Raw genomic sequence first — 126,406 nt, 5'->3', positions numbered from 1 at the left:
AATGAATGTGAAATCTTTGTATCTTATATAACCGACCTTAAAATGAAGAACATCTTGCCTGAACTATTGAAATCTTTATTAAAGAGTAAAACAACCATACATGTTTATACATGAAATCACAATATGAATTTGCCCCAGGGGCGTATTACAAAGGGCTGTGAACTGTAACTGATATCTGCATCAAACCTTCACAAAACCATGGAGGTAGTAATTAGTGCACTACCCACGATGCAAATTTCTGCTCTGTACCTTCAGTTGAAATTATTCCTAAAAGATTTCCACTCAGCTACATTACTGGTTTGTCTCTGGCTGCTTTTCAGTGCAGATCTATTATCTGGTTGCCGTGAGCAGACACAAGAGCAGTGTGCATTCATCGTCTGTCTCTGTGTCTCGCTCGCTCTCCTCACAACCGCAGACATTACCACAGCATTATGTCATGCATGGTACGTCACTGGGTCTCCCAAGAGCGGCCCTGGATTGCACCTGATAACATCACGGCTGCGTGACACCGCTTCACACGTGAGCACATACGACTGCGAGATGGCTCATGAACATTTGCGAAACATAAGCGATGATCCATTAGCATCCGAATCAGAAGAAAGAGATACAGACAAATACGATGACAGAGCTGTCGTGGCTAAATCAATTTTTTTTTAAAAAAGTGATAAAAGAGGACACTGATTTGTTTTACTGAAGGAGTTGCAGAGAGGGAGACGGAGAAGAGAGGAGGAGGGCAGGCTTGAAAAGAGAACAATTCTCAGCTCCTACGTCGGAGAATGCCCTGGTTACAAATAGATCAGTCTATAAATAGCCTCATTATCCATTCTCTTTTAAATGTCTCTGTGAGAGGACCTAGCATGTTCCTCCATTGATCTCGACAGCACCCTGCCTCACATCACACACAAACATGCCTGTCTGTGTGTGTGTGTGTGCATGGGTCTGTGAGTCGTGACCGCCTGCACGTGCTGCTTGTGTATGTGTGTGTTTGTGATAAGGCTGGGTAAGCATGTCTGCGCCAGTTGCTTGCACTATCACACTGTAAAACTAGAGCTCATATCATCCGGCTTGGGCCAGTTCCATTTGGTTTAACACACACACACACACACACACACACACACACACACACACACACACACACACACAAAAGAACATTTCCACATTCAGTGTGTGTAGAAACCCCCCCATTGTTTCAGCTAGGTCAGGTGCACACTGAATACAACATTCACTGATGTTTCTATTCAGTTCTGCTTCCACTGATTTTTTTTTACTCTGTGGTGGTTCACCTACTCCACATTTCATGCATCTGTCCAGAGACGGGGGGGGGGGGTAGGTATAGCATACAAATTCTGCATAAACAATCCTTCTACATTAAAAAACAGCTCACATTCCGCACACTATTCTGCTGCATAATAGGTACTTCTGTATCTGAGGGTGCATGATTTCAGAATGACATTTAACCTTGTTAAATGTTTGGAGTGTGTTCCTTTTAGATGGGGTGCTATGCTGAAATCAATCTCCCTGATCATTAAATACATATTGCTTCCTGGAAAATCCTTTGCTACATTAACCTTCCTTCCTGGGTAGCTGATTGCAGAGTTGCTTACAGCAAAACATTCATTTGCCAGATTTCGAAATATTCTAGGCTAAACACTGTCAGCCCACCTAACGGCTCTGACAGTGGGTTTTGAGCAGGAGGAAAAACTCTGGCGATTCACAGATGAGTCACAACATTACATTCTCGGCTGATTGCAAATGAATCTCTGTGTGCTGTTCATATCCAGGTGCTGAAGCCTGAACGGATAATAACATACTGACAAAATACTGTATACTAAATGTATATGATCAATCGATGGAAATAGATATGAAACTCCTGGTACAATTAGTCATTTATGTCCGTAAAGAGCAGTTTATTTCTCGTGTGAAGAAAATATCTCCACCTTCAGTATAAAAATGAAAAATGAGAAGGGAAATGATGAGATGATTAATAGTATTAAATTGCGGTTCCTCCTCGGACCGTTGACCAGCTGATAGACTCAAAAGTTTAGATTCTATGAGCTTGTCAACAAAAGTTTAGTGTCTAAACAAACAGTGTGCCAGCAATGCATCCTGAGTTTTGATCAAATTAACACGTCATCACTTCATTCCCTAGTATCTTAAGTTACTTTTCAGTGAGTTGCTGATTAGATATTGTCTATTCTAAACCAATTTTTTTTCCATACCCAATTGTGTATATTGCAATAACTAATTCCATGACAAAAAAGCATGATTAGGATTTTAATCATTAAAATTGCTACACAATGAATTATCAGAATGGGCTTCTTTTGTTGTCTGGACTCAGGGCAATGAGGAGCTGCTTCTATAATTAAAAGAAAAAACTCTGAAAGGGGCTTCTCAACATCAGTTAAGATGAGTTTGGCATCGAGACAAAACTAATGTGATTATAATTACATACTACACCATTAAAATTACAATGATGAGACTTGGGCTGCAACTTGCAATCGTTTTTGCCATTAAGCTGTAAATTCATCATATATTGTTTCATTTATATTTGATTTTGTTCAACTGACAATTCAAAACTTAAAATTGTTTAATTTATAATGATATAAATCAACGAATAAACAAGCAAATCCTTACCCTGAGAAGCTGGAAAAGAATATACGTGGAATTTTTTTTTATATATGACTTAAATTATGAAAACTGTTTGCCTCCTTCAGACAAACTGAGAAATTACAGTATAATTATTACCAATGAAGAAAACTTTTCTTTATGAAAAACGCAGCAGGATCTGTGGGTCAAATCCACTTCGACAAACGGTACCTGCCTATCGTCCCGTTTACAACCGAAAAGAAGGTAAAAGAAAACTTAATGCCAATAATTTCTTCATGAGAGGAAGTGGGAATCTTTTCAGTCAGAGGGAATATGATGGCATATTTTAACAGTTGGCCTTTTTTTGTCAGTGGCTAAAAATAGATCTCCATGGAAACACTATGCATCCCACTCGTTCAGTGGAAATACCCGCGGTCTCTGAACCTTAGAGAATGTATGAATAAGTAAGTGCTCCTGAGTTTGTGCATGTGTGCGTGTTTTGTGTTCAAGTGCATGTATACGTGTGTATGTGTGCGCACAGGTGTGTTGCAACATAGAAAAGACATGTAAAGGATGGAAATGTGTGATGACCTCCAAATGTCCTTGTGGAAAAGACACATCATAGCAGACCAGCAAAAATGAACACTTTTTTTTTTTAAGTCGCTGCATGATGTGTTAAAGACATGTTATGTCTAACGTGCCTTGTTGAGTCTTAGCAGTGCATATTTTTTTCCTTGCATTGCCTGATTTTACGTTTTCCTGTCTTGTCTCTATCAACTTTTCTTCCCCCCCCCTTCACAAGACTGTGAGGCACATTATGCGATACAAGTCACCATGGCAACAGGGTTGTACGATGATGATCATCATCATCTTCATCATAACGACGCAAACATATTGATGTTTTTTTTTCCCTGCAGCGAATCAATAGCTTCAACATGTGTTCTCAGCTTTCACCATTTTAAAAAGAGACGGGGTGGATTGGGGGGGGGGAGAGAAGACAGAGAGGGTTGAAGAGTGACTCACGCAGCACAAGAGGGTGAGAAAAAGAGGGAGATAGGGACTGAAACATACAGCGAGAGCAGGCTGGATGTAGAGTAACAGCATGAATAATAACCCATCAGCGGTTAAAAGGTGGATAATTATCACGCTCTTATTAGAAAATGGAGTGATGGAGAAATGTGTCAGTGTCCTTGAGAATGACCTCTACAATAATGACACCATTTTATGCCACTGAAGAGGAGCGGTTTGTTACTGTGCGTGCAAAGGCTGAACATAGTAGAAATAGCGGCAAAGGATGGCGATTAAAAAGGAATGCGTTAATAAATCAGTAAATGACATGGATGGGAGAAGGGAGCAGGGTGGAAAGGAAGATGGGAATATATAGATAGTTGAAAGATGCACGCAAAGACAAGAGAAGGAAAGAAAATGCAAAAACAAACAGCCTCCGTCGTGCTGAGAAGGTGGTGCGCTTATGTGGGACACGGGGGAAGATATTACATACATTATTATTGTGGTGGGAGCTCAGGTGATGAAAGGTGCTTTTACATGAGACCTATACTTGATGTCCTTATTTTAGCTGCCTGTGCCTTTGTTCTTAGCTCTGTATGTAAGTACGCTGAAAGCTTCTGAGAAACCAGCGTCAAATTCCCACTGTCCTTTAAAATACTTGGAGGATCAATACATGTGTACCAACAGTTCATGATTTACTGAGAGTTTTTAATACATTTTATATCTTATAATTTCACAAATCTCTGTCTGTCTGTCTCTCACGCTTGTCTCGGGAACCATCTGCTTTACACTTGGCATATTTTTTGTTAAGGGCTTAAGGAAGTGTAGAGTCGAACTTTTGCGATTTTGGACATGTAACACATTCGATATCAATAAACTTTGTATTAACGGGTGACCAGCATTCTGTAGCAGCAGCCACTGAAATTCATTTATGTAAGTGACATTGTTGATCACGACAAAAAAAACGTGTTCTGTAAAGTAAAAACCTAATTTACAGTACAAACAATCTTGTAAACTGGATAGTTTTAAGATGTTATTAAAGGAAGCTGGATAGCATACAAATGCATCATAAATTTGTGAAGGCACACTTGTGAGTCTGTGCAAGTTTATGACATTTTCAGTCAAATTGCTGGACCAGCATTAAGGTAAAAATATTTATGGTAAACAGTCTTAAGTTTAAGACTGAGGAGGGGGATATAAGTGAATTTAACTAATTGTTTATGTGAGGGGAGGTCACGCCCAGCAGCACAGCAGGTCCACCCACTGTTAAATGAAGATGCAATTAAAGAACGGAAGTCTTTTCTCCCCGTTTAAAGAGAGTAGGGCTGGATGTTTTGGGGTAAACATCAGGAGACTGATATTAGTGAGGCGTTTAAAACAGCAGGAAGGTTTAGTCTTTTCCTTCTTTGTGGAGGGTTTCTCCTGTTTAACAAAGTGCTCAGTCTCAGTTTTGCCTTGTGTTTGGGCCTCATTGCTCAGATTACAATCTGGGGTTTTAGATTAGTCTGTGCGCTCCACACCCTGTTGGGATTGAGAGCACAGGAGGGCACAGCAGTAGACGAGCTCTCTCTCTCTTTGCGAGGACAAGATGATGTGACATGTCAGTGTAGCAACACACATGCAATCTTGCCCTTTTATGTACAGACCATTGAGCGGTCACATTCTCGCAGGCCAAACATGCGAGCAGACACAATGTAGTGTATGTAAACAAACAACTGAAAATACATTCTCTCATTTAATGTGGAGTCACGGGGTCACACGACACAAATACATGATCGCGCGCGCACACGCACGCACGCACACACACACACACACATACACACACACACGTGCACGCACGCACAAACACACACACACACACACACACACACACACACACACACACACACACACACACACACACACACACACACACACACACACACACACACACACACACACACACACACACACACACACACACACACACACACACACATCTATCCTTCATTCCCCTATGGACAGCCCCATCTAGAAGGTAATGGACTGGAAAGTGACACTGAGCAATTTCTGACACAGTGTCTTTCCCATCATGAGTGTACTCCATGTATGTGTGGGCCTGTGTCTTATGATTGTCTTATGACACTAGTACAACCTATTACGTTTTCTGCATGTGTTGACAAAATTATGTTTATCAGGCAGCAGAGAGCTCAGAGGAACTGTTATAATGACTCCTGCTTTCACAGGAACAATATTTGCCTCCTAACATGGTATAGATGTTAGTAAGTGGTGAGTGAAACCATGTGAAAAGAATGGGAACCATATAGTACTGAATTGTGAAGTATGACTCTTTTTACATTCCTTGCTTCCTGATTGTTAGTAGGGTCTGAGAAGTGGACTGTAGATCGTCATCATAATCTTTATTCGTCGACATGCATGACGAAAAGCCGGCATCATTAGCATAGCTCGCCCCCAACTTTTTTCCCGTCTGCGTTACAGGAGAACCAAGACGACGCAAACGACATTTACCTCATCATTTTTATATTTGGTTACTTTTGATTGATGGAGAAGGAAGTAATGCTTTTGAGGAAATCCCTGCAAACATGGAATAGACTTTATAGTAGACACTAATATTATATAGTGCATATAGCAGGCTGCACCCCTCTGTCAGTGGTGAGGGGGTGGGCATCACGATGTTGGCTGTCAGTCATCCCTAATAGAGAACTTGACAGAGGCGCTTTGCTCCCGCGGCTGCCTTTCACACCGAGTTAGAGAGAGCTGTTTGAGAGCAGCAGAATACTGCTAATTTTTTCATGATTATGAACCATATTTTTTATAGAATAATGGGTTCATTACTTGACTTTTTTTTTAAACAATCAAAGATGATAAGAATGTTACCATTCTCACATCTGTACGTAAAATACATAGCTGGAGCCAGCAGCTGTTTAGCTTAGCTTTGCATGAAGACACTGATTCAACACTAATTAACATGTTATATCTCATTTGTTTAATCCGTACAAAAACCACAGAGGGGGGATGGGGCCGCCAAGAAATTATCCGGCACGTAATCCCCAGCAAATATTTGTCACTGTTTGAGATATAGTGTGTAATTAGTGAGGTTTAGAGGCTCTTGCGGGTGATTTTTGGTTTTTGGACAAGGCCATGCTATTGGTTTCTACCTTTTTACAAAAGGCTGCAGTTATAAATATCAACAAGAACCTCTCTCTTAGAGTCTCCAACTAACTGACCATAGGTGTGAATGTGAGTGGTCGTTTGTCCCTGTATGTTGGCCCTGTGACATGCTGGCCACCTGTTCAGGGTGTACGCCACCTCTAGGTCAATGTCAGCCTTGATTGGCTCCAACAACCTTAAAGTATAAGCGGTATAAATATTTGATGGATGGATAGTTTAACAAGCATACTTTGTGTAAATCGCATAAATCTGCAACTGTTCCTCTAAGACTTGGTCCAACTGCACGACAAAACTGCCAGAGCTAAATTCTATTTGATTTTGACAATAGTGCAAACTGTCAAACTTTGTACTCTTGGTCTTCTACATCTTTAACTATTAAGACAGAGAAGACACTGAGTCTGAATGTGAGTGACAATTTCTGTTCAGTTAATAAACCAAAAACAAAACAAATGCCAGAGCAGTTTTTAACAGTTACCCAACAACCAAATAAAATGTTGAAATGCAGAAAATAAAATATGCAATCGTGTGTGTGAGAGAGAGTCTGTGGGGGCAGCTGTACAAGTGGGTGAGTTTTGCTGTCAGGCACTGTGCTCTAGGAGTCTGACTCATGCGGGAGATGCTAAAGTGGAGTGAGAGAACACAGCTCACAGCTTTCTCTCTCTCTCTCTCACACACACACCACTCACTCTGCAAGAAAACTAATCATTACTTAGCGATCCTATTTTGCTGAATATATCGACATAAGTGTGTAGAGAGAAACTTGCAAGGTGACAAATGAATAAAGACGGCCCAAGACCTTCGGAGGTTCTATCTGAAAGATTGAATAATGCATCTCACATTCATTTTAATACTCTGACCCAAAGTACAGAGGCTCTTTTGTTTCTATGACGATACCTCTAGCACTTCTATGTTCATTTTAAAATGCGAAGAAAAGGCAGATTATGTAATGTTATGCAAGAAAAACAGGCCTGTGCGATTACAAAACAACATCAACAAAAAACATGATAGCTGCTCATATCACAGACTTTGAAATCCCAAAGGTTTCATTTACACCTCTTAGAAAGTCTTCCTTGGAGGCCTGGCAAGTAGCACATCAAGAGCAGCACAAAGGGAGAAAAACAGACACAAGCTGATAGTGACTCATGTGGGATGAAGGCCTCTGTGCATATGGTGCTTTTTAAATTCATGACACAGTTATTTTGTGCATTGGTAAGGTCCGGTTTATACCATTGATCTGTGGGTTATGTGCATGTGGAAGGGAGGAAAAACTATCGTAGTCGTATTATGATTACGCCTCTTTGCAATCTCATGCGGCGACGTTTCTGCCATGTTGGCATTGGTGGGAAGATCCACTACATCAAACCCAGTGACCCCAATTTTCCATTAGGCTGTATCAACAAATGACAAGTCTGTGGGAAGCAGGACACCAGTGTAAAGTAGAATTACCGCCTGCCTCCACCAATCAGATCAGATAAAACATCTACCAGGTTTCCTCCATTCTGCTCATTAATTGTTCTTCCTCTGAGTCAAGGGTCTGAGAATAGAGGATGTCGTTTGCTGCACAGATTGCGAAGCCCCTTGAGGCAAAAGTTTGATTTGAGATGAAGAGATATATAAAATAACATTTATTTGACTTGACTTGGTTAAGCTTTGTGTTCTTCTGCTCTATATCTGCTGTATTAGTGAAGTCGTTTTCAGACAGAACTCTGGGTAAAAATACGGAGCACAACGCAGCGGGAGGTTTTATGCACAAACACCTTCACAACAGCAACAAATTCTCCGCATGAGGTGGAGCAGCCGGGTGCAGCAGACAAAGGCAGGAAGTGACGTATAAACTTCCCTGTCGAGATCATGGGATTTTGTTTACAGCACCCTGACACTGTTCGCAGCTCCTATCACAACAATCTCTCTTCACATGTTAGTAGGTGTCTTCTACGTGTAGGGCACCGCTTTTCACCGGGAGATATTTGTTTTCTTTTTTGCATCTGTCGCGGGTTAGAAACATCATCAACCACCCCACAAGCGAGTGGGGTGGTTGATGATGCTCTCCTTGATTTCTACGGAGAAACAAGAAACTAGGGAGCGTCTCCCTCGGACATTTGCGTTTACACATGCATTTCCTCCTGAGAAAATACGGAGGAACTGCAGAGTCTGAAAGCAGCTTGTTTTAAGTTATTGAGAGACACAACAGAGTTACATTCCTTGTTTGCGTTCAGATGCTTGGCCAACGAAGCTGATTCAGAACACGAGGTTGTAGTCGTGACCGATAACAATGCTTCAAATATGGACATTGCGTATGTGTGTTGTGTATATGAATTCTTGAGTTATGGGCAAAAAGATGATTTTGAGGTCAGTTCATCCTTGAGTTCAAGTTTTTAAAGAAAGAAATTCCCTCATGGCATTCCTGAGTTATGAGAATAGGACTGACAACTCAAAATATGCATCTCTGGGTGAACTTATTAGTCACTTAGTGTATCTGGTCCACCATCTGAGCCTCATACACTGAAATGTTAGTTGGACCAATTGCCCTAGATGTGGACACATCTTTAATGAAACATCTGTTTACAGCCCCTCTGTGTGTGGGGAGGGGAGGTATATGTGTGTGTATGTGCGTGTGCGTGTGTGTGTGTGTGTGTGTGTGTGTGTGTGCGCGTGTGTGTGTGTGAGGGAGAGAGAGACAGCGTGAGTGTGTGAGCGTGTTAAGACACACCTGCTTAGTGATAAGAGCAAAGTGTAATAAGGTCAGTAACTTCAGCCTGTAATTCCAGACTGTTCAACCATTCACTCAATCAATCAATCTACCACTGCATCCCTCCGTTCTTCCATCCTTCCATCCAGCCAGCCATAAAATTGTCTTTCATTCCATTTATCCATCTACTAAAAAATATGAATTTTGGCAGGCAGATGCCAATTACAATATCAAGAAGTAAAAAAAAAATCAAAAATCTACCAATATTTTATCCATTTGTATATATTGTCATACCTGTAACTGAGGCTTGATCTTTTACAGTTTAACCATAAACTTTATTTTAAATAAATAAAAATAGTGTAGCTATATAAAGCAGTTGTATGAATGGCTGCAGAAATATGACGAGGGAAGGAATGTTTCTAGGAATGTTAACCTGACTAATTTGGTGTACCTTTAGCCAACCATGCCAATTAATAGGTGTTAGCTGTTTCTATTTTCCCTAATGCCCCCTCCCCCCACACACACACACACACGCACAAACACACACAGCCATTTCCAACAGGGTCACCCCCCCGCCCGGGAGTGAAAGGGAGAATCAGAGGCTGAAAGGGAGAGCGGCAGTCATCTATCTCCTGTCTCCCATCTGGGTGTAAGTCTCTGGTTTCGCCCTGGGGCTCAGATAAGCTCCGGACACAATAGGGACAGCTATTAAAATTCAAACTACCAGAGTCATGAAATAGTCATGACAGGTGAGGGAAATCTACACACTCTAATGTGCCGCTCATTTTCAGTTCACGAGCAACTGCAAGACAAATACACATTTGAATTAAATATATACAATTTATCAACATCATAATTTAGCATTATTTAAGATAATTCGATGTATTTTTGTATGATTTAATGAATAAAGCATATAATAATATATATTTAATCATTCAACCCTTGCAATAAGGGTGTGGAGCGTTAAAAGAGAATTGATCTCTGCCCTTGTTATGACTTGTTTATTGACTTGTCACTGTGTTGAGCCGCTGCCATCCGGAAAGATCCAGTGGATGCACAGATATATGAATGTAAAAGCACATGTATTTACGATGTATTCAACACAACAGAGTTTATTGTTGTTGTCAAGGTTATATTTAATGTGCTTTAAAGAAAACACTACAATAGTACTAACTGCAGTCGTAGATAATATACAAGACAGACTGCATTACTATAGAAAAGGGCTGAAACTACTACACTCCGGATGTAAATAAAAAAGTATTTAAATATAAAGGGCTAATTTTAGGGTAAAGAAAACAACAATTCATGCAATTTAGATGATCACACACTAGTGCAAACATAACTAGGATTATTTTATATCCAATTTCTGCCAATAGATCCCTTTCAGCTAAATCTTACACACTGAACCTTTAGGTACAAGTTTAGGGTATTCATTCAATCAGAAAAGGTTTGAATACCTTTTCCAGATGTAAAAATCTATGTGTAAAATCCCCCAACATAGATTTATTTAAATCCAATCTACTAAATTGTAAATAACAGAATATTGGAATAATATAATGCAATAGCACTGTGAATCCCAGTCGCAAGAGAAAGGGGCAGATAAGGATACTGTCCAAGCTGAAGTGATGTGTTTGCATATTCGGCAGTGTTTGATTTTGGGGCATTGATCTGTGCCCTTGGGTTAGAATGACTATGCCTGCAATAGTATCCATTTCCCCCTGGATCAGACTAAACAGGCTTAGTTTCTGCTTCCTTTTTGTTAGTGGGCGAGGCAAAAAGTTATAGGTTCAGAGAAGGCAAAGGTCTAAGTTAGCCCAAGACAGCATCAATGTTTCAGTTCATCTTTTCTGCTGCTGCTCGAATGATATGGATTAGTCTCCACTGCAATATGTGTAAAATCAAATTTAAGAAATAGCCGCTCTGTGCCATTTAGCAAGGCAGAGCTGTTGCTGGACCAAGACTGTATCGGTTTGCCCTTGAGAAGGAAACTCTGTCTGCCTTGGCAGCAGTGGTATCACCCTAGTTCTGGCCCACAGCAGGACAAGAGGGAGGAGAGAGGTCAACTCAGGAAAAGAGCTGACATGGAGAGAAACGAGCCATTTATAGCTCAGCACATCCAGCTAAAAGCAATGCCATGCCTGTCAGCTCACTATCCATACTCCTGGCCTCCAGCAGCCAGTTCAGATTCAGGAGAGTTGAGAGGAAAATAACTTGAATCACATACTGTGTATGACGGCAACGTGGGACAGAGTAGAATTTGCAGATGTCAATTTCTGGCACCTGTAAAACTTCAAGTGCTATTGAGCAAGACACTCCCCCCTCTCTCCTGTAATACACCGCAAGACACTAAACAAGACGAAATGAAACAGACCTTGATATGTGTTCTTTGGCATTACACCATCATGATTTTTTTGATTGGCAAAAAAGTTATAGTAAAATAATGATATACTGGTCATTCACAATGAGAGCACAAGCAGGGGTGCACGCAGGCAGGCAGGTCGGCCCAAAGGGAAAAAAACAACTAACCAAACCTACCTTTAACTGAATTATCTTGTATAGAATAACTGCATAAAAGTTTTGTAAAATTATAATTTTTAATCTTTAACTATGCATTTGGTTTTGAGTTTTTTTATTTTGAGTTTCTCCAGGAAATGTGTTCATCAGGAAACTTCCCCGTCAACCATAAAGTCAATTGTAAACCAATCAGTACACTGTAGCTTACACTCACACTGACAGTTACACTGCTGTGAGTCAGCACCAGGCTCCATGGGAACAGGCCAGTAGTGTCTGGTTTTTGGCATCTGTCCTCTTAATTCAGTCAGGCATCTCTTGGGACAGCTGACTACACTGCCAGTCATGTCCAGCATCTGTGTGTGTGTGTGTGTGCGCATGTGCATTTGTACATATTCACTACTGACAATCCCTCTGACAAGATGGGATTTAATAGGAGAACATTTTCACTGCCTCAATAAAACAACTACGCTCAAGTGCAATATTTAGAGAATGCACCTAATTCGTTCTTCTTCTGACCTTCCTGATTTACACTGATCGATTTCAACAAAAAGAACATTATGCAACAATCAGCAATGGTATTTAAAACTCAGAGGCACAATTTCCTGATCCTTCCCCTTATCAACTCCTGTTTCTTGAATATGGCTCAGTTCGAACCTAAGAATGAATTTAATTGTGCATCTAATAATTTTAATTATTGTTTTAGTCCTCGTTTAATCTTAGTCTGGGAGACCGGCCCACAGTGTTCTTCTCCACAGACAGTAATCACACCCTGATATGAAAGACTAAGCATTTGAGAAGTGATTGCACTTCACATCACATTCCAGCGAAGTGTTTCACATGCTGTTTTTCTTCCCTACACCTGCTCATCTTTTTGCATTATGCTACATTAAGAAAAATGGCATCACTTAATATTTGTTGTATTAATGCTAAATAGGTGTACAGGAGTATTAATTGATCCAATATGTCAAGGTGTCTGCAGTTGTGATACATATAATAATATTGCTCAAAGTGCGCTAATGCAGGGTGGTTGACTAAAGTGCCAAAATACTGCTTCAGCTTACCTCAAGGTCAAAGCTACTCCACATAGGGAAGAACACCTGTGTGAGTAGTATATTGTGTGTGTGTGTGTGTGTGTGTGTGTGTGTGTGTGTGTGTGTGTGTGTGTCTACCCACGATGTGGTTTTGCTCCCTTACAGAGCAAAATGGCTGTGAATCATTTATAATCTGTCCTCTGAGAGCCGTCTCCCTCTCCCTTCTTCGCCTCCTATTTCATTCTCTTTCTTTTTCTACCTTTTCCATCCCTTTTTACAGAGCTGCCAGGGGAGCGGAGGAAAAAGGGAGGGCAGAGAGGAGAAGAACAGAGGAGGACGACGAAGACAAGAAGGAGGAGAGGAGGAGTGGGTGAAATTGTCCTTATTAAAGAGATGGCGGGTCCATGTGCGAGATCCCTTGTGGGACAGAGATTAAATAGACTGCGTCAGAGGGGAACGTGCTCGCGGTGCTGCGACTGGAGGACGCGATTAGTACTATCATCAGGGAGGGATGGAGGGGATATGGAAAAGTAAGACGGCAAGAAGGAGAGGTGGAATGTGGGTGAAGAAAGGAGGAGAAAGGTTAAGAACAGACGAGGAAAATGTGAGATGTAGAATCACAAAAACTGAACAGTGGGCTTCATTTCAAGGGTAAGATCAAAATAAGGGAGGAAAATGAGGAAGGAGATGAAATTGGAGAACAGAGGGAGTGTTGCAACAAACTCTGCAGCCACAGAGAGGGGAGAGAGAGAAGGGAATGATAGACAGAAGTGGAGAAGAGGTGGATGATAGTTGAGTGGGGAAAACTGTTTCCTGAGTTATGTATAGAAGTCATAACGGCCCCGTCATGGGAACAGAGTATCACAAGAGTGATATGTAGGAGGAATAAAACGAGTAATAGCAGCATGGCACACAGTAAACTACGATACAGATGATACAAGGACAACTGTACCTGTAGGAGGAGACGGTGTCGGTTAACAGCAGAACAAGAAAAAGGGAAATAAGTACAGTAGAGAAACAAGGTCTAATTCTATCCATTTCTCTGTGTCCATGCAACAAAGAGAAATAACCTCAGAGAAAACAAAAATATTTCTCGACTATCCTTCCTCCCTATCACTCATCTTTCCTTTAATTTTAATACACATCAATTTTTTTTTCAGTATTATCTCTCTGTCTACATCTTCAGATAACCGCACATATCATTACATCTGTGTCCTTGACCCAAAGGCAATGTCACGGGAGAAAAACGGATGCTGACATTCAAATCCCTGATTACAGATCAGCATGTGTTGTGGTTTTTAATCTGTTTTTGAATAATGAATTAAGTGTTTGCCTCAGTGAATGATCTTTTTATGCAGAAGAACCAGTAACAACCTCCTTCCATTAGGAATACTGACACCATGCATGATGTATCAGCTGGCCACCTTCCACTATCGTCATTCATACCATTATACAAACAATGCAGGGAAATTCCCATTGGGGACCTGCTGTAAACACGACTGTCCTAAATCAACTGATGGAAACCTGCATTTCTGCAGTAAACCTGCAGTGCTTGCTTTTACTAAAGGTTTCCCACTAATATAGGTGCAAATGCAGTTTGAATACAAAATGCTTTAGAAATGACGGACTACTTTTTCCACCACTATGACGCTGTTACTAACTTAGTTAAAGAGGTGGGAGCAGGAAAGAGAGATGATGAAGGTTATAAATGTAGAGCAGGTCTATTTAGGCTACGCTGTACACGGGCCTACTGGGATATGAGCGACCGACCAGCACACCGAAATAGAAACGGGAGCAGAGAGGAGATAGAGAAAGGAGGATTGGTGAGATGTGGTGAGACCGAAAAATAGTAGAGAGAGAGAGAGAGAGAGAGAGAAGCGATTAAAAGGCTTCATGAGGAGGAAGAGGAGGTCTGAAGGGGACAGGAGGGCGAGGCAGGGAGGGAGAACGAGGTAGGAAGGAAGGAAATTTGACTGAGTTGCAAAGTGGGAGAAAATTGTTGCATTCATGCCAATAGTTGGATTAAAAGCTTGATACCCATTTCATATCGTATAAGAAATGTGTACCTGGAGCTAGTTAGCTTAGAGGCAAATGTGGGAAACACATGACCTGGCAAACAAAACCCACCAACCAGCGCCTCCCTAACGCACTGATTAACAGTGAGATATACTTTTGGTTAATCCCTACAAAAAACAAACTGCAAATAAGAGCAATAATTCTGTGCTGGTTTATGTGCCGGACTATTTCTTGGGCAGGGGCAGTTGCCAGGCAACCAGTTAAGACTCCAGAAAGTCACTGATCCCAGCCAAGAAACAGAGTGAGAGTGGTTTGAAGCTTTTCATCTGACTCCCAGCAAGGAGCTGCAACAGATGTATTATCGCGTTTGATTCAGCGTTGCATGTCCATCCATGCTCCACCAGCCAGTTACCTGCCATTGTCTGAAAACAAAATCCCAGATACCTGATATAATCATCAAGTTTCATCTTCACAATTCAATAATGTGAAGGGGATGTGGACAAGAAAGGAATATTACCATTTGCCAGTACCATTTTAGCAGGAATATTTAGATGTGTAAGGTGTACATTTTATGTTGGGTAAGAGATCATTATATTTTAGATGTGGTTTACCTGTGGTTAGGATATTGATATGGTCTTAATCATTAACTGCTGGTTTCTCTGGATGATGGGGGAAGGTGACGTTCAGGAAGATTTATAGATGGAAGGAGTAAAATCAGGGAACCAAAGGCCAATGAGAGACTGAGAGGCGAGAGTGGTAGTAATGACACTGAAATGAGGTTTAGTGATGGAGGGCAAAGTAAAACAATGGGACCCAACCTCAGTACTCATTATATGACTACTTTACTACACACCTGTGATTGAGATAAAGATCACACACACACAGAAAACAATAGCAGATGCACTGTCATGGCTGGAAATTGAGAGGTGAATTTGAAAGATCTTGCTTGGTAGGAAATGAAGTGGCTTATTTCCCAGCTGGGAATAAGTTATTAAAAAGAAAAACTGTTGAATTTTACTGGTTGTAAATTGAATTCCTTCCAGCTTTATTAATTAGTATGAAGCACAATCTCCCCTTAGCGTGAGACATTTGCCACGAGTAAAGCGGTTATGGCGCAATTAAAAGGTGATCAAAATGTCCCGTTACCTTGAACAAACATAGGGATTTCTCTGGGTTTGAACATTGTTGGAAACATTTTGGATAATGTAAAATCACAAGTAAACAAAATATATAACAGTACTAATCGTTTTTTGGACATTTTAATGAAGAGTTGTTACAGATTATTACATCCAAGTATCCTGAAATGTTTACCACTGTACTTTTGTGCCTCCTTGTATTTAATGTGGTTCCCACACGTAGCTGTATTTATTTCTCTTCTGCCGCAAGGTCTGGCCAAGTACCATCCTCCCCTCCCATTCCCACAACATCAAAGACTATCAGTGCCCTGAGCACCTCTTCATCCTCCCGACCCTCGAAGAACGGCTATGCCCTGAGCACTCTCACAGTTCCCTGCTCCCTGTGCAGGAGGACCTACCGATGTGCTGCGGCTCTCTGCCGGTCTCTTGACAAAATGGTAGTAACTGTGTGAACACCCACAAACTGTCTTTTCTTCTATCGTATGAGAAACAGGTCATACCCTGAGCGCCTTCCTGCCATCCCTTCTTGAAAAACTGAGCTGTAGTCTGACATCCCATCTGGCCCCTGAATGACTCATGCCCTTCACCCACTGCCTGCCTCAGGGAAATGCTAGCTTCTTCACCCCACAGTCACCTACAAGGCAACAAATGGGTAACTACATCCTTGGTGCGGGTACAAGGAGACGAGCAAAGGGGGAAGATTGAAGGGTGAAACTGAAGAATCAGGGCATGTTACAGAATTAGATGTGCTTCTTTATCAGCATTCATTTAATCATGATCATAATAATGTATCAAGATATGTCATTCTGTTGTACATCCATTGTAGTCATTTCACCTTAGGGTTTGGCAATCGGACTAATACATCCAGTCCTATGAATAAATAGTCCTCCCAAATAAATCGTTGATAGCGATTGGAAAATATTTGCAAATTGTCCAACCCTATTTCACCTCTTTAAAAGTTAATGCCCAAGAAAGAAAGGTTTGTATTTCCTTTTAGGGTTAGTGTTTAAAAAATACATATGTTTTGTATCATGTATGTTTATCATGTGTGAGAGAATCTATAGCAGCCCCTCATCTACTATGATTAGAAATGCAGTGGCCCCTATGTAGTCTAATCCTGAGGCCTAGATAATGTAGACGAATAAATCAACAGGCTCTCAACTGAATGACTGGTGGATCAGTATTTTTCTATATTTTATAGTTTCTTATACTGAAGCAACACTGCGTCAGGATCTTAGAGCCAAGTGCATCAAAAGCATGCGGTCAAGTGTGTAACCACTTTACCAGTTGCATTTTTACATTCACAGAGCCATTATGCATTTATGCCATGTAATGGAGTATAGCCATTCATGAATGGTTAGTATCATGTGAAAGAGCTGGTATAGGCTTCAGTGTGCGGGGCGAATAGGTCAACCGTGCTAAGGGCCTCTAACCATCAAACGCAGGCCCCTGGGACACATACACATTACATGCACCACACATGATGACAGCGAGCAATACAGAATACCCTCAAAGATAATTACCACGATCATATTTCGGAGGTAACATATGTTGTGTGGAGCAACCGCACAACACACGAGGGGACCAACACCGCATAAACATGGAAACACCTGGGATCACTAATGCAAATAGATGCATCGATACCATCACTCAGTTTCCACTTAGTGAATGTTCCAGCGAGAGTGAAATTATTCATTATAACAATTAATAATTATACGCAGGGATGAGAGAGGAGGGGCGTCCTGCTTGTTGGCACTATAAGGCAAGATTTTAACCAAAACACAGGGACTTGATGAATGGATTTAATTAGTGACAATGCTGAAAAAAATACATGATAAGGAGGCACCTTAATTATCCATACTACACAAGCTACACAATATATTATTAATCTGTTAGATACTAACATTCTGAAAATAATTGATAGCACATGCACACTTGAGGTTGTAATAAACCGGTGGGCATTTAGAACTGATCCTTTTTGACTGGACAACAATGATCAAAAACTATAATTTTACACCATCACTGAGAGTAATCTGAGTATGTAAATCTAAAACTAAAGTGAAATGGCACTTAATAGAGCGCACACCTCCGTAAAGGCACAGCTGACCCTTTAAATTCAAGCTGCACCTAATTTCACAAACTCATAGATATCAGTTCCATAAATGTGTCAGATTTCTTTATTCAAGATCCACGGATCTTCTCAGATTCCCTGAGAAATTGGTGAAAATGTATGTAAAAATGTATCTAGCAAGGTTAAAGAAGGTGATAAAAAAAAAATCCTGGATCCGCCCCTTTGTCCATAACGATTCGGCTCAAAATTGAATGGGTTCTTTCTTGGCCCATCCCACAAAGTTTCATGGACGTTCAGTAGTTTCTGTGTCATCCTGCTGTCAAACAACCAACCTATAAACAAACCAATGGACAGGTGAAGACATTACCTCCTTGGTGGTGTAGATATGCAGATTCCCTGGAAAACCTTTCATAAGAGAATTTTCAATATTTCAAATAAACTGTATTATTATGTATCAGCCATCGACAAAACTGGGGAAAAACCTTGGTGTATTATTCATTGCTTTTCCTTTTTGTAATGTTTTAAGATAATGAAGTGTAAAATGTACTTTCCCCACAATGTCAGTAACACTGTTGGAGACAACAGAAAGAAATCAAAATGAAATGCTAGGTTGAACAAATGAGATTACCAGTGATAGAAAGCATTCCAATAATTAGACTTTTCCTATTTCTTTTGGAGAATTGTAATTACTTTAATTTTGGCTTTATTGCAAGTCTGCAGGCTGTGATTCTGGGTTAGTGTTTAGCGCATGGAGAAAAGGCAATAGTCAGAAAGCTCACGAGAAAGGGAAAATTAAATTATAATTTATCAATTTATGATGATTTTATTGCTCATTTAAATTCAGTTTCATTTCAGTATTTCTTAAGTTCTATGGGCTTCATTTCACTCAGATGCTGCGAATATGGTGATCACCAACAGACACTGCATCTGTATCTGATTCAGTGTTAATAGGAGCTTTTATTTGACTGTTAGTTTAACTCTGCACTGATCTCATTTACTCTGCTGTTGTCGAGCTCCAGGAACTATCACCAGCTGACCTGGAAGTGGTGTTATTGGATGAGAAGACCAGGAAACACAATCTTCTATGAGTATCATCCTATCAGGTTACAGGTGACTTCTGATATCACACAGGTGACGCTATGTGAATACTGATCAATGATCCTGACATCGGGGGGGGGGGGATGATTTTTAACAGATTCAACACAGATGGAGCCATGAGAGTGGGTCACTTGTATGTGCTCATTGTACTGCTGCTTCACTGTTTCTCAGCAGAAGGGACAATAAATGGAGACATTGAAATAATAAACGAATAAGTAAATATAGCTATGTGATTAGGATTCTGTGACAGGTATGTATTGTTCTTATTAATGAAACAAATACTTAATTTTAATGCAACTACAGTAAATGAATCTGCTTTTTTTTAGGACAAATACATAAAAATGTGGTATTTGTGCTGAAGGAAGGGAATAATTATTACATTTTCCAATTACTAAATAGGATAAGAATACATGTGAAACAGGTTTGTTTTTATAATTTATAATATATATACCCAACGTGGCCAAAAGCGCTCCTGTGTTGTACGGACAGGAGAATGACAAGGGAGGCATGGGGGCTTGTGTGAGAGAGGGGGGAGTGACAGAGGCTAAACTGTCCGGAGAGATTTCTATGCATACTAAAGAGATCGAACACATGCAGGCTGAGGAGGATTTTCATTAGTCCCCTCAAACGGGACTCCCTCCCTCCCCTGCCTGCTGTTGTGTGATGCTGTGCTTACGCATTTCTCGAGGTGCTTTACAGGGTTTCTGAGTGTCTGTGCTTTAACCAATGGTTTTCATATCAAATAAAGCCGTTATGACAGGTAAATATTGATTCATATCCAAACCCACAGTAATTATTTCACCTCAAGATGAGGTTCTTCATACAATACACACCAGTCTGCATATTCACATACACACCAATGCACGTGCACACTGAGACAAGCACGGGGACTTACCTTCTGTGGGTGAGGTTTGCAGTCGTGTGCACATTCCCTCCACATCCCCGTAGTCCTCCTGGAGCTTGACCACCGCCTCTGTGCCACGCAGCTCCATCAACGAGCGCAGCTCCATGACCGAGCAGCCGAAGCCAGCCACCCGGTCGCTGTCATTTCTTTGGTTCTTGGCATAAAAATCGCTGTTCGACATGTCCCCCATGATGTCGGCTAGTCAAGTCAGTTAGATAAGTGTTTGTTATTGCTTATAGATCAATCAAAAAGCCTGCACAACAGAGAGATGAGTTGAGAGAAAAAATCCAAAATAGGTATCAAGCAGGCGACAATCAAAAAAGGGAAAAAGGAATGCCAGTTGAAGGTACTGTTGGCAGATTTACACAGGTTAAAATGGGGGAAAAATCCAAGGGGATGAGCAGCTTCTCTGTTTCAGGAGAGGCTGTCGGATATCAGCAGACCAAAAACCATCAAAGAGAAGAAACAAGAAGAGGAGAAAGAGCAGTGAAGAACGAGGAGAGAGGAGGGGGCGATGAAACACAAGTGGGGAGCATCCAGGTGAGCGTTGGACAGCCCCAGTGGTCAGGTCCTGAGTAGGGCAATGATGGGGGTTGCAAGTCCTGTAGGTCTCAGGCTCACCACGGCTGCAGTCCAGACCCGCTCCATGTGTGGCTTCCCATTGCTGCTATTCTGCTGTTGCCTCCGCTGCCTCTCCGTCTCTACATGGTGGTCTTCCCCATCAGTGCTACAGAGAGAGAAAGAGAGAGAGGGAGAGAGAGAGAGAGCGAGAGAGAGAGAGTCGAATCCAAATAGGACAGAAGGTGAGGGAGGAGAAGGAGGAGGAGGGAGAGACACAGAGAGAGAGAGAGCGAGAGAGAGAGAGAGAGAGAGAGAGAGAGAGAGAGAGAGAGAGAGAGAGAGAACAAGGATGAGCGTTGCGTTCTCAGGGCAGTGGTGAATGCAGCGGTGGGTGGTGCACAGCTGAAGAACAGTCTCTCCTGGCTGCTGCAGTGACTGTGTCTCTACTGTCTCTATCTACTGCTGCTGCTGCTGTTACTGGTGCTGCTAACCTCATTCTGAGGACAGCAACGGATAGAGAAGGAGAGAAAGACGATATGAAAGAGAGGGAGGGCAGAGAGAAGAGGATGCTCCTTTCTGGTGCAGAGCAGAGAGGAGTTGTGCGCGGGTGGGTGGCTGGGGCTGCTCTGACGACAGAGCAGGGAGGCACCACGTAACGATGTGCTGTCACAGGGAGGATGGGCTGAGCCGTGGAGCTGCTACCTCACCACTAGCTCTCTCTCAATCTACATCAAGCGACCTCCTCATATGCTAAAAGTCCATGAAGACACCTTCCTCTCTATCCATCCTCTCATCTTAGAACTACACTCTGCTTATAAAGGAGACTTGTGTGGTGTTAAAATGGTAAAGTGCAATTTACTCTTCTACGGTGATTCACAGTTTATACTGTCAATGGCACAGAGGAAAATGCAACACAATAAATAATTGTTAATCATAGTCTTTCCATGATATTTGTTGACAGGGAAAACACAATATTGTCACAATTTATTATTTTAATCAATGACATCAGTGATCCAGCATGTCACACATGGATCACTTCTCCACCAAAAAGGTTTCATTATTAATATCATTATCACCATCCGAAGCACCACCCACCCACACAGGGGGAGACCCATCTGTTATGTATACTATTAAAACTGCAAGTAATTTAGCTATGAGGTCCACAAGGGGTCAATAATTCAACAATTAAATAAAACATTTTAATCAAATATATATATAAAACATATATTCTTGATATGTTAAAGGGGACATAGCATGCAAATTCCACTTTGTTAGTGCTTCTACAGGTTAATGTGGGTATCTGGCATGTCTACCAACCCAAAAACTCTGGGGAAAAAACACTCGCGCGTTTTGTTATAGTTCCTCTAAGTCAGAAACGTCATGCTTGAGCGACTCGATTGCGCTTCCTGGGTATTGGAACAAGGAACTGGAAGTCTCCCTACATGGTCTTGGCATGGTCTGCGAGGCAGCGCAGCGCCGTTCTCCAGCACGCAGCCGCCTGGCTGTTCACACGGGACGAGCATTTCTCCGCTGGTCAGCCCCATAGACTGTATATATAAGGTCAGCCCGCGATTCTGCTTTCTCCGCTTGTTGTTGTACCCGTTGAATGTCGGGGTTCGGGGGTAAATGATGGTCTTCATAGCCCCCCCCCCCCCCCACCTCTCTTTCTCTCTCTGTCTGTCTGCTTGTGTGCTTGTAGTGGATGGGCAGAGGGGGACATTTAATTATGTGATTGGGAAAATAAAAACTCCAGGACAACAAGGGGAATACAAAGTATGGGATGCATATTTGATAATTTATATCATATAAAATATGTAATTTATATCGTTTAAAATCATGGGGGGAGAGGGGGGAGGGGGGAGCTGGCTCATTAGCATTTAAAGGAACAGGCACTCAAAACAGGTCACTCTGTGGAGGGCTGTTTTATACAGGGTAAAAAGGGTGCTGTTTTATATGATCCTTGTGGTATTTTGACCAAAGTATGTTACAGACATTTCATTAAGACCCCAAGGAACCATATCAACTTGTGGTAAAATGGGCATGCTATGTCCCCTTTAAGTATATGATGGTAGAGCAGTTAGCAAACGGAAGATGAGCTAACAACACAGAGTAACATGTTACAAGATGCAGCTTTTCTGCTAAATTGTTGCCTTTTTGGTAGAAATGTGAATTAACAGTGAGTCCATGCAACCGCAGATAAGACTCAGCAACCCAGAGGTACAGGGCACTTTCAAAATCTCTGTACTGGCGACATGCCCTGCTGAAACTGGCCAGGCTGACAAAAATCCGCAAGGTGTCCAGTCACGCATACCAAGCCTGATGATACAGATGAGAATAGTAGACACAATTGTGCGATCAGGAACAGCAGGGCAGCGACCTTGTCACTTCAGGGTGGCAAGAGACCCTGCCAACAATCCACATCTGTAACTCTACAGGAAGCAGTCCTGTGTGTTAATGAGCGCCAGGCCTTACCGAAGTGACAAAGTAAGACAGCATTTGGCAAAGTCGGCAATGACAGGTGCAAACCACTAAACCTGCAAGACATTTCTGTAAAGCCGATTAAGGAGAGAATTTCTTTCCTATGTATCAATATAGCGATAAAGCAATACTTATATTCCCATATAGTATGATTTTGGATAGTTTCCATTTTTTAAACAAAACTAGAACAGCTTGAGGCAGGACTACATCTTCCTCTGTGTATTTTCTCCAACCTTTTATGCTGCCCCCCCTTGGCCTGCCAATCAGGTCCAATCAATGTTGGCGGTAGTCTCTGCATGCCAAGGCAGACATCTGTGCCGGCCAGAGCTTCCAAAACCCGTCAAATGAAAGCAAACAAACGCTCTCCCAGGAAATGTGTGTTTATTTGTGTGCCTGAATGGTTAATGAAGTGGCTGGCTGAGGAGAGAAGCTACATCACACAGGTAATTCTCTTTTGCACCAGATGGACCACCTGCAAGAGAGAGAGAGACCACTCATCCCTGAGTACCTGCACTGTGCTTCCACACCAAGAGCAAGGCTGGTTTTCTGTCCATTAACTTGTCTTGTGCAGGTGCATTGGTCACAGTCTGTAAATACTGATCTGCCCTTTACCAGAGCACTGATTAACATTTTTCTGAAAGTACAAAAAAGCTGTGTCTGTACATTTGTACCCTCCAGGAAAAAAACACTTCTTACTCAACCTTAATTCAAGCTGAACCTGTTCTTCCATAATTTGCAAAACTGTTCTTGTTTGAAATAAAGATAACATAGTTGATAGCAATGCAGTGTTACATGATAAATGTAACACAGAAAGTCAGCGCAGCTCTTCATCACTGACCATGTAAGGTTGTGTATTTCCAGCTTCATATCATCATGTTGGTGATGTAAGTGACTGGTGGTGGTGGTGGTGGTAGATTCTGCTGGCATGCATTTGCCTGTCTTTAACTTACAATAGCATGCATATGCAAGAGTGGGAGCGTTTGAGAAGTGGGTGGGAGAGAAATGAAGGGAAAAGAGAGAGGCAGGGGAATGAGGGAGATTGTGGAGAGCACAATATATTCATAGGTACAAAAAATAAAGGTGAGGTGCAGTGCTGATACCCGAGTCACTTCAGAGCAGGTGATGTACTTTATGTGTGCAAAATCGATTTCTTCTTTCCTTGCAAAAGGAGGGCACCTGTGAGCAGAGCTGTTGTCGATGTGTGTGCATTCACAGATGACACCTTAATAAAGACAGTGTGTCAAAGTGGTTCCTGTTCACTGTTTAATATTTTTAACATCAAAGAGGCAAATTTCATGCTAAATGTTGGGGGTATGGAGCTTTTGCTGATTTTGTTAGCCCTTGCAAAAACCTTCTGCCTTCAATATTTCCACCAACACTCCAAATCCATTCCTCCTACCTGTCTGCCCGCTGAATCTGCATTGACCTACCGGTCTACCTGCACCTGACTGAACACTTCCCTGCTGTGCTATTCTTCTGTCTACCTCCCTGCCTACCTACCAGTCTTTCAGCATAATTGCTGGCAAGCTCACCAAGGCTTGACAGTGAATAATGAGTAACATATGATCAAATACTTAAAGAGAAAGAGCAGCTTTTGAAATAATCAACAGCTTTTTCTTCTTACCTAATGTGCAAGAACACTTAATTGGACTTTATGAACTTGAACACCATATGGGATTCATATTAAGACACAGAGCTCTGTGGCCAGATGCTAAGACCATGTTTGCCTTGTGAAAAACGAATGAAAAACCTCAGAAATCAAACACCACTGAACAGTTGGTCAATAATTTTCTACATGACATGTAGTAGTCGTTAGCTTTTGGCCCTTATTTTTTTCACTTACACATACAAAATGTAACTTTGGCCACCAAGTGGGATCGTGGGAGTGGTTGAATTCACCACCACAGTCGCTAAAAATCTACCAAACTAGACTCAGACGCAAGTCACGTTCATGAGGTAAGGGGCTTAAGTTTTATTCACGTTACGCAGCAAACGACAATGAATACTTGCTACGGGTTACCAATACAAATAGTTTCAAGAAAAAACAGCCGACTGGCCAACTGGCTAACTAGCTAGCAGTGTGTTTTTTCTTCATCATTAGTTGTTTTTCCCCAAAGTTACAGCAGAGACTGGTAAAGCCATTGGTAAAGTGGATATTAGGGAGTTAGGCGTCCCGTTACCTTCAATAAAATTGGGGATTTCTTTGACTTTTAACATTGTTATAAACATTTTGGATTATGTAAGTACACAAGTAAACAAAATAGACATTTTAATGAACAATTGTTATGTATTGTATCTCTGTCAAATGTTTTGTTAGTGCACTTGAAATAGAAAACATGTTACTACAAGGATACTTTGCATCACTGCAGTACCTTTTCTATTAGTGTTGCTGCAAGGGCACTTTATATTCTTAAGTGCTTTGCAGACTGGCAGCCTGAGTCAATAATTCAATAAAATTAAAAGTTTATACACTCAAATATGATACCAAAAGATGCCTCCCTAGCTTATCAATATTTTCTATTGGTATGTGAGGCTTTTAAGGATTAAAGATTGAATCTCTAGTCTAACGCTGTAGGTTATAGAGCTCTTAAATGTGATATCATGATCTTAGCCTCACTTCAATTTATCCTTAAGACAGACTTGTTCAAATTCACACTTTAAAACTATCATGTGTCATAAAATATGATGTATTATAATTTAGTGCAATGATCAAACTGTGCTTGTGCGTTGATGAGCAGTTCCTGGTCTGACGAGCGGTAGGTAGTTTTTTTCCCTCCACAGTAAAGCCATTGGCATTCTCTGCGTGTCTGTCTCAAAATGTCCTTGAGCAAAGTGAGGCAGAGCTGAGGTATGAGCTGTGCCCACTGCACCATCACCAACACCAGCAGCATACAAGCTGGCATACAACCCCCCCTGCCTGTGACAAAAAGTAGTGCAGGAGATTTCAATGACAGGGGATGCTGCGCTGCACACCTGCACGTTCAAAAAGATCACATCATAATTTCAGATGTCAGGTTAAGAAAGGCTCATGGGTCTTTGTGTCATGACATGAAGAGTTTTAGTTCAAAACATGTTCAAGAGCACTGATCAGATTTCATATGTAGGGGAGCAAATAAGATCAACAATTTACAATGTGATACAACAGTGATGCATCACCGCTAGAAAACTTCAGCCTCAGAAACAATGACTGTGGTGAGTCGATGCTTAGAAAATAACCCATCATCACCTCACTGCCAGTCTCAAAAAATTGTGTCCAGCTACAACCAATCAGCAAGTTAGTTGATTGGTTGTAGCTTTATCACTTTCAAAAGGATTTGTGCATGATTCAATGACAGCATGACAAAGCAAGTACTTATAACAGTGCTGCTTGAGAGTTCTAATAAAAAACCCAATGAACTCCTAAAGAATAAGTAGTTTTATTGTGTATGTATAGGTTGTGTATGACACTGCTAATGTGTGCCCTGACTTATTTGTGAAATTGTCTGAAATGGTGCACAATGATCAGGGAATCCCCTAAAATACGTACATGCGCATATCAGATAGAAGTTGCACTGCAATACTGCACTGCATTATCCATGTAAACTGACATTGTCTCAGAGGTGAATTGTTATATAACAACCACACGGAGAGCCGTTCTGGCACCATCAGTGCTCTCTAATTGGATTGAAAGCAGCTGTCATGCTAACTAAGCGCCGCAGACAGAGTCTGAAGAAGAAAAGGAAATTTGGAAACTAGTGCAGGAGCTCGCAAAGGACTGCAGCTCCACTTATATCAGGCTAAAGAGAAGAAAAATACAAAGGAGGAGAGAGACACACAAATACTGTGTGTGTGCTATGTCCAGTCATAAATCGTGAGGAGCTTTTGAAGAGAAGCAGTTGGCCAGGCAACCCCGATGGCTGCAGGGGTTGCTGCGTGTCACCGCAGAGTGAGAGTGAGAAGCGAGAAAGTGAGAAGTGGTGATGATATGCTGTAGCTGTGAGATGACTGGGTAAGAGGACAGAGGGTGGCACACTGAGTGATATAAGCCTTTGGTCCAGACAAGAAGCTCCAGCAGGCCGCATCATTCACATCTATTAAAAACAACCTCCTCCTCAATAATATGGTTGTGCCACTGTAGGTTCCTCCATCACAGTCGCTTCCTTCCTGACTTCACCGGCCTCTTTTTCATTTCCTGGCTCTGCAGCACTCACACCATTTGTGGCTGTTGTAAAAATGCCACCTTTCCTCTCGCCTAGCTCTGTGTTTCATATTCAACTGCCTGCTCGCTCTCGTTCCCTCTCTTCTTTCAGCGTAACATATTTTCATCAGCATTCACATTGATTTAAATGAGTAAATATTTAATATTTTGTACAGGTTGTACTTGGTGTTTAAATTACATTATACAATGTAAGCAGCATTGTTACGCTCTGAAGGGAGATGTAAAGTGCAATCCTGCCTAAAGTAGTGGTGTGGATGCCCATTAACAGCCGTAACCAATACATGCAAAAATACGTATGGTTATAATTACTGAAAAACCATCTAAACAAAATGTTGTCTGCACATAATGATCTAATGCTAAATAGCAGTATACTAGTAGACACGATACTCTGGTGCATCTGCTGCAGTTTTGCCTCTGCAGGAGATCATCCTATAAAATAGGAGCATGTCTGCTCTCTTCTGATGAATTATCCAATTAGACTCAACTCCCGGCCCGATTCCTCCGGAGCATGGCACCTTGCTGTCAATCACCTTGACGGAAACTTAGGGGAGTGAACCCCTGGTAAATTATAAGGTAGAGGGAGTGAAGTGAAACGTGTCTTTCTTTATTTAATCTTTTCTTTTCCTCTAAAGCGTTGCTATCCTGTAGTTAGCTTCCATATTTTAAAACAAGGAAAGAGTGGTGCAGACGGGAATTGGATGACAATAAGAATCAGGAGCAATGAGATGATTTGCATATTATTATATCAGAAAGAAGTTTGAATATATTGTTTTTTTATCATTAACAATGACTTCATGTGATTTTCTATGGTTCTGGGTAATCAGTACCACGCTGCCAAGTAAAGTCTTTCCTGTAACCCCTTCAACTAGAGGCAAGGCTACAAACAACAACGCAATCATCCACCAAATGGCTCAGATGAGGATTCATTAATCTGAGCACCGTACACATGACATCCACAGGAAAATAAGCAACATGTTTAAGTTATGTTCAAAAGAGCCTAACAGATTGGAATCTGTGCTCCATACTCTAACTGAATGCAATGTGATAAAATATACATAAAGATGTATTATTTAATGTGGACAAGTCACAGCTACTGTGTGTTTTTACTGAGGCTGATACTTGCTCGAGAAGGTTTCTAACCAAGAAAGATCCTGCATCATCACTTCCAAAGGTGAATGCTTAAAGGTTGTGTTTAATGAGGCAGAGGCCGTGAATTTAAAGTTGTAAGTTAAGGTTCTGGGTAAAATTTCTAACATGCTGATATTACGCATGACTTTTATTACTCATATGAGTGTGTGCGCAGACAGATCCTGAAATTTTGTAGTTTTTTATCACTAATTCCGATAAGGCTTAGACTAATCCTTGTATTTACATGTGTTTAGAAAAACATGTTTTTTGGTAGAGGTTAAATTTATTTTGGTCTTGTAATTTCTGCCACATATGGTTTGTTGTACAGTTACACACTGGTGAAAGGAGAGGGACGAACTTGAAATGCCCTCTTCTCTGCTCATGTCACAGGAAAAGAAATGTGCTCAGTCATATAAGAGCACTGAACATAGATGCATGTTTATTTTCACCCCACTTTCAGAAATTACCCCTGATGTCAAGAGCCTGAGATTCAATTATCATCATTATGATATTTGTCATGTTGTGAGCATTTATACACGAACAAATAGTTATAACAGGATTGCTCATGCTGGTTCGACCTAATACTAATTAGCAGGAGCAATTATCTGTGTCAACAAAACCCAGCTGTTAAAAACTAAGAAATCCATTTGTGGCATGTGCCGAGATCCTGACCTCAGATCCCTCGTCTGTTACTAGATTTGGGTGTAGTCGCTTTAATGCTGCTTTTCAACGGGCCAATTAATCTGTACCCACAAAACATCCGGGAATCAAAAAGCATGATACAGCTGCCCACAGGACACCTTCCTGTGCAGCTGCTGGGCATGCATAGGGAGACAGCATCTGAGGTGAACAGCATGGCACCTGACTGCTTTGTCATTTCAAGGGATATAAAATAATGGAATAGAATAGTGTCTCTAGAATAGTGCGTCTATTTTTAACATAAAACTTTTTTTTTTAGCTTCACCGTCCCAGAACACTGAGCGACAGACCACCCAAATAAAAGTGACTGAAAAAACTGGATGACACCGACACTTGCACAAAATGTCTGACTAATCTGTTAAGCGGCCACACATTGTGTAAGACTTGAAGACGGGTTTGATATGGGAAGAATATGCACGTTCACGAGGGGATCATTCATCGTCTCTGGGCTGCTGTAAAAAACATGGCAGCCACCGTAGAGAGGACCCTCTCCCTATTTGAATATAAAGTATTTAAAGATAAAAGGGCCCGTTCTAGTACAATTTGTACAACATTTGTACATATTTATTTTATATTCTGCCAATTGGTCCCGTTCACCCAAATCTTACACACAAAATGTCTATTATGCTGCAATATTAGCACAGTATTTTAGCAAATTGATTAAAGTTTTTAAATTGTTAAAGCTTGCTAAATACTAACTAGCTTATGTATGCAAAGTATCATGCAACAACCCTAACTTAATGGATTAGTTCACAAGCATATATACTATAGAGTGCAGGAATGCATGTTAGCATGAGCAACAGAATGCTGACTGCAGTTCACTTAAGGGTCATCAGTGTCCTTAATAACAAGGTTTTTCTGAATGTGTACCTTTAATTAAACCCCTAAGCGTGTCTGCCTGTTCGGAACCTCTCCTTTGTCTGTTTACCTCCCATCTGCATGTTTGTCTCTTTTACCACCAGCGGTAAATTATATATATATATATATATGTTAATGCCAGACTCTTCATCCGGGGGTACATTTGGAGTCTGTGAGAATCCTATGTTGAGTATCTGTGACAAATCCGTCTAATGGTGGACTACAATCTACATAAATAGCTGGCAAAACATCTGGCCCTGGCGATGTGCTTGTGCCATTGTTTCTGGAGAACGAGCGTTGGTTTAGCCACAGGAAGAAAAGGACTGATAATGGTGTTCCAGGTTTCACTGAAAAATAGGACAACCGGCATAAGGCCTAGAAAGATAGACTAGAAATAGAAAGAGACGCAGGGATGTTATTCTGGCTTTGAATTCAGCTCTCTACAGGGAGATAAGGAGGAATTGAAATGCATGCAGTAGAGCATGTCTATCTAACTGTTAATAGAACAAAAGAGAGGGCTTACAAAAGATTCACCGGTAACCATTTCAGTGCAACAAACACATTTATGTAATTTTTTTCCTCATGAAGATTAGTTGCACTCAAACCAGAACATACTAACAGTGCAGTACATAGCCTGTAAATAGTGACTGAGAATCAGCAGGATCACCTCTTAGGTATTCTGAAGTCTTAAGAACAGACTGGGGTGAATGAGAGATATATATATATATATATATATATACACATATATATATATGAAGAATATTATTATTTTAAACATTTAAACTATTAATATAATCATGCATATATATATTCATGTATTCACTCACTGAGTAAGATCAGACACATGTTTTTCACTACTACATGCTGTGTGAAATTTCGTTAGCATGGGCAAATACACACATTGAACTTGCTGCTGCAATGGCCCTCTCGTTGCTCCAGATGAGCCTGTGGAAATCATGAGGGAGTTATTGGTCTAATTAAATTCAACACATGCAGGCTAAGTGTGCTAGAAGGGGACTACAACAGAAGGAGAGGAATGGAGAGGAGGAGAGAGACAATTTTTTCAAAGATGAGGAGTAACAGAAGTCCGGGGACTGTAACCTCCTTGAACATAACGTAAGTACAGGACATTGTGCATCAGGCCTCAGACGAATAGTGTAATTTTGTCTGAATTGGGTTTCACTTCATAAAATTGTCATTGATTTGTCATTGTTACATGCAATGTCAAACTAAGATTATTATATAATATCTACTGTATCTGTAATTTAAAAAACTTGTATTGCATCCCAAAAAAAACATTTCAACCACTTACCAGGATATAATATGTTCAATGAAATACCTGTTAAGTACAAACAATGGTAAGAAATGTGTTTTTCAAGACTGCAACTTAATAACTTGACATTTTATGTCCTGAGAGGGGCACAGTGTACCCTGTATATCCTTATTACAAAACAGTGTCGAAATTGGAGCTGGTGATGACATGAGACAAGCTCTTTCAGCCACTTGGATTAACCACTTTAATATGGTAAATGATGGCATTGCCTTGAGTTGCTTTTTGGCATTGAAGTGGAGAGAGAGAGAAACAACCTGAAAGTAGCAAAGCATATTGCAACACACAACATTGCAAAATTAACACTAATTCCAAACACCCCTTTAATCTGATTAAAAATGTATTTTGATGTGAATTTAAATGTTTGCATATGAAAAATACAAACGTGAACAGGTGGTCTAAGACCTTAAATAGAGATTAATGAAGAAAAGGGGAACCTTTGCCATTTGATCTGCATAAACATGACCTCAGCTGCTTTACTACAGAGATGTTACAATAAATATGTATATTTGAGAAAATAAAATTTGCCAAATAATCCACAAATAATCACATTTTGTCGCAAAAAGCTTTGCCCCAGCTTTACAAAGTGCTCAATATGGTCTAGTAAAGGTAAGGTATCGGGGGGGGAAAAGCTATTGATTACCATTTCTCAGTGCACCACAGACTAATGTATGAAGACCAACACTCTGCATTGTCAATTCTCACAATGAGTGATTTGAACATGGATTAGACCAATTGAAAAAACACCAGTGGGTGTCAGTGTCAAGTGGCTGCAAGTGCTTACATCCTGCTTCTTCTTATGCATTTTCTTATTTTCATCTTACAGTATGGTCACTTGTTTTTTGGGGGTAAAAATCATAAAGTAACATCCTGTTACCCTCGTGAAATCTGAAGTCAATCAAACTTTTAACACGTCCATCTCTTCAGATACAATTAGAGGGTTCCTCTTTAAAATGTCTTTTTTTTGCTCCAAATGCCTCTTAGAAATAATTGATCAATTCTTTAAATGGATTATGAGTAAGAATAAAAATAAAACTGTCCTCCAACTGTATGACAGCCCTCTCTCTCCTCTCAGCCCTCTTGCATCTCCTATTCTGGTAGAAAGGCTCACAAACACAAAACAAACTATTTATAAAAATGACCAAACACCATCTTTCATCTTCTGTCATTTGTTATTACAGATGAGACGAGAAGTAATAAATGAACACTTAACAGCACGAGTCCTTTTCTTGCTGCAAAATGACAGTTCTCTTCAGCACTGTACTTGTCGCTGTGCTACACAGAGGTGATGATGACACAGCAAACTTTAATGCACTGCGACGCGAACAGATTGAGATATGACAGAGCAGCGCGGGGCATGGATTTACTCTCTTTGTTTTTCAAGCACACGTCTGTTGTTCCTCTTATGTATATATCATGACACAAAATCATAAACAGGCATATTTTTGTATATATGTATGTAAGTACCTTCTCATGTTACCATACTACTAAAGGAAAGACCTGGGGATACAGTACTAATATGAATATACTCCTGAACTGATGTGGAAATCGAAACTTCACATGGTTTAAATTTCTCTATTTAGGTCTCAAGTTTTAGACAGAGGTGGAATCTGTCACTGCATGTTTACTGCGTTACTACTCTCCTACCACACCATTAAATGTATGGTTAAGTTATATAAAATGTTGCTTAAAGACAGGGAGATTAATATGACCATGAGACATTGTCGTAAAGAAAATAGTCCATCTCTTTTGCTCCAATTATTGCTTCTTTACTCCACTTCCAGTCAATTTGCACAGTCATATGTATCTTTTCTCACGACAGCCCCATTACATGTGAGTTATGTATGCTTTATAAAGGGATTGGATAAAGAGAAAGAGTGAGGGGACAACGAAAGAGAGAGAGAGAGGGGTGAAAGAGGACTGACACTCTGATTCTGAGCTGTCTGGCCGTCTTGGTGCAGTGGAGCTGATGTTTGAGGTCACACAGTCGTCCCAAGTGAGGCACAATCAATTTCCTATGACAGCCTGTGTAACAGTGTGGCAGACTGACTGAATGAATGACTGAATAACTAATTTGCTGACTGCATGAATGCATGAGTGACTGAACAACCCGCTGGTTGACTAAGTTGGTGGCGAGACTGGTTGAGTGACTGATGGCATTTCTTGGAATGGATGTTTTTTAGTGCACACATCGACTAACAGGCTGCCGACTGAACTGACCGGTTAAGAAGGCAGCGACAGTGTCAGTTAGTCGGAGCGATGATCAGTCAGTTTGAAAAGACGAGCAAGAAAATAACTAACCAGCTAGTCGCATTACTAAATCATCAACCTGTGACGGGAGTCAGCCACGGAGCCAGACAGTCAGAGAAAGCAGAGAGCCAACAGGTCATGGAGGAGAGGTGATAATGCTCCTTATTAATATTGTCACCACGCCAAACCAGTCAGTTAGCTAATGCAGTGAAGACAGCTAGCCTGCAGACACACATGATCAGTTACAGCAGCGGACCTGCTGCTGTGTCAGCACCAGTCAGTAAGTGTGACAAAGAGGAGGGACTTCATTGTGCCAGCAGATGAACAGGTGAGACATTTTTACATCTAGAGAAATTACAAGTCAAGAGGATTAAATATATACAAATATATAATACATGTAAAGATCAACTACATCGATCAAGCATGACTCCATTCTGCAGGCAAATATTGCTACCACGGACTATCCTTCATCTTCAAATGTCGCTCTCTCCCTCTATTACAGAGCATCCTCTCAAAACCCCTCGCCTGCAGATACGGGGCTACAATATACTTGACATTCTGCGTACCCACAAACCTCACAAGGGACAACATGTACAGATATTCACACAGTGCAGCCTCCCAACATGCAGATGATTTATACCAACAGAATAAAAAGCCAGTAATGAAACCAGCATAACGCAGATAAGCTGTTCTTCCATTTACATTTTAGATAAGGGTAACGTATACTTACATGGTAGCAAGGTTATCACCACCATCATCGTGACATAAAAATCCTCCCACCTAAAAATGATATTGCAACGGCACATGCAGCAGCGGACTAACCACCACAGTGGCTTTCAGTATGTGTGTGTATGTGTGAATGTGTGTGGATGTGTATGTGAGTGAGTGTAGGTGTGCGTGTGTGTGTGGAGACTCGCTAAGCAGCACTCTCACTGCTCCTGCCTCAGCTGGGGCTGTCTCAATGCACAGCCTGTACCATGTCAGCAGGCAGCAGGGGTGGGCGTGTGTGTGTGTGTGCGCGCGCAAAACTGTATGTGTGTGCGTGTGTGTCGGTGTCAGTGTCGGTGTGTGTGTATGTGTAGTGCTGCATAGCAGAGAGGCTGTTCTTCACTTGACAAGACTTTTCCCTGACTGATTAGAGAGATCAAGACAGATAACTGAAAATATAAATTGATGAGGATAGAGAAGAAAAGAAGGTTGGAAGAAGAAGGGAACAAATGTGACAGTCAATCCTTCACTACGTTTCTCTTACTCCCTGGCTCCCTCGTCTCACTGTCTTTGACATTTTGCTCCCAGAGGATAGCAGAGGGTCCACTGTAGACACAATCACAACCTTATTCCATGACAGGAGAAGGAAGATAGATTGAGAAAAAATGGGGGGCAGGGGTAGACAGAGGAAACAGAAAGATTATAGAAATAAGAGTGATTGGCGAAAACTGGACTGAAGGATGTAGAGGTAAGGAAGGAGGGAGTGCATGAGTGAAAAAAACAGAGTGGGAGGAGATGGAAGAAAAAGAGGGGAGGGTAACTTTCAAGGACATGCGTCGTTGTCGGGTCTCATTCCTGTCTTCTGCAGATCGGGATGCTCGCACAACACGCACAAACTTGCATGCAGCTCACCCCTGTGGACATAGTGGCTGCAGGACATGATGCTTTCTTGTACCTGCCTATACGTGTGCAAGTTTGTCTGCGTGTCTGGCTCATTCACCTCTATCACACACCTACACACACACCTACACACACCGACACACCTGTTCTGCCTCTGACAGTCATCTGGCCATCCAGCAAGCCAGGCACGACAGGAAAGGATAACAGCTTTGTGTCATGTTGCCGTCACGTTACTATCCCAGATCTCATCTTGTCACAGCTTGCAGGGAGAGGGAGAGGGAAAAGAAGAAGAGCGAGAACCTCACAGTGTCTAACTGTTTCCTCTCTCACTTTCTGTCTTTTTTTATTCGTATGTGTGTGTTTTTACTCTTGTGTTTTGTCAGTGTCTATTCTTCCTGCGTCTTTGTCTCACTGTGCAACACAGTCAGCACCAGCCTCACTAGCAGCATTCTCAAACTTTAGGGTTATTCCCACTATAGGATGAGTAAGCATCAAACAGAGCTGAGCTCGGGACATACAATACACAGCATGTACTGACATACTTACAGTAGAGGTCTCAGCTTTTTGCTGCATGCTCTACAGTAGCACAAGTGCTACACAGCTGTTTACACTTGAGGAGTGTGTCTTCAGTTATCTGCCAAGTTTTGAGAAAATGAAGCATTAGGTAACAGAAAGGGGGCTATTGTGTGGCGGTTTGAAGGATTCTGTCATGGTTAATTTCAGTAAAGAACAGCACCGGGCTAAGCAGTCTCATCTACAGCTCACATTGATCTGAGACAACATGTCCTGCACTGGACTTTGACTGGAGATGACCACTTTTGAGAAACTTGCACTTCAGCTGCCTGCCGAGAGTTGTCGGTTGAGCTTACATTTGGATGTTTAAAGAAAGAGAACTTACGTCAACACTTAAGTTAGCAATTGGTAATGAAAAGAACAACTTTATGACCGTGATGAAAACCACAAATCAAAATACATTGGTCTGACGATTAAGACGTTCTTTATTTTTTAAGTGTTGCTGCTGTTTTTACCATTTGTCCATCTCCTTGGAGCTATACTTTTAAGGAGATCAGATTAAGCCACAATTCCCTACGTTCTCAAGGGTTTATGTACTGTATACATATTGTATTATGGACAGTATATGGTGTTCAGGTGAAGTGATCCCACGCATCCCTGAAATAATCGGATTCAAATTCTAATCAAAATCAATTCATGGAGGCTAAACAAAAAGCTGATTATTCATCAAAGCAACAGCTTGATGCCAACATGCCCAGAGAACAGCTGCCACAGCAGCTTCAGCACTGCAGGTGACGGCAGGTACAACAGAATAGAATAGAAAGAGGTCTTGGAGGTCTGAAATACACCTAATTTCAGACCTGTGTTGACAGTATAACTCTGTACAAAGTTTGAGTACATTAGTTTAGTTTTCTGAAGGAGAGAGAGAGAGGTAGAGAGAGTGAGAGGGAGCGCTGATGGGGATCAGAAACAGGCCCTGAATATCAATGCAGCACGTTTGAGAGAATTCAGGGCTGCAGTGCACCAAAACCTGGGAGGAAGAGCATGAGAGGACAATAGCATCTCAGGAAGCCACAGATGGAACACAGATCCTCGCTGTCAAGACCACCTATGCAAACTCCTGCTGTCTTGCGCCACGAATTTGAATCGAAACACATCAAGAGATACCGCTCATCATTTGGATTTCCTCTTTGACTTCACCACTTAAACTGTCTGATAAAACGTTTAAATAAGAGGTAAAAGTTTTCAACTGAGACCGTCAGAGACATACTGCTTAGCAGTTTTCCCACTGAACGTATAGCCACAGCTATGTTTTTTTTATTGTAAACTACAGAACATATCTCATTACTCGGAAAGTCTTCTTCCTCATTCAAATCCTGCAAGATTGATCTTTTTAAACACATGCTGCAGGTTTTCCTTCACACTTAAGTTGACACACACACTTTTCGAGAAATTCATGCCATTCATCTTAATTAAATGAGAGTCACTAAAGAAGCCTATTAAATACATTAGTATAATTCTCCCCATTCTCATTGTCCCTCTCTCTATAAATAGCCTCCCATAAAAGCTCCATTTCCATCCAGAAGGGATCTGTTAACCCATAAAGTGACATGTTTACCTCAGGTCAATCAGACATCTCATATCCTTGTTCCTAGCCACCAGCCAATAACCATTAGCCTTATTAATTGTGGAAGCCTTAGACTATCTCCTGGGGGCCATTGTAAAATAAGACCATGTGCTGTGTCTGTGTTTGTGCATGCACACCAGCATGCAGTTAATGAGATGACTCCCAAAGGTCTCTAACCTTTCTCTCCGAGAGGTCACCATCACACACACACACACACACACACACACACACACACTCTGTAATCCAATATTACTCTCACACTGCATGTCTGCACTGCCTTGTTGCAATAGTCTCAGACAGTTATGAAGAGTGAAAGACTCGTACCAACATAATTCAAATATTCAAAAATGAACAACAGAATTCTTAGAAATCTGTGTCAGAGGTGGGGCACCTTTTTCCTTTCCAGGTCAAATAAAATGTTTATACCATACTTCAAGGGCAACACATTTGACCACACTAACCTTTCTAATGTGATGTCTGGAACTGCTTCTCTTCGCTGAGGTGTTTGATGTCAGATAGAGATGATAATGCCATTCACAGCTGGTTCTCCAGGTTTGGGTCAGTCTGTCTTGAGTCCATTTTGAAAATAATTGCTCCAAGCTGTACGTTGTCCCGAACAGAGATGAAAAATGCAGTGTCTTCTCAAGCAGAACAAGGTTTCTTTACCAAGCATTGAGCTTGTCCCTATTCAACAGTTTCGTGTCATATGCTGTAAGGCAAATCAACTGGTTCCACCTTTAACCACTAAACAAGTTTGTTCCTTTTGTTTACTTTTCACATCCTGAAACCTCTCATAAAATGCCTAAAGGAGTTTCGAAACCTCACAAGCATGATCAGATTACATAGCACACTTTTGTTCTTGCAAGAGTTGGAAAATGTATGTGTTGATCCTTTCCAGTTGCACATACCACATTATGTGTGATGCATGATTTCTTAAGGACAGTAAATGCTGAATTTAGTATGCTAACCAACTAGCCCCAGCCTAGCCTGTCTTGGAATACCACATGGCAGTAGTGAGTCACTATACAACATGAGACGATAAAGAAGAAGTAGCTCCACTCTTTCCTTAACCTCACCTATTGATGCTTCTGCTCCAGATGCTCTCTATCTCCCTTGCGTTCCTCTACCTCTTTTGGCTCGTCCTCCACCCCTGCCACCACTACATCTTCTATGGATGGATGGATTCCCCAACCCATGCAGGTTTGGCTCCAACTCAACAACTGCTTTCCAGTGTGCTGAGTTTAGATTTATTCAAGCTAATGTTAGCTCAATGTGAGCTAGAGGGTTGATTTTAGTTGTAAATCAACACTGAGCCCAGTCCTACGCAAGTACACAATACAAATGACAGGTGCAGAGAGACACTAAACTTTAGTGATGTTTTGATGGTCAACCCAATGGGGTTTGTGCCTAGTACCCGATTGTCAGTCCAAATATACAGGAAGGAAAGGGGGGTGGGGGTACCAAAGAGTGCATTTCCGTGTTTGTTACAATAGGGGTGGACACCACCAATATTCTCAAAAAACGATTCCCCTTATTTATTTGTAGAAAATAGTTCTTATAAATTCCCTATTAAAACACAGATGATTCATATGAATGATATTATAACAATAAAAACAAATCATATGTACGGAATAACATAATATAAAATCTGGTTATCATTCAGCATGCTCCCTCAAAACATAAAGCTGCTCCGTATTATTTTCCTCAACAAGAACCCCCACTATCTTAAGAACAGAATGCAATTCATGCGCCCGGTTTGTGATTTATTGCATTTCCACTATGTAAATCACTAATCCAACAAATTCTTTAACTGCCATTGTTAAATCTGCATGATGACTGCAGAGTCTGATTTGTGCTCCACAATTTATTTGTGCTCTCAACTGTGCCTTCTGTTGAGCTTTATCCTGCATAGGAAAAGATGAATTATTAAAATAAATGAAAACATAAAGAGCCTATGCATATTTATTGCTCACCAAAGCCATATTTAAAGTACAACACAGGGCTTTTCCTGTGGGGCTGCACCATCATATGCTCTTGAAGAAACAACAATGCATTTCCAGATTATTTCATTACACATTCCAGCAGTTGTTCTCTTTAATTAATCTTTTTTTTTTCAATTCAGCAATAAAATTAGAAAAAAGATTGAAAACTGTCACAATATACCAGAGCCTGAGTTGATCCCTTCAAAATGCTTGGTTCTTTTTGAATAATAGTCCAGAGCCAAAATATATTCAGATCAGTATCAAATAAGAAAAACAAAAGCTCATGTTTGAAGAACCAGAGACCAGATTTGCCATTTCATAAATTTTCTCTCCAGCTGTCAATTCAATTTCTGTTCACTGACTAAATAAACTGACTAATCATTCCATTTTTACTCAAGATAATCATGTATTAGCAGAAAATATGCTTAACGAATACTGATAGGTCCATCCCATCCAGGAATTCAGACTTGTGTCTTCACATTGCTTTAAAAACAAAGAAAACAAGCAACAAAATATGTATATTCAATATGTGGGCAGCCATACTGTGACTCATAAAATCACAAGCAGCACAGCAGGCAGTACACTACAAGAGCCTCATCATCCCATCCTGTTTTCCACACTTATACCTCTCTCTCTCTCTCTACACCGCTGTGCCCCTTTTCTCTCTCCTCAGTCCTTGTTCTGAGAGTGATGGAGAGCTTCATCTATTTCCCCAAGGACAGTCATAAGCTATAAGAATAATGGAAACACACAAACACGGAGGGATTCACAGAAAACTAAGACACCAACATCCACATACACAAACCAGCACACAGAGCCAGCAGACAGGGGGACATTGTCCGACAGTTAGGGTGAACTAAAATTCTCTTCTGTAAAGCTTCCTGCATACCAAACTGGGAGTGAAGGGTAGGGAGAGGAGAGCGGGGCATTACACAATGACAGATTGTGTGGGCAGTACATAAAGCCTGTATCCTTGGTGTCAAATTCATGAGTTTTGTCAGAATGATAAAGTTAGAAACGGTCTGTTCCTGTGGGCAGTCTGCAAATTGTAGTGTAAGCACAAAATCCCTGGTTTGAGTCCCATGGGACTGTTGTCACATCGTCCCTTTCTTTCTCCTCATGTTTGTGTTTGCTATTTCCTGTGGCACCATCCGAAAATGACCTAAAGAACATTTCAGTCATTGGTTTCCTAAAATCGAATTTAACTGGAGCATGATATATGTATACTGATAATTTAGTTGAGCACCCTTATTTACTATTTAATAAACATTTCTATGTCAATAAATAGATGGAGTACATTAATGTACATTAATATGTCAATTCACACAAACATGTGCTCCAATATTAACACTCAGTTCATGTACAATACAATAATAAAATGACATCAAATGTTCCTTCATTAAGGATATTTTACTATACTAAGAATAGTACAGGCCATAAAGATAATTGAGTCAATGAACTTACGGTCTACCTTGGAAATCAGATATTTTAATTGGCATCTACAATGAAACAGTTGCAATGTCCGCAATATATTATTATTGTATTGTGTAATTGCTGATTTTATCTCTCCACTACTGCAATAATCAAATTAAATAAATAATTACATTCCACTAAGCTTTGATTCTGTGCTGTTAAAAACACTAAATACAAAATCATAAAATGTTAAATCATTTACAACCATTTCGAATACATATACATTTAATTAGGTACAAATACAGTATTTCCCAGCTTCAACTAAATATTGAGAAACAGTAAATTAAATCTAAATAAGATGAGTATCTTTCATTTGTCTTATAATATACCAACCAGGATACAGTACTGAGTATCACTGACGGCTAAACCTCGACCACCACAAGCCTAAAGTAGGAATATTAACACAATAATGCCCTGATACTGAATCACTGGATTCAGTGAGGGTACCTTGTTCTATATTGCCATCATTGGGAAATGTAGGAACTGTGCAAAAGGGATGGTGGCTCAGCAATCGTGGGGTTGCTAAAATATTAAAGATTTTATAAACAGTATTTACTGCCACTAGATGTCCCACTAGAGTACCAGAATCTCGTACCAAAATAAATGCTTCATACCCCCTCCATCCCTTTGCAAACTCAGCAAGGTGTTTCAGCTTCCAGTCAAAGCTGGCATGAAACACACATCGAGAAGCACAACTGAAAAAAGCTACTCTGCGTACACAAGAGCCAACGAAAAAAAAAACACCAGCCACAAGCATTAGCCAACGCTAGCAATGCTGTAATATACTTCATGGTAACCCGGACAGTAGGTTGACTAGCAATAGCAAGTTCATAACATCGGTTACAGCAAGTTAACTAGGTCACCATGCCTACTCTAGCCAGTCAGTAATGACATAAACATAAGTCATAAGTCATAAGAACCCATTACTTACAGTTCAAAGAGAGGAAAAGACAGGTCAAGTCATATTGGAGCCTTTTACCAGCTCGTAGGGCGTTCAATCCCAGACAATGGGGACCAATATTGAGTCTGGTTTTATTTGTTTCTCTATCTGACGCCTTTTTAGCTAAAGAGTGTGATTCAAGAAATTCTGGAAGATTCCATTCACATGAACGTTTGAAAGCTCTGGACTGGACTCTGCTATCGAAAAACCCTGTGGAGGACTGGGGCAACCTGATTGCTGAACAGTTATGGTGAATACCATACTTCACCAGGCAGCAGGTCTCCCAGCCTGCATTTACTCCATGCTAGTCTCCTCCCCTAGATTTCATGTCTGTTCACTGTCTAATACAGGCACCACTGCTAAAAAATAAACTTAAAAAACAACTGGGGAAGGGCATGGGTTTCACAATGATGGACACACATGCATTAACATAGATGCACAAACCATTAATCAATGAAAAAGGACTGAAAAGTCGTATTTCAACACACACAAATGGAGTGCAACATCATTCTCTCCTCAGGACACATTTAAGGGACTATATATTTACCAAGACAATATTTATTATGCCATATTAATGTTTAAAATCTTGTATAACTGACCATACGGTTCACTCTTAACACCTTACAACAAGTGCAAACAGAGGTTGTAAAAGGTTTTAGAGGGGCCGGTGAAGAGTAATCGTGTGAGTGGATGTGTCCCGATGTTGGAAATTGACTTTCTATAAAGGGAGGGATGGACATAGAAGCAGTAATGGATTAGCCAGCACTCTACTTACACAATTTTAAAAAGTGTGAATACAGATAAGGTATACAAAGAAATAATTTGAAACCAGTCTTTCCCTAGTTTTTGATTGATCGCTTGTCATTGAAAGTAAATTGAAAAGTAATAATCTTTTGATGTAAAGTCATTGCAAATACAGAGCTGTTATTGTGGGCACGACATGGACGTTAATTGCAGTTCCCCAATTCTTGCCAATTCACCTGGCTGGTGGTCAATGTCCCTGATTAGCTGACCCCTGGTAGCAGAACTGCACATTGTTGTACTGATAATCTAACAAAACCGTCTGCCTCACCTATTGAGCTGGCAGGCGATTCAGTGAGGTGCAGATGAGAAAGGTTGGGTGTCCAACGCCATTAATCTAACAAAGCTTTTTCGCTCTTCATTTATCTCCCCTCTCCCTCTCTCTTTCTCGACACATGCACTCCCCTCTAAACAGCCATATATTCAGTTCTTATTTCCCCATTTCCAGGGGAAATTAATGCCTGGTTGAGGTGAGGTGTGAGGATTAACATGCAGCAGAGGATTAATCAGTCTTGCATGCCTGTAAGCTGAACAATTCCAGATAGTTTATAAAAAGACTGGAACATGCATATGAACAGATATAGCCAATTGTGATTGAATATAGTTCATTTTCCGACTGATGCAATAGTTTCCTCAGCAAGACCTTACAATATGTAACCAGGTTTTAAATACTTATTGGTTGAATTGCTTTTGAACATTACTTTTCATAAAAAATAGTAATTCCATATTCTCTTGTTAAGTGATTTATAAAACAGGATGTCAGACAAAAGATGTCAAGACTATATGCAAATTAAATAATTACAACTAAAACATCCTTGTGCTGCTTTTCTGGAAAAATAAACTGCACCCTATTTGCTTTAAGTAATGTAAAACAGCTCTGTTCTGTTGAGTTCATTGGTGACTGGCTTTCTGAGCCAGTGGCAGGAGAAAAAGTTGACTCCAAACACATTTTGACCAACAGTCAATATTGTTTCAGCTGGATGTCAGTTTAGCTGGAGGCAAGGAACATTCAATAAGCAAATATGAGGCAAAGTAAATTCTAAAAAGTCATCATAGGAAAGATAAACCCAGCGCTAGGACAATAGGTAAACACTTGTTTTGTGTAACAAATGTACACTTTCCGAATAAACCAGTTTATTCACCGCAGGAGTTTTCCTCATTAATTAGGGTCGGTGTTTACATCTCACCTTAGGCCTGTGTTAGTGAAGCCTTACAACACCTGGCTGACCACATAAGAAACACAGACTTTAACAGAGCAAACCTCAGCCTTGAACTCCTTAAATACAGACAGAACATTAAGTGACCCACACCGGAAAGTTGTAAAGGATGCTTTTCGCTCTGTTACCTGTGCAGCCTTGCAACTCTCTGATCACCGTATGGTTCATCTCATCCTGACTTATAGGCAGAAACTAAAATCTGCTAAGCCTGCGGTCATGACTAAGAAGAGATGGACTGATGAGACAAAGCTGGAGTTCCAGGCCTGCTTTGACTGCACTGTTTTTGAGGCTGCTGCTACAGACCTGTACAATCTTAATGACACTGTGACATCTTACATTCGCTTTTGTGAAGACTTGTTTGTGCCGACAAAAATCTTATGCACATAGAATAATAAGAACTGGTTCACTGCAAAACTCAGGCAGCTTTGTCAGGCCAAGGTGGAGGCCGACAGGAGTGGGGACAGGATCCTATACAACTAGGCCAGAAGCACAATTAAAAAGGAGGTCAAAGTAGCACAGAGGTGCTGCAGTGAAAAGCTGGGAAACAGGTTTAGAGAAAATCAGCACTTGTAAATGATTTAAATGTTTATAAGAGAAAGTAATTCTATAGTTTAACTTAAAGAGATAGTTCACGGAAACATTTAAATTCACTCTTTTTCTACTCACCACTAAGCCCAAAAGGGGTGGGTGAAGTGTTTGACTCCATAAAACTGTAATCTAATGTATAAAGGGTGAGGTCGCATATTCTATCTGCACAATGACCCAATAAATATTTACTGAATGGAAAACCAAATAATAAAGCAATGTAGGCAGAGGGTGAATAACACAATAGTTTCTCTATAGAAAAACATTGACGGTTTAATATACAACAATATAAAGTTAATATGACAACAGTATAATAAACTATTGTGACATAAACATTACTAATTCTCATAAACGGAAGAAGCTATAAGACCAAGGGAAATAAACAAAACATTTATTGTTACCGTATATTTATATGGTAAATAGAGTTGCATGTTAATTGAATATCTCAGACTTCTGAATTGTGAATTTAGCTTTTATTTTATCAAACTACCTAAAATGAATAAGAAAAAAACATAAAACAAATCACAGAAACTTTAAACTTTATTTCCACTTTGTTTCAGACATTCATTAAAATGAGCTGGTTTTAAATTCAGAGTGGAATGTGGGTTTTATGGCCTTTGTCTGTGATATCTCCTGAAGATAAGCACCTCTCTCTGAGAAGGGGGAGAGGCAGAGGAAGACTTTTTAATCAGTTCTTCTTGGTGGCATTGCCCCTCTTTGGCCAGATCCACCTGAATAATCAGCAGGGCTAGTAGTATATTTATTTTGTCAGGTTAAAAGCAGTTTGTTTGAAAAAAGAGAAACCCTCGTTTTGGTTTCCAGTCCAAAATGGAGGTTTTATGGTGAGGAGATTGGATATTGATCGAACTGTAGGTCATAGTATTTGGTTTCCAACATCTCGACTCAGGCCAGGAATGTCCCCTACAAATTTCACTAAACTCTGAGTTTTCCATTGAACTACAAGATTCACATATGTAGTCTGAATTACCACTGTACAGTTTGCTGGAGGCCATTATATTCTTTCTGAATGATAGATATGCATTTTAGTAACTTGTTTATAATGCCATTACTTCATATTAATGCATTTAGTCATACAGTGGTTCTCAAAACTAGTGACTGTTACTGCCACTTTAAAAACTCGAGCACTGAGTGGCCTCACAAAGTAAACCACTTTCACTTCAACCTTTAATAGTAAGCTTTGACCATTTAACAACGAAAAACATACAAGCGATAGGTTGGTCTACATGTCTCAACTACTGAGATAAACTTTAGCTAAACTTTGTCATCTGTAAAACAACAATCTGTGCTGGTAACAAGGCCAATACCAGACACTTGTATTGACACCATATGTTTAAATAGGTTACAGCATTTATTTTCTAACTAAACTTTAGAGTGTCCTAATGGTGCAGAACATGTGACAGCGAGGCGGTTTGAAAGATTGTGTTTAGTGCAGACAGAGTGCAACACTTGTACAGCTGTGCGCCTCAACCTCGCTGTTCAGTACATGGAGAACTCCCTGTTCTCACTTTCCATTAACAAAATGCACTTTCATACTTAAAACTCTGTCTAATATTACTTGCTTTAGAGTGAGGGGAACTTTTCAAGGACCATGTTTTCAAGCAGCCAATTAATCAGAGCCAAGTAGTTATACAGAAGGATTGACAACAGAGGGAAGGGTACAGGGAAGCAAAAACAGAAAGGAAGAGGGAAAGAAGATAAGACAAGAGATGAGTGCTGACAGAGAGGCAACATTGTCCTCTACATATCGTCTTTGACCTTGAATGAGAAAGAAGCTGGACTGCCCAAACAAGTCCAACAAGCCCAATGCCTGCGATGCCTACAGTAGTGTTATAACATGATTGGTTGCTGTCCATCGATGTGTTGACCCAATATAATATCAGTCTCAGTGACCAACAAATCTGCCATATCAGCCCTTAAAATGATTGATGTTGCCTTAACTTGCAGAATAAATCAAAAATGAAATCAAGCTTAAGACTTGAGACAAATTAGATAATAAGGTTTTATGTTAAACTAACAGATTTATCCACCAGTAGCAGATGGTGAACATTTTTCCCAAATATTATGCAGATGTTTAGTGGCACAGAAAGTACAAAAGATGCAATACGATGTTCCTCACATCTTAGCATGATCTGGAAAGGGAATGAGGAGCTCTGCTTCACTTAATTTATCAAAAATTGCAGTGGCCCTCTTAGACCAATGTGTAATTCAAAGAAAGTCAAAATGAAAAATTACATTATTCCCTTTAGGTATCATAAACTTTGATTACTGGCATGTCAGCATTATTTGTTGATTGATTTGTGGAGAGCCTATCTATATTTACTCCCTTATTTTATACAGGGTCAACTAGGTTCTATGGCTGTACCATACTTCACAGTTGCAAAATGGTTAAAAACCAACAGTAAAATTGTAAACATTACATCAAAAGGCTTTAAATCGTGTGACCGTTGTTGAAATAAACAGATGACAAAGACAAACAGCAAAAACACTGTACACATCAATATAGTTCTGCAAATACTGTTTACAATATTCAGATGAGAGTGACTCATGTAATTTCAGTTTGGTAACACTTAGACCAGACATACTGCTTTTGAAATTCAGGAGTCCTGTATTGCATCCTACTTTTTACTGCCAAGCTCAAAACCAATTTTATTACAATATGTAAATTTCTCACCATATATTTATAAATTGTGCTTTCTCTGAAATCAAATTGTATGACTTTGGGTTTTTCAAACAACAACTCTGGTACAGAAGTAGCAGAATAAAGATGAGACCATTCCGTTTAGGTTGCTGTGCCACATCCGGCAGCTGTCAAGAGACATTGCTGACAGCGAGGGAACATCCTCTAGCCCAGCACTGTTTAGGACGGCTGAATTCAAATGAATCATCTCAGTAAAATAGTTGTACATTACAAAGTCAACATTATCTATTGGGAAAGGGACAACCACAGTTTTAGAGTAGAGCTAGATCTGTAAAATGATTACTCTTAATGTGAAGGAGGATACTGTTATGAAAGAGAGTTGATATATGAAAATGATAATCTGACACAGAAAGTAGAATTACCACCCTGCGGTTGTAATTAGACAAACCTGGAAGAGATTCCCAAAAGTAAGACTTGTGATATCTTGTTCAAGTGAACATTTGTGGCTAATTTAAAAGGATTATGTCAAGGTGTTAAAATAACATATTCACAAGGTATAAAAGTGTTTTCTGAGGAGAGTGACATTGACCTTTAACCACAAAATTCTACTTAAGTCATCCTTGAATCTTTGTACCAGATAAAATCTTATTTCTATGGGTGTTCCGAACAATATAAGGTCACTGTGACCTTGAGGTTTTTCAGCCAATTCTAAACACAGTTGATCAGTGTATCCAAGAAAGTCCTTAAAGTCGTTCTAGAAATGTTGTGTTGACAAGAATGGGATGGACAGATGGACGGATGGACATATGGAAAAATCCAGAAACATAATGCCATTGGCTTTCACCAGCACAGAGAAAAGGGTATTTAAAATTTTCCAAATTCTTGGAAAGAATTCTTCTCAAACTGGTAGTGAGACTGGTGGTTCTAACAAACTAGATATTTGACTTTTTTGTTATATACAAATACATTTTATGGCTTATAAGAATAACCCCTCTGGCCGAGATGGAAGTTGTCCTCCAGTCATGTTTTATGAAACCACACTAGATATATAAAGGTTTTTTTTCTATAGGCACAGAGCACTAAACGTGCTAATGAAAGACAGGAGTGCGTGAGAAGCTCTCAAGTGTCATTAGTACGGCATCACTATAGCTACAGCTGGTCAATCCCACTAATGAACAGTAAAGAGGTGAGAATGAGAGGAGGAAATACCATTAGGAAGAAGGAGGAAGGTCATCTCCAGCAAAAAGCAAGCTTGTTTAACTAGATTCTGCTTTAACCTCTGGCACCGTTGAAAACACACACATATACACGCATGCACGCACGCACTATTCACACACAAGTCCTGCTGCTAAGCACTCGACAGTCTTAAATACTACTCCTCATTGCAGTCACTTCTGCAGCCTTATAGTACAGAACATCACAAGCCTTGTTCATACCTGGCATTAACATGCCATCTGGGTGATCTGATCACAAGTGGACGGCTCCAAGAACATCGCTTCACACCTTACATTAGAACGTGTCTCGTTTGTGATAGAATCTGAAGCTTTTATGTGCCAACAGTGTTTACTCACATCATGTTTACTTAACATGAATATGGTTATTTAGGGGTTTGCAGAGTGCATGTCTTTCTCTTTCCATTTTTGCTGTTCTTGTGCTTGACACATTCCACTTGTGAAAGATTTCCTGACCTCAAAAAGTTCTTGTTGCTATGCAACAAATCTGCCTGGCACTGAGAATAATGCTAGCTTACATGGGTTACAGAGAGTATGCACGCACACACACACACACACAGCTCTTAGCCTACATCCTGTACTTGTTAGAAAAGATTGGGCTATTAAGCTAGCACGAACAAAACATCTTTAATCTCTGTTGTTTTTGACTAAATAAGCCTTTTGAATTACAGCAACTTTCAGTCTCTGTGCTCTTACATCTACACAGGCTAGAGCAAACTGTATTACACTGAAATACAAACTGATACATTACAAACAGCCTTATTTAAAAAAGTCATCCAGTGGACCTCATTGTCCTAGTTCAAAGGTCAAGGTGATGAACAATATTTTATCATGTACATATACATAGGGAAAATAATATATTATAATGCTACTTTGTTAGCCAATAACTATTCTTTTATCAATGATAGAAGATTAAATCCACAGTGTTCTAATAAATAATAAAGACCAATGCTAGGTCATGGTAGGATTACATTACAATTTCTGAGCATGATATATATTTAATGTAGCCATTTACTTAGACAAAAAAGGTTTCCTTGATAATAATAATATATTACAGTATACAGGAGGTGTTGAATAAATAATATAGAAGGTACAATGTAGAACAAGATAATAAAACACTGACTTCCAAATACTAACAAGTTTGAATATACTAATCCACATAGTGAAACTTCTTAGAGTGAAAGAATGAAGTTTAAATGTAACCTAAGTAAAACCCTGGTGATCACTCAGTTATGTCACAGTCCTGGACGGACTGAAGAATATAGAGAGAAACATACTGTGAAGGGGGAGAGAGAGACTTATCTTGAATGACACCTTCAAGGAAGTAATCAGACGAGAGCCCCAATCCTTTTAAGTAATAAAATGTATCACTCTGTCATTAGCCATTTCTATTCTAATTGAAGTCCTCAGGATGAGAGACTGCACCTGGAGAGGACTGTCCTTGATATAGCACCTGACAGTTAAAATATCCTTTACATTCTGCAATTGTAATAAAATTAGTCAAAACTTGTCTTAAATCATTTTAAGTGTATATTGAATGAATGAAGTAATACCGTTGACAATGTACAAGAAAGTGTCAGTAATGGTTAAAAAATGTGGCAGATGAAGCAAGATTTGCTTCAAACTACCTTCAAGGGCGGCGAAGAGAGATTAGACAACCAGGAAGTGTGTCACGATGAGTGATGGGGGGAAGAGAAGAGATGAAGCTGGTTTGGGAATGGTTGGCTTCTGAGCACTGACAGCCCGGGCTGCATGTTAACCAGAGCTGCCTGGTTAAGTGGCATTATGCAAATAACACACACTGGTGCTACCACATACGCACGCTTGCACATGCCGACAAATACTTGCTCACTCTGACTGGCTTTCTACTGCAGCTTGAGCCTGTCCCTCTCATGGTCACACCAAGGGCATCCCTTACATTCCCTTGGAAGAGAGGAGAGGAGAACCAAGGAGAGGAAAGGAGAGGCAATGAAAAGTGGATATGCTATGAAAATCAGAAGAAGGTGGGACAGGTGCTGACAGAGAAGGAGGGAGGGAGGAGAGAGAAAAGGAAGGTGGTAAAAAGCAGAGAGTCTCTTTCAGGATGTTGCAGGGTAATGGAGATGAGATGTTAATGTGCCTGCTAGTGATGCACTGCAGCAAAATGAAGGAAGAACGGGAAAGAGAAAAACAAGGAAGAGGAGGTGGTTGAGGACTTGAGAAGAGATTACGGGAGGTGAGAAAAACAGGATGAAGAGAAAGGGATCGGCAGGAGAAAAGAGGGCGAGAACTTTGATGAGGCTGATGATGCAGCATGATGATGTTTGCATAAACTGATACTGATGTCGCTGATGAATCTATAATGATGATATCAGCACTGAATTTCAAGGCCAGCACTGTATTTCAAACCAAACCAACTTTGATTTTCACACAATGCTGAATTATAATCGCTGCATTTATCTTGTGGACATACTTAAACTGTTTGAAAGGGCTTCTGTCACATTCTCACATTAATGTACTATATAATTTCCATAATTTATTTTAACCTCAAACACACACACTGGAACTCCTGGAACTCTATAATGAATGTATGAATTACGACTCTAATGGCCTGCTTCCAAGCCCCATACCATGTACTTGCAGCGTTGTCAGCATGATGCCAGCAAATAAGCTGTTTCTTCTCCCATCACTACAAACATTCAAAGCACATCTCTGATGTAACAGCTTAACTACTGCTAAACCTGCAAACTAGCAAATCATCCTACATGTGGTTGTTCTCTAAAGACTGATAAAAGCGAAAGGAAAATAACAGCAATTTCATTAGAAGATGGAGCTAAGAAAGAAGCACATCAGTGGGAAAATGAAAAAAGATAACCGTTACCATGGGGCAGAACAGAGTAAAAGAAGCTGCCATGTGCCAGCTAAACTCGCACACAAGGACAAAAACAACCCCTGCTTTTCAATAATTACAAGAAAGGGGTGAATGTTTGCGTGTGTTAGTACATTGTATGTGCATTCTCTGCTGTTTTCGTACATTCATTGAGCTATACCTGATAACTGAAATCTCATTATTTTCCAACATGCCGCCGTTTTGTTTTATAATGTTAGTAGTCTTTTCTTTTTATTTATTACTTGAAGGCTACATACCCACTGTTGTTTTGTGTATGTTCAAATATTTGTACAAAAGGAGTCTGTGTTAGAGTAAATGGGATTTATTATTTTTTGGGGGATGGGTTTTGCCGTGGTAATGAAATGGGTGTCGAGAATCATGGCAATGTAATGGTATCGGTAACGACTACTAAATCTTTGGTATTGTGACTTACCTAATTAAAAGTATTATGAAGTATCTGACTAAGCACTGCAACTGGAGTAAAGTCGAGTCAAACATCAGAGGTAACTGTCTACTTTGTTAGGGCAAGATAATCCTGACCAATACTTCTGTAAAGATTACATTTGAAAGGTTGTCAAATGCAGCTCCCTTCTGATCCCTCTCTGCCAACTTTCTGGAAGTCCTGTGCCACCAGCCCTGAGCCTTTCACTAGGGAATTGAATAAATGTCAAGTTACATTTCTGCAGTGTAACATGTGATTCTTTTCCCACTGGCTGTAGATGCATAATGGAATGAGGAACTCTTGCGACGAATGTATGTGTGTAAGGTTTGAATGGACAATTGAAAGATCAACTAGCCTCTTGAGAACCAGTTAATCTAAATTCTCATGTGTCTCTAGATGTCAGAATGGGCAATTGCCTACATAAACAACTCTTGGAAAGATCTGCGCATTCTCAACAGGAAGCCAAATTGAGTTCCCAAACAACTCTGGCAAGATTTTTTATCCAACCTATCTCTAACTCCTTCCCCAAGGCCTGGTGTAGGCCTTCAGAGGATGAGCTCTTCTTACTTGGCTCAAACATGTCTACAGGATCCAGCCTAGTGATTGCAATCATTGTGGTCAGGATGGGGACTTTGTTGCTGCCTGAATACTACACCCCAAAAAATAAGACTCATCAGTAGCTGAATACTGATGAAGTAAATCGTCCCACTGCATCAAAACCCTGATTACAATTCTAAGTCACAATATGCTGTAACCAGTTTCCTTTGCTCCAAATGAATTAGGTGCCAAAGATCATTTCCAAGATTTCAAAGTGGCCATTCAATTTAACAATGGCCTGGGACCTTTACTCCTATCACCCTGGTTAGAGTTACAAATAATTCCATTTTGATCTAATGCTGCATCTATCAATAATATTAATTTTTTCGTTGACTGAGGTAAATATTCTTTATTCATTTAATCCATTATCTTTTGATTACCTTTTACCTGGCAAATGGCCTGCTATGGATGCAGACACCCAAGAATTTGACCCTGTACAGCCCTTTAACATCCCTCTCAGATTATCCGCTTACGAGTGGACAGCTCTAGTACAGGAGTGAATTCCCCCAAATGAGGATACATTTGAGATCTGATCACTCACACCATATTCAGAGGTGGTCTGGAATACACTTTTGTGGAATTGAGCACATGGCATTGATTCGCTCACCCCCTCTTGCCTCTGTCTTGCTCCATCTCACACGCAAACACATTGAGAATAGACCTGTCTATCATAGTCAGAATTAGGGGTTGGCGATATATCGAATATACTAGATTTTGCGGCTTGTTCCACGTGAGATGTATAAGATGACTATCGCGACCATTGAGTACAAATTGTCACGTGAATGTATGAAGCAGCATGAAATCCCCTGCAAATCCAAAAAACTCTACTTCGCACATACATATTTTTGTATCAGGAGAGGAGGGAGGAGAGGGTGGAGAGAGCAAAAGAAAGTGAAGAGCCCCAGCGAGTTGACGAGAGTTCAGAGACCGGTATTGACAGTATTGTTCATATTCTTTGTGAACGCTGGACCAAACGATTCAGTTTACAAATGGTGAACGTGAGCGGCATTCACTCCAGCGAGAGTGGACGCTTGTGTGTGTGTGTTTGTGTCTGTGCTCAGAGCGAGTTGAAGTTTACACACACACACACACACACACACACACACACACACACACACACACCGGGGCTCCGCCCCCACTCACTCCGCTACACAGTGAGATGAGAGGCACGCTCACGTGAAGCAGTCGGTCAGTGACTTTGTTGAACAGTGGAAACAAACAGTGAAATCACAGTTTCCTCTTTGATCCACAGCTGCTCAATGATCAGAAGGCCCTGACATTTATATTCGACTCGAAACAAGGTAATTTACACCGTGTTTTAAGCCTAAATGTCTGCTGATATGTTCTGACGAAGTGCATTCAGGGACTGTCGGAAATGCTAACGTCCACTAGCTTAGCCACTTCCTGTGGACTATGAATTTAACATTAACAGTATACAGTGATTTAGAGGAGTTTTTCATTTATTTATTCACACAATCAATCACACAGCCCTTCTAGAAGAAGCGCTTTTTCAATCTCACATCATTCACACCCTACCAGCACAGCTGTCAGGAGAAATTTAGGGTTCAGTGTCTTGCCAAAAAAGTTTTGGCAAGCAGATGATAAGAGCTGGGGAATTGAACCACCAATCCTCTTGTTAGTGGATGACCCACTTCTGAGCCATACATACCAATTATGAAAATGAATAATGGTGCATATTTAGTTTTGTATTTTACTTCGTTTTAAGTCCAAATCTCATCAAGGTCAGAAAGTGTTTAACAAATGCATAGTGAAGACAACATCAACCATATAATTCATTTAAATGAGTGTCCCATTGCGCAACACATTCTTCATGACCCCATGAAACATAATTTCATACCTCAACAAGCAGCTCCTTCATAATATTATACTTTAAAAGAATGCAAACCAGGATCAAGGCTATATTTATCTTTAGCGCAGAAAGTACACTGCAAACGATATAGGACACTTTTAGCATATTGGATGGTGGATTCAAGTCTGGCCCAAAGCAAACCACGCTCTTCATTCACAGTATGGCATAAGAAGTAAGGTCTTTGTAGTATGGACGTTTCACATAAAACATGAATGACTACCATATGAACATGCCTTTGGCTATAATGTTCTCTTTTTATGTTAAATGTTCCTCTTCTAGACGGTGATTTAAGGTAAAAAAGGAAGATGGATGGTATCTCACTGTAGAGGGAACTCTTTAATTCCCTTTTTTGTGGGAAAGATGCGTGAGCTAATTGGCTAATGGTTACCCTGGATCCAACTAGGAATGGCCCAGTTGCCTAGGACTAAAGAGGAGTATGTCACATTCATTAAGAATCACAAAGCATGAGGGTTCCATACTGCTCGTAATGGATGATACCTGCAAAACATAAAATGATCTGTGGATGCACAAAGAATAGTAAAGATGAAAAGATAAATTAACCATGTTGGAGCACCAGATCCTGGTAATTACTATAGGAAAGAACTGTCTTTGTTTAAAATGCTGTGTGTTTCCCCAACTATGATATTCAACACCTTTGCTTTTGCTAGCTTCATCACAACTCCAGAATGGCTTTTTTGTGTTTACTCCCAAAAGAAACATGTCTCAAGAGCTTATATAAGGAAACCATGACAAAGGGAAGGTTATTAGTTATAACAGGAGTACCTTCTCACAAGTCAACAGTTATTTTTTCCCTATTGGTATTGTTTGCTCTCTCTCTCAGTTTATCTTTTACCTAAACTCATAATCACCCTGGATGTAGTCTTTCCAGTCTTTAAGCTAAGCTAAATACCTCCAGGCACCATCTCTGTGCAAATAAAACAATGTAAATTGATTTGATAATTTTCTTTTTTGACAATGGGTATGATGTATATTTCCAAGCATTCAATTGATAGCAGGATGCTCCTTGTTCCCGCACACTTCACACTGGCAGCACCTTTTCTCTGATTTCAACATGCATTTCATCTTTGTGTGTATGTCGTATGTTTAATCTTAAAATCGACATCATACAAAACTATAGCATACTCCAGATAGTTTATGAGGGAGAAATGGTTCACCACAAAAAGGGAAAAAACCACAACATGCTGCTCCCTGATTATGGTGCAAGACAGGGAAAAAATATACAGAAGGATGGATGAATGATAACAAGGCTTAGACAATATGACAACGCAAGCGTAAAAAACGACTCGTGGTCTTTACACACCAGGGACGTGATGAAAAAGCAACACTGAAATGAGAAATACTGGCCTGTGAACATTTAGTATTGAAAATATTCATACCAGCAGCAATGCAAATTTGCAACAGTTGCAGACAAAACTTTGAATTGGTTTTGTCAGCTCATTTTTCAGTATTTGATCTTAGTGATGATCTTGTCCTCCTACCTACTCAATAAAAGTAACGATTTCTTTTACTAGTTAGAGATAGAGAAGGAGACGTCCATTGCCTGCAACAGGAGCTGAAGGTCATATTTTAGGATGTCGGTGGGACAGCTCAAAGTCGCGGGGTGGCAAACGACCATTGCAGGATAATATTGATCCAGAGAAGCATCTGGCAGTCTGAGGTAAGTCATTACACAGTTTTATACTAAACTGTTACTATACTATACAGTAATTTGTCGATACCTTTACTCACAGTGAAAAGGTTCAGTAATACAACCTCATTTAATAAATTTTCACCTGCTTTATGAAAATACTTTTGGTAACAGTCAAAATTAAAAAGAATTATAACAAACAAACCAAATACACAAAAAATGCCCTCAGTGTGTTAAAGGGGACATAGCATGCAAATTCCACTTTGTTAGTGCTTCGACAGGTTAATGTGGGTATCTGGCATGTCTACCAACCCAAAAACTCTGGGGAAAAAACACTCGCGCGTTTTGTTATAGTTCCTCTAAGTCAGAAACGTCATGCTTGAGCGACTCGATTGCGCTTCCTGGGTATTGTGTCGTAACAAGGAACTGGAAGTCTCCCTACATGGTCTTGCCCCCCCCCATGGGGGGAGAGGGGGAGGGGGGAGCTGGCTCATTAGCATTTAAAGGAACAGGCACTCAAAACAGGTCACTCTGTGGAGGGCTGTTTTATACAGGGTAAAAAGGGTGCTGTTTTATATGATCCTTGTGGTATTTTGACCAAAGTGTCTTAATGACATGTCTTAATGACATGTTACAGACATGTCATTAAGACCCCAAGGAACCATATCAACTTGTGGTAAAATGGGCATGCTATGTCCCCTTTAAGACCTTGGAATATAAAAGGAATGGGAAAATGGCGGGGAAGGAGGGCAGAGGCTCTGCATGCCACATAACGGTATTTCTGTTTATCCTCATGCTTTTTTATCTGATAACGAGAATAATAGGGATAATAATGAGGGTTTCTTAAAGCTCCCATGGCTGTACAGTACACACAGTACCAGTTGATCGACAAAGAAGTTACTGAAGCAGCACCATGTGTTTTTCTTCCATTCCATCGCGCTCTTTCCCCCAATCTCTGTGTACGTGTGTGTGTGTGTGCTGCTAGACATGCTTCATAGTTCATCTCCAGCCAACCTATCTGAACCTATCAGAGTCTGATCATTTCATCATTTCTTCGACCTATGTCACTATATGAACTCCGGCACATCCCTCCCATCTTCGCCTGCTCATTCCATCCACCAGTGCTGTAAACAACACAGCCAACTACCTAGTTGGTCTGTTTTTCTAGTGCTTCTCCTGCTGCTTTCCATTGTCTCCTGTTTTTTTCTGTAATTCAGATATCACTACTTGGAACTCCTACTCCTTACCTCTGATTGCCTGTCCTGCTCTGCCATTACTATCAAACCCATAATTCAACCTGCGGCTCAGCCGAGACATCTCAGCCATATCAAGGAAAAGTTTGACCTGCTTCTTCACTTTTTCATTTTGGGCCCACTACAGAGACAGACAACTCATTGCAACTATTCTAAAAAGGAAACACTGAATGTGTTGCAAGTGCCTTTACGGCTACATTACTGAACTGCTGTGGCTGGCACATGTTTGTGTATCCACCCGGCCAGCATGTGTGCTGCATAGCTGCCACTGCCAGTCTTATCTTTCTACATTCCGTTCGGCTAAATGTGGCAAGATTTATGATCATATTAGCGGAATATATTTTGTTAGGCAGGTTAATTTATCCTTTTTGGGGGTTTTTTTGATAGTCTAACCAAGTATAGATAGAAATGTATCTGTTCATGATCACAATAACAAATTGTTATTTCAGTAAGATTACTGACAAGACACTGCACACCTGTATCATTATTGTGGCTAGTTTCATCTCCTATGTTTGGGGTTAACTTCATTAGAGTGTGAATGGTTGTTTGTCTCTGTACAATGTCAGCTGTGATCGGCTCCAGCCTCCCCACAACCTTTTAAAGATAAGCAGTATAGATGATGGATGGATGTTTCATGGATTTACCTAAGTAGCTACCTAGTTATGTTGGAAGATGACCCTCATTTACAATCCTGATGACATTGATCTAATTCAAAGACTTTCTCTACCCATTTAAGCACAACACCAGGCCTATTTATATCACTTAAGAATCATGGTATTTTCATTATGGTGATATTCACAGGCACTAATGTGATAGTGGATCATGTATGAAAAATAATTACTCTCAAATTTCTCATTACCAAACAAAGGTTAGAAAGAAAAACTGCATTTTTAACTTCTTGGACTGTGAGTGAGTAGGTGTGTGGGGAAGTTATAGCTCCTGCACCACAGAGTTGCAACAATGGTGCATGAAGAAACTGGGCAGGGATCCAGTTCTACCTCTGCAGCAGAATCGGTGATACATAACTCTCTATATCTCTCCGACTCCAAAACACACACACGTCAAGAACAAGCTATTTCTCACTATTATTGGCCCGTGCTGCTAAACTTAGCAACATTTGCATGGTCCAAGTTCACAATGTATGGTCATTTTTGGTAATGTCGTGACCTCAGGTGCACAGCACAGTTAAAAACAGGACAGGTTAGGATTACATTATCAGTGCATTAGATAGGTATTTTTCTTTCCCTCAAAATGAGAGTGCACTTCACTGTGATACTCTGGTAATGTGATACTAGAAAAGAGCAGTCCGCTAGAAAACCTCTCACAGTAAGAAACATGTGTCCTTGTGTTGGATGAGGCTGAATCACAGAGTGCAGCACATCAAATGAAATGCTGAGGGCGACTGATGATCAACTTTCTGGGAAAGAAAAGGAACATTGAGTAAATGTGTGTTACTTTGCAGGATCAGGTTTGGTTAAGTACACATCACCAAACCTAATTATATTTGGCTTGAACTTAATAAACTGGATTAGCAAGGCTAACAAATGTTTACTATTGACAGTGACTGGTTTTCTTGTCCCTTTTGAATTTATTTTTGTTAATTTTCCTCAGCGCCATGATCCAATTAATTTACACTCAGTATCCAAATGATTTTAAAGAAGCCAAAGGTGCATTTGGGAATATGGCCCTGTAGTTTCTCTGAAAGGCCATTTTCTGTGTCTGCACATAAGGATTTAAAAGCTGCTGCAAAAGACAGTGTGTTAATGGATGCCTTCACTTTTGCCACCCCGTCAAAACACTGAACCGTATAGTGAAACTGTAGGTGTGTTTTTTGTAATTCAAGTAAGCTATGCCATTAAAACATGAGATCGTATTGTTATTTGTAAGGCAGGAATGAGACTTAAGGCTCATTTATGCTGAGTCTAGGTACGAAGAGAGCTACCTCGGTTTGAAATGATGTAACCTTCACTGCCCACATACTTCCATGCATCCTTTATGTTTGAATTTGTCTTTATCCGTTAGCTTTCAGAAGATCTGCAAATAGAGACGAAATGAATATGTAATGTTGACTATAAATGAGCCACAAAAAGTGATCGCTCAAATACAAGGTTTTGCCAAATCTATGAAGGCTGTCACGTTTAAATTGTTGAACTGTAGATGGATGCCTTGGGTGATTTATTGTTTAAATAAAATGTATTATGATTAGATTTAACTCTCTCCTAATGTCAGCAGAAATAATGTTCTCTTGGTGTGTCATGTGTTTGAAAAGGGAAATCACTGATTTTAGAGGTATGTTGTTTGATAACCTCAGGGTTCGTCCTGGGATCTTGGATTTTATACTAATTTGTGTATCTTTTATCAGCAGGTGGCTACCTGGTAGATCTGCAACACCTGGTGAATGGCATGTTTCAGGTTAACTAAGTTTCGGCATCAGACTAATCTCTCCTCCTGTCCACTGACACTTCACAGTTTGAGTATGGTTATGTTGTCCTAGTTTATTTCTTCCAACGACAAGGTTTTGTTTTCAATGCTTTTTTGTCTGTCTGTCTGCAGGATTACAGATAAACTGCTGAACCAATTTTCTTGGAACTTGGAAGGGTATAGCCCAAGAAAGTACTTTGGTGCAGCTTGACTGAATTTAAGAAGACTGTTGGGTCTTGGTGAAGGTATGCAATCTACTGAGTGCCATTCTAGATTTTTTTATTTTTTGTCTTGCCCCTTATCCTTCACTCATGCCTACCACACACAGACCCCTGACTTAATTGCTGACCATATCCCATACTTTAAACATTTGATCAGGAACTTTAATTCAGTTTAAATAGTATTCTTTATTAATCATCACCCCTCTGTTGCCTTTTTGTGGTGTCCACTTGAGCCACATCCTGACAATTATAATTGTTTTACAATACAGAACCAGACATAATGGAGCATTGTTGTCAGGGATTCTTTAGTATTTGAACATTCTGCTCAATACTTGGTGACATCACATCCTGCCACCTATCCAAATGACAAATCTAACAACATTAAAAATGATTGGCCTTCTAGCTCTAGTTTGGTCTTACTCTCCTGCTCCTGTCAGTGTATCAGATTGACACTATGGCTGCCTTAAAAGTAGGAAATCATCCCCTTGAGATTGTTTTTTATGATGAAGTATATGTGATTTGCTGTTAACTAAATACATTTTAAAAGCACAGTCACGGGGTAAACGGGAAATAAATGACGCATGTCAGAGTAAATAACGTCATCGTTAAAAGGTTTGAGGCAATGGATTTAGAAATATAATGACGAATGTGGCTGATTTGAATACACCAAGTCTGTAAAGAACACACTTGTTTGAGCCTAAGGCTATTGTTAAAGGGAAGAGTCTTTTGCATCAAAATAAATAAAATTAAGCAAATGTACATTAGCATATTCGTATTTGTGGATGCAGTACACACGCATACACACAAATATCACAAATACACAGAAAACTTCTTAATAGCACAGTTGTAAAATGATGGCTGTTATCTGCCAAAATTAAAGTATAAGCCACACACAGCTGAAATGTTATCTGTTGAAATGGATTTGCTTCATCAAAAAACAGAAGAAGAACCAGGCCCATAAAAAACATAGAAGAAGTCGAACCAGGAGGTTGTTATGAAAGAACAAGGGGGACGAGGACTGGTGCCCTCCTCACCTACACCATCCACATCAGAATTGGTGCAGAGTCAGGAGACGTCTGGGTAAATCATTAATTTCTAGTGGAATACAAACCCTGTAAGTCATACTCATACTGGCATTGCATTTGCAAAACTGGATACAAATTTAAAATATTAAATTCATAAGTAATGTAACTGTTTTCAACAGGAGCACTATTCCATGCAGCTGGTGTTGTGGAATGATCCAGATGGGAGATCAGAATGCGTCCTTGAAAAGCTTATGTATATAATATATATATACAAATTAAAAATCTGTTTGATGTCGTTTTTATCATTTCAGTATAAACACAATTGAACAAATATTTATGATCGGCAATATTAATATATTCATTAAAAAAGAAATAGTTGCAAAGCAAACATGTAAAAAATAGTAATAGAATTACAATTCCATTAAAAGATACAACAGAAGTAATAATAATAACCCTGATTATATGTAAATGCAGGCGTGTGAATATTTGTGGTACTGCATGAAGCTTTCAGAGGGCCTGGAAGGAAACTCAGAGACAATGTATGTTTGATGTCTGGCCTTGTTTGTTGGATCAGGGACAAGTCCCCTGATCCAACAAATACAGCAGCTGGGGATGACAAGACTGTTTCCCTGGCCTGAAGAGCCATGTTGCCAATAAATAAAATGCCGTTGTCATCCCCAGGCCGTCTAATATGGTCTAACACGGTAACATCCTCCCGGTACTGCCTGTGAATATGTTACATTACATTTCATTTAGCTGACGCTTTTATACAAAGCGACTTACAATAAGTGCATTCAACCATGAGGGTACAAACCCAGAACAACAAGAATCAAGAAAGTACAATTTACTTCAAGTATAAATATGTAAAAAACGTCCAGGCAGTATAGGGAGAAGTGTGGAGGTAGACTCACACAGTTTCAGGATCCTGACCACAGTATTTCTTGTCTCGCTGAGGAAGGGAGGGGGAAAGTGAGGAGCACTCAGATGCAATGGTACTGACTTCACCTTTAAGCAGCGTTAGCCCTCAGTGAGTAACAGTTTGGGCCTCAGGCTGTTTTCTAACCGTCTAACACAAAAGCAAAGAGGTCGCCTGTAAACACTTTATATGTAGCACTGACATGGACCTCGTAGATACTGCTGCGAAAATAAAAACCAGAAAAATAAAAAAGCACAGAACAGAAATAATTAGAGCTAAAATTTGTTTGTTGACAGGTAATTCATCCCTGTTTAAGGCTGGTTCTTATACAAAATAAAAGATATTTGGCTTTTGGAAACTATGACCAGCATTTTTTTTACCCTTCACAGACCAACCTGTTATTTTGGAAAATAATTTTCATACGTTTTTTTTAACTTAAATAAAAATTTGGTGCAGCTCCAGTGGATCATGGATAATGATCAAATGTAATAAAAACATTTATTATAACTCTTTTCAAGCCTTCATGTTGAGCCTTTTAATTATGGTGATGGTATTATAAAAAATTCCATAGCGTTTGATAAAACGATGTTGTAGGCTACTCGTAAAAAATGGTACCAGTTCTCCAATATGACAGCTGGGCAGTAAACAATGATGGTGCAATTTAATTTAAATACCAGCTTTAAAAGTAAGGGTCTCGCTCTGTCTCACTCTCTCTCTCTCACTTACTCTCACTCACACAAAGATAAAATTCGATGTAAACATAGATTTTAAAAGCTTTCCTCTTCTCTTCCTTTGCTCCTCCCTCATATCATGCCTCTTTCTACACCAGGCCTTCATACCATTCTTTCTCCATTTATCCTCTTTGCTCTTCTAGCTGCAATCATTACAAGAAACTAATTAAGAACAATGACTGAACTGAGTAACCCCGCAAGCAGACTGGGGCAGCTGCTATTTTAGGAAAAGTTTGCTGGTTGGGTAGTGTAGAGATATTCTGCCTAGAAAGAGCTCAATCCCACAAGCCCATCAGAAACACACTGCGCTGGCAGAGAGGATTATCTGTGTCCTTGTATTTCTGTGGGGCAGCAACTCAGTGTGAGCACAGGCATGCAGGTAGCTCCTCACTGTGCTCTGTCCTGCGCTGTTCGTTGGTGCACTGAGTGCGTGGGTTCATTGATTGTATCTTTCTCCCGGCACTTTAATGGCCGTGGTACACTCGTCTCTGGACCAAGCATTAGCATGGTCAAGTTATTTCCTCTCAGGGGCTATTTCCACTGACCGAACAGGATTTTTCCGTTCACTCCTTCAAACTTGTGTAAGAAAACTGCTATCTCTGTTTTTCCATTATTTCCTATACACTACCCGGTGGTGCAGGGAGCAAGAGGTGATTGGATGATGATCGATTTATTGGAAACACAACACAGTCGTACTTGGATTCTGAAAAATATATTTTTTTTAGCATTAAGGCAGTAAACCCGCTGCTTAGTTCCGACTGACAGCCCTTATCCAAGGATGGTTTTGTAACCCCCTCCCCCCCAACCCACACACATGCAAGTGGACACACTCATACATTTGTATTCCTGCTAAATGTTACAGTAACTGTTCCTGAGAGTGAAACTAGTAAATTACATTTAGATGCAATGTCTAAATGAGTATATAAATGCATGTTGAATACACTAACCATGCCCTCAGCAGTGATGGACAAACAAATACAGATTAGTATCATTATTATTAATGGTATTTGGCATTTTTTCTTTTTATACGTTTTTCCTAAGCACATTTATCATTTCAGAAAATGAAACAGTAAGCGACATTCACTTACTGTATATTATCAAGAACTTCAAGCCACTTCTCATAATAAAACTTAGAAAGACTACAAGATGCTCTAGAACATTTCAAGTGACTGTAGCATATGTTAAGATATTTTTTTTTTTACCAAATTCTTATTTCCAAGGTTAATAATATCCCTTTTATTATTCTTACTTAATCTGACTCATTTGAGCTCATTATTAAAAAGATCCTTACATTCCATTGGGGGCATCAAGGAGCTTTTCCCCCTGCAGTAGAGGATGAGGATGACTTAGTGAGGGTGATTCTACACATGCACACACAAACACACTCTCAGCGGCAGGTAATTGGTGTCATGAAAACTATCTCGTCAGTCCAGCAGAAGGTAGAAGTGCTCTATTACACCGTGACCCACCACCTTACCCCATCAGCTTCCCGTCCTCCATCCCCATCCCTCAGGTGTATTGGGTGCTGTTCTTTTGAAACTCAGTCATTGTGCTGGACAGTTCTGTGATTAAACAATGAGTCTTTAGGGCACTCAATAAGAAAGGATTGAGGGCAGAAAAATCCTGAAAAAAGAAACCTGACTGCCTACTGGTAAAGAATATTAAATATTTCAAATCTCATCCCAGAAAAAACTCAAAGTTGATGCTTACTTGTTGCGGTTATTCAAAATTATATATCAGACAAAAGCCACTTGCGAGATATAAATTAATTACATTTTGATTCAAAGGTGTTGCCATTCAGGATTTCACCTGCAGTGTACCACTGGATTACTGTATAAGACTGCAGTATTCCATTGGATCAAACAGCCACATGATGTCTACTTTGAGTCCATAGAAGAGCACAGCAGAAAACTGTGAAGAAAATTGTACTGAACAGGCACCAGGCTGGTGCACAAATTGTGTGTAACATTCAACATCTTAAATACTGAGATGGCATAAATGCACTTGAACACTTTCTTATGGTAAATCAAGTTCATTTGCCAGTGTATTCAACCCGACTCCAGTATGCACTCAAGACATGTAAGTTTGTGAGACTGTGTGAGAGTGTGTGTTCATGGTCCTCTCAGGAGAGTTTGGAGTCCCTTCATGTTGACACAGGGTTTGGCACTGCTCTTGTTTCCACATGTGTTCCCACCATCCTGCCTCTCTCTCTCTCTATCTCTCACTCTCTCTTTTTTCTTTTACATTTCAGAGATGAGAAACTAATTTTTTTAATGTTCCACGTCTTGCTGTGTCTGCTTCCTCTGTTAACTGCATAACTGTCACCCAAATCCCACCACTCACTTCCCTCTGTAAAGCCTCAATTATTTTCCCTTGCACACAGACAGCTGCTGACAGCTGCGAACACCATGGACGTGTAGGTGTTCTTATGTATTATACTACTTTCTAGTCCACTTGGGAGTCAGCTCATGCACACTTGGTGCCCTTGTAGCATAGCAGCCGTTTGGATATTACATTGGTGGGTAGATGGACGTCCGCACAGAGCCTTGCGTACATCCTCGCATGACGAAACTTTTGCCACTCGGAACCTCATTACACCTTGGACATTTGCATACTCGCAGAAGTGTAAGGCTAGCTTGACTATTAAGAAAGAGAAATGTCTTCACTACAGACAAATATCTATTCAAACATACGTCAAGAATAAGGATTAAAAAGTCAGGGGCACTAAAATTTTAAATCCCAGTCTCAATGAGGCATTCTGGGAAATGTGAGCAAGGCAACTAAAGACAAACTTGATGTCTTTGCAGAGGTTTAATCTTGATTACAACATTGAGCATTATATACACATAGGCATTAAAGAGTTCATAGTGGGGACATTTAATTTGTTTATGGATTGTGGGATTCCCCTTCCCTCTCTCCCACAATTAAACTATCCCATTGATATGGACAAGACAATAACCTATCCACTCCAAGAAAATACAAGCTTTAAGTATGTCAGACAAATTTAAAGCAAACAAGCAAACTCTCCAAAGAATGGATGTTCTACTCTTCTCAGATTACAAACAAATACACTCACGTTCACAGGCTCCTAACAGGCCCGACCATAACTCCTGCTGCATATCAACTCTGAATTAGAAACTAGTGTTTCTCATTTTTAGCGCATTGTGGAATTCAAGGCAACTAGCGGTTTGGTTTTTCAGCAATAAGAATTATAAACATCCAGCCAAAGATTTAAGTGTATAGAAAGTTTCAACCAGTTCTCATAACCCTGCTACAAACACAGTTATGACCAGTAGTTTATGGTGGATTTCTACCATGGAGTCATACTACCATCTATTGACAATGTATAATTCAACATCTGTCATAAACATCATCTTTAAAGATGATATACAATTCATTTTACCAATTATATCACTTCTTGATCTGGTCGTTCTGTTCACATCTCAATTATCTTTTGGCGCATGTTTTCCTAGTTTTCCTTTTGTTTGTAAATTTACAGGCCACATCAACAAAAAACTAAATTAGCAGAGCAGAAATTCCTTGAAACCCTTTTTATAACATTTTAACCTAGTCTTGTCCAGGATCCACTCTGCTCTGCTTCGGCCAATCGGCTTGTTGCTCCCTCACTGCGAGCTAAACACTCATCAAAATCACGACTGTTTGCTGTCCTGGCTCCTAAATGGTGGAATGAGCTCCCCATTGACATCCGGACATCAGAAAGTTTACACATCTTCCGCCGCAAACTAAAAACACACCTCTTCTGACTATACCTTGAATAACATTTTTAAACTAACAATTTAGTAGCACTTAAATGGCACTTACTTATAGCACTTTGTAGTTTGGCTTTTTTGAAGAAATTGTACTTTCTCTATTCTTGTTGTTCTGGGTTTGTACCCTCATGGTTGAATGCACTTATTGTAAGTCGCTTTGGATAAAAGCGTCAGCTAAATGAAATGTAATGTAATGTAATGAGTCCACCATAAATGGTTGAAATACCATTGCAATACCATTTGCTTTGGTTCTGGCCAAAAGGGTCTAACATTGGATAATCAAGAAGGCAAGGTCATCCTTTAACCCTGCTCATGACATGTTTGATGTTGCTATAAAATAGTTAGTCTTCATTTTTTTAAATCTTAGTCTATTCTTAGTGCTTTAGCCCTTCAATACAGAACATATTCTCTCCAACCATGGCCCAATTTGATTGCTAATTTCACCAGCAACCAGCTTCTTGGCGATTGGTGATTATCAGTCATTTATCCTTTGATTGTTGTTAATAAATGTGTTTTATGTGGACCCAGTGTCTTGTGGTTTTTTTGGGAAGAGGCCATAGATGAATGGAATCAGGGAGTCACAGCATCTGATATTAGATTTACTGGATTCATTGTACAAATTTTTCCTATACGGAGGTGGTGCTCCCAAAATGTGTGTATTGGAAAAAATCCAACATTTGCAACAACACTCCCTCAAATTTACTTAAAACAAAGAGCTTATAACCCTGCTCAACAACATCTTCCTTTCAACTGCATGGTCAAGACCAGTGCTGATTATTCAGCCTCTTTCAAACACAGATTTATACAGTCTGAAACCGACAGTGATGTTAACTCTTGGCTTCGCAGATACAGGAAATATCAAGTGGCACAACACTAAAGGATTGTACAAACTGAAGCAGTTCACCACATGTCAAGTACAGTCTCACTGCTCCCAACTTATCCATTTATACTCTCCGAAGAGGCAAAATCAAACTCTCAAATTCGACAAAAATGGCATTGTTTTAAAAGAATTTACTTACATTGAAAGTGCAGAGACACAAAAATGTGCTGGTGGTGCAAGATACAGTTTTTCCAGTTATCCCTTTTGGTCCTGATGATAGTTGTAGCAGCAGAGTGTTCTATCCAAGACTGAAACTATATATAACCTAGAGAGCTTGTAGCAGGAGCAGACAGCAAGCCAAATCTGGCTTTTCCATGTCGCATTGACAGTTTTGCCATAAGCAAACTCATTCTGAACGGCTTGAAAGCGGCACAGCACAGGAAAGTACAAGAACAAGAACCTTCACACTAGGGCTCTGTCCCTAGAATAAATGAAGGGAAGGAGGGGGACAGTGAGGGAGAGATGGAGGAAGCGAGAGAGAGCGGCAAGGAGGGAGAGAGTTGGTGTCCTGTATAGACTATACAAGACCTGCTAGCTTGACCACTTGTAATTTACACACAATGACAAAAACATAGTGTAAAGTCTCTCCCTCTTGTCCCTCTTTTAGTTTCAATGGAACATTAAGCTTCTAAATTGCCATTAATCTCATTAGATGAAGTTAATCATTTAAGATAGTTGTCACAGCTGAAGCCAGGAACACAGACTTTAGCTATAGCCTCAAAACCTATGCATATAAGATGTTCGAGCACTCCGAACATTATCCACAAGCAAAATAACCATGCTCAAAAGGGACAATTTCACTACCATACTGCCATCAGACACTGTGCTGAAAAAAAGCAGTTTGCATTGCATTCGATTATTGTGATATGTGTTCAGTAATTGAGTATGCCCAACAAAGGATCTAATACAAATTGAAACACCTCTTGAAAAGAAAAAGGGTCCCCCACCCCTGGTTAAATGGTATCAAAAATTGGATATCACCTTTTCCTGAGTCAGGACTGGAACCCCTGATGTCAACTAAGATTCCTGCCACACGAACAACCAAGACATTGGCAGGAACCACTGACTTAAGAACAGACGTCGCCCAATACTTCCAGTGCAGGAACAAACAGGAGTTGCTGTACAGCAGATGTTCAGGGCAGTGGCTGGAGGCTCGTAGGCTGAAGGCTAGCAGGCTAAATGCTAGCTGAAGGCTAGCAGGCTAAATGCTAGCCAACTGGGACGCTGATTGGAAGCTTGCTGACTCATGAGCTGGCTTCAGGCCCCGCACATTGCCAGCATCTAATCAGTATTTCCATTGGTTACATTTCCCATGGCAGTTCATGGTGATAAAGAAAATAAATCCAAACGGTCAATCATCTCATCCAACTAATCTGTGGTCAGTAATTTTTGTTAGGTGAGGGGCAATGACACATCTCTCCCCTGACTTTCTTAAATCCGAGCTGGGTAAGATTAGCTCTTTTCCCTGCTCCCTTCCCTTTAAGTAACAGCCTGTCAGTAATTACTACACTGAAATCAAAGCTTATCTACACTTAAAAACATAGGACTATTGCTAATGGCACAACTTCTATTGAGAGTAAACATTTTTTGCCATTTGCCAAAAATGGTTTTACTCAAGTTCCACTTTCTAAGTTTAACTAAGTTTTCCCTAAGCAAATTACATCCTCTGATGAGGCGGTGGTTGTGGAAACAACATGGCCAAAAAGATAAGATTCAAGGGAGACTCATATTTCAGTAATTTGGAAATATCTGTATGCACTCATTTCCATGCTGTAAACTGGGTATAAGAACATTCTTCAATTCAAAGTAAAATAAAATGAAAGTTTGTTTCTCTGCTTCTGGAACTCTCTCCTTGAAAATAATGAATCACCATCAGTGGAAGAGACAGTATTTGGCCTGGTAAACAACCAGCTGTGGGGGTAAGCCACAAGGAAAAATCCTAATCTTGTTTGACAATTCCCCCGGAACGATTGTGTGTGTATGGGCATGCAGGAGTGTCATATTCTTTTACTTAAGCACTGGATACTATTTTCAGTAACCTTGACATCAACACAGTGTGCGCACCCATGAACACACAACTACCCACACACATGCACACACACAGACACACACAAATACGCACAGTGCTGTAAGTACTAACAAAAAAAGGATGACACATGAGCAGGAGTGGAGGTCTTCCCATGCCCCCCCTGCCCTTTCTGCTGGACTTGGACATCTCCCACAGGCTGAGCTGTAAATAGAAAGTACCCCCCAAACCTTCACACACACACACAAAGTTGGGTTTCCATGACTTCACAGGACAGACATTGACTTACATTAATTTTCTGGAGACTTCACCAAAACTATTACTGGACTAAGCCGAACCCTTTAACTTTTACCTAAACTTAAACCCAACCAAACCCATAACTTAAAACATGTCTGGGTTTTTCTCCCCATTAGGAGCACAGTTAAAGTCCCCATAATTAGATGGTGACATTTAAGTCCCCACAACATGAGTAATACTCATCCACACACACACATGCGTACAGAACTATATGCCACCATGTACTCAAACTGCCAACCCTACACAGTGAGACCAGCGCACATCAGCTTGACTCTTTAAACAGAGACTATTCTCATGAAATATCTTAAGTGAAACAGTTTCACTCAAAGAAAGTTCATCACACACTGTCCTTGATTTGATAAAGAACAGTAACTCAGAGGATTTCAACATATGCAACACAACATCCAGCCTCTCTGGCAAGCTCATGGAACATCTGTAAGCAATAATGTCTAAACTGATCACAGTAATAATTAATGATATATCCAGAGAAATCTAGTTTGTCAGGAATAAGTCACTTCGAAGACAACACAGTCAATTTTAGTGTTTCAACCACAGACTGTATATAAAGATGGACCGTATTGCTCAGAAATAGAGAAGCAAAAGTGCCGTGATCGCCACCTGGTGGCTGGCAGCAGTATAGGTCATAAATCCCGCCTCTTGAGTAAAAGAGTGAAAGTAAGTGGATAGAAGTGCATCTGTATTGCATCTACTGTAAAGTGCATACCTGAAGATATTGCTCTGCAGGAGGGCTTAAAGGCCAATATATTAGTTTTTGCTAATACTACATAGACAACATTAGTATTAAAAGCTCATTACTTACCAATCTGGCTAAACAATGTAGGAATCAAACACTAATTGATGTGCATGTGATTTATGGTTGGCAATGACAGTGGTATATAAGTCCCTGCAACCTGCATATTCATATTATCCATTTTAAGAGCAACGGATAATGATGTAGAAATTCTGCTATGAACTGCTGCTAGATGGCTACAGTGTGTATACTGCAGAGCCGCCTGCTTTGGATAAGAGGGACAAAGAAGACAACACAAGGACGACTTCAATGCCAAAACTATTTCATTAAATGACAAATGATCGTGACTACCTGAATGACCTCACAGTTGTATATTACTGTGAACATCAATGCAGACCCACAGAGTCCAGTGCCGTTTCAATCTGGACTCCGACGGCTGATACATGTACAAGAGATCAAGGCCCCTCACACCTCCAGCTCTACTAAATGAGCTTTATGTGGTGACCCCTATGACCTGCAGCGTCACACAGACCCAGAGCCATTTCATATGTCTTTATTACCAACATGTATCAGTCAATGCCACATGAAATCCCGTATACCCATCCCGGTTCATATAGCAGGTATATATGACCTTAGTGTCTGGCTACCAATAACAGCGTGATCAACAGGTGATAACATGAACCCGGGGTGAAGACAAATTACTGCTATCTATAAAATACTGCACAAAAAACACTAAATCCTCCAGCCTTCACATACATCTTTAACATTAAAAATACCATATGTAGCCACTCCACCAGTGTTGCTATTTTAACACATCTCATTCTGTCCAGATGTTTACTGTACACATGCTGAGCCGGCTAAACTGACCCACGAACATGACATTCTGACTAGTTCTTAGTGTCTACAGCTTCAGGTCCCAGGTGGAAGGCTTTGTTTTACACTGTATTGGATTTCTTCTATTTGTAAATATTTTGATTTCATATTTCTAGTAGACATATTCTTCCTGCTACACGTTGACCTCTGTGGTTTTATATGTCTTAATTGTCCTTACAAGACAAATGCCATCGAACAAAGATCTGGGCCTGATTTAAAAACACAAATAAAGATATTTTTTCCCCTCAACCTTCCAGAATATATTCAGTAGCAAATAGAGGATGAATCTTTCAGCAATAACTCACAAGAGCTGTGTCATTCTTTGTTTCTGGGCTTTATTTGTATGGTAACTAAAAACCTAAGAAAAACATTATTTGCTGATGCTCTATATTGAGCAGATCAATCAATTCCTGCCACTGAGCATTAAGCAATTAGCTATACCGTTCACAAACATGATGTTCACTCTCACCATGCTACTTAAAAAAAAACTCCCACACTTTTCTAATGCCACACAACCACACCGAGTGAATTCTGTTTCAGGGGGAGTGTAACATGAACAGCAAGTCAGCAGGAAAATACTTCGGTGATCACTGAGGAGGTACCTGCTGTGCCTCATATGTTGCAGGAATTTTAAGCCTTGGAGGAGTATGAAAGAAATAAATCCTAAAAACAATGCATATATAAGACATATACAAAAACATACAACATTTAGAGTACAGAAGAAAGCCTTTTAAGTATCATATAAACCAATTTCAAGTTAGTTATCCAAAGGTTGGTCACTTACAGTGTTGTAATGAGTAATTCCTCAAAAGCAGAATACTGCAAGTTCCTTTGGCCTCACTGGAGTCTTTGTTGAGCAAAAGGTTTGACCTGAATGCTCCCAACACAAACAGCCCACTGAAAGCTCCTAATGTGCGGTTTACCCTGCAGTCTAGATTATTTAACTGCAAGTGCTGAAAGTCCACTTTGCCAAGACTCAGGCGAAATCAGGCAAGTTGACACAGCGTGGCTTAGGGAAGCATAATATAACATGCCTTACATAAAAAGGAAACAGTAGCACAAATCGCAACGAATTGAGCAATATAAAGTAACAGGAAAGGTTGCTGCTTATTTAAGGTTATAGTGCAGACTTGGAGCTACAATTAAACACACTGCACCCAAGTATTTGAAGGGCACTTCCGGCAAACTAAGGCTACCACTGTTTCTAGATAGCTGTTGCATAACAGTAGTAGAACAGCCAACTGTTTCAGCAGCAGTACTGCAAAAATCAAAATGGTGAAACAAACACTTAACAGTTGTTAGGTGTAATGTTAATTTCACAGTATTCCTCTCTTAAGAAGACTGTGCATTGAAACACGTAGGCGTTAAGTCCATTTAATGTGGCTCATTATATATCAGAAAACTCTGGCCACTAGTCCTACAAAAGAGGTTAATGTCAAATTTAATGAAACAAGGGAACAGTAAGAGACAGACATTCCCTCGGTGTAAACAACTTCAAGCTAATTTATGCTCAAAGACTTCTGTCCATAATCTGCGTTCATTTCATCCCTATGTGTGCACATCTAATGAGAGCTTACGGATATGGACCAAACAGACAAAACAAAACCGTACCACTGGAAATCGTGGGGGCCAGCGGAGCCAATAATACAATTGAGTCGACCACAAGACACAAGAACAAAATGTCAACAATGGCGGAACTTTTTGCGTTGTAAAGAATCTAAAGGCATCTATATGATATTATTTTGCAAAGGGACAAACAGATGCTTTTGCCTCTTTCTTCAGATGAACATTATCTCAACCTCCTCCACTGTCGACATCTTTGTTGTTGTCAGAAACTCTTTAGTCTCTCTTTTGACTCTTTGGTCAATGATGGTTACATCATTTGAAACGGATGCATCTCTTTTCTTAAGTGAAGGCAGCGTAAATGAGCCTTTAGACAGTGGCTAGAAAGTGCGATAAAGATTATTTATTTGAAGAGGAAATATGACTTGACATGCATGCACCACACAACTATAAAATCAAACACTACAGACAAACATTAAATAACTCAGAGCTTGAGCTTAGACTGGTACATTTGGACAGCTGAAACAACCCATCACATTTATCACTGTGAGATTTCACCATGGACAACATGTATTCCATCAAGCTACCGAGCGAGAGGGAGAGAGGGGAGGTGACAGATGAGCGAGAGAGAGAGAAACACGCAAGAAACATAATCAGAGGATGATTTTTCATCCATGTCTCCAGAGATCCTGGGAAGACCATAATGCCCACAAGAGTGATTCTGATTGTTGCAGTGAGACTTGGTCATGGTTGAATTTACTCTAATGCTGTGCCATGCTATGCAAATGACAGAGGGAGACGGAATCTGCAGCAGTAATTAACAGTCCTAAGGCTCATTAGAATTCATTTCATTAACGGATCTAGTATTGTGTGCTTGTGTAAACATAGTGACATTGGGTTTTTGTTAGATTTGCCTAAATGCTGAATTGATATTTGTTTCAGTTAACACTGTTTTGGCCAAATATCTACTTGTCAATCACTCAAACATTTTTGAACTAAACAACCTCTAAGAGATTCATAGTTCTTGTCAATGTGTTTGCGCCTTCACTGATGTCCAGAGCCGCTGGGATTTCACACACACTAGACAACAAATCACCTTTTACTACAATGCAAACACAAGCAATGTAATTATGTATGCATTATTCATTGACAGTGTCAGAAGAGCAGTGCTACATGAGCTACTGTTCGTGAGGAAGATTAATGGTAATGGCAGGATGCCTTTCAGAGTCAGTCTTGATGTATATCCTCTTAAATTAAGGGAGAATTGTTGTTTTTAAAACTGGGTCTTGTTTAAATACTTTTGGCAATCACTCCTGTTGGCTCTTACACGAATTAGAATTTGTTATTTTCTATTCAAAGAAGTGGGAGTGGGAACACTGGCAGGCCTTTACGGGGGAGCCCAATGTTCCAGGCAAATAAGCTAAGACAGAAATGCCTGGAAAAATCTCCAGTTAAAGTAATCTAATCAACCTATTAGAACACACCACAGATGTTTATTACAGCTGGCCTGTTTGTAACTGTAGTCCGGTCTAGGTAACAGACAGCCTCATTCACTTCTAAGGAAGAGGTTTAAATACTCTAATGTGGTTAATGATTTAATTTACGAGTTTGTCCCAAACCTACTCTACAGCTGTGTCTTAGAAACAGTGTGTCTCCAAATCTCTGGAAAATCTCTCCATCATTGATGGAAAAAAAGAGAACTTGTATCTGAACAGAACACCAGCAGCCTCAGTGGAGGATCCACTAGTGAAACTCAAAGGTTCAGAGACTATTTCAGTATAGAATCCTTTAAATTGAATTTTATCAAAAAGACATTTCTTCTTTGTGCACAGGTACATTTTAGTATCATCGATGTGGAGTGTGTGATCCTAATTCTCACTGGTTCACCTTGCACAATTTCACAGTAACCGTTACAATTATTCTAACACATATCAAACATCCCAACAAACAATGAACTGCAACTGGCAACAACAGATAAATCTATGGTGTAATCACGGCAACGGCCTTACTATAACAAGCAGTGTGAAGCTGGCTGTCGTCATACAACAATCAGCACTTATCAACAGCCACAATTCATTCGGCTTATTAGGATAGGATTTAAAACAAAGCTCAACCAAACGGAGGTAGGACTCCTCTAATATCCTGATTAAATCTTCAGGCAGGCTACTTGTAAGTTCAGCCTTAGTTTGTGCCTCATGTTATATCATCACATTCAAGTCAACTCTGGATCCAATTTTCTTAATAAAATAAAAAACCTGGCATCTTTAGAAAAAAAAGAATTTACTGCTGTTCTGAAAGTATTTACAATTTTTTTATTTTTTTATATCTGAATGGAAAATATTGTTCCTATTGTACAAAAAGGAGAACCGTTAACCAGTGTCTCTCATTTTGAGTGTATCTCCTTATAGAGGTAGACAGAAATGATGCATGTCCTTGCTTTGCTTACGAGCAAAATATGAACAGTTAATATACAAATAAATGTGCGATGATATAATTTTTTAATTTAGGTCACATTGTACAAAAGGAGCAAGGACGTCTGTGATTTCCAGCTGCCATGTCAGTTTGACCTTTAAGAAAAAGAGGTGCAATATATTACAAACAAGATTTTCTGGGGGGGGGGGGGATACTGTAAAACTCTTCAAACAGCAAAGTGTTTTTAAACAATCTTTGCTCTGCTGTTGCACATGACAGACACAGACTGTCAACTTTGCTGCTGTCAGTGTAAAGTACAGACGCATGTAGGTCAACCCAGCAGCCACCAGTCAATGTGTCTGCAACATTATGGAGGACATTATGCGACATACATCTTTAAAAAGGAAAAAAGGAAGGAATATAAGAAAGTAATTGGCTGCATCCTTCATCCCCTCGCTGCATACCTGCGGCAGACTGCAGGTCTGTGTGGCAACGACAGCAGAGTGAACGGGTAGCAACAGTGTGTCCTTCCTGCCGACGCATCTCACTACGGATGCCATGCAGGGCATCTCCCGCAATCATCATCTGACAAACTCAAGAGGGCACAGACGAGTGTGTGTCCTCGCTATCTGCAAATGTGAGTGATGTCTTGTTTCTTCTCAGATCGGATGCTTCTTGTCTTACCTGTTTCTGCTGATCCAGGAGGAAGAGGAGGAGGAGGAGGAGGAGGCAGGCGCATCAGGGTGAAGATACTCAGAAGAGGAGCAGGTCGCGGGGATCTCTGCTGGATCCGCTGCTCCCTCGCTCAGTCACGACTCAGTCCCACATGCGTTCATCCACTTTGCGCCGTGCACTCGCTGCGGGTTGTGCGCGCAGCCACTTGAACATACAGTGAATGAACGAGCGGCTCCGCTGTTGCGTAACACCACCTGAATCTAATGTGATGCTTTACTGGAGCATTGCTGTGTTCCATCAGTTCTCAGAGAAGCTCATTAAATAATGGAAGTCGGTTGTCATGGAGGCGATCAAACGAATCCGCATGTACTTCTCGATAACACGACTTTCATTTTGTTAACTTGACATTAGAGCACGGATTTCAAGTCAGCTTTTTGAAATTGTGAGTAAACTGATGACTTCCTGACTGCAACCATTCATTTGTTTGTTTTGTGATTAAGCCACCAACCATTTTGTCTACAAAATGACAACTAAATAATGAAAAATGTCTGCGTTCATTTCACACAGACCAAGGTAGCATGTCCTCTCAGTTTACTGTTATATCTGGATAATAAAAGCATCAGATAACACTTATTAAAATCATTTTCGAGTTATTTTAGTTGCAGGTATTATTACTTACAGGTAGAAGTTACTTTCCTATTCGCTGCATCTTTATCTTTCACTTTTAAAACAAGACGTCACAAATAGCGAGCTAGCATAGAAGCTAACGTCCGTCACCAGCTGCGGAGAATAGGTGAGGAGTCCCATGTTAGTTTTGACGGAAAGTTCGGCCACATCACTTCACATGTTTTCTTATGAAAGACAAAGTTATTATTATAAATTATACGTTCATTTTTTCGTACATGGTCTTACTCGCCTCCGTTTTTGCGTCAAAATCTACTTCTTTTCATCGTCTCTTCGCTTGTTAGCTAGATACTTACATGGCGCGTTCAGGGCTCGTCGTTAAATAATAAATACCTGCGCTTTAAACTCAACAACGACACGTTTGTAGTTTCTGTCAAACACAGTTCCCACAAACAACTGCACACGTGTCAAAATACTATTAACAGCTTACAACTAAAGCTAATAACATTCGAAATGCGTGAACATCCCAAAATCGAAATACTATTCATAATAATTATAATAATATGAATAATTATAGAATTGTTGCCTTTCTTCCCATCCTGCCGACGTTACATGAATGTAGCGTGGATGCTAACGCTAGCCACCTAGCATTGTCTGAATTAAAAAGTGTAAAGCCGAACTTTGAAGGCGGGATACTTTTTTAAAGACGTTGCCAATTCCTCTGAGATGATTTTGTCCAGAAGGAATAAAAAGAATATAAGACCTGAAATATTTACATCAGTTTTATTTATTTTTATTTTATTTGTAAAGGGACCATGTACAATATTAAACGTAGATGTTGCCATTTGATGCATTGTACCAGAGTTAGCTTAAAGGCTAGTTTACATCTGCAGTCCCTATATCCTTTACCCTTTATCTGTGAATAAAGTGTTTACCCAGCACAATCAGGTTATCTAGTAAACAAGTTTATATCAGTCATAAGTACCAGCACTTTAATCAGCATCATAGCCTTATTTATTTGGATTGGAGGGTTCTCTGAAATAAATACAAACATTCTGCAGGATCACACAGGAAGAAAACATGTTCCACAGGCACAGAAGTCTCATGAGTTGTCATTCCACTTAAATCTTTCATGTAGGAAATCATTGGCTGGATCAATGTCATTCCTAATTTTGAATGTTACTTCTTTTGCTTTAGGTAGGATCAGATAAAATATGTATCATGTATAGGAAGTGAATGTTGTATTGGCTCCGTCACTCTCACTTGAGGTGAAGGTTCTGATCGCCTCTGATAGATATTTTCTTCCCTTTTTAATTCAAATACAATTATATCCCCAAACACCAAGGCACGTCCTATTCATAATGACACGTAGCACAATATCACAAAGACTGAGTGATTGGCAACAACAGGAGAATATAGCAAACAAAACATAAAATAAAATGTTGCTGATGACCTTTTCAGACAGAGTTGGAGCTTGGAATTAATCAAGTTAGAAAAACAATGATTCAAAATAGAGTCAGTACAATGACATATTATAGGAGTAATTAAAAGGGGGGTAGTGAAGGACCAGTGACTACAATGCTGCATAACCTGGGGTTTTTGTTTACTGTCTCTACCAGCTTGGTTTAAATTGCATATATATATTTTTTTTTTATATATTTATTATGCTGCTGCTGGGTCACACACCCTTCACAGTCAAAACACCAGTCACGCCTACTGTTATTCATGCTCGTACCCTCGCAGTTAGTTAGAGGTTGTTTTTGCTGTCGTCATTCTGCAGTGGGTAACATGCCGGGTGCTGAAAATTGATTTACTGGCAGAGATTTAGATTTTTCCATGAAGTAGTGCACGTGCTGCCAGGGTGGGCTGGTTGGAAATAGCTCTTATTGGTCGATGTGTTTTTGAAATCCCACCTATCATAAGTCTGATAAAAACCTGACCGTCACTGTAGCACACTGTAACGAGTTTTTTTGTCCATCATTAGAGGAAGATGACAGGGGCCATGTTCACTGCTCACTGTATTTCTGTGATGTTCAGATGCGTTACTGACCTGCTCTGTTTGCCGGGCCGGGGTGTGCAGAGGCACAAACTGAGCAGCAGGAGCAGATGGGAGTGAGACGGATGAAAGGAGGATGAGACAGAGCTGTGTGCTTAATATTTAACCAGTGGAGCAGCATGTTGCTCCGCCCCAGGAGGAGCCAGTATCAAATCATCACACTGAAGTGACACTGATTATAGATGCTGGAATTCACAGGTGGAAAAAAACCCCAGTGTCAAATACCATACTGCTCATATTTTGAGGCACTGATTTTTCTTAAATACTAATTTACTCCACATTAGTTCAATGGGGAAAACTGAAGGTAAAAATATTCCCCATCTGTAAAACAAATTTATTTTCTTCATTCTTTATTAATTAATTAATACCTAACTTATGAGATCAGCATCAGTACACACACTGGAGTGATACAATGACAGAAACCATCTTTTGGAAGAAATTTACTTTTAAGTTCGGTCCATGTCCATTCCACTAACATTGACTAGGCGGGGTTTATTTATCTACTGCAGCCAGCCACCAGGTGGTGATCACGATGCTTTGGCTTCACTTTTGGTGTCCAAATTTTACACCACATTCACCCCATCCTGCGCTCTGATTGGCTGTAGTTGTCCCCAATTCGTCAAGACATTTGACCTGCAAGAAATCTAGTCTGAGGAGGAGAGGTGTCGGTGAGCCTCTTGAGTTGGGTTTTTGAAGAATGGTGCAATGTAAACCAGGCATAAGATACATGTAGGTTCACAAGAGCGGGACGAACAGCCTGGAGACATAATACCTCTGGCCATGGCTGCTGCCGGCATGGAGGCAAGAAAACTAGGACATCCTTAACAAACAGAGCTCACAGAATGACCCAGTGGAAGATTAATACATATTACAACATGCTAAAACCCCAACTCACCAAAGGTCCTACCACAAGACCAACCCCCAAACTACTTGTTTTATTCCTTTCTCTGTATCTTCTTAAGTCTTGGTTTTATTAGACAAACACATTTTTCCAAACAGTATTTGCAGCAAAGTCAGTGACAGGTTTCCTTGTCATACTAGGTTTCAATAAGCACAAAGAAGCATGTTGATTCTTAAGTCACCTTTGATTTATTCCATTTGTCACTTAAAATAGTACATTATCCATTTGTTGCTTCTTTTTTTTTTATTACAGAACCCTTTGGTCCCTAAGGTACAGAAGCCTGAAAATCCATTTCATCATATAAATGCCTTTTCAATTGTCAAAGGATTCCCAATGCAATGAGGAGAATAGGTTTATCTTTTCAATTCAAAATGGTGTAGAAGCACAATAGGCCAAATTGGTTTCCCAGTTATGGGCCACAGCCATAATTACTCTGGACTAAGCTCACCTCAAATCAGCCTTGAAGGAGAGTAGCTGGCATGATTTTTTATAATTAACTTCCTAAAGAAGAATGTCCATTGGTAATATTGATAATTCCCTCGAATCTTCTTTTCCAAGTTACTGACTAAAAAAAAAGAACCTTTGGTTTTTCTTTCGCGGGGGGTTAATGTCTTGTTTTCCCTCCATCAGACAATCCCCAGTTTCCCATGACCGACCACTTCACACTTTCACACATCTGTCAAGCCACTCTCCGTATGAACAATCCCTCTATTGTTGAAGTGCACCCCCCTGTAGTTAAAGGTGTAAATCTCTGTCCAGAATAAATATAGCTCACCGACACATTGTGCTTCCTTAGAAAAACCAGTGAAAAATTAAAAGCGGATGAGAGAAAGAGAGAAGAAAGAAACAAACTGCATCAGGGAGATCAGTAATTGTCACGTCTCAAATTGTGTTTAAACACATAAAACTCTCAAGTCCTCTTCAGTCGTGATCATTTTCTGCCTGAAGAGGATATTTCAGGACATGTGTGATAGTGACTCTATAGGTAACAGTTGTGAACCTGCTTTACATCAGGATTTCCAAATAACCATTTAAACACATGGCACGCATTATGTTGTCATAAATCCACAGTACATTAGTAGATGAGGATACTGGGATTACAGCAGGTAAAAACAATATTCCAGGAACCTATGATATATCTGAGACAAATGTTGATGGTGAGATCCTCGGATGGCTTCTCAGGATTTATGATTCGGCCGTTGTAGGAAGAACTCTCACAAACAGAGTCTTGGTGTCGAGAGATTTTACTGATGAATCAGCTGGCAGCTCTGAAAAAGAGAAACCAAGATATGAATAGCGTGCTTGATTGATATGAAGTGATCATAAATCATAGAAATATCAAAAACCTTAACCCCAAGGGAATTTAATTTTGTTTATTCAAAATAATCTGAGAAACCACGTAGTGTCATTAAGGAGAAGGCTGTACATCATTTGCAAAGTTAATAAGCCTAATTAATATTTACTTCCCCAAACCACATCCCATGAAACAAAAACAAACAGTCACACATCAATAGACGATAATAGCAACAGTACAAATCATCTCTTACAAAAATGTAACATATGTTTCAGGTCACAGGGGACATGAAGTGAAATGCATGATGGGTAAAAGAACAGAAAGACTGAATGTTATCTATTATATCTGACAACAAAATGCAGCTAAAAATAAACTATCACTTGCATGTGTTGTGCGTGGGGAACATTTCGTGAAGTACATCTTATATTTGTCATGCATCAATCACATTAATAACAACAATATCTAAGTCAAAGAGACTATTTCACAATATTAATTAGATACAACTTTAGATGAAGTTAACTTAGTTGTAATAGAGTATTTCAAAGCGTGGTATTATTTCCTGTACTTCAGTGATTGGGTACAAATGAGGAACTGGTAAACCTGAGTTAGTCTCTGCTGATCTGCTCCTGACTTTCTTTTTATTTGCTTCAACTAATTGAAGCGTCGAAGTAAACAAAACAATTAATCACTTGTTTCTTTGATATGAAAGTGTCTGAACGTGTAAATCCCTAAATACCCAGGCTGAGATATGACAGTTTAGAAGATAGTTCATTCAATTCATGACCTTTTCTAGAAACTACTTTTCTTATCAGTGACGTTAGGTGATGAAGGTAAAAGCTGTCAATCTAATTTTCCTGTCAGCGTATATCAGCCCTGCATTTCTGGTCTGAAATCAGTTGAAAGCCGCAGTGGGATGGGATTTACTTGTGTGGAGGAGTTGGGTTGATTTTAATGTTATCTGCTCTGGTCAGGGAATATAATCCATTCTAGACCATATATGTATGTATTTTATTTCTAAGTACAGTTTAAATTATCTACTGTGTTAACGCCAACACTCTGGTCCTCCAGTAATTTAAATCTTATCACATAAGAGCTTCTCTCCTTCTGCATTTTGTAGCTCTGCGTGATCGTTTTTTTTCTTTGAAAATGTTTTTGCCAGAACTGAGGGAAACCTCTTGGGAACATTTGTATATTTTTTGTCAAATTGGTGCCAAATTAGCGATTAGCAATATGTTTGTAATGCATTAGTGCATTTACGCTCAATTATAACCGGATTACTTTAACTCTGAAGGAAACATGATTAATCTTGGTCTTTTTCTCTGATCTCTAACTTCATTCATGGGCATATATTTGTGTTTGTTTACTTTCTCTTTTTGTCTATTATAGACCAAATCCTGTAGAGTTGTCAAGTCCACAACAATGTGTAACCAGGAACCACAGGGAACATAACAAATTTCACTCCCCACCTACCACCTTAATGTTGTTTCCATCCAAATGGAACGTAAGAGTCTTCTGCATGGATGCTAGGGTTTATATGATATCCACCAGTTGTTCCATCTTACCCTGAGTGAGGTCCTGGTCCAGGTAGAGTTTGAGCCATCTGCTGCGAAGGCCAAACACCTTGGCGGCTTCAGACAGGAGGCCTGAGTAGTCGAGCCCATTCTGTCCCACTGGGTTCACCAGCAGGAGGGTGCCCACCTCTCCTGTCTGGCATTCTAGAGGAGAGAGGATGAGAGGAGAAGAGACGTGAACCAGACAGACTTTATCTCCTGTATAAATGATCGGATTAGGTCTGTTTACAAGTCCTGAGAAAGTATGTGATGAAGCCAAGGCTGAGTCATGACAACAATATGGACTCCATTATCAATCTCTGCAAAGGCTTGGAGAGGCTGTTCTATGTTTAACCATCATAGTTGGTTTTGGTACACGTCTTTATGTACTTTTGTTTTACAATTTTCAGTGTTACTGACTGTGTTAGTGTGATTATGGATTTTAAAATAAAAGGATCAGATCTGTTGCAGCCATAATGCAATATATATTAAATTAAATAAGGCTTTGACTGGTTTGGTTTTGGTTTCTTTAGCTGTTAATAAGAAGAAATAATGTTACCCGTATCATTTAAAAGTGAGAAGCACTGACTCATTAGTAAGGAGTGATTACACATGTATGTGTGGGCCTGTGTCTCTCACCAGCCGGTTGTGCATCGCAGAGCAGCAGATTCACGTAAGGACACAGGAGGGCGTCGGCGGTGGGGATGGGGCCGGGGGACGAAGAGCCTGAAGTTACTGACAAAGTTTTACCACTCAAAGCCTGAAGGTCCGTTTTGCTGGTCAACTCTGTCATAAACACACATGCACACACATGGGTTAGAAGTCAAAAGAAATGTTTCATTTCAGCTGCTTAACTCTTAAACTCCTGAACTGTGAAAAACTAGAGGTTTAAGAAAATGTCTCCAGCTTTACATTCTTTTGGATAACATTATATTTATTTCATTTATTCTATGTATTCAAATACATTTCTCACCTGTCTGAAAAACCTTTTACAGCATTTTGTCAGTTTCATAGCTTCTACACAAGGTATGAGGAAGACGTTGGTGATAGGATAACTAACAGTCACTAAGGTAATACAAGTTTCTGCTGTAACAGTAATATAATCTGTCGGTCTCACACAAAAGAATGAATGAGTTTCTGAGTCAGATCAGTTCTCACCAGTTCCGCTGTTGAAGAATCTGAGCTGGGTGTTATTTGTTCCAAAGATGCTGCTGCACACTTTCTGCAGCTTGTCCACGTCTAGTCTGTTGTCTCCTTTGGGGTTCTCCAGCAGCACCACTCCCTCTGATCGAGTAAACAGTGACGGTGTATTAATAAGTCAGTGAAACAGCTCACAGGGTTCATTTATAGAGAAGCAAAGGTGGCTGAAACAATCCAATACATGCACGGACTTGCAGACCTTTGGAGTTACTTTAAAAATAGTAGAAAACAACTGAGCTGTACATATTTTATTATCTTAACAATCAGACGATTCAGTTTTCTCAAAAAGGAAAAATAACCCTCTGTTGACAGTTTTAAAAGTTACACATTCTTGATAAGTTAATTTTTTGCTGGAAAAGCAGTTTTCCTTTTCAGCCTCCCGATGTGATACCTTGTTCTTTGCTGTTGACCTTCACCCTGAGGTTCACATAGGTACAAGCTGGTCCATTTAAGGAGACACGAGGGCCTGAGGATCCCTTAACGATGACCAACTCCAAGTCGGCCCCCTTCAGCTGCAACACAGGGGGGAAAGAGAGCATGAAAGAGGGAATGACAGAAATAGCATATCCTGATACACTTGTTATACAATAAGTTAATTTTACACCAAATTGTCATCCACACCAAAATAAATGGTTGAATAAAGTGTAACACGTATCACTGCAGAGGAAACAATAATCCTGCTTTCCCTTGGGATTTATTTCATACCTGAGTCTTTTCCTCTATGATGACACCACCAGTTTTGGGAACAGGGAAGGGCAAGAGCGGAGCCTTGGTGGTCGCCAGGATGAAGTCAGTGTGAGCCTGGATCACAGAGTCCAAGTGCTCCCCCTCTGGCTGGCAGCGGTAGTACACAGTTATCTCATCTGATGGCACCAAATGGCCCTAGGGGGAGAGAATGAGACATGGGTGGAATGTTGTATGTAAACAAATTAAGTAAAGCGCTTAGTTTTTGTGTTAAGTGAAGAAGTATTATTTTGCAACCCCAAGGATGATGAGTCAAAAATGAGTAAATGTGATAAAAGTATTGTTTGATTTGTCTTTTCAAACAACACAACAATCTGCCATTTGGTTTTAGAAAAACAGTTTTCAGATTAAAACTAACAAATCACAATGTAGTAATTCTCTACAAAGGTTTTTGTTGTCCTTTGTAAGAAAATGAAATCTGGAGGAAACGATTACTGGAGTAAGTAATCTACCCCCTGTATGGGATGAAGAAAATGGAAGGGCGAACACAGTTGGGATTAAAAAGCAGAAAACAGACAGTGGTAGAACAAATAAAGGAAGAATGGAACAAGGGGAGATTTTTTATTGGATGAAAGCCCATCTATTTTGGCTTTGTGTACTGCCAGCTTCCTCTAACCTTGACACATTCAAACACATTGATCTCATCCTAATCTGCAGTGTGCAGCCGTGCACATGTGTGCACAGCCACACACATATTTTGTGTACAACAAACACGCAGACACACACACACTAATGCAGTATGTGGCTCAAGGGCAGAGGAATAAAGTTAGCTAGATACAGAGGAGCAGTCAATCAATGAGAAGGTTTATAGGCTTTTCCTGCCAAGTCAAGGTACTGACCCTCCCCTGAAGGGGCTAGTACAGTGTGTGTGTATGTGTGCACACCTCAAATAGAACTACTGAGAACTGCAGATAATGAGCGATCCAATAAAAAAAGGAAAATGCTGACCCCCGTTTCTCCACCGTGCATATGCTCACAAACAAAACACCAACACCCACGTAAACATTGTTAAAGACACAAATACAACAACTACTACCAAACACGTCGAAGAAAAAATTAATTCCCATCCCCGGGGTGGAAAATTCCTCATAGATCTCAGTTTGAAATAACTGGAGGAATTTAGCTTGGCCAGGAGCCAGTGCACACCACTGCTATAGGGGGACGGAAAAAGCTGTTTGTTGCTTGTGAAAACAAGGGGCTGTTGGCTAATCCGTCTTTACTCCCCAGACCACTTCAAAGCTCCAACATTAGAATCTGAAAGAGGCCAGACTGTAATTAAGCTTCCATTAAGCCTGCCTTATGATGGAGAAACTTCTTACTGTGACGCTGCAGTGGAAAGATTTTAAAAAGTGCCCCGACAAAATTAGCATGGGACATAAAGAGGAAGGGGGGGGAAAAAAGGGAGAAAGGGAGGGAAATATAAATAAAACAGAAAAAGTAAATCTTAATAGTATGGCTGTATCTAACATCTACTTTCATTATGAGTACTCTATTGCTTTATTGTAAAATGTAAGAAAAAAGCTTAAAATGTTTTTCACACTTTCCCGGAGGACAACCAACGCTCCTGTAACTGACAAAATATAATGAGGGTGATCTGAAAAGTAAATAAAATTGACCAACAAATCAATTAATAATATTGCCATTTAAATTACCTCAATGGGAGTTTAAGAAGATTCATAATTTTCTTTTGATGCAAAATCAAAACATCTTTTACAAGTTAAATGTTTTCCAACTTATTCCTTTGCATTTCTTTAGTTTTGGCAGATTTTTAAATCATATATTTGGCCTTGTTTTCTCCATTAAATTTTTGTCTTTACATTTCCAATTTCCCTAATTGTGATAAGATAAAGAAATTGTTGTGTCCTTTTTGAAAAGCTGGAGACTAAGATTGATGTTTTTACTTAATAAAAGGATTTAAATGATCTGTTGCTCGTCTCACTGATTAATCATCTCATAGAGCTACTACTACTGTATCTATATAAAACCTTGTTAGGGCAGTGAGTGTGGGAAGTAAACTGTACTGGCAGGATGAGGGTGTTAAAAGTTTAAGAAGGCAAAAATAGTGTTGTTAACAAATGCCAAACAAGGGAAACCTCAAACACATGAAGTGTTTCCTACTGGAGAGACTGTATTATTTCTTATTTTAGATTCATGCCGTGTCAGAAAAATCAAACAGGAGTGGAGGTGCAGGTTGACATCAGTCTTTTAAATACCACACAGAATCTTCTGTGTCATGATTCTTCTCTGTCACACTGTCATACATTCATTATTCACTATGTAAGCAACAGCCTTGGAAAATATTTTATCTTCAACCACATCTCAAGCGTCCTGACACAGTGGAGTGGTTTACTCACTGTGGCACGGCCCTGACTACAAGTTGGGCAACAGTTTCAATTATGTCAGATTGCATTCATTACACACGGGATTGTAACATTCAGTGCTGGTGTGTTATGTGTCACTCTTGTTCCAGCGCTAATAGAGCTCCTGAAATTCTCGACCCACCTTCTTGCGTAGTTTCTGAATTCGGTTGATGACTTCTCGGGCAACGCCTTCGTCCACCATGGACTGGTCAGGGGAGACATCCAACAGCACGAGGGCCTAAAGACAAGGAGGAAAGATTAAGTTTAAAGATTTAACTGGTCACACAATAAACAGACGATAAACAGTTCTGATGTTTCCAGACTGATATGGTTATCTGATATTTTTGACAAAAAAAGACAGCCTCATATTACAACCCTCAGTTTAGTCATGTTTGATATGTTAATCTACAACATAAATCTGTTGTTAATGATGAGTACATTTCAAAAGATTTGTACTAATCTCTTCATATTTGGGTTCCCACCAATGACTGCAGTTAAAAAATGGACGACATGACCGATGAAGCCAAAACATTTTGATCTTCTCCAGGTGGCTGGCTGCAGTATATGTCATAAACCATGTCACCTCCACGTTAGCAGATGGGACATTGGCCAAAACGAAAAAATCTGAGTGAATGCAAAATGACATTAACAGTGCAAGACGGCGACGTGGAAGGAAGTGAAGATGTGTTGTGCAACTTTGTGTATATTCATTTAGTTTAACATCCAGTGATAATGGGAGCAGTTTTTAAACAAATGCACAGTATATCAGGCCTCAACGGTGATAGCTGACTAAAAATGAATGTGTGCAAACTGTAAAACGAATTTGGGAGCCTGTGTGCAGGTATACAAAATAAAACAAAAATCAGCCTGTATTTTCACTTTTAAATGAAATGGTTGATAACACAACAACAATGACCAAAATTGCAGCCACTGCACTGAACCAGTGTTTTCCGTTGGAAGTAAATCAATCATCAATCAATGACGAGTGAATACTTGTGAGAAACTCAATCACTCATTAGCTCAAAGATGTGTGTCCTGCTGTGGACCGCTGGCTGAGCTCAGAGCGGACCAGACGACGAGTTCACAAAAGCTCCAAGGCCAGCGGTATCTCGTATTGTCAAAGGGACTGAGCGTTTTTTTTTGTTGTTTAAGAATGAGGTGTATAAATGTGTTCATATCCTCCATATCGTTTTGTTTTGATAGTTTTATAGTATAAATGATTAAGGACAAACATGATATTTAATCATTTTTTGTGCGTCAAACCCTGTATAAAGTTCAAACATTTATAATGTGAAAACTGAAAGAAAAAAAAGGAAAAATAAACCTAACCAAGCAGCAATAATGAAAATGTTGCATTCTGTGTAAGTCACTAAAGTAAAATTAGTGTCATGTTGAGCAGGACAGAGCTGCTGCCAGCCCGGAACGCTTTGCCACGGGAAGGAGGAGGGAACGAGATGACAGCGTTACAGAGTAGTACTAAAAGGAACAGAGAAAAAGAATAAGAGGAGAGAGAGAGAACAGAGAGAGACAGACAGATGGGAGCTAGAGAGTCGGTGCGAGCGAGCGAGAGTGACAGAGAATTAAAAAGCCAGCTCAGTTAACTGGTATTAAGGTGCAGCCGTGTGTTGTATGTACGGTTGGAGGAGCACTGATTAGAGAGGGCCTGTGGGAAACGCATACATGCTGGATTCCACTTAGCCTTGAAATTATTTCATACATCCCACTCACAGTAAAGACACATAAATGCGTTTACAGTATATGGCAGCTCGTGCTGGAGCTACAGCAGAGCAGCATTTACTTTTTCAGATTCAGTTACGATTCACTTTGTAGCTCAGTTTACACAACAACAGTCAACAGTAATGTTGCAATAAAGAGAGGTCAGTGTGTGTGTGTGTGTGTGTGTGTGTGTGTGTGTGTGTGTGTGTGTGTGTGTGTATATGTGTGTGTAACTGTACCTTTAGATCTGTTTTTAGAAACAACAGTAATTATGCATCTCATTAAAAGGGCCTTTGTGTAATGAAAAGTACATGAACTGTGCAAGTTTTGAATATATATTTTATATATAGATATCTCAATATTCCTGATATCACACTCACATTGAGAATATGAGTGTTGACTTTGCATTCAAAGTTGATGTGTTTCATTGATGTGTCTAATCTGAACACAACTAGGTTTAAATGTATAGCAGAAATGTACCTGTGCATCAGAGTGGGCTTCATACTGTGCAGCGGAGTCTGAGCTCTGGTTGAAGGTGTACATCAGCCTCAGGTCCTCTTCATGGAGCTCGTGTCCTTCCACCACGATGGTACCTTAAAATAATATACAACAATTATGAGGAAACATTAAAAACTACCGTTATTATCATGACAACAAAAATATTTAAGACTTATATGTATGTATATATAAATAACATTTATGAATTCATAGAAAATAATATGCTGTTCATGCAAATTTCAACACTATGGGTCCCTGTTTTGTTTCACCATCATCATCATTTACCATAAATTATAGAGCTGATACAAACTGCACCAGGGGGTGCATGAAGATTAAAACCATATTTAATATAGAGTTTGTGAGTCTGATTTTAGTATCTGATAAAATCGTAAAGGTGAACAACTCAGGGATAAAATACAGAAGTAAAGGTGCCGACTGAAGATGTATAATTGTTTTCACATTAATTCCTGTGAAAATCTACAAAGACCTTGATTCTAGCAATAGAGATATGCATATTTGTATACAATTTTACAAGTATAAAAATAGAAAATAGATAATTTACTGAGAATAAAACACCACCCATTATGATTAAATCAATGATGATTAAACTCCCCACCATCCTCATAATTTCATTTAAATAATTGCCAACTGATTATGTGAAATTATTCTAAGTGGCAGGAGTCGTCTCGTGAGTAGGATTCTGGAAAAGGTTTCATTAAACCCAGTCTTTCAAAATAAAGTGCTCTTTTAACTGCAGACAGCAGACCCAGGCTTTGTTTTGAATTATCTGTGGTCTGAGCTGGTATTTACTGGCATTTTAACATCCCTTACATCGCAGTGTCCTCAGTCACATCCACAGAGATCAGAGCTTTTAAACAATACAGCAAACTCAATCTAGTCAGGTTTATATTTCCATTTTGCCAGTGGCAGCAATTACCCACGTCTGTGTTCTGACTAAAAACCATGACCGGTGCTCTGCTCTCCTCTTCACTTCTGCACACCCGGAGGCTGGGTGAAAACAGACACTCCCATCCCCTCTAATCCTAGATTTCCACACTTTGATTTCCTGTGTCCCTCCCTTCTCCTCTGCTCTTTTCCACCCTCTCTCTGAACCCATCTTCTTTCACCCCATCAATATGATGGGATCAAAAGGCACGGGTATGGAGTAATGACTAATAAAAGCAATAGGCATGAACCCACAATCAGTTTCTAGCCAACTTGCATTCCTTCAAGTCTAAATTGGAACAAGGCTTTTGGACTATGCTGTGAGGAATTGCTTGAAAAGGTTAAAAGGAGCCTCTCAACTAAATGTGAGTGTTAGCGCTTCCATGGACACATTTCACTGACACTGCTTCAGTCAACTTCAACTAACTGATCAACTACCAGATGTTCATCTTGTCCACCAGTTTTCTGTTCTTGCTCAATATCTTTGAAATCTTGTAAACTAAAAACAACAAGAAGTACCAGAGTTCGGCCCCTGTGACTTTGAACTTTGGCTACCAAAACCAAATCAGTTAACGCTTGAGTCCAATGTTTGTGCCAAATGTGAAAGGATTCCCTCAAGGCATTCCGGAGATATCTCTTTCACCGGGCTTTGGGAATCCACTTGACCTTTGAGCACCAAAATCTGTTCTTCCTTCAAACCAAGTGAATGTTTGTACCAAATTTGAAGAAATATCATAGCCCTGAGAATGGGCATAAAAATAGATGCTGAATTATACGGCACATTAGCACTTTAAAATGGGTCTTGTACTTTTGATCTCAATTTCTTAAACTGTAACTCGATGCTGCTGTACACATTTTCATCCGAGTGTCCCCTCTCCATCGTTTTCCACCATCCTCTTCAACATCTAGCTCTGTCCTTCCATCCTTTCACTTTTCCCCTTCCAATTGGCTGGACTTCAAACATACAAGTGATTGGAAATGTTCAGTTCCCACAGCCAAGCTGACCTCCACTGCTTCCTTCCCCAGAGACTCTGGGAGCTCTCCTCGTCTTTCTATAATTGGAGAGACAAGATACCTTGCACTGCTTTGATCCGTACTCCAGCTCTGATTATAGTTTCACAAGGGTTATGGTTTTATATATTCTGAGGATAAACCGTCCGTCTGTGTGCAGCAGGTTTCATTACAAGGATTTATATATATTTTTTTAATTAATTAAACAAACAACTGTGCAATAGCGTTAAAAGTCCTAATACTAACCAACTGCTTTTCACATATGTATTACGCAGTAAACTACATCACCGTCTACTGATTCAATCTTTGGTAATTGTGGAGAAATACGAATTTTGGTAATATTTTGGCAAAATATGAATACACAAAAAATTGTGTAAATCCAAACTAGTGAACTGCGTGAGACTGCTAATGTGCTGACAAGTTTTTGGGATGTTTGTATTCTCCCTGACTGTGATTTTAGGATTTGCGATCATAAATCGTGTGGTGGTTTTGCCCACACAGAACCATACCTGTCTTCTGGAAGGCCTCTAGCTGTTCGTTGGTGAGCTCCTTGATAGAACCAATGACGGATTTGAAGGCCCCCTTTAGTCTCTTGCCCAGCACCATGTGGTCCGGCTCAGCTCTCAGACTGATGCCGTACTTGTCCTTGTCCGTTGACAGGGTCAACTGTCGCACATTTAGCTCCTGGAGGACGACAATTTTAGAAAAGGTAAATTCACTGTCTTGTAGTTTCCTGTAGAGAGAATATACATACGTACAAAGGATGGACAAAAAAAACGAACTAAAACAAAAAAAATATGTTTGTATATGAATGTAATGTTCTAAATAAAATTAACTCAAATCAGGAAAATAAATAAAAAATATCACTGAAACTCAAACTGAAAATATAATTCCCTTCGAAAACTGTATCTAGAAAAAAAGCTTCTTGCCCAAGGCATGTGCTGTAGAGGGCAAATTTAAAAGTTGATCACAGAACCAAACCCTGACAGAGTAACTCAGCCATGAAATCAACCAGCCAGTCTTTAAATCTCATATAAGCTATTCATCCTTTTCAGTCACTATCTTTCTGCCTTTCAATAAAAATTGTTTTATCCTTCAATCTTAATGGAGAGAAATCTGTGATCCAGTCATATCTGGTGAAGCAGCAGAGACGCCTCTTTCAGTAAATCCCACTGAAAAGTTGAGGCTGGTGATCGAGACCGAGCTCTAGAATAGTTGACCTGCATGGAGAGCAACAGATAAGCTGCCGTAGTGGGATGAGTAGAAAAAAAGGGCAGTGAAGGGTTGATGGAAGCAGCTCAATTTCAGATGAGCTTATTTTTAAGTGCCCAGATCGTGATTTGGGTTTTTTCTTCACAACTTGTGTTTAGCCTGATGCTTTGGACAATAAAACTTCAATCAGCCGAATTCAAAATGTACATTTAATTGAAAATGCTTCATTTCTGTGTCTTCATGTTTTTGCAATTCAAGACTTTGTCTGCGGAGTGCAATCTTAGGAAATGGTCTAAAACTTGAGATATGCCAGTACTAGTATTGGTGCCAGCTGCGCCAACTACTCTATGAAACAGAACAGGAACATTTGTCTGGTCCAAAGATGAGCTAAATGCTTTGTTACGTTCTGTAAGAGTCAAACTGACAACTTTAATTATTTCAGACGTGTGTAAAAGCCTAATCAAAGGTTGTAGAAAAGCAAGTCAGCCATGAAATGAACCAATAAGTAATTCAACTATTGTTGACAATAATAGTTAAAATTAATTAATTAATTTAAAACACTTAATTATCACAATTATCACATAGAGGGTGAAAAGGGGCGCTGGTCAAGAGACAATAAACCATAGTGCATTATTGTTGAATTCAATCAATACGTTATTAAGTTGAGGTAAATTAAATCTAAATGAATAAGAAGGAATTACTAATTAAAAACAGATAATAGATAATGTGATGATAATGAGGTGAATTAAGAATTAATCAACTAAAACTAATCAGGCAGATTGTCAGAAGCTCGGGGGTCTCTCTCGGGGCTGCAGGATCCTAACTGCTCTCAATTCAGATCAAATAAACCTTGTTTATTGGAGGGAAGTTTGAAGCCAGTGAGGTTAAACTGTTCTCCCACCAGGAATGAAACGAAGTGAAAGATAAGAAGTGGCTTGAACTAAGATAAAGCTTTCACATGTGAACCTTGATCTGAGGCAAGCTGGTCAGATTGATCAGATCTCGATCAGATCTCAATACTGTACCAGGTGTAAACGTAATTAGGTTAAAATCACATCTAGATAATCTGGAAACTGAACTCAGTAATTTTTCAAGCTGCTTGTGTGAAAGCGAAAAAGAGTTTCAAGAATTGTAACGATATTACAGTAGACAAACTGATGAACGGTAATTAAATGTCTCCTATGACAGACTGAAAATATCATTATGCTCATGTTTGCACTTTGTATTTGATGAAGGGTTTGTGTGCATCATTTTCCAAGTCATCTGCTCCACCCCTCTTTTTCAATTAACCAGAATTTCAATTACAGCTGCACATACAAACAGCATGAGGAGATGATCTCCCTCTGATATTCATCCCTTCAACCAAGTAGACAAACAGAAGTGGCAACAAGGATCTTTACAATGTTTCTCTTTAACTTATACATTTTATATTACTAATCAAAGAACAGTAGATCAACAAAAATAGAATAAATCAATTCATAAAATACATAAGATAGTTAACTTACTTCCAGGATGTATTTCTCCAGTGACTGGATGTCTTTCAGAGCCTCTGGATCCTGGTAAATAACTACCACCTCCTTCAGTGGGTACTGAAATACACATCAGATGGTCAACAAACCATCAACTTTACAATCCATATCACAAGGCAATATATATATATATATATATATATATATATATATATATATATATATATATATATATATATACACATACATATGTTTGAAAATAATAGAATTTAAGATCTTGTTTCCTGTTGTTTTGATTAACATTGAAGTGTATGAGTGAATTAAGTAAAACTGATGATTTACCTTGACGGGCAGGGTCTTCCTGTCTCGGATCACTCTGCCCAGCTCAATCACAGACTGCATCTGAGAGACAGCGCTCTCAATGCGCTTGTCAATCACACTCTCCCTGAGAAACAGACGCAAAAGAAGTGTCATCACATCATGAGTTGTGTTAGCATGTTGACTAAACGAAAAAAAAGCCGTTTTCAGACATGAACAGCTGAAATGTGCCGAATATCGGATCTGGACATATACCTTTCACATATAAACAGCGCAGTAGGAGATTGTCTGGGTCTGACACGTTCACAACAACAGGAAAATGTCAGCAATGTTCAGGTGAAGGATGGTGTCTGGGTAGAGCGAGCAGGAGGCAGGAAATGACGTACAACTTCCACTGTATAAAAGACGTGTTTTTCCTTACAGCACATCAGGATCGACCCGTATCACCAAAACCTCACCAATCTCGTTGACTTTCTAACTGAACATCTTTGTCTTTTTTTTTTACATTTTCTGGATATTTTACAAGGCCGCTGGCAGAGAAAGTTCCTGAAATGTCTGGAGCAATGACTCGGACATTTGCGTTTCTACAAACAGCCCCTCTGGGAAATTTCAGGAAAATGTCTGGACTTCTGTGCATGTCTGAAAGCAGCTTGAGTGAGGAGAAGAGAGCTTAAACTAGGAGTCATTAGTGAACTTTTTTAAGCTTATTGCGAGGGTGTTATATGACCTCTCCTCTTCTTAAAATAACAGCTAATCTTCTTTGGATAATTTTTTCTATTTTCTGTGAAATTTTGCCCAATATCAGGCCACAATTAGGGGACAGAGGTGTTTTATACAGAGACTCAGATCTCACAACTATGGTTAATGGTGATTTAGAAATTCTACTGGGTCTTCAGTTGAGAAAAAATGAATAATAATGTGTGACAAGGTTAGTAGCACAAATCCAAATGAAGACACAGTTCAGAACCATCAGCGCCGAATCTGTAACATTCACTAATAAGGTACAATGAGACTTCCACCTCTAAATTCAAATTAGAGCCGCACAGCTACTGATAATCATGCGCAGCGATGTTAACCCTAGTTATATGCAGAAGTATAAGCTGTGTGTGTTCACATGCACAATGCTTGTTCATCTATCCCTGCAGTGTGCGTCCCCCGTGTGCATACAAAATTGGAGTAAAATGACAGAGGAGAGGACGCCAGGGACAGCCAATCATTTAATGAGCTGATTGAAGAGCAGCTGCTCCCACTGCCTGATTGGTGGCTGACCTTTGGGAGGAGGGTGAAGTAGTCCCATTTGACAACAGAGGGGACGAGCGGCTAATAACGCAGCAGCAGTGAGAGCTGCCAAAGTGACGGAGGAGATTATATGAACCATTACACAAACAGTTTTCCTTCTGCTAAATCAAGTGGGTATTTAATCATGTCAGAACTTTTTTTAGTGTTAAAGATGATGCAATTAAGTTTAGGTAATTAAAAAATTCTCCCAGGCATTAACAAAACTGATCTGCCACCGAGGCACACACTTAACTGAAGTAATTGAAGTGAAGGGGATGAAATGATCGTGTTTTCGAAGCAGCATCCATTTACAGGCCTGACAATCAAGGCAAGCCCTTGTTCTAATTCTGAATTCTGTGTGGGTATTTTGAGGTCTCTGAGGAAACGCTCTTGTACGTCTATAAAAGTGACTTTACTAAAAATACAAACAAGATGTAGGTGACTTGTTTGAGGGCAAGATACCACTTAAGTTGAAGGAGGCTGTGCACAACGATTTCTGTCACTTTCTCCATTTTCAAATGACCTGGTTGTTGGTCGGAAGCGACTAATTTCTGATTCCCTTCTATTATGCAGAAACAATGAGCCATGCATTGCATTTGACACATGAGCAGACAAAGAAAATCTGCTCAGAAAGTGCTCAAAGGCAAACTTTTATCTAGAGGATCCAATAGATCTATTAAAATATAATTATGAAAATCATTAGCTAAATTACAATAAAATGAAGGGATGAGTGTGAGACAAAAGAGGAAGATGAAGCAGACGAACAGCAGGAGTGAAAAGAGGAAATTGGGTAAAGGCACAAAGAGAACAGCTGCTGTGAAGCATCTAGAAACTGTTGTGGACTCGTCTCCAAAACACTTCTATTGGGAGGAGTTCAGAATGTGATACGTTGGGGTAAAGTAAGGCTACGGTCTCTGGGTGAACCTGATTAGGCTCTGGATCAGCAGTGGATATCCTGTGAGAAAAGAGAGCGAACACAAGGAGGGTTTTGCTGTGTGAGCTGCAGGCCGACTATGACGTAAGCGTAGCAGTTTTTAAACCAAATTACCCTAGTCACGTTCACTTGGTTAAAACCCCGTGTAAGTAAGCGTCCGTTCTGCTGAAGTGTACTTAACACATCATACTGGATCCAGGGGTGCTGCCCTGCTGCAGAGAAAATTGAAAATGAAAGCTATTATTATTATTACTAAAAGAGAGTTTCTTTCAGAATTGATCAGTGGAGGTGGTAAATGCTGAGAGTTCTCCAACTCTGCTGGATAAACTGCACTTCTAGCTTTTGATTATCAAACTACCTTCAGCATTTTTTTCCCACCAAGGTTTTCCAAACACTGATTCGTTTGCCTGCCAAAATATGACCGTTTTTCAGTTTTTGTTTTCAGACCTTGTGTTGTCGGCATCAAAGAATCCGTCTTTTACCATTTTCTTTTTGTTCTGTGTTTTTTTGTGTTATATCGTGCCCCGTCAGCGTTTCTCTGTACATACTAAACTAGAATTATCGTATTTTGTAAGGTCATAGTGACCTGGACCTTTGACCACAAACATTGAAACATTTTTTGAGTCCAAGTGAATGTTTGTACCAAATATGAAGAAATTCTGTTAAGGCATTCTTGAGATATTATGTTCACAATGGAATGGACGGACAACACGAAAATATTGGCTGTTGCCAGTGCAGAGGCATGAATAGAAACACAGTATGGGGAGTGGGAGCTAGTTTGGGGTGAAGAGTATGGACATCACACACTGACCATTAGTCACTTTTCTTAGCATGGACATCGACAACCCTTTCCCTGAGTGATCATGAGTTTTTGGACCCGTCACTGAATATCCTCTTTAAGTTGAGCACCTTGAAACAATCCTCGTCCCATAAACTGAAGCTTTAATGAACAGATTTTTTTCCTACCTGACTTGGGGCAGCATGAGATAGTGAATACTGCTGATGTCCTTGTCGTCGACAGAGGCAGGGTCAATGAGTTGACGCAGATTTTGGTACATCATCTCCGTAATGAAGGGTGTGAATGGAGCCTGAGGTACAGGAGGAAAGAAAGTAGACATGAGAGAAAGTAGAAGTAAGCAAGACAATTAAAAACTCTGTAGTTTAGTTAATTTACATTTTCTGACTTAGAGGCCCAAATGTCAGAAGGAACAGTGAAATCAGTTTCCCGAAGCTATTTTCCTCAGATAGTTCAAAAGTTCAAATTGAATTGTGCCACAGTGTGAGTGAGGTTACTTCTAAAGCAATTCTCCTCCATTTCAACCACAGCTAATTAATTTGTATAGCTCTGCAGATCTGTATTGATCTGGGTTACGCTAACTGCCTCTTAGCGTGCCTCTCGCCTCACATGCAAACATCTTCAATGTGTTATAAATAAAAACTCCTACTACTCATGCAATATTCATAGCCATGCCAACACACACACACACACACACACACACACACACACACACACACACACACACACACACACACACACACACACACACACACACACACACACACACACACACACACACACACACACACACACACACACACACACACGTCTTGCAAACACAAAAGCAAAATCTCACCATAAGAAATTTCCCCCATACATTCTCTTTTCTCTCTCAGTCAAACACACAGGAACAGTATGACTCACCATCAGCCTGCACATGGAGAACAGAACACTGAAGAGGGTTTCCAGTGCCCACAGGCAGTCCTCAGTGCCACTCTCTCCCTACAAAGTTCACACATAAACATACATATAAACATATTTCATCCTCTTAAAACAGTGAATAGATAAAAGTGCTCTGGCGAAAACCAGGACATGTATACACAATCCAAGTCAGCCAAATGTTGACTCGGAGGGCTACAAACTGACTAAAGTAACATGAGCACAGATGACCACAGAGAATGAAAAGATTTGCTGGTAGTACTGTTACCATTTAAATAATAAATCCTAAAAAGATACAGGAATAAACTATACATTTATTTCTGTATAAAGCTATACTAACCCATCAGATACTACTAATACTACTAGTGATGACCATTACTGTCTAGAATTTGCACTTCCCATCTTCATTACATAAAAAACAACACTAACACTAAAAGAAGCACAAAGTAAAAGCAAATTTCTCACCTTCAGACGGCGCCTGTTGGTTCTGACGTACCAGTTGGTGAGCATGTCCACAAACTTGACCAGGCGAGGCACGACAGTGTAGAGGCGGTAAGCTGCAAACAGAAATTACTCTCAGTTGATTTATATAACCTTTATTTAACAAGTAGTCACATTGGCATCAAGATCCCATTTGTAAGAGAGGACTGAAAACAGCACAGCAACAGGGATGGATTTTAAGACATTAGTTATCTCCTTGGTCACTGTCCACATCAAGTGGGTTAACTTGAAGAATAGATTGTGTGTGTGTGTGTGTGTGTGTGTGTGTGTGTGTGTGTGTGTGTGTGTGTGTGTGTGTGTGTGTGTGTGTGTGTGTGTGTGTGTGTGTGTCTCACCATCCATCTCAGCCTTGAAGAACTGAATGAGTGACTGTGTGAAGGACTGAATCCATTTGTCCATGATGTTATCACTCTGCTTTGCCGTGTTCTCGTTGTACAGAAACTGAATCTCATCCTCCTGACAGACAGAGATGAGCACATATTAAAAAAACATAATTGATAAAGCATAAACACAAGTCACCATTATATTTCCTGATTGACAGAACACAACACATTACATCATTGGTGTTAAACAGCTTAACAGAGCCTGAACCCAGTCGCAAATATGAGCAAACATTTTTGAAAGAGTAGCAGTTTGGACCTGATCATATAGAAATACTAACATGTACCATCTACAGGCAACAAGAGCAATTGCAGCTTATTTCAACGTTTGTGCCACCTTAGGGCGAAGTTCCCCATATGGTAAGGAATAGCTAAAAGAAAATTATAGGACTGTAAAATTCATTGTGTTCATTCTGTTGTGTTCACGTACCATCTGTAGCCTTTGAACGTTCTGCACCAGAAAGCGATAGGCATTATACCAGGGGAGGAAGACATCTTTCAACACGTCCCGCACACCGTCCTCTTTGAAACGCAGGTTCTCTGCTCTCACGACTGGAGAGTTGATGAGGTAAAGTCTACAGAGAGAGAGAGAGAGAGAGAGAGACAGTGAAGGAGTTGGTAAGAATGCAGGTGTGCAGCAGGGCTGATTATGAGTGAGGGCATACGATGCGTAAACAGGTAAATAAATATTTGATGGATTGAACCTTAAATAGCTGTATGTGTGAGTGGCCCCTGGAGAAGTGATCTACATACACTCATGTTGAGGGGGCACAGAAATATTGTTGTTTGTCAAGATGAACTCATCTATACACCAACATGCAGCTAATAGCTCCATATCAGTTAGCATTGCATCTTATTAGTCTGTGTATGGGCATCATAACAGTTTCCAGTCATACATGTCTACATGAGAGAGATTTAATGAATAAATTATCTGGTAAAACTGACTTAACTTTATCTCTGTCTCAAGCCATTGTATAATATCAATATGTGGAAAGGTAAGGTGTACTTTTATAGATCAGGTATATGTTAGTGGACATCTTTTAAATTGTAACCTACTTGATGTATAGGTAAGGCAGCCCAACAGAACTCTGTTAAAAATTTAAACCATTTCCTAACAGAGGGTGTTTGCAAGTGTTTGTTTGGGTGAGTGAACCACATCAATAATTGAAGCTGTATCTAACCTCTCACAAGATGCAGTTAGCTGACAGTATACATCGGCAAATGAAACAAGGCGAGCTGCTTTGGATTTAAAAACACTTTGCGTTGATCTATTCAACATGTTTCTGACGCAAAGAGCTTCTTAATCGCTGCTGTTGGGTTTCAGTAATTTCCTCATTCAGAGGATGTAGAGAAATGTTAAAACTTCAGTCAGACGCAAAACTCCACTCTCTATGGAAACTAAGAAAACACTGTAGGAAAATATTAAATCATTATTTTAAATAAATGTGATTTATGCAAAGCCTTTCAGTCGTCAAAAATATCTTAATTTGATTAGCTTGACCCAATTAAGCAAAATGTCCACAGAAAATTTGGGCCAAAACCTATATTTACCAACAGCAAGCACTCCAGTGAAAATTAATCTCTTCCCTCCATTACAGCAATATACTGACACTTTTGGTTGGTTTTTGCTTAGAAAATATAAAATAATAATTTTGAAAGCAAGCTGACATGATGCAATGTCATGCAATAGGCCATGAGAGATTTTAATAGCAGCGAATCCAAGATAGATTTGCAATAAAATACATAATAGACACAACTGGTAACTGGAAAAATGCATCTAAGCGCCTTAAAATGAGCAAATATGAAGACAGACTGAATCTCTTCACCCAATTTGACTGGAAATACTTTAACAAAACAAACATCTCACAGTCTGTAACTTTGCTTATTTTCCATTTGTGAGTTTTTGCTGTGAAAATACTTATGGAGCACCCGATACCATGATGGCTTCAGTGTGAGTAAAGTTTTAAACCAGAAAAGAGAAAATGGGGGCGTTGAATAAAAACTGACAGTCGCCCTTGTCTTTTTATCTCTGCAGCTCACTCTTCTTCAGTGTATATGTGAGCATATGGTGCAACTGCATATAGTGCTTTATTCATTAGGCCATATGGCAAAGGCACCCTCGCTGCTCAGGGCAAAGCAGAGAATGTATGACGAGGAACAGTGAGTATGTACAGTATGCATGAGCGTTTCTACTGTATGTAAGACAGGGGAAGTTGCTAGTTAAGTGTAGACAGTGATTAAAACCTTTAAAACTATGACTGCTATAAACATAAGGTAGGTTAACACACTCATCCGCGCCACCGGCACACAGCTTCAGCAACACACACTCGCTCACATTCAGGCTCACAGCTGACCTGAGGGCATCGGCTCCATAGCTCTGCACTATCAGTCCCGGATCGGGGTAGTTCTTCTTACGCTTGCTCATCTTCTGTCCATCGCTGCAGGAATGAAACAAGCACAGGCATTAATGCGCATACACACGCATGCATGCACAAAAGTGCATGTTAGAAACCATGAACTTGGTATTCAAATTAGTCAAAGTCCTTCCAGGTCAGCAGGCCTATGAGCACAGTGCTGCGTTTAGACCCCAGGGCTGAGGACAAGCAGCCCTATTGTAGAGCAGCTCTCAGGGCTCAATGTTACAGCACACATACCACACTGATCATGAGAAACAGCAGAAAGACTAAGAGGGGATGAATGGGCAGGTGAATAAAGAGGGAGAAAAGACAATATGAAAATGATGGTTGAAAGAAAGAGAAAAGTGTGGATAAGTGGAGGCAGACAAGGACGCATGATAGGGGAAAACTAAAAGAAAAAGAAAGGCTGGAATATCATGTTTATCTGTTATTATTATGATCAAAGACCAGAACTAACAATGAACTGGTCCTGTACTAATGTACTTCTTGAACCTGAATATAGCCCAAAAAATGTATATAGCTCATTTCTCTGTGCCCCAGACCAACACTGGTGGACAATAAATTCTTGTAAGTTGTTCAGTTGCTGTACTCATTACTTCATTACCATTAACACAGCAGTTTATTATGAGTCAATGCCACATACAAATCCAACTGCTGTAATTCCTCATTATGACACCAAATCTATAGCTGAACATTGTGCCAAACAAATGACCCATTCTCTCGGGTTTAGGTGATTGAATTATGTAACATTATAAATAAAAATATGTATCTGCAATATAATGTCTACAGTAGAAACCAATGGGCTTGAAGCTGTGAGTCTCAAAGAGGAAAGGAAAGTTTTTTGAATTTGTTAAGAAGTCAATTTGACTGACCTGGCAAGTACCAAGCCATTAACAATGACGTTCTTGAAGGGTGGTTTGCCAAACAGGGCTGTGGAGAGCACCAACAAGGTGTAGAACCTGCAGAAGGGAACAGAAGACAGTATAAAAGGTCAATGTAACACACCTGACCAGAATTACAATTCAAACAATGTTCCAATTAGATTTCTTAATTTTTTAGTCAACCATTTGCATTTTACATCTCATATTAATCCTTTACATTGAATAGTTTCTTGGAAAGAAATGTCAAACTGATCTCCTGCTCTCATCAATTCCCTCAATGACCTCAGCAGGGAAGTGTGCCTCTACCCCTCCTCATCTGTCAACCTCTTTCCATCTATCCCTCCATTAGTTCTCTCCATCCAACAACCTATTCATCCACAGCTTACCATCCCCTCGTCTGGTCAATGCCTTCGGCGATGAAATCAGCGGGGAAAGTGTCCTCAAACTCCTTCCTGTTTTCGAAGGGGTAGTGGACCTGGGCGTACGGCATGCTGCCGCTCTCAAACCAGCAGTCAAACACCTCTGTGATCCTCCGCAGCGTGCCTTTACCGCACCGTGACGGGATGGTCAGACTGTCGATGCTGGGCAGAGAAAGAGTGGACACAAGGAAGGAAAGAAAGAGAAAGGGAGAGCAATTGTTGAGACAGATGGGGGCAATAACAATTTGACAAGTACTGTTTTATTTCAGGTTTTATGAGCGCCATAGGGAACTATTTACTCATTTGTACACTATATAGATCCATGGGTCTATAGGCTGTTCTGGCTGCAGTCCAGAGCAATGATTTTATAATCTTTCACCACTGGGAACGAGCTTTAAGAACAGCGGTGCTCATGTTGTGCTGAAGCACTGTACAATAAGGTCGGTTATTGCTTTGGGTCATATTTTTCAGACACGAGGATATGGATTAATTTACTCTAAATACAGACTTGCTGGGATTCAGCCTGTGGACAAAGTCGTTGTTTTCTACAGAGAAGTTACCTAAGCTGAAGAAAACCGATGAACCTTGTTTCTATAGAAGTTACGGTTTGTCAGTCTGAGTGAAATAACCATTAAATCCAGATCAAATACCCTTTTCTGAGACAAACACAAACAACAAGAGATCCGATAAACACATGTATGCAGACAGTTGATTAAGCACAATTACTTTCTTCTCCCCTCCAGTAACAACCTGCTTCACAAAATAGAGTTGTAGGTATTCAGGCCTATGAACTGTTGTAATCTATTAGCGACTAAAGCTGCTCCATTAATTCCAGTACTGTACTGCTCTTAAGAGCTCCGCTCCTGCGTCTACTTGGTAACAGGAGAGTGTTAAACGGGAGTTTTACAAAAAGAAGGGCACCGCTGAGTACATTTGATGGAGTTTAAGAGGTGACTTTCTGCAGTTTGTCAAATTTAAGATTTCTGTAAAACATTCACTTTTCTAAAATGCCATGCAGGCAGAGCTATTATCTTCAGTAGCTGGCCACTTCACATATTATAATCTGGGCTGATTACAGTCCATCCATTTGGCTGTTAGTGAAAATGAAAGGCAATTAGCTGATGATGAGCCAGAGAGGAAAGTTATCTGTGTTCCACAACACTTCAGGTCACATTAGAGGGACACGGTGGATTTAAGATGTTGTAGACAGACGCAGAAAGGCACAGAAACTACATCAAAATCCTCATATCACATATCCACCTTGTACACACACAGATCGTGTGAAACTGATAGCACTGCTCTGTCACGGCAGACAGAAATATGACTGAGTACATGTTCAGGTGGTTGCTGATAATCTCGGCGGCTGATAAGTGACTCACCTCTCCCGATGCAGATCAGTTACTCTGACTCCGGTCAGTTCCTCCAGTTCGGCCATGGACCCCACACACACCACCTGATGAATAACACGCACACACAAACATCACAAATACAGTAATCACAGTAACAACGTCCTAAATGAGAAAATAACCTCACACATTAGTCCTAAAACAATAAGATGATTAATTAATAAGCACGTCGACAGGAATTCATGTATTAAGCAGAACAATTCTTAACATTCTCTGGTTGCACCTTTTATAATGTGAGAATACATTTTTTGTGTCTATGTTTCTTTACTGTGAATTGAATATTTTTGCTTTTTGGACACAGAACAAAAGTCTAGTTCGGTTCAGTTAACTGTAAAATGAGCCAGTAAGACATGCAAATTTGTATAATTCAGTGCTGGAAAGTTTTAAAATGCTCTGGACATTTAAATTTCCTTTTTACCAGTGTACAATAAGGAATTAATCACTCCTTTTTCCACAGTTCCTTCCATTTAAATTTAAAGTTGGATATTTTGAAAAAAAAAGCTTTCTTTTGCTTTCTTGCCCAGTTAGATGACATGACACTGCTCTGCCTGTTGTTTTTATATTCTAGTTTAGTAAAAGTTATAAGTAACATGTGTTTGGTTAGTAGTTGTTTCATTTTCATTTGTGAGCTCCAGAGGTGCTGGTTGGCAAATATAGCTTTTAGACGAAGGCTCATTTTACCAATAATGTCAAACTAATTCTTTAAACCCACAGGAGTTGAAGCCAGTTGTATTTTTTATGATTTGGGCTATTTATTTAAAGCCTGCAAAGGAATATTAGTGCTAAACCTCATAATCCTGATTAATTTGTCGACATGTTTTATTAGATTATTACAAAAGGAAACACTGTGTAAAGTAGGCCTACTTCCACAAACTTCCTGAATAACTTTACCTGAGAAATTGTGGTTAAGTGTGTTATCTGGTCTCCTCAGAGAATTAACCTGTGTGCTCTGCTCTAGTTTTAACATAGCAGCAGGTAACATGGCCCAGATTCAGCCTGACACAACACCACCAGACATAAAAGAAGACAAGGGTAAAAGAAACTCGAGAAGACAGGGACAGAGAGATCGAGAGAAAGAACAAAAAGAAGAGATACTGAGAGACAACAATCATACTGACACATGGAGACAAACGCACACAGACACACACGCACTTGAGGGTTAAGCTTTAGGTGTGTGATTTGCCGCTGTGTGAGGGAGTCAGTCAGGGAACGTTCTGGAAACGGTCACGATGCTATTTCCAGCAAACAGGTCGCTTGCTGTCCCTCTTTCAGCCAAGACGCTCAGACAACCTAATTCTGACATTTCTATACAGTTCAGCCTGCTTCACATTGTCAGCTGGGTTTGGTAACAAACAAGCTGCTGTCAGACAACTTCAGATATTCTCCTGAAATTATCAAGAGGGCCTGTAAATGTCCGAATCAGTTGCTATAAATATTCTCCAGAGTTTTTTCTGCAAACCCCAAAGTAAAAATGTGAGAATACAGCAGATTTACCACGAGCGAGTGGGCGTGTTGATGACTTTTCTAACCCGAGCAAATCTAACAAAAAACAATAAGAATACAAATAACTCAGGATGAAAAAGAGGAGCCTTATACATAGTGGACGCAAACAAAGATCACCAACTTGGAAAAGGTGAGATTCTTGAGCTTTTGGTGATATGGGCGGAGACCTGTGGCAATGTGCTGTGAACAAAAACTTGCTATGTCCGCAGCAGATTGATCTGTTATATGCAGCCTTCTGCATGCTCTACCAAGATGCCACCCCTCATCTGAATGTCCTGGACATGTTCCTGTTACTGTCTGAACATGTCTGACTAAGAGAATCGTTTGCAGTGTTCTATATATGCGAAAAGGCAAACTCCAGAAAATGCCGGGACCTAATTTATCGTCTGAAAACAGGACAAACATATATATTTTAGTTCTCTTCTACACTGCCTCTTTAATCAATTTTCCTCCCCCTGCATTCATCTCTCATTTTGTCCCCTTCTCTTCCTTCTTACCTCCGTACTCACTTTCTTCACTAGCTAAATTATTCTGAACCCCTCCTCCTCCACCACCCTGAATTTTCTGTCTCTTCTCTCCGCCTTCACCACCCATTGCTGTTTGTACCGAAGACCTTTGAAGTCGCCTTAACTGGCATGAAGAGAAACCAAACACATTTTGGTTCGTGTTTATTTGCTGTTTATAATAATGAATCATTCATGCGTTAAGTTTATGGAAGCACTCGGTAATGGCGCCTGAGGGGAGCTGACTCCGACTGCGGTACGGAGTCACGCAACACTCTGGTTTGACATCATGGTCACCTCGCTCAACCACGCCAGAGTCTCTCCTCCACAAGCCTCCACAAACGCAAAAAGGGCCAGATATGCAAAATTAAGTGTCAAAAAGAGGTCAGGGAGAAACATACATTTCACCTTGTCAGTTTCTAAGGAGCTGCATTTCTGCTCCCTCACAGCAGACAAATATTCCTTCGGAGAGACATTTTCTCCCCAACTCATTTCTATGGTAAATAAAAGTCGGAGTGACGGAGAGTTCAACTTTTCAATTATGCCAACTCATGCTTAGCTCAGAATAATTTGTGAGTGCTGCCAGCGCTGTGATTAGCTCCCTTAGAAAAGAATAACTGTCTTGGTATTTGGTCATGACAGGCAAATTGTGTGATCTCTGAAGAGTACAAAGACACATTAGAAGCATTTAAGTGCCTGTTCTGTGTTTTCCTGACCTCCTCATAGTCATCGCTGACCCAGATTGGGATGGGGGTGCCCCAGTAACGATTTCTTGAAATGGCCCAGTCGCGTGCGTCTCTCAGCCAGTTCCCAAAACGCTTCTCACCCACAAACTCTGGAACCCTAAGGAGACAGAGACAACATTGCATTATAAAACATGATCACAACAACAGGAACAATGAGAAGACGGATTCCTCCTGCAATGACACAATCGATATATTAATGTCAGAATATTCATATTTATATCGCCACACTCAATCTGATACACCGTAGAACAAGGGAAAACATAATAGACTTTTGTAAATCCAATTCGTTCTTGTCAAGACCTGCAGATATCATGATTAATTTAGTATGCAATGTATTTTCCACACCAACAGCAAGCATGATTATAATGTCCAAGATTATTCTTTTTTCCCTCCTCTTCATTTTTAGCCCTAAAAATAAACTGCACTATTCTCTTTATGCAGCTTAACTGCAAAGGTTAACCCTCCCTTCAAGGCACCATCCTTCTCTGTACCCCTTTCTTGCTCTTGCCTTCTATTTTTCCACAACTGATTTCTTGCTTTAATCCACTGTCTCTTCCTCTTTTTTCCCCCCTCTCCCCCTCTCTTGCAGCGCCAGGCCATGTTGCTCAGAAGAATGGAGGAGGAGGGGCGGAATAAATCGTTGTCAGGATCCACGCGCTAAGCAACAAGTTCATCAATTCCCATTTGTAGGAGGCATTTCTATTTAGGACCCTAATATATCAATTTAATGATTTTTTTTTCTTTTGCTGCTGCTGCTGCTGCTGCTGCTGCTGCTCTCTCTCTCCGTAGTTCAGGCTAAATGTAGAATTTAAAGTGTTCTGTCTTACGCTGAAGACGCACGGAAGAGTAATTTACCACGGAGAGGCTTCTCTTATATGTCAGAGGGACAGAAGTTGTGGTCAGGAAGGAGAGGATTGAAAGGGTGCATGATGGGGGGGAAAAAGTAAGTAAGATAAGAAAATTTGAGAATAGGGAAGGATGAAAAAAGGAAAAATGTTTAAGGACAAGGTGCAAAAAATTTAGCAATTGGCCATTCTCTAAAATCCACCCCTTAGCAGTGATGGCCAATCACAGCTTAGCAACCGCAACAAGTCATGGCAGGAGTGTCGAGCTTGGACTGTGTTGAAGTGGTGATTGCTGAGCTTTAGTAGACGCAATTGGTTGGTGGATTTTTTTTTAACCCGCTCCAAATCCAAACATAAACGAAGGTTAAGAGTAAGGAATCTATTCAGCAGTGTGTCTGTCTGCTTTAATGAAAGCTGAAAATGTTAGCATGTCTGGCTAACTAGCTTATTGACTACAGTCACAACCTAACTGAGGTTGTGTGAAAATGATGCAAATCACGTGACTGCTTCTGGGTGTCGCAGCGTAAAAGCAAAATATTGAAAAAACAAATTGTCTGGTCATATTGGTAATGTTGTGCTGAAAAATTATACCAAATATTAGCATGGTAATTATTTTTGACAAACTCGAAAGCATTCATAAAACAGCCAAAATAGCCCAAGACTGCTAGAGGTTAAATTATTATAAGAGTCAGCTAGATATGGCATTTTCAACCAACCTGCAGAGCTGCAGTTAGAGCAGTTACAGCTGATAAAATCTAATAACCAGACAAAATCAAAAGATGCCTGAATATAATAAGGCCTGCTTTGTCTGCTTCTGCCCGACATGAGAGACCCACTGTCCAACTTCACTAAAAATGTTGAATTGTAAATCTGTTTCCATTGTGAAGAGCATATGCAAGGAATGGGCAGTTTGAAAGGTGTAGAAAGAGTAACTCAGTGAAGTGGTCTGAGTGAACATTCAACTGGGTTTAAAAAGTGATGGAAAGAAGCAACAGTGCAACCTGAGTGATTTTGAGACCAGTTAATTAACTCAGCATTTTCTTCTCTCTTATGGCCGAGAAACTATGTGCTGAACTCACACAACCGTGGCCGACCTTCCTGCTTCTTAAGTCTCAAAAGAGACCAGCTTCCCTTTCATTAATCCAGTCATTAATTTATTCAGACAGAGCTACGGACATCTGGAGAAATCAGTCTGAACTCTCTCAGTGGATACTTCGGCCGAGTTTACCCACTACACCAACTGAGTAAAAAGAGATAAAATGAACAAATCACTGAGAGTATGATAACTAGCACTTTGCTTACTGAAGGGGCTCTTATAAGTCTCTCATCAGTTAAAATGAACTTCGTGCAGAGGTAGTGAACTCTGCAAGGATTATGCTTTTATGGAGATGCTGATGAGTTGGCAACTCTCACCGAAAGACAGAATTTTCCTGGGAGTAGAACTCAAGAGTGAAAGTGGGATCTCATCAAAAAGACAAAAATAATCTTTTAAATCTAAGCCTAATAAAAAAGCTGCATAGGAGCATCACAGGTGGACAATGTGTATATAGCAGCTACATTTTACAGTATATTACAAGGAATTGACAGTGATTCTTTAGACATAAAGTAAAAAGATTTGGTCTTTCTAATTATCTTCTATGAAAGCACTTTGTGAGGAAACGGATGACCTTCTGTGAGAGTTACGCATTTCACTTAGACACAACTGCAGGAAGAGACTCCAGATTTCCTCGCTACCACTAACGGTTCAGGCAAACAGGACTAAATCTGAGAGTGGAAACTGGAATGTTTCTGCATCCCAGACATTAAACTGTGGTGTCCATACCGAGAGACTTCTCACACACCATCCTAGTTCTTCAGTGTCCCCCAAGGCACAAACATACATATGGATGTGGTTGTCCTAAAAAATAGACTCAATTCCCAGTGTATTAGGTGCCCTTTGCTGAAAGCTGAAATTCAACTGGATGGTCATTGTATTTTAATGGTGCGGTTAAATTTTTCACAAATTACATTTTAACCACAGTTTTTCTTGAAGAATAATAAAACCTTGAGGTAGCTTCTAGTGCAGGACTGCTGTATTGGACTGCATTAGTTTGAGCTAGATGCACTGAACAAACAGGCAACTGAGTGTATATATTACAGGTCCCCCTTAGATCAGGAATTTCGCCTTTAAAAATAGTGTGTGCGTTCGTGTCGCTTTCCATGTACATGTGTGTCTGTGCGTCTTCACCTTCCTAGCGGCTAGTCATTCATCTCAGGTTGACAGTCCCATTACCAGAGGCAGCTACTGTGGCTCAGAAAAAGTGCATTGGGAACACCAGGGGTAATACCACTTAGCAAAGCCATCATGCTGACGCTTACTTTCCCTCCGCTCTGCCATTACAATTAGCATCATGCTAAAGTTTTCTATAAAACACCAGTCCTGTGTGCATTATAATAATGCCAGGCTTAATGAGAGATGAAGGGAAGTCACTGCAACAAGTCTTATTTTAAATCTAATCCTGCCATTTAAAATGATTATACCCAGTAGTGGAGACAAACAACTTGATGTAGTAGCACAGAGTCGAGACTGTAATTGTTTTGGGACTGTGAACTTCTGTCTGTCTTCACTGATATTTTACACCACTTGTTTAGCAAGTAGCTCATGCCTCCCACTTCACTGTCACTCAGTACCAAGCTGGTTACCACAGCTTTCAGAAAACAGCTTACCAGTAGCATTTCCCATTGTTTTCGAGGAGTTTGTCCACCATGTGCTCCACTCGGACAAACCAGCTGGGGACGGCTTTGTAGATCAGGGGGGTGTCAGACCTGGAAGTACATGACGAAAAACAATATTTTCATTGCAGATATTTGCATTTGTTATTGAAAATTGAACTAATAAAATAATGCTATTCTTTTTTGGGACCGAAGGCATTTTCAATTTGGAATAATGTAAATGTAATAACAGTAATATGGATAAGAAGAAAAGTGGATTCAGAGAAAATAGGGTACAAGAGGGATTGAAATACAGTACATGTTCACATACTAAGTGAAAATAATTGTGATAAAGTGATAATTATTTATTTTTGCATTCAAACTGTTCTTTTCTTACTATGAACATCAGGGTACTTTAACAACACATGAGGCTTTACCAGCAGTTTTGGTGCTTTTATGAGAGATTTCAGTTTTTGTGAACACTCCTCTCCCGAGTTAAAAGAGGGAGGGACTGAGCTACAAAAATTGATGTCACATACTTTTGTGGACCAATCACGATTTAACAATTTATTAATCTAAACATGATGGTGGTGACAGTATGGGATTGTTTACTTATTTTATACCCTTCTGTGGTCTAGGCAGGAATGTTTCTTAATCCAACCTCGCTGTTTTGTTTAAAAGATATGAAGACGATAGATGCCTGAGTAAAAGGAGGAGGCAGGACATATTCCATCTAGGTCATGTTACACGTCTTGCCTCTGATTCCAGAATGTCAGCATATCTAAAGTAATTTACAGGAGTGACAATATGTCGGTTTGTTTGGTTTAGTATAAGCAAAGGTAACATAACAAGGGGTCATCCTAATGTAACAGGATCTCTGTATAAAAAGGAGCTATTGTAAATCAAATCTAATGAAACCTAATCAACATAATCCTGGTGATGCACATTTGCTGCATTTTTTATTGTTAAACTCAATGAATTTCAATAATTCCAGCATGAGACTTCAACATAACAACATTTGACAAGTGAAGTGAAGGTGTCTGAATAATTTCTGGTTGCACTATAGGTCTGCTAGTGGCTTAGGGAGCATATCTCTGCATATTTACTGAGGTTAATTAATCCTTCTCAGGTCAGCCTGCAGCTGCTCAAAGTGAGAGACAGAGAATTAGTCGACTGAAAAGTACATTTGTGTCAGTGCTGGTCTGCTTGTCCCTGGTAGTTACCATGTGGTAAAGTGGGACCTTAAGAGGTTTAAATTGGCTGCTAAATCTGAAAACAAGAAAAATACACTGACATTTATGTAAATGTCAATGATAGTAAGGTGACCTTTGTTAGACCATGTGTGGAAAACTGAATCCCAGTGGGGTGGCAGGAATAGGTGGATGTGAAAAAAACTAAACCAGACAGTGTACAGTATGTATGGGCAAATGTCTACACTCCATATTATTAAACTGTTGGTTACAACTGGATTCTCAGCAACTTGATCAATTAAATGAAATTAAACGAACTGTTCTGTAAATGATTTGGTGATGAAAATACATTGGTATCTTTATTATTTTAAAAGATAAGACAGCAAGGAAGTTAAGATGAAAATATTTGCTTATATCTTCGTGACAAGAAAGCTTCCTAAATTGTTCCAGAAAGGATAAGAGGGAAGACACATGGGTCTGATGAAGAGTTATTTTTTTTTGGTCACTTTGCCATTACATTGACCTTGTGATCACCTCTAACCCTCATCTCAAGCAGATGAAGATATTCTATAGTTGCAAACAGAAGCTGTTTGTCAGAGTGAGTTGGAAGGAACAAGTGGAAAATTACACAGGTATTATCAACTTTACAGTTTAAATTCTATGCTTGTCTCACCTCCAGCAGAAAGGGTAACTATGTTTAAAATTGCTGGCATTGACGAGACGGCCGTTCTCCTTCAGCCACTTGATGATGTTCTTGTCAGCATCCTAGCAACAAAAAAAAAACACCAGAAGATGTAAATACTTTTTGCAAAATTCAGCTTCTAAGACTAACTTAATGACTTTGTGTTTCACCTACATCTCAGTAATGGGTGTGGTTTGGTGAGGTCCTAAAATGTGTCATGTTGCACCAGTAGCCATGTTATGTCACAGACACCCATGAGTTCACCTGTTCATCACTGAAGCCAGGTGAACTTTTAACCCGCTGTACGTCAGCAGAGACAACATTTTCAGTAGCTGCTGCATTGGTCTTTAAAAACATTAAAATGTTCTTATTCATGTATTTAATGTAAACCTGAAAAAACCTGATGAAAGGTGAATGAAGACAAATCTAAACAAAAAAGCCAAATTATAAATCTCACTAATGCATTTGCAGCTTTGGTTTAGTTGGGTATTATATCTAATCTGAAACAAAATCAAAGCATATCTTTTGCTTATGTACTTCTTATTCAGCTTCTTAATTTCTTGTTTTTTGTCCTCTCTTTTAGGAGAAAAATGTAAACATTACATGGTAAACAATCCACATGTATCCCTCTATACCTCTGAAAGCCTCTGAAGAAACAATGGCTATGCTCCGTTGAAGAAATTTCAAGGTCACGCTCTGCTTCTACAGCTATGATAAATATCTCTATGCTTTTTATGGCAAACAATCTAAAATGCAATCAGTCCAGTGACTTATCACACACTCTTTCATCTGCCTCTAGCCAAGCCCACAATGCCATTCAAAGAAGCTCATAGATATTACTTTCCTGCCTGGTGCTTGGCAAACTGTTGGTTATGATGTAGAGAAGTGTTCAACTTTTTCAGGCTGGAACAAATGTTGTTATGCCCTGAGCCAAGCTCATTAAAACATGAAAGAACACTCATTGGAACTTAACCTGCAACCCACTGACAGCATTACCCTATTTCACCATCTGGCAAATTTAGGGCTACTTGATATGTCACCAAATTACTCACATGTATCTATGAACATTTTTGAATCTGTTTGTCATCAGGAATAATTAATCAGCAGAGCTACTGTTTCCAAAACATAAAATTTACTCATATTTAGTTGTTTGTACTCCCCCAGCTGCATTATCAAATCCAGCTTGCATGATAATATATATAAAACTAAGGCTGGATTCATGCTCACTTATATTCCTTAGTGGCAAATTAACTTTATTCCATATACTTACAGGATAAAGCAAAAAGCAAAGTACTAAAAAAACTGCTTTTATGTTTTTGCAGTTTCAGATGAGTGTAAAAACATGAGATATATAGACAACAGGTGGAAAATTTAAGTAATCACAGAGAGAGACAAGTAATGGAAGAGATAAAGAAAGTCACACAGGAAAAAAGAAAAACACTGCATTATTTTGTATGCACTCACTTCAATCTTTATTAGGAACCAGTTGGTCAACATTAGTGTAAATTATCAATAGTTGTGTCTTTTCAAAACATTTAAGATTATCTGGGGGGGACCAGTCAGAACACTGCGGCCATTTGTCCTGCTTCGTTTGAGATTGTGAAACATCAAGGCAGAACAGAAGTTTTTCATTGTGAGGATGGTGAGATCTTTGATCAGAAAAAGCATTGATGGCAAAAAGTGAAAAACGTCCACAAAGGGTGGAGAGAAAACAGTGCTGTGTGTGGGCAGGAGTAGGAGCAGGAGTAAAGAAAAAGGTAGAATAAAGGAGCGATGCCCAAAAAACTTGAGTGAGAGGCAATGAATGAAGGGGAAAAAATTGCAGTACCAAGGACAGGAATGCAGGCAAACAACGCGTAGATGCTTAAAAACAATGGGGTCAGGGGGTGGCAAAGTAGATGATGGGGTTCAGGAGGCCTGGGTATTAAACCTCAACACATTTCTGGTATCGAGAGAAATGTGGTTGTGACACCAGAATATCCAGAAATGTCAAGTACAGAAAGCTGGCATCAAATTTCTGCTGAGATTAATATTCTTATCTTTTTTGTTATATTGTCTCTTTTATCCGATAGACTATATTAAAATATGTAAAGACATGATTGTCTGGTGTTGGCCTGATTTGTTCTAATTTGTACAAAATTCAAAGATAAGTACCATTTTAGTATCAATTCTGAAACTTAGATGTCAGCAGTGGTAGTGAAAGGTTTTAAATAATACCCAGCCATCCTCGTCAGGACAGTGAAATAGGGACAAAATGGCTAAGACAGGGAAGAATTTAGACTCTTCAACTAGACTGTGAGAATCTCTTCACTCCACGATGCTCTGCCGCTGCTTCAGACCTCCTGCTCCTCTTACCCTGGACATTCAGACATCTTTGGCCATCCCAAGCCTCTGCTCCTCGCCTTCCAGCAGCTTCCTGTATGTGGCGATCTCTGCATCCAGCTTCAGCTTAATGTGCAGCAGTTCTTGATAATCTTTGAGATACTTGGTCATCTCTAGCTTGGTTTCGCAGAGCTGGGCCTCCAATTGAGCGATGATACCCTCTAGGCCTCCCGACTTATCAAGGTGGGCCATCTCCATATCCTCAAGCTGCTGCTCCAGGGCAGCGTTGCGAGCCCTCAGCCCATCGATCTGGTTCTGCAGGTCTGTCACCTGGTTGTGGAAAGTGGAGATCTCGTCTTTCATGGTCTTCATCTGGTCCTCGTGTTTGCCAGCGTGCTCCTTGAGGGTGTCAAACTTGGACTTGTACCATTTCTCAGCTTCCTGGACATTGCGAGCAGCGACAGACTCGATCTCTGCGCGCATGTTGCGCAGGTAGGCAGCCAGGTCAGGACGATCGCCATCGAGTTCAGCAGTGATCTTTGAGTCCTCTATTTGCTTCATGAGGTCAGCCACCTCTTCGTCGTGCAGCTTCTTGAGGAACTCTATCTCAGCCACCAGTTGTTCAATGCGCCTCTCCAGGTCAGCCTTCTGCAGTGTTGCGTTGTCAACGTCCTGGCGGAACTCCCTAAGAATCATTTCTGCCTCTTCTTTAAGTGTCAGCTCCTCCTCCAGCTTAAGTTTCCACACGTCAACCTCTTCTTCAATGTAGCCTCTCTCAATATCAGCTGCTCCCTTCTCATTAGTCAGGGCCTCAATCAGCTCCCGCACTTCTTTAAACTTGAGCTCATATTCTTCTCCGATGCCTGTGGGGCCTCCCTTGTAGCGGCTCTGCAGGGACGCCAGCTCAGCGTGGAGAGCAGCATTTCTCTGCTCAAGTGCCTGGACCTTTTCGATGTATCCTGCAAACTTGACATTGAGCTCCTGCATCTCCTCTTTCTCATTGGCATGCTGCTCGTGTATCTCTGTACCCAACTCGATGGCGGTGCTGCGATATCCGGAGCGTCCACGACTGTCGTACGAGGATCCACGGCACCGGGAGGGCGACGGGCTCTGAACCCTTACTCTGCTGCCAGAGCCGCTAACTTGCAGGCTCTTCTGGGAGTAAGATGTGGCTCTCATGTTGTCTAAATATTGTTTTGGTTTTCCAGTTTACAGAAGAACAACTGCTCTCTCGGCTTGTCTTTGCGTAGCCCACGTCGCAACTGATGCTCCCTCAGATCAACTCTGAGTTTTATGCGGCAATTAGGAATGTCTCAGACAGCCTTGAAATTCACGCTTGGTTTTAACATACTTCAAAAGTGGATTATGACAGACTTTAGATGAACTGTGGCCGCATTCTCTTTATTAGCTAACGCTGTACTGTTAGTGGGCAGGCGGGTTGAGTCCACTCCCTGGCCTTTGTACCAGGATGTGAAATAGTGATCAGATCATGTATGGCTGCTATATTTCCTATCACTATCCACTTAGAAGGGTAATACATTTGGGTGTGACAGGCACCCAGTGCACCAGTAAACAGTGACAATATGCTTTGGAAGCAAGTTTTTCTGCACAGTGTTGTGAAACTGCTCTGACGTGGATTCCCTGAACTCCCTCAGTATCACCAAGTCAAGCAGCTAAGGAATTATATTAGATTACATTTGGAAAAACATAATAAATATTTATATATATAAGTTTGTCATTTGAGTTACTCCATAACATAATTCTAAAAAAGCAGAAAGAAAGGGCACATTTTATAAAGATGCACTTTCCAGATATAAACAGAGGAAATGGGGAGGAATCGGAGAGCGAGTACCTAGAATGCGGAAAATTAAATGCTGAATTACACCAGCTACCAATACTGCTTCGGAATCCACCCTGTATATCGTACCAGTGGTTCCTAGCAGGAGTAGAATGCCTGAAATGTCTTCCTCCCCAATCTACATGCATGTCTTGTGTGTCACTCACTTTGACATACTGTCCCGCAAAGTCAGTGACCTCTGACGTGAAGCAGCCCGAGGCATCCACAGGGCAGATAGGAGCCTGGTCCCTCTGGATGATTTTGTATTCAGTGCACACCCTGTAATCATCCTACAGAGACAATAACACATCATTTAGATACAGTTTGATGAACGTGAAAGGATTTCTTTAGATAATTAACTACAAACTCAATTGCAAAAAGCTATGTACAGTGGATGAATGGCATTCTTAAGAATGTATTATCTAATTTAGCTTTTTTTAGTACATTGCATTGATACTACTGGTACATTTCAAGCTAATTCCATTCATTTAAATAACATTCTCCAAATGATGACATTATATATGGAGGATAAGCAAATATTAAACATCATAGATATTTAAACACGCAGAATGCCTTGTTGAGCTGGACACTTTTTGCAGTGTGGAAACTACCACCACTGGTATGTGACAGCTCTGCATGAAAGATCCAAGTACTGTCCAGCTGCAAATGTATTTTGTATTCAAACACCCTGTCAAAGATCGAAGATGGATTGCTCACGGGGTCGTTTCATGTCTATTCATAACAATATGTAGTTCAATAGTGCATTTCTTCTCGCCTTCTTTAGAGAACATGCAAATGCATTTGTATGATCCCTAAATAACAGAAAGTGTGGTTAAATAAAAATCAAACAAGATAGTGAGATGTTGATGTGAAGGGTTTAGTTTACAACCCCATAGGGACCTGGCTGCTGTGACATAGAGAGAAAACGAAGACATAGACAAAGCCCAAGTGTCCACAGCTGGCTACAGCCACAGGGGGCATCCATCTGCCCTTGACAAGGGCATCTAACCTATCAGCAATGACCCGATACCTCTGATAGCAAATATTGCACTGGCCTCTGGACTCAACAATATACACCAATGTGGTACAGTTCAATACAAATATTTCATAAAATACACAATCAGCATAATCTAAAGTAAAATAAATCTGAAGTGAGTACACAAAGAATCATAGCCGCCAGAGGTTTAAAGTGTAAAATATGAGACACAAGATTCTCCAAATATAAAAAGATAAATGTGTGTATATATATATATATATATATATATATATATATATATATATATATATATATATATAAATGAATGTGCTAACAAAACTGTTATTGCCAAACAGGGATGTAGTTCACAAGACCCTGATTAGTCTAGATAGAAATGTGTCTCAACTTTCAACTTCAGTTCTGAATCAACACAATATTTAATGATTAATAAAACTGTCTTCACTGTTACGATCCTGAACAAATCGTGTTTAAGGTTTTTGGGTCTTGGTCTTGTTTAGGAATCCTGATTATAGGGCTGTTGCCCAAAATTCTGAGACACTGTTGAATTACATCTTTTATTCATTAGCAACTGGAATTTTATCATCAATGACAATAACAAGAAATACTTGGAAAGGACATGTTAGAATGTGCTAATTCACTGCTTTTTGCCCTTGTACCCTCCTGTAATGTTTTGAACAATACAGTTATTGTTGTGATAAATCTTGTGATTTACAGAACAAAGAAATTGCACGAAATGTTCTGGTCGATGCTCTCAGATGTGAGAATTTGCTGTATTTTCAGTTTCTTATGATTGTAAATTGAATATCTTCAGTTTTCTTTGGTTTACTTTGAGAACTGTGATGGACATTTGTATGATTTTCTTTACTTTTATGGACCAAAATCGGATTAATTCATTCGTCAAAAAGTAACTGTAGTACATTAGTAATAAACAATACGTAACATTATGTAACAAAACATTTTCTGGAGCTGCAAAGTAAGAAAAAAAACCACTCACAGCTCCAAAGTAAGGTGCCTGGTGGACCACTCCTGTACCCTCCTCCTCCTTGACGTAGTTATCGGTCACCACCTGGAACGCTCCCGTCTCCCCGCACTGAAGTGACACAAGGATGAGGAGAATCAGATGAAAGGGGGTGGGTGTTGAAGACACCAAAAAGGAACAGCAGCAGATTGTAAGAGAGAGAGAGATTAAGAGACAGGCTTAGGAAACGTGAAGAGAGATGTCAATGTGTGAACAGACAGATAAATAAAGTAGGACATTGGTCTGGCTTTATTTGACAAATGGGGACAGGTTTATGCGACAAACATAAAACACAGACACGACAAACCTTGGCAAAGTACTGGAAGAGAGGCTTGTATTTTTTCCCTTTAAGCGTCTTGCCAGGAAATCTGAAAAACACACAAAACACATTTAAAATTGTGGTTTCAATATTCATACATTTTCCCACCTTCCACACACTGACAAACTTGCAAACTGACACCAACCAACACGGATATAAAACATGTTTGACAGATCCTGTACTGCCGTACGACTGGATATTAACAAGCTTTGCATTTATTACACATTTACAAAGTCGATTTAGGTTCAGTTAACAGTAACTGCAGTATCTTGTCTATCCTACATAAGGGGACGAAACAGGAATAAATGATCCATCTGTGTTGTTACTTTTTTATGTCACAAATTCTGGTCTCGACAGCAGCTCTGCAAAGTACGGTGGTATTTCTTCCTTTAAAGTTGAAGTATTTAGAGTTAATGTATTAGTCAATTTCACGCTCTGTTTTTTAATCTATAGGGTCGTGTTTACTCACTTGTCCAGCAGCGTGTACTCGCTCTCTGACTTAAACAGAGCTCCGAGCCTGGCCTCCATCATGATGTAGATCTTGTCTGTGGTGTTATCTGTGAGATGAACAGAAACAAAAGGTATTGATGTATTTTGCAAAGCCTACATATGAAGTGAATCTAAAAAAGTAAATCAGCTGTATTTATAAGCACCTTTCAAAACAAATGTTAAAAAGTGAGACGGAAAAAAAAGCCAGAAAATAGTACAACCCCTTTAACACATATGACAAAAGCATGAATCCCTGATGGAATACAAATGGGTCTTGAAAAGTCTAAAAATGCTAATTGGGTTGGAGGATTTCTTACTGAAATGTCAAGTATTCCTACATTTATGTGCAGAGACAAGAAATGTCTCCCTCATTTCAAGTCGAGGTCTGGAAACATGCAACCAAAAAAAAGCACTGATCAGCACTGAATATTTTCTGTTAGATATACAATATCTGAACCAACATAGACCGAGAGAGACCAACCCTCTCCTTCATCTGTCAGTAAGGATCTGATGATCGACTGTATCAAACGCTGAGCAAAGATCCAACAGAACTTAAATTGAAATGTCATCGGTGTCAGCTTATATAAAAATATAATTTAGCATCTATCTGGACTTATTATGAGCCCAAGTCTCCTTATATGAAATACTGTACTGCTGTTCACAAACCCCATTTGCCAAAAGAACCTTTGATTTGCCCTGTTTGAAATATTTTCATTTACTAATTTAACAACATTCTAGTTCTTGTGTGATTTACTTAGTAGGCTGAAGACAAACAAAAAAACAGAAGATGAATAAAGATATAGACCAAGATGTGAGGCCAAAGAGAATCAGGGAATAGCAATGGTGAAAATATATAAAACATTTTTACTAAATGGCGTTTCAGCCAAAAATAAACCTTCTGTATTTTACTGTCTGCAGCATTCATCTGCAATAGATATAGATATAGATATAATATTGAATAAACCATCATATGGTTTATGAAAACTGGCAAATAAATATTGAAGAAAGTCAAGAGATTAACACAAAACTCTCTGGAGCATTTTCAATTTTTCTCCCTTTTTCCTTTTGGTGCAGCTTCCACACCTCACACTGTGCATAATGAAGTGGGAGCAGAGAAACTGATGATCGATATGATGTGAATAGATTTTTGCACCTTGGTCGTTTTTTAAAGTCGGTTACCTAAACAGCCCCTGCAGAGTGATTTATGTTTATTGAGCTGAATTTCATTTATGATAAACAGCAGCTCATCAGACGCGGTTTAAACCCACACGGTACCCGACGTGCAACTCTGCTCGACCTGAATGTGTGGCTTCGCAATAAGACAACCAGTCAAGGTCAGGTAGTAGCAGCCTATCATGCAGGTACAAGCGCTCGACTGAAGCTGAGCTAAATAAATGCAGTGCTGTTAAAAAGATGCCATCTCATTTGGATAATAACTGTCAAACTCAGCCTTCCACGAAAAATTAAGGAATGGGGATTTTAGGACAAATAACAGAGGAGAGGTTGAGAAGAGCAGGAACGACAGTTGTGAAGAGGGCAAGAAAAAAGACAAATGGCCTGAGCCAGTGAGACACAAAAAGAGAACGAGGGAGGCAGCTTCAATAAAAGATGTTTCTTCCCCTCCATGGTGCAACAAATGACTGCACAGCTCAGAGCCGCCGCTGCTGACAGCCCCAAACTCAAACAGCGACAAAGGCAGCGAGCGAGGAAAAGACACAAAAGACACAGATAGAGAGAGAGAGAGAGAGAGAGAGAGAGGGAAAAGAAGAGCAGCGAAGGACAAAAACAGGTGAATGTGGAGGCAAAGAGAGCGATAAGAAAATGAGCGAGAAATTAGGATGAAGATGGAGCGAGAGGGGACGGGAGATAAAAAGAGACTGAGATGATACGGAAAAAAATTCATTGGTATTCTAAGGCGGTCTCCCATGCAGCACAGAGCGCAGGGTGCTCTTAGAATGAACAACTATGCTTCAACAGTGCCCCCTTCAGGATCAAAGAGGATAGGACAAACTTGTATGAATCTAGGTCAACCCACCAGTTTTTCTCATATGGAACCAAAAATTACAACAGGAGGGCGACAGGAAAAACAGTAGCCATCTCTCTAGAGTGTTTCTTTTATATTTAAAAATGGAAAACGCCTTTTAAGTGACCTGATTTGAGCTTCGTCCAAATTTCCCAGTTCTGAAATACACACAAATGCACATGACGAGCCCCATATTATCAGTTCAGGTTATAACAAGTGTCACAGTAAGAAAAATAGGTTTGAATAATAAGAGTAATGGAACAGATTGGCTGGTTCATTTCAAATATTTACAAAAACTTGTCAGTTTTCTACAGTTACTAAAAATATTGTAGACAGATAAGAGTAATAATTACAAAAAATGGAATTAAATCGATAACATTCTATTCTATCGATTATTTCTTCAATGTATTATTTCTGTGAAAGGCAGAAATTTGTTTTATGAAACGAGACTGAATTCAAATCGATACACAGGTTATTTTATGGTCTTCTGTTCAAATCTGACAGGTCATTTCAGGTGAGTGAGTCTAAATCCATTTTGAGGACAGATAAGGTTTTTAATGAGCCCGTGCTAACATTATTTAAGCTTCAGCATCAGGTTAGTGATGAGGAATGTTGAGAGTCTGCATGGTTACAGATTAAAAACAATGTTTCACTCACAGAGAGTTGCTTTTCATGCAACAAAAAACAAACACAAGTCGTATTTCATCAGCCCACAAAGCCAAAAGCTTGAAAGTCCACCAACATATGGGAGAGAAATCCTTTCCTCTGGGCACAATTTGCCAAGGCAGCACTCCTCCTCTGCTAATTTGTTCTTGTTTGTTCTCTCTGAATAAAAACACCCATCAGCTGATACTGAGGTCCACAACACTGAGCCCGCAGGGACACAAGATTTCTAGTCAGGAAACTTTGTCCTCAGGCTACAGCATTTAAACAACACAGTTCTACAAAACAACCAATCCTGGTAATTCAAGTAAACCTCGCCACAAACATGTTTATCAGCAGGGGTGAGCAAGTTATTTTTTCCCCAACGATGACTTGACTATAGAGCAGACATGAACGACAATGTACAAAGGAAATGCATGAACTATTCTCATCTGAAAAAAGTCATAGATAATTGAGGATCAAGGGGAAACAGCTCCAGGAAAACATCAGAAAACAACAAATAAGAGGCTGCAAAAGCCTTTTTCCAACATTTAATTCAAAGTATAATTAGCAGTAGTATAAGCAGTAGTCAGAAATTCACAGTTTGATGGACATGCATCAGTGTATGTCAGCTCATGTTAGTATAAAAGTAAGTTGATGTCTCATATACTAACTGAGAATGCACTAGACAATATTAGATTATCCATCCATCCACATTCTATACCTCTCATCCTTAAAGCTATGCAGCAGGGTTGGAGCCAGTTGCTAGATCATATTATATATATTCAATATATTATTATACGGTTACTATATGTAATATAGTGCATACACTTAGTGTGTTGTATGAAAACAAGACACAACACTTAAAGTTCTGTCTCTCACCTTTGACTTTAACATATATAAACTCCGCGTTGACACAGAGCGCCAAGTTGCTCGGCAGTGTCCAGGGTGTGGTTGTCCAGGCGATCAAAGAAACTTCTGGAGACTCAACCAGCGGGAAGTTGATGATCACAGATGGATCCTGAACATCCTGCAGATAAAAAAAAAAAAGAAACACAAATTTGGTAAATTCTATTATTCTTCTCTCAAAGATGATTTACATAATGGTTAATTTTTACAGGCAGTTTATCTGCTCTCTCTGATCTTCCTCAGGAGGAAAATGACCATGGATTCTGGTGTGCTAAATTAGAAAAGCAGCTATGTTGCAGCTGTGAGGGGTTATAATTTCTGCCAACCTTGTAGTTCTGGTGGGACTCGAAGTTGGAGAGAGGGGTGTTGCAGGCAGTGGAGAAAGGCATGACCTTGACACCTCGGTACACCAGACCCTTGTCATACAACTGCTTAAACACCCACCTAAATAAAGGAAAAGGAAAACAATTAAAAGAAAGCACTGACAGTGTTCGCTGACTGCAAGACAAAATTTTTGTTTTATTGCACTGAAGAACTGACAAAAGCTACTGGTAAAATACAACGATGTGTCAATTTAAATACTGCTTTAATAGTGGGACGGCATTAACTCCTCTTCTTGCCTAAAGGACAGAGCAGTGTATCCTTTGCTGAAGGAAATAGTAAACAAAGTATAGAAGCTCCTTTCCTAAGCATTTGGAGAATTCAAACAGCTTTTATCATGGCTGACACTTTGATACTTCCTGTTAATTTGACAGCAACCAAAGTTATTGATAAATTCTCAACTTTAACAATAACTTAAATCAAATAGCCTCTAAATTTAACTACACATAATAAAATTGAATGCAAATTATGTACCTTATAAAAAGAATAGAATGGCTTGATAGGCTTACCAGACAGTCTCCATGAACCACGGGTAGAGAGTCTTGTAGTCATTTTTGAAGTCAATCCACCGGCCCATTCGCCTCACTGAATTCTGAGATAAAAAACAAACATTTCATTTAGCTGACGCTTTTATCCAAAGCGACGTACAATAAGTGCATTCAACCATGCGGGTAGAAACCCAGAACAACAAGAATCAAGAAACTACAATTTTCTTCAAGAAAGCCAAACTACAAAGTGCTATATGTTATTAAACTAAATAATAAAATCAAAACAGTCAAATAAGAGACAAGAGTTTAGAGTTTTAGCTTTCTATTTTATTAGTTTTCAAGGGGACTGTATGTTGCAGAGATGAGACACTTATTTTTAGCCTCATTATGTTTGAGACATGTAATAAAACTGGTCTCACAGGTGTGGTTACAACTGTGAGTTCCCTGTGCATGCTCACCTCCCACTCGCTGGAGTATCTCATGACAATGCTCCTGCACTGGTTGTTGTACTCGGCGATGCCCATCTTGGCCACATCTTCAGGCCCTTTGATCCCCAAAGTCTTATCAATCTCATACTCCTACAAAAACACACAGGACATTGGACATTTAAATAAATAGATCTGCATATCTTCACACAACTTTCAGTAAAATGAACCGATATTCAGGAAAGACAAACTCTTACCACAGGCAGGCCATGGCAATCCCAGCCAAAGCGCCGGTCAACATGGAAGCCGCTCTGGTGGGCAAAGCGAGTAACAATGTCCTTGATGGTGCCGGCTAAGATGTGACCATAGTGGGGGAGACCCGTGGCAAAGGGAGGGCCGTCATAGAAGGTGTACCTGGGGCAGCAAAATAGTATTTTAAAGAATTCGGGCCATCTAGCTCAACAGTATTCTCTCAGTGATTATTTTTGAAAAGGTATTCATAGATAAATCTGATAGTTTCAATGTAAATGGGAGATTATTTCATATTCACTTTCTACAATAAACAATGATTTCTGGCTATGTGTTTTCATATACTGGACAAGTACATTCACTATGATTCAGATTAAAAAATGATGCAATGGAGTCTAAGAAAAACTGGTTCAACAGGAAAATGAAACTTCTCAACATGGAAGTGCAACAGCTGAAATGGCTTTCACTATGAACAAGATTCATGGAGATGACTATGCTGCTATTCTAAACCACTTACAAAGTATTCACAGTAAAGTACTTTAAGAGCTTCTAATGGGAATGATTTCTGCTTAGTAAACTCATAATTACAAATCAAAACAGTTGGATTTACTTGGGCCTGTTCTTGGACTGCTTGAGGCATTCCTGGAAGCAGTCTTTGTCTTGCCAAAACTTCAGGATCTTCTCCTCCTCTGTAGGAAAGCTGATGGACACAGGGACTGGCTCCACCATAGTGTCCGTCTGAACAAGAGAACAGGAACAACTTAACAGGCTTGTGAAGCAGGAACATGTGGAAATGAATCTAAACTGTACACGTGTCATGAAGCCTTTTGATGAATCTTCACTAAAGTTCATAGCCAATAAAATACTCATATAGTACCTAATAGACAATTTTACAGCAGACATTTTGATATGTCACAGTAGGATAAATATGAATTATAAAATGAATGATGGCTGAATACCCTTTAGGTGCTTCAGTTTCAGGGTCATGGTCTTTACATGCTGGCTCACTGCTGCACTGTCATGTCTAACTGGGACACTTGAACTGAACAGAGCCATCATTAATGTTGACACTGTTTCAAACAGCTGATTAAATCGCACTTCGACCACACACTCACTGCCCCACAATGCAACAAACAGGGAATCTGGGAGATTCTTGAAAAGTCTTAAAAAGTAATGAATACTTAGTAAAAGGCAGTGGATTAAGAGTCAAATATGCTCTTTTGACTGTGGGGAGACATTGCCGAATGCAAAATATAGGTGGGTTTGACTCAACAGTGATTCGTACAATCCTTTTCGCAACAATTGTGTTAATTTAAACCTCCATTACAGGAGGTTTTCATTGTAAATAAAGAAAGCTTCTTAGGAAACAAAAGCCTTCTTCCCATAATATTAATATCGCTCATTTGATATGGTGTTTGGCTATATTGTTATTTCTATTAATAATAAATATAATACTTTGTGAAATTACTTCAATTATTTTATCTGTACTTTTTGAACATTTTCAGGACATTTTAACAATCCTGTAATAATGCTGCTAACTGTGATAATTATTGTCACTATAATCGTGGTATGAAAGTTTCACCTCTAAGCTTATTACCACCTGCAGCAGTTCATTTCAGCAAATCCTTGAATTAATTAATCATTTTTAAATGGTTGATACAACCAACAGCTTCGTGCTGCTGATCCAGGGCCAGATGAAATGTATTAGCATATTTGAATCATACTCAAACTATTATCATGTATTAAATGTATTAAGAAGAATCTCCAGGTCACAACATCTTAAGTTTTCACTCATAATGTTATTTATGGCCAATGTGACAGAGAAACAGGTATTAACTTGCATTGCATTAGATATTGAAATACCTTGGAGAAAATGTACATGACGTTTAATTAACGTTAGGTACATTAACCCTACATCATATTACACGAGCAGGAAGTATTTGTCTTTGTTGACAAGTGCTTCCACTGATTCTATTTTAATCTCATTCAAACCAGCCTGACTAATTGTCAGTGCTCAGTAGTTTGACAGCACAAAGAAGAGTGGCCATTAGCATTGTATACACTAAAGTCAATCCTGTCTGATATACTATTTCCACGTCGAATCCTCAAATGTTGAAACTTTGCCCAAACTGATTATTCAACTCCAGTAAAGTGACTTTTTTCCGCACAGGTTGGTTCACACGGATGACGCCTCCTTGTTGTTAGCTAGCAGGCTAAGCTAGCCGGTCAGCGGTTCAGTTAGTTAGCTTGTTGCTAAACGAGCAAAAGTTAGTTAAAGGCGGCACCTATACATATTTAAAATATATAATATATAAAAGAGAACCGAGGAGAAGTGAAGTGTGGCTGTTATTTAAAAACACTCATGCGGTAACGGGAGAATTCACAGTGAACGGACAGACTCACATGTTGTCTGCCACCGACGAGAAATGATGCAAGCTGGAGGCAGGGCTGGAGCGGAAGTGACGACTACACGCTCAATGTAGTACTCCTTCAAAATAAAATACAATAAAATATACAGAAAATCTGCAAACCGACGTTTTATCATGAGTCCGTTTCCTGTTCTCCTGTAACGTTTCTCCATTTAAACCAACTGTGCATGTTCTATACACAACTTCTCACACAATGCAAATTTGGAATGATCTAAATTATAATCTGAATAGGAATTGAAAAAATATAGAAAGATATGAATGTCATTAAACTAATATATACAGTG

The 126,406-nt window shown here is 39.8% G+C and overlaps 3 protein-coding genes across 8 annotated transcripts in view; all 3 read right to left on the bottom strand.

Moving 5' to 3' along the window:
* The window catches only part of atp2b2 (ATPase plasma membrane Ca2+ transporting 2), a 64,197-nt gene extending 43,623 nt beyond the window's left edge, over positions 1-20,574 (bottom strand). For all 6 annotated transcript variants that reach the window (XM_034584750.1, XM_034584752.1, XM_034584748.1 and 3 more), the window contains exon 1: positions 20,216-20,574. In XM_034584750.1, the coding sequence (XP_034440641.1) occupies positions 20,216-20,414 (199 nt within the window). In that variant the 5' untranslated portion in view covers positions 20,415-20,574. The remainder of the gene's footprint in view (positions 1-20,215) is intronic.
* A 58,775-nt stretch (positions 20,575-79,349) lies between these two features.
* Positions 79,350-126,151, bottom strand: iars1 (isoleucyl-tRNA synthetase 1). The gene is made up of 34 exons (XM_034585372.1): positions 126,097-126,151; positions 124,304-124,431; positions 123,702-123,858; positions 123,478-123,597; positions 123,041-123,123; positions 122,477-122,594; positions 122,124-122,271; positions 118,557-118,644; positions 118,076-118,136; positions 117,745-117,840; positions 115,921-116,043; positions 111,586-111,677; positions 109,738-109,836; positions 106,157-106,283; positions 103,408-103,481; positions 101,996-102,190; positions 101,601-101,687; positions 100,666-100,749; positions 98,742-98,886; positions 98,267-98,387; positions 97,896-97,987; positions 97,416-97,493; positions 96,680-96,801; positions 93,526-93,628; positions 93,220-93,303; positions 91,012-91,186; positions 88,529-88,641; positions 86,475-86,570; positions 83,934-84,110; positions 83,620-83,740; positions 83,187-83,312; positions 82,668-82,814; positions 82,041-82,193; positions 79,350-80,452 (listed from the first exon to the last, which is right to left on the bottom strand). The coding sequence occupies exons 2-34, from the start codon at positions 124,420-124,422 to the stop codon at positions 80,370-80,372; spliced, it is 3,807 nt and encodes a 1,268-aa protein (XP_034441263.1). The 5' UTR covers positions 124,423-124,431; positions 126,097-126,151; the 3' UTR covers positions 79,350-80,369.
* LOC117761457 (desmin-like) lies at positions 113,034-115,689 on the bottom strand. Its single transcript, XM_034585373.1, has one exon. It carries the CDS (start codon positions 115,093-115,095, stop codon positions 113,959-113,961), a length of 1,137 nt encoding a protein of 378 aa, XP_034441264.1. The 5' UTR covers positions 115,096-115,689; the 3' UTR covers positions 113,034-113,958.
* Positions 126,152-126,406: the final 255 nt, after the last annotated feature.

This window comes from Hippoglossus hippoglossus, chromosome 5, assembly GCF_009819705.1.
Source record: "Hippoglossus hippoglossus isolate fHipHip1 chromosome 5, fHipHip1.pri, whole genome shotgun sequence".
Classification (NCBI taxonomy): domain Eukaryota; kingdom Metazoa; phylum Chordata; class Actinopteri; order Pleuronectiformes; family Pleuronectidae; genus Hippoglossus; species Hippoglossus hippoglossus.
The sequence above is the reverse complement of the archived record's forward strand: the minus strand, read 5'-3'. Positions and strand labels throughout refer to the sequence as shown.

Excerpts from the sequence above, each read along its gene's own strand:
- iars1 (XM_034585372.1), bottom strand. The coding sequence starts at position 124,422 with ATGGTGGAGCCAGTCCCTGTGTCCATCAGCTTTCCTACAGAGGAGGAG. Across the intron at positions 122,595-123,040 it reads TGGTTCATGGAGACTGTCTG|GTGGGTGTTTAAGCAGTTGT; the intron begins GTAAGCCTATCA and ends TCCTTTATTTAG. Across the intron at positions 82,194-82,667 it reads CTGCGATGCACAACCGGCTG|AATGCCAGACAGGAGAGGTG; the intron begins GTGAGAGACACA and ends TCTCTCCTCTAG.
- LOC117761457 (XM_034585373.1), bottom strand. The coding sequence starts at position 115,095 with ATGAGAGCCACATCTTACTCCCAGAAGAGCCTGCAAGTTAGCGGCTCT.